This window comes from Felis catus, chromosome C1 (assembly GCF_018350175.1).
Source record: "Felis catus isolate Fca126 chromosome C1, F.catus_Fca126_mat1.0, whole genome shotgun sequence".
NCBI classification, from domain to species: Eukaryota; Metazoa; Chordata; class Mammalia; order Carnivora; family Felidae; genus Felis; species Felis catus.
In genome coordinates, this window is record NC_058375.1 from 13,413,465 (window position 1) to 13,553,789 (window position 140,325).

The following is a 140,325-nucleotide window of genomic DNA, read 5'->3' on the forward strand; positions in this document are numbered from 1 at the left end:
GTCATTGTCTACATTAAAAGGAAACAAATGCCACCTCTCCATCCCCGAGGAGAGCCAATGGAGGGAGTCTTTGCAGACACAATTGCCACAAAAAGTTTTCAAAGCCTTCCCTAACCTAATATATGTAAAGAAATCTTTGGAGAGTTATTCCCCATTAATCAGCTGTCAGCAGCATTTGGAGGGAGGGGAGGGGAAAGGGGAACGGAGGAGACGAACTCATTTTCCAGAGCCTGTCTCCAGGATTTCAAAAACGAGTTTAGCAGAGCCAGTCACTTTGGGGGCATCTGAGAAAATGAGAAAACCCTCAAACGCTCTGCCCCTGCACGATGATCCCTCTGATTTGGTGGCTCACACTTTCGCACGGATCGGAATCTTCTGGAAGGCTGGGTAAAAGCACGGATGGCTGCCCCCCCCCACCCACCCACTCAGACGCAGCAGGTCTGGGGTGAGGTCTCAGAAGTCGCATTTCCAACCAGCCTCCCGGGGATGCCCAGGCTGCTGGTCCAGGGACCACCCTGAGAGTCAGCGCCCTGGGCCATCGGAGCTATTTGAATGGCGAAGACAGAAGGGTGAAAAAGCAACTCTATTCATCCGGGGGGGGGGGGGGCAGAATAACGTGACGGTCAGGCCGAGACTGGAAGTCAGGCAGAGGCACTGGCACCCCCCAGCTCTGCCGCACCAGCCCCGGGGGCAGGGCCTTGTTTGCTGTGGCCCATCGGTGCCCGGCCCCGGGGCTGGGACATCACGACGCCGGACAAACGTGTGCTTCTCTTGCTGAGGGGAGGCAGTTCTCACTGGTGCCCGCCCACTGCCCAAGCAGAAAGGAAGGGAGAGGTGACCCAGGGTCCAGGGGAACGTCAATAGCGGGACGCCTCGGTGGCTCAGCAGCTTACGCGTCCGACTTCGGCTCAGGTCACGATCTTGGCGTTCACAAGTTCGAGCCCCGCGTTGGGGGAGCTGTTGTCAGCACAGAGCCTGCTGGGAATTCTCTGTTCCCCTCTCTCTCTGCCCCTCCCCTGCATCTGCTGTCTCTCTCTGTCTCTCAAAAATAAACATTAAAAGAAATAGCGGGGCACCTGGGTGGCTCAGTCGGTTCAGCGTCTGCCTTCGGCTCAGGTTGTGATCTCGTAGTTCGTGGGTATAAGCCCCGCATCGGGCCCTGTGCTGACAGGGCAGAGCCCGCTTCGGATCATCTGTCTCCCTCTCTCTGTGCCTCTCCCCTGCTCTCTCTTTCTCTAAAATAAACATTTAAAACCAAGTTTATTAAAAAAACTAACTAAATACATGAACATATCAAAAAAGAAAAAAAAAAAAAGAGTGACCCATTAGTCGCATTTCTTTGCCTTGATAGCGGGTTGGGGGTGAGTGGGTGCCGAGGCCTGAACCTGGCCCCAGAGTCCATTTCTTTTCGTCATAATAACTTCCATGTGGATGCCTCCATTTAAAAAAAAATGGTTAGCATTTATTTATTATTGAGAGCCAGAGAGAGACAGAACATGAGTGTGTTAGGGGCAGAGAGAGGAAGACACAGAATTCGAAGCAGGCTCCAGGCTCCGAGCTGTCAGCACAGAGCCCGACGCGGGGCTCAAACTCACAAGCTGTGAGATCATGACCTGAGCCAAAGTCGGACGCCCAATCGACTGAGCCACCCAGGCGCCCCCGGATGCCTTCATTCTTTAAAGGTACAACCCGGGGCGCCTGGGTGGCGCAGTCGGTTAAGCGTCCGACTTCAGCCAGGTCACGATCTCGCGGTCCGGGAGTTCGAGCCCCGCGTCAGGCTCTGGGCTGATGGCTCAGAGCCTGGAGCCTGTTTCCGATTCTGTGTCTCCCTCTCTCTCTCTGCCCCTCCCCGTTCATGCTCTGTCTCTCTCTGTCCCAAAAAATAAATAAACGTTGAAAAAAAATTTTTTAAAAATAAATAAATAAAATAAAAATAAAGGTACAACCCCCATTATGAAAAATTTAGAAAATGCCTGGAAGCAAAAAGAAGAAAATCAGTGTCGCCCGTGATGTCGCCCTGTAGTAACGCTCATCTTTTGGGTTTACATTCTTCTGGGTTCTTTTTCTACACATAGGCATCATTTTTTGCTTAAAGTAGGATCATGCTGTTTTGGAAGCGGGGTTTTTTTTCCACTCCATTTTCCTGAACACTTGGCATTAAAAATTCTGAGAGGTGGTACAGTTCACCCCAATTCCTACCCAGCACGACATTCTGCAGAGACAAAAACAGGGCCATGTGAGATCCAGCTACCTCTTCCCAGAATCATCTATTCACTCTATTTATTTACTTACTTACTTTCTTACTTATTTACTTATTTATAGAGGTCAGGAGCACGCAGGGGAGGAACAGAAGGAGGGAGAGAGAATCCCAGGCAGGCAACGTGCTCAGTGCATAGCCCGATCAACCCCCGGATCATGACCTGAGCTCAAATCAAGAGTCAGATGCTCAAATGACTGAACCACCCAGGTGCCCCATCTCTTCGCTCAGGGACCAAGGTCACACCACTTGACCTCTCGGTGGCTCACTTTCTCAGACAGTACCATAGGGGTGATGTGAGTACAGGCCTCCAAACAGTTGTTGTAAGGATTAAATGAGCTAATGGTGTCCAAGAAACATTATACCAGTGTTACCTCTTACTATGTGTCCTTGTGATAGTTCCAGAGTATTCCATCATATGGATGTTTCATAAACTACTTGCCAGTATTATGTTGTTTGAAATTGCCTCCCCAGTTTTCCCTATTATAAAAAGAAAATAGTGTGATGAACATACTATGTCTTTGCACATGTGCGTGACAGGTTCCCAGAAGCTCCAAGCGGCAGCCCAAGGATAGTTCTAAACACTTCTGGAACTTTTAAAGCATGCTTTCCAAGTCGCCCTTCGGAGAGCTGGTGCCAGTTTCTTCCACCACAAACAGTGTAGTTGAGTGTCAGCTCCCAGAACCCTCAGCAACCTTGGATAGTATCACTTTTCCCCCTCACAACTGCCCCTTTCATGAGTAAGCGTAGCATCCCGTCTTAATATGCTTTGCTTGGGAATCTGGTGAGATGGACAGTTTTTCATACGCTCCCAGTCCTCATGTATTAACGACATAGGTCTTTAATAAATTGCCTGCCCGTGTCTTTTCGCCTAAAGATGGTGCATCATCCTTATTGACTTCGGAGAGCTCTTTATATAGCAAAGACATTTACCCTTTGCCGCAGAGATATCGAAAGTACTTTCTCCGGTTTGTCATTCGCTTCTCAGTTTTATTCTAGGTGGGTTTCTTTCCTTGTGTATTACTTCGGTTCCCCCCCTCCGCCAAGAGCCACTTTTTAACCAGCCAGAGGTACCATTGCTCTCCCCCCATCAGTATCTTCCTTGCCCGGTTCCATCAGCCTGGGGCCCTTTTAAGTTTGTAGCCTGGGGCAGTCCCTTTGATTTACTGCCCCCTACCTAATGAAAAACCCAATCGGAAAGTGGTCTATCAGGTCTTTCCAGAAGTCCTAGACGACCCCAAATCGGCTGGGCTCCTACCCCCGCTGGCAGCCCAGGTCACAGGTCATCACGCCCCAATGACCCCCGAAAAGGGATAAATCAAGCCCCCAGGGGGTGATAACAGTTGGTGCCAGCCAACTGGTTCGGCCGCTTGCTTCCCTGAATTTCCCTGAAAATTTTTGGGAGAATGTAAGTTATAGCCCAGAACTGCAAGAGGAAAAATACGCAACTGAGGATGAGCCACAAAACCGGCCCCTTCCTGAGCCCTGCGAAGTGCCAGCCGCTGTGCACACACGCGACCTCTCCGGGATCCTCCACCAGCTGGGCATCACTGTGCCCGTTTGCTACATGAGGAAATGGAAGTTCAGAGAGGTTAAGTCACTTGCCCCCAGAAAACCCAGCTCATGAGGATGGAGACCAAGATCAAAAGGGATCTCACCAGGTTTCAAAGGTTGCGCCCTATCTCGGAGCCCCACTCACTGGACCCACCTGGGTTTTAACCCCAGCTGTGCCCCCCCGGCTGGCTTTGACACCAGGAAGACCCCGGTCCCATTTTCCTTCACCTGGGGATGCTCACGACCCGCCCCTGTGCCACACAATATGGAGTCGAGAATCAAATTTTTAACGTGGACAACCTTGTGAACCGTAAAAGCGTTCTGCAAAGCTTACCCTTTGTGCCAACTTGTATCCACTTGTAGCAATCACGCAAAGCCAGATACGCTTACAGGAGATCACCAGCCCCTTTCCCACTCTGACCACCACACTCTTCCATTCGTTCAACAACACGGAATCCTGAGTTCACCGGAACCCCAGGCCCCACGCCTCCCTCCTGCTCCAATGAGCCCCGACACATGGAATGCTGTGTACGCGGAGTCCCCATACCTGGGGATGCAGAGAAGGCTAGAGGCCCTGCCCATTTAGGACACGGCAGCCAGAGGCACCCCAGCCTCTCTACCGGGCAGAACATTCTACGAGGCTAAAGGAGGCCAGGCGAGATCCAGCTGTAGCTTCCCCACAAATTAATTCTTTTTTTTCCCCCCCGCCTCTAACCCAACACTACTGATATCAACACGGATAAATCTCAGAAACATCGTGTGACGTTTCAGAACGGTGCTCACGGCATATCAATACATAAACTGTTAAGGCAATAGGTTTTAAGGTAAAGATGGAATCAACTCCTAAAAGCACGTGTGTTCATTTCCTGGGGCGGCCGTAACAAACGACCTCAAACTTGGTGACTTAAAACAGCAGACACGGGCGCCTGGGTGGCTCAGTCGGTTGAGCGTCCGACTTCAGCCAGGTCACGATCTCGCGGTCCGGGAGTTCGAGCCCCGCGTCGGGCTCTGGGCTGATGGCTCAGAGCCTGGAGCCTGCTTCCGATTCTGTGTCTCCCTCTCTCTCTGCCCCTCCCCTGTTCATGCTCTGTCTCTCTCTGTCTCAAAAAATAAATAAATAAATAAAAAATAAATAAATAAAACAGCAGACACGTAATCTCTCCCGGTTCTGGAGTCCCAAATCACTGTAACCCTTGGCCAGAATCAAGGTGTCACAGGGCCCGCCCTTGCAGGAGGCTCTGTGGACGATCCGTTCCTTCTTCCAGCCTCTGGTGGATACCAGCGTTCCGTCGTTCACGGCCACATCCCTCCCATCTCTGCCTCCTCGGCCGCAGCACCTTCTCCTCTGTGTCCAATCTCCCTTTTCTTCTCTCTTATAAGGACACATGTCGTGGCATTTCGGGCCACCCAGAATAATCCAAGATAATCTCTCCATCTCAGAGTCCTTAACTGGGTCCCCTTTACATCGTAAGGTAGCATTTACAGGCTCCAGGGATTAGGACTCTGGAAGAACCCATTCTATTATAATATAATTGGAAATATTTGATAAGTTTTTTTTTTTTTTTTTAATTTAAGCCCTGCCAGCTCCTTGCTGTGTGGCCCTGGGCAATTTATTTCACATCTATGGACTTTTGTCTCCTCGTCTATATTATGAAGTTACTGGTATCCGTCTCAGGATGTGTACGAGAATTCAGTAATATACCGTATGCAAAGTGCCTAGCGAGCGTCTGGCTCATCCTAAGTACAGACTTGCCATTATTATGACCATTGCTATGGTCGCCGTCTTCCCGAAACCCAGGAGCATTTTCTACAGCACCCCCATGCATGTGCACACACGCATGTATGTGCACGCACACACACACACACATACGCACCCTCCTGAGCGAGAGAAATAAGTTTTTCTGCTTCCAGCCCTGGTTTCTGAAACTCAGCTTTGGTAGGGGGCGGGGAGAAGAGGGGAGCTAAAAACGACAACGGTAGACGCAGGGGCGGGGGGGTGGGGCCCCTTTGCAAAGGCACTTTTTGATCTGCTCTAACTGCCACTATAGAGAATTAGATGGAATTCATTTTTATGATGAAGGAATTAATGGTTATGGAGAGAATCGGGTTCAGGTGGAGGACTTGAATCCAAAGAAGGGAATAAAGCCTTGAAATTCAAATGAAAAATTATTATACAAGCATAAAGGAAACCTATTTTACACCTGTAAGACTAAATGTATAAATATGAACCAACTTCTCCCTCTGGGAGATGGGGATTGTGCTTTTAATTCACCTAGACAAATGTGCAGTGACTTCCCTTCTACCTGCACATTTCAATGAGGACCTGGGGCACCCCCAGACTGGCCACCTCCTCCCTCGAGCTATAGGCACTTTCTAGCCAGGGGTAAAAGCCCCTCTGGCCTCCCCAGAGCTTGCAGGAGGGAGGTGGTCTCCTGAAGCAGAAAAGTCCTTGGGCAAGGTCATCTCAAAGTCTTCCTCGTAGAGCTACAATTTTCTGGTCCTCCAGTCTCCCATCCCCACCTCCACGGACTCCCGAGGCAGGGCCCTAGGGTCACCAGAATGTGTCAGCTTCATTCATTCATTCCACAGCACCTCTGAGCACCTGCCGTGCTCCAGTCTTTGCGCTCAGTGCTGGGGATCATCTGGTTTGCAAAAGGGGAAACTGAGGCAGCAAGAGACTAAAATGGGAGCAAGAGAGAGACCGGACTTAGGAGTCAAGGAAGCCTGAGTTAAAAATCCCTTCCTTGCCACCCGAAACTCTTTGACCTTGGACATCCCCAAGTCTCAGTTTCCACCCCCCCCACCCCCACCCCCACCTCTGTAAAACAGAGAGGCTGATATCCGCCACCTACGGGGGCCTGGAGATTAAACAGGCTCGCTGTTCAATCAATACCCGGCACAGGCGAGGCATTCAAAAACCCTGGTTATTAATATCGGTGCCCAAGAGCAAAAAGTAATATGATCGTTCAACTTAGCTCTTTATCAAGCACCCTCTGTGCTCCTTTCCACACTGAGCTCACTCTAGAACTGCAGAAATGGATATAAAAAGGTCCTAGCGACTGAGTACAGAGGAAGCGGGAAGGGAGGAAGCCAGTGTGTACTGAGTGCCGACTGCAGCCTGAGAGGCTCACCCAGTTCTCATCACCGCTCCCTAAGACGGAGCAGACTGACCGTGCCCGAGTTCCATCCAAGCATCTCTTACCATGTGCTTATGGCTGGTCACCCTCCCGATGCCCCGAGGGATCCAGGAAATCCCGGCACGCAGAAGGCACACGAAGGTCCAATAAATACCACCGTGGATCGCCATCCCCACAAGATTCAAGCCCAGGTCTCCCCACCTTTCCCCAAGTGCACATATCCTGCTTGTACTAGAATCATTCATTCATTCATTCATTCATTCATTCATTCACCCAACGAGTCCTCTGAGCATCTCCTAAGGAACGTAGGCTACCACAGTGAAGGCACAGAATAAATGATCCTGCACCCAGGAAAGGACAGACCCCTCCCTGAGTGGGCCATGATGGAGGAGGGGCCTTCCCAAGGACACAAGGCAGGAGGAGCCCTGGGGACCAAAGGAGCAGCATCCCATCGCAAAGAGCCATCTGAGGTGGGAACCAGGCAGCGTTTGATCTTTTCTTCCTCAGTCTCATCCCACCCCGCCCCCACAAGCCCGGGGGCCTGCAGGGAAAGTTAGTCTGGGCTTGTGGGCTTCCCCTGGAACTCGTGGCCAGCCGGGAGCTCCAGGCAAGCTGGAGCCGGGCGCCAGCACCCCTCCCCCCTTTGATTTGTTCAATGAAAATGCTTTGCCGGTTCCATAGATGCTCGGTTGTGATAAGGTAATTGTGCAAGGGCGCAGTCTACAACCCATTAACGCTGGACTCCTGCAAATTGAACTTGGAGTAGTGATCTAAAAGGGCCAGCGCGGGCAGCCCAGAGCCATCGGGCACTTGGTCTTTTGTTCGGGCAGCTGGGAGCTTGGGAGGAGACCTCCGTCCTCGGGCTGCCCAGCGGTTGCAGGGAACAGAAATGCCGGCTGCTCACACACCTCCAGCCCCGCCTGTCTGCAGGTGCGCGGTGCACTCCCGCGTGCACACCTGTGGACACGCACACTCACCTGCTCTCCTCGCCTCTTGCACAGGTACACAGGGGCTCTCGGCCTCACCTACGGCCGCACGCGCACTCACACGCACGGTCCCCTCCGTCTCACGCTGTCCCCGGGAGGCCACCCCAAAAAGAAACCTCTCCGTCCCACGGAGGCCCCTTTGCCCCACACCAGGAGTGAAAAGGAGAGAGGGGTTGCTGGGCAGAGGGGAGGCTTCTGCGGATGTCGGGGAACACGCTGCAAAGATGGCCTTGGTTGCCTTTCTGGAAGCCAGTGGAAAGCAGTTAGCAAGAGGCAGAGGCCCAGAGGAGGAAAGAGAAGGAAGTGGAAAAGGAGGCAAAGAGAGGAGGTGGGGAGGGGAGGGGAGAGGGTGGAGGAAGGCCAGGAAAAAGGATCACTGAGATCCTATGTAGCGGTCTGCCTGGGAGAAGTCTGACTGTTACCATTACTGCTGTTATTTACCTCGGGAAGTGGAATCCAACCACACTATTTTCTTTTGCTCGGAAAAGAGAAAACGCCAAGCAGGAAAACATCCTAGTTTCCCTCTCCTTCCTATCCCGGTTGGAGCAGATATCTCAAGGTCGCTCTTCTAAGAGCGCTACTACTTACGAGAGAAAGATAGTAGCAGAAGGTTGGGGGAGTGGGGGGGAAAGGTGTTCTTTTTCAAGGGTGCCCCTTCACAAGCTGCACGGAGGAACTCTGGCATCCGGAACCGGAGCGAGCCTCCAGAAGGTCCTTTGTTCATGGATATTCTATTTCTCTCCCCACCCCCACGCCCACCCCCTTCCTCTCTCATTATCAAACATTTGAAGACGGAATAATTCCATTTGTTGACGTCTTTGGCCAGAGCCTCTGAAAATGCAAAAGGCCCCGCCGAAATCAGGCCCCCTGGTTTTCAAGGTGGATTTATCACCCTTTAAAGGAAGATTCCTTTGGGTAATCGCTTTCAGAAAGTGCTCATCACACAGGGATCTGAAATAAAAAGAGGGTCCTCTCCCTTGGGCTGGGGGGGAGGGATCCCTGGCCACTGCCGGCAGCGAAAAGGAAGCCTCAGTTGTGGCCCTGAGTCTCTCATGCGTCGGACCCATCAATTCACAGTCTGGGGCTGAAGCAGCCAGAGAAAGGCCAGCTTCCCCAGGCCGATGACACATTGAGGTCTTGCTCCAGATCCTTAGGCCTCTTTCCCACTTGGAGGGTTCATCTGGGGAAATTGGGAGGAGGAATTCCGTGTGCCTTGTCGTCGCTCTTAGAAAGGAGGTGCTGGGGGCAAAGCGGGGAGGTGGGGGCAGATAGGAACTCAGACCAGACAGGGAGAAGATCGGAGGTAGGGGACAGTTACTTACCCAAGCCATAGAGCACCAGGACCCAAGGAATTTCTAGAGGGAGGGGGTGCCAGAATCATGTTGGGCTGAGCCTGGAGATGCCCCTTTTGAGACAGCCTGAGTAGATGCAGAGCAGAGGAGGGACCCTTCTGGAAGGTCTTTGCCCAACCCCACGTGGACCAAAGGGGTCCCCCAGGGATTGAGGTCTGAGTTATAGCCTGGTGCGCAGTGGAGGCCCCTACATACTTGAGCACACCATGGAGATGGGGGAGGCAGGGACGGGAGGAACAGATTGAGAGAGGAAACCCACTGGGGAGAAGTCAGAAAGGCAAGGAGGAAAGGGGGTGGTGACAAAAGAGAGATGGAGGGGACGCATGAGACAGAAAAGTCTGTGTGTGTGTGTGTGTGTGTGTGTGTGTGTGTGTGTGTGTGTGTGTGTAAGAGACAGGGAGAGACAGAGAGAGACAGGCAGATCAAGACCAAGAGAGAAGAAGAGGGAGGGAGAAAGGAGCAGGGAGAGAGACAGATTAGGGTGAGGGCTTGAACGGGAACTTTCCAGGCCAAGAGTCCAGCCTGACACACACAATGGAGACCTGAGCCCCCCAGTGCTGGAAGCAGCAGAATGCCTGGCGGTCTTTGCAGTTGATTAATGTCTGTGTGGGGAGTGAATTTGGGCAAGGGGGTGAGCCAGGGGAACTGAGAGGAGAGGGAAAGATCCCCTCCCCCCCCCCCCCCCGCCACCTCCAGCTGCAGCCGCCAGCCCCAGTTAAATTGCCATTTCACCCCGCCACACTTCTTAATTGTTGCAAAAATCATTTGTGAAATTGGTCTCCAACAGGCGAGAACGGCCACGCTCATTCTGACAGACACCCCCCTTCCTCCCCCTCCGCCTGCCCCGCGGGAGCCCACGGAATCCCCAAGCTGCGAATACTCAGGGTTCGTGCCACTAGCACGGGGTTTCGGGGAGCCTGCTCGGGGCCTCCCTCGCGACTGGGCCCACAGCTCAGCCCTCTGCATGGCACGGCGGGGACCGTGCCAAAGGTTAGGTGGCCCCCCCATGGAGCACCCCCGAGTTCGATGTCCCCAGCCGCAGCTGGTGGGCTCTGACCCCAGGAGATGCACGCGCGCGCGCACGGCCCGGCGGTGAAGTCAGCAAGGAGGGACCGACTCTTCCAGCCTCCACGCCAGCGCGCCCCAGAGGCCTCTCCTCGCCCAGGGAACTGACCCAAACACACATTCACACCTTCTTGACAGCTGACACAGCATGGAAGCGACTCTAAAACCTAAACACAGACAGAGACCTTCACTTAGAAGCACTCGCGTACTCAGACTGGCCCGCAAGCCTACAAGGAGCCTTACACACAAGCCGACCTCCACCTAGAGACACACAGGGGCTTAAATTCACACACAAACACACCCCTCGGTCCACCCACAGACGTAGAGAACCGGTGCCTTAAACGCTTCCTCGCCAGGATGGAAGTTACTGATGAATGAATGAATGAATGAATGAATGAATGAACGTACACTATATTATAAGTATCTCTACGAATGAGTGTATATTGTGTGCATATCTGTATGTGTATATCCACACACACATGCGTACGTGCATACATAAAATATACAGCCACTTCTGCAGGTCCCAGGCCAGACCCTCCAGCAAGACAAGATGTAAAGGGACCCCAAGTGTAAATGGACTTCCCCAGACACGTACACGGTGGCCTCAAACTTCATCTCTCAGTCCCTCTCCTCAGGGGCAATGGATATAGCAGGGTAGCACCTCTAACGAAGAAAAGAGCCCAGAAAACCTTGTCGGGCCCCTAAAACTCAGGCCAGCCTGGTACCCGGGCCTGGGCAAGTGCAACCTGGATTCCCCCTTTCCAATTCTAAAACCTGGCCTCCCCCTCCTCAATTCTGGAGCCGCTGGAAGGTGTGGGTTTAACAGGTTTTCTGTAGGCCCCCCTTCCCAGAGTGCCTCCCCACCAAGAGCCTGATGAGCCCTCCCCACCCCCCCCCCAAGTGCTGGGACAGACGGGAGAGGAGGGAGTCTGTCACATGCTGAGAGGGGCAAAGGTCACAGGTGAGGAAAAGGGGAGGGGAAGGGGGCACACTAGGGCCAGCCCGCGGAGAGCCCCCCAGGCCAAGACGAGGCTGACCCTAGGACCCGGAGAGGGCGGGCAGGGGGCGGGCCGCGGGGCGGGGGCCGAGTTGGAGGGCTGGGTTTATTTTATTGTATTTTGCCTCCAGCGCTGGGCCGGAGACACTCTTTCCCGAGGGAGACAAAAGGCCTGCAGTCCTGGCGTCCTGCCCCGCTGGGAGGGCGGTTCGCCCCCAGGACTCGTGTCCCGGGGCAGGGGCGTCTGGCCACTCCGGCCGGGGATGGGGGGGGGGGATCACCACCCCCACTACTGACCCTTTAATTGGGGCACTTCCCCCTGTAAATTCTGAGGGGGGGGGGAGCTCAGAATTGACGGGCTCCCCGTGGCACCAAGACTCTCCCCCCCAGATCCGGGGCACCACGCTCGCGGTCAGCCTCCGGGCACCAGACTGCCCTCGGAAGAGAGGTTCTGGGTCGTGGCCAGGGTGCCTGAAGAGAAAGGCAAGTTTAAACCCGGCTGCAGCTGGGTGAAGGGAAGGGGGAGACGAGGGGAGAAGACGCAGTCCCTAATATTTGGCACACCCAGTTTTCTAAGCACTCTGGGCGGCTGGGAGCCGCGCAAGGCTGGGCGAGGACCCGCCACTGGGGCGCGGACGTTATTTCACAGAGAAAGTCATCAACCCTTCTCCTGAAGTCACCCTAGGCCGCTCGCCCGAGTGGCCCCACTGGCGGAGATTTCAGAACGTGTGAGAGGCATGGAGGAGATCCGCAATCAGCCCACTCTGGCCCTGGGAGGCCAGAGAAAAGGCGAGAATTCAGCGGAGCCGCCAACCCTGCAGCAGACATTCCCAAGCAGCCGGGACGCCGAGAGGGGCCGTGGGCGACCAGGGGGCTGGGCGCTCGGCCGCTGTGGCCCATTCGTCAAAAGAAGACACTTGCACAAAGTTGGCCCCCTCCCCTTCCCTTCTGCCCCCTTCCCCCAGCCCCGGGGCCTCGCTCCCTCTGTGTTAACGGGCGGTTCAAATTCTCCCCCAAAAACCAGGTCGAGCCGGGGATTAGAAAAGAGAGAGAGAAAAAAAATATTCGTTGGCGATTTCTTTTCGTTATTGGTCCTCGCCTCCCTTCCGCCCTGGCCCCCTTTTCCATCTCATGAATAAAAGAAAAGTCCGAACCTATCAGATCTCGTTCGCTGCCTCCCCCCCCCCCCCGCCGCCGCCACCCCCGTCCCCCCCACTCCTCCTCGTACTCCAGCTGAGCACTTTTGCACAACTTACCCGGCGGATCGCTCGCCCCCTCGCTTCCCCTCTTGCCTTCCCAACCCCGTCGCCCCCAGTCGCCTCCCCTCCAGCCCCGAAACTCCGACAGAGCCACCTCATCCCCTCCCCGAGCCTTGTGGGGGGCGGGGGGCGAAAGCCGGTGCGCGAGGGGGACGTGAGTGTGGTCTGCAGCGAGGCGTGGAGGGGAGCGCGGGGAGGGAGCGGGCGAGCGCGGGAGTAAATATATAAATAAATACGGGCGAGATCCCACTCGGCAGCCTCTCGGCTCAGAAACTTTGGCCCGGAGCGCGCGAGCGCGCACGGCCGCCCGTCCGAGGCCGGGCCCTGCCTCCGGCCCCGGCTCCCCCCTCCCTACCCCAGCCCCGCTCCGCCGCCGGCCTCGCCTCCCGGTTCCGCCCGGCGCATCCGCCCGCACAACTTCTGGCCGAGCGGAGCGGGCACAGGCGGACTTGGGGTTGGCGTGTTTGTTTGTTTGAACTTCCCTGTCGCCACCTTCCCCCCCGCTCCCGACCGCCCCCCTCCACCAACCTCCGCCCCCCACCTCGCCCCCCTCCCCAGCTTCTGGACGCGAACGGCTGCAGCCGGGGGTGGGGGTGGGGGCAGGGAGCGCGTGCGGAGAGGGGAGGAGGGGGAAGAGGTTAAAAAAAGCGAAGTGGCAGAAGAAGGAAAGAAAGAGAGCGCAGCGGGGGTGAAGGGAGCGGACGGGCAGCGATTTTTGCCGACTCTGGACTCGTCCCCGGCGTGCGCAAGAATGGCGGCCCTTCCCGGCACCGTCCCCAGGATGATGCGGCCGGCGCCCGGGCAGAACTACCCGCGCACCGGCTTTCCTCTGGAAGGTAAGAGCGCCTCCGCGCCTCCGCCGGGAGCCCGGGGTCCGCGGAGACGCAGCCATCTCCAGGGGTGGCGGCGGCGCCAGCGGCAGCGGGGCGGGAGGAGGGGGGGCGCGCTCCCCGTCTCATCTGGGACGGAGTCCGGGCGCTGGACCCCGGAAGTTTCCGGGGCCGACACTTGTCCGTTTCTGCGTGGCTTTCGGTGGCCGGCGGCCCGGCCTCACAGGTCGCGCGGGCCCTGGCCTTCCTCCGCCGGGCGGAACCCGGGGCAGATTTCGGCCCCTAGGAAACGCCAGCTCTTCGTGAATTTCAGCTCGCTCCACTATTTTCAGATACTTCCCTCCCCCCCCCCCCCCACCCCCTATAGTTTCTCGCAGCTCTCCTGCGTTCGCCCCTGCCAGCGCGTCCTACTCCTCGTTCCGAATTGTTCTTTTTTGTTTGTTTGTTTTCCCCACTGCTGGGATGGTCTTCCAAAACCCCTTTTATTTCGAAATGCCGACAGCATGTGGATAGTGTGTGTGTCCAAACCAGGAAGGTTCTCCGCTTCTTCCAAAGCAACAGTCAGAAACTCCTGCTCTTGGGGTCTGGAAACAAACTAATGCGAAATAATCGATAGCAACGATTTCCCCCGGCCCCACCCCCACAACTTTTCACTTGGGCTTCGGAACTCTGGAACTCTCCTGGGAGGGGACCCCGGGACGGGGAAAGTGCGCGATTCTGTAATGCGTCCTCCCTAAAGAAATCTCCAGCGCCGGGGCGAGCAGGGAAGGACGCACCGTGGACGGTTCCCGGCTCCAGAAAAGGGTGCGAGCGGGCTGCCGAGACCCTTTCCTGCGGGTTTTTTTTTTTTTTTTTTTTTGGCTTGGTTTTGTGTTGTGTTGCTTTCTTTCTAAACGGATGGAAGGCCTTCAACCTGTCAACCGAGGGATCGCTGGGCTTCTGGGGGCAGGTAGCCACGGTGTCACACGGGACACCACTTTCATTTTTTAATTACTCTTCTGGTAATTGTATGAGCCCCCTTGTGCGCGAGGAAGGGGAAAGGAGGCGGGGAGGGGATGGACGGGCAGGCAGCCTGCGATCTGGGGAGGGAGGGGTCCCTCCGGCAGCGGGCCGGGCGCGGGTCCCTGCATTAGACAGAGGCGAAGAGAGTGGCTCCGTGATCAAGTGCGCGCGAGCAGCCACGCAGGCGGGAGAGCGCACAAGCCCGGGGATTTGCCGTAACACTCTCCTGTAGCGAATGCAAGTGAAACAGGCGGCCGAGGACGCGCAGCGGATTAGAACAATATTTGCCCAACATGACGGAGAATACTGAGGAGAGCCGAGCGCCGGTCGCTAAAGAGGCTCTTGAATATAAAGTTGGGCGCTCGAGAGCTCTCCAGTGCTAATGGCATATCCCGCCACGGAGACCGAGTGACTCTGACTTGGCGACGCACGATTTCTGATTAAATCCGAGGGTGGCTTCAGACTCCTACTTTTGCAAAGAGAGGTGGGGGGGGGGGGGACCGGGAGCGCGAGGAAGGAGGCGGTAGGAACAGCCGAGCCTCTTCTCGCCTCCTCCCTTCCAATTATACCGGCAGCTCCCTCCACTCGGGCGGCTGTGAAATCGTTCTAATCTGCCAGATCTCCGCAGCCGCCGAGTCCCCAAATTGGGGGGATCGAGGCCGGATTAGTGCACCGGGTGTCCCCCAACCTTCTGGGAGGAAATTGTGTACACTTTGCATTAAGGCTTCTGAGGAGCTCTCCCCTCCCCAGCATACAGCAGGGGCTGACCGCAGGGGATGTCTGTCTCCCAGGTTCCCAAAGTCACCCACACCCCAGGGGGGGGGGGACTCTGGCCCATCTGTGTACCAGCTTCTCAGAGCCCGCAGGGACAGTTCATGGATTTCTGAAGCCAACTAGTATTTGATTTGGAAGCTTGGAGCATCTCCCCAGATCTCCCCAAAACGAAATTAGAGCTTTGAGAGGGGTTGGAAGCAAGGAGAGTCCCTCAAGGGACAGCCAGGTGACCCCAGAGGCAGGGACCAACGGCGTCATGTCACCAGTCCCTCGACTGTTCAGTTAGAAGTTGGACGGCTCTGCCAGCCCAGGCCAGAGCAATAAACACTGGTAATTAACCAGCGCCTTCTGGCTCCCTCCAAAATGGATCAGTCTTGACCACCTAGGGCACGGAGCGGACCAGAGGGGCCACATCTCACCCGCTAGTGGCCTAAGAGGCAGGCAGACCTGTGGCCCAAACTGCATCCCGGGGGACATTGGTCCCAGAGACTCCAAGACTCCATCAGCCTCTTGGCTCTGTCCCCTCCCTCCCGTCCTCAGAAGCATCAGATCCGTCGTCCTCATTCCCCATGGTGTGACAGGAGCAGGGGCACGCGGCGTCTGGGGGACTGTAGCAGCCAGCCGTGACTCCCCCCTCCATCCTTGCAGGACCTTCTCTGAGCTTTATGACGGTTTTCGCCTGACCTCTGTACTGCCTGGGCTCCAAATGTGTGTGTGTGTGTGTGGGGGGGGGGTTCAGGGATCCTCTGTCAGGGGTCTTGGGGCTCAAATGAGACGAGCCAGGGAGGTGTGCTCAGTGTCTCCTCCCCATCCTTACCCTGTGCCTCTCTCCTTCCCCATCTGCCCTCCCTTCTCCAGTGTCCACACCACTTGGCCAAGGCCGGGTCAATCAGCTTGGCGGGGTCTTCATCAACGGGCGACCCCTGCCTAACCACATCCGCCACAAGATAGTGGAGATGGCCCACCATGGCATCCGGCCCTGTGTCATCTCCCGCCAGCTGCGTGTCTCCCATGGCTGTGTCTCCAAGATTCTCTGCCGCTACCAGGAGACCGGGTCCATCCGGCCTGGGGCCATCGGAGGCAGCAAGCCCAGAGTGAGTGTCTTTGCTGCGAGCCCCCAGTCGGCCTTCCCACGGTTGGGGGATCCTGGCCGTAGCCCCTCTCAATGCCCTCCATCATCCAGTATCACTGGGGAGTCCCTACGCTTCCTGTGGAAGTACAGGAGGAGAGTGTCCTCACCCCCGGATAGCTCCCTCCTTACTTGAATTTCTAGTGGATGGAGATAACTGAGGTTCCAGGTTGCCCAAGACTTGGAGGCCCATGAGTCCTCCCTGGGCCGTCCCTATGTCTGCCCCATCCCCTGTCATCATCCCAGACCAGGGAAAAATCTCCCCTCTGTCTTGCCTGAAATAGTGAAAGGGAGATCCTAGGAGTCCTAATTAGCTTTTTATTTTATTACCTGTCACTTCCCTGGGCCCTCAGTCAGCTGCCTTCCTGGGAACCAGGCTCAGGTTTTGTGAAGGGATAACGCCAATCTCAGAAGGTGGCGGTGGTGGTGGTGGGGGGGGATGGGAACCAGAGCCACCAGCCTGGCCTGGGGCTCTTGGGAGGTTGATATTAAAAGTATCTCCCTCCCCCCACCCCATCTTTCCACTCCTGCTCTCCCACCTCCACCTCTGAAGCAGGTGGCGACTCCGGATGTGGAGAAAAAGATCGAGGAGTACAAGAGGGAAAACCCAGGCATGTTCAGCTGGGAGATCCGAGACCGGCTGCTAAAGGATGGGCACTGTGACCGCAGCACGGTGCCCTCAGGTGAGAAGGCAGCTGAGCCGGCGGAGTCTGGTTCAGGCTCGGGGTTCGGGGCTGGGGGTGGAAGAAAGAGGACAGGGGGTGCTGAATGACACGGAGCTTGAAGGAAAGTTGGGGGGAGCAAGGGGGACAGGAGCGTGGAGAGGGTTGGGGCACAGGAGGGACTCAAAACCGAAAGGAAGATGAAGCCAGGGAAGAAGGAAGGAGAAGAAAGTTCAGAAAGAGAGAAGAGGAGGAGGAAGGAGAGAAGGAGGGATGGATGGACAGACCGGAAGGAGGGACGGAAGGGGCAAAAAGTTAATCCTATAAGGCTGGGTGACAGCAGGAGCTCCCTGGGTACTTTCTGCGGGAAGTGGCCTAGAGAGATGGGTCCATCCTGGGAGGGTTGATCTCGGGTGGGCTCCCTGGACCCCTTTCCCCAGGTCACAATTTCTGTTTCGTTAGTGCCCCCAGCCAGCAATGGGCCCCAAATGTGGGGGCCTTCCAGCATCCTGCCTTGTGAGACAGAAGGCGGCCTGGGATGTCCGTGTGCAGGGGCGGCCAGGCACGCAGGGCTGGGCCGCACACCTGAGTGTGGAGACCGCTGCACAGGGGCTGGAGGGCCTCCGGGAAGGCGCTGGGGGAGTGGGTGTGGGTGTGAGTGTATCTAGGGGATGCGCGGGTGTAAGGCACAAGTGTGTGCAAGGATGCGTATAGGAAAGCCGCCGTGAGATGCCCCAGGTGGGTCAGCTTCCCTAGCGAGTGACTGTCCTTAGGTAGAGACGCTTAACCGGGGAGGGGGGCAGCGGGTGTGAATCTCATTGCTGCGTGTTGGGGGGGGGGGGTGGGGGCTGCGCGGCTTTCTCCCAGGGGCCCAGGTCGCGCCGGGCTCCGCTGCCCCAACGACTTATACTCGCTCTTTTGCCTTTGAATTTCTGAGGTTTAGTGAGTTCGATTAGCCGCGTGCTCAGAATCAAGTTCGGGAAGAAAGAGGAGGAGGATGAAGCGGACAAGAAGGAGGAGGACGGCGAGAAGAAAGCCAAGCACAGCATCGACGGCATCCTGGGAGACAAAGGTAGGGAGCCTCCCCGGGGACGCCACGGCGGGGCCGCGCGTCCCCACCCGCCAGCGTGCGGGCCGGTGCTGCGCTTCCGCCGCCCAAGGCTGGCGACCGAACTTCAGCGGGAGGACTCGCAGCCTCCGGGGGTGGGGGCGGGGGGGGGCAGCCGGGAGCCCCCTCGAGGGTTGCCGAGAGCGCCCCCTCGGCGCGCCCGGGGCCAGGGCAGGGCGCGGAGCCGGGGCGCAGACGGACCCCGCCTCCCCGGGGAGCCGGCGGCAGGTTGGTGCACTGCGCGCCGCCGAGTGCGCGAGCCCCGCGCGCAGGGCCTCGCCGAGCCCTCCGGCGCGTGTGTCCTCCGGCGCTGGCGTTTTGGCGGCTGGTCCCGGCGTGGATCTATTATTTATAGGAAACTTGGGCAAGGGCGGGGGGGGGGGGCGAGGAAGGAGGAGCCGGCCCGCGCGGCTCCCTAAATGAATTTGTTAACCAGACCCGCACACGCTCTCTAAACGGTCCCTTGAAACCCTGCCTGACAGTTGACTGACCGCTGCAATCAATAAAAATTAGCGAGGGCCGCGTGGGCCGCCGCCGAACCCTCAGCCTCGCGTTGTCAGGGCGCGCGGACCGAGGCAGCGCCGAGTGGGTGCAGACGGGCGCGCGAGGCAGGGGCTTGCCCCCGTGGGGCCAGGAGTGGAAGCCAAGTTCCCAGAGGCCCGGGGTGGGGAGGTCTCGGGCGAGGAGAAAGATTCGGACGCTCCTCGCACTCTCCCCACTTTTCAGCGCGGCTGGGCCGCTGCCGGGAGTCTGAGCCTGGCGCCCGGCTTTTTCCCGGGATCTGCTAGGGAAGGCATTTATCTTTCAAGCGCCTGCAAGCCCCGGGAAAGGGGGGCGTGCTTTTGTTTATTGACGGGGGGGGGGGGAAGTTTCGGGAGAAGGGGAAGTCTTTCTCATTACCCCCTCCCCTCGGAGTTCTCTCTGAGACTGCGTCTTCCGTGGGGGCATGGAGGAGAGACAGAAAGACAAGAGCCAGAGCCGGGGGGGGGGGGGGGGGGGGGGGCTGGGGAGAAGAAGCAAGCCCCCCAGCAGGCATGCGGGCCGGGGCAGGGGTGGGGGGGCTGCAGGCAGGCAGACAGCAAAGACAGTGCTCCTGTGAACCAGCAAAACAGTAGCTTTGTGGAAAGTGGGGAAGCGCCCCGAACCTGGGAACTTGGAAGGAGCACATTTGGCTGGAATTTCTTTGCAGAGGTTTCTCGAGGTATCTCCCTCCTTGCGTCCTGCGAACTCCCAGCCCGGGTCTCTCCCCAGTTTTCAGCAGGCTCTCCCAACCTTGAAGATGAACTTCAGAGACAAAGCCCGCTTCCAAAGACAACACCCAGGGAGGCCCAGCCCCCACTGGCCTGGTGGAGGGGGAAGGTGGGAGGAGGGGCAGGGGCAGCCCCTTTGAGTGCAGCCTAGAGCTGGGGAAGGGGCGGGCTATTGACATTCAGGGCCCCAAGTGGAGCCCAGTCCCGCCAGGGACAAAAGGGCGAGGGAAGAAAGGGAGGGAGCCGCGCCTGGCACCCCGCTGCGCCGGGCCTGTCGCACAGTCTCAGGTCTGCAGTGGGAAGGGGTCCTGTGCCGCCATGGAGCGCCTCTGGCTTGGCCCAGGCGGCCCTGAGCCCTGCGACCCCCTGTGGGGGGACCCACTCCTTACTTCAGTTTGTAGCAGAAAGGGGCTTAGGGGCACTTCCTTTTTTTGTGGGGTGGGACACATTGAACTTGAAGGGCTCTTTTCTGGTGCCTTACCACACGGCGGACGCCGTTTCTGGGAGGTGCCGGGGGAGAGGCGGAAGGAGGTTTGGTTTTATTTGGAGAGACTTTAGGTGTGCGTGTGTGGGGCTGGGGTTTGTCCAGTTGGGTCTGTCCTGAGAAAGAAGGAAGGGAAGGGGACAGAAAGGGTGGGCTTTGGGGAGCCCTCCGCCTCCAGGGAGGTCCTGCGCTTCTGGTGTTGGTCAGGGCTTACGAAACCAGCTAACAGGCAACTTCGCTGCAGAGAGGATTTCCCTGCAGCACAACCAGGAAGCCCCAGTTCTCCAGGGGTTTGCGGGGAGGAGGCAGAGAGCACAGGAGCTGAGTCTGGAGAGGAGTTGCAGAAATGAAATGGCACCCGTGGGTCTGGTATCCAGAAAGCCCAGCAGTTTTCTGAGTGACAGTGGCCATGTCGGGCGCCGGGAGTGTGGGCTGGGTGGCTGTGTCAGCGCATGTGACTCTCCGTGTGGCTCTTTGCCCGTGGCCCTCTGGATCGTGGTGCTGTGGGGCTGTATTCTGTGCAACCGCGGTTCCGTGGGGCTGTGCAGGGTGGTCGTACGTGGGTGTGAATGGGCAGAGCGACCGTGGGGATGAGTGAGGGTTGCCTGTCCATCTGGTGACAAGTCACATCAGCCCCCTGAGTACCTGGGCAGGCATCCCAGGCGACCAACCCCCCCCCCCCCCCAGTGGGAACCTCTCCTCTCCCTCCTAGGCCCCGGCCATCAGCTTCACGGCCAAGTTAGAGGTGAAAAGACCCCTTAACCTCCACCCAAGCCGGCCAGGTGGGGAGAGGCAGAGACCCCTCAAAGCGCAGAGCAAAGGGAGGGGTGCGCGCCCACGAACTTTGTTTTGGTTTCTTGCTCTTGACGAACGCTTTCTCCGGGGGTTGCCCCTCTCGTGGCGGGGAGCCTTGGAAGAAGGGGTTTAAGAGCTCTCCTCTTTAAGCGCTAAAGAGAGATCCCTCCCTGAGTCCGTTTTTCCCTATCGTCCGCTTGGCATTTAATAATGTTAAGACTTATTAGAGCTGGTAATGAAAACTGGGACTCCTGAATAGGAAACTGTGTTGGAGAGGGGTGTAATAGCTTCCAGGCATGGTAAGAAACTATTTATCCGCAATCAGTCCTCACTCTCAGAGTTTGAAGCACAAACGTTAAGTTGAAGGGTTTTAAAGCAGATTAAATTGAGCTTTTATTTCTGTGCACTTTCATCTCTGAACAGCTCACTCCTGCTCCCCTTGGGCTGATATTCATGAGGCTGTTCGTATTTTTTTTTTTTTTTTTTTTTGCTCTTATCCTTGTTAAGACCGAGTTATTAGGATTGTTGGTGCTGAGAATTTCAGACCGCTGCGGAGAGGGGAGAGGGACATGGACAGTTCTTGCCCTCATCCACTTGGACCCTCTTCCCCCTCAGCCCTGCTCCGAGGACCAGGGGAGAGACAGGCCGGAGACCCAAGTGGGGAAGGACTGGAGGAGGGACGGAGAAGAAAAAGATTTGCCTCGCCTGAGCCCAGAGAGACTCTGCTGGGAAATTTGATAGGGGTTTGCAAAAAGTCGAGCCATCTCTCTGGGGGAACTAAGGGGGCCAGTGTAAAGAAATGGGGGGGGAGCAATATCAGTAGTAATCAGCACCCCCAAACCTCATGCCTCTGACGTTGCACAAACGTAGGCTGAAACTGACCAGATCAGACGTGGGGCTCCATCTGGGCCTCTGGGGTTAGGCGCCCAGAGAGGTCACGATTAATACGAAATAAGGAGGGAGAGGGGGGACTCACAAACTGAAAAGAAGAGGGTGCATTTTCCTCTGTGGGGGAGAGTGCCATGGTCACAGCCGGGCGGAGACTTTGCTGACTTCCCCGGGTCGGGAAGACCGTCCGAGGTGGGGGCCGAGGGGGCTGCTGTGTAAGGCAGATCTGTGTTTCTTTCCCTCTTTCCTTAATGCATTTTTAAAGCCGCGAACGTACAGGTGTGGAGTGGCAAATGACGGAGGAGGATCGGAAGGGAGAGGAGAGCCCCGAAGTGTCGGTTTTAGACACTTGTACAAGGAGGTGGGAAACAATTTAATTTGGCAGCGCGGATAGCTGCTAATGCGGTTTTCGGTCGTTCGCTACACTGGAGGAAGCTGTTTTGATTGTGTGTACAAGGACCTGCTAAATTTAATTAGGCTCCGGGGGAGCGCATGAATAGGGGAAGGGGGGGCTCGGCTCCCCTCAGCCCACACCGTTTTTTTTTTTTTCTTCCTTTTTTCCCTTCCCCCGGCTTCACACCTGGAAGGGGCATTGTTTACCGGATAGGCGCGAGCGGCCGAGGCAAAGGGAGGCGGCGCGGAGGGAGCGGGGCCTTGGGAGCGGGAGCCGGGGAGGGGACGGAGATAGTCCATTTATCAAGAAACAATCTGCATTGATTTAAACCAACAAGTTCCCTCCTCTGTAAATGTGTGTTTAGAGAAAGGTAATTGACACTCTACCAAATCAAAGGATTACCCCGGGTTGGCAATCTAATCAAACAGAGTCCAGGCGGGATTTGAGGCTGTTCAGAGTGGGGATCAGCTTCGCATAATGGGGGCTCGGAGGAAGATGGGAGGGTGTCAGGCAATTCCCCGGCTTTAGGCTGAGCTCAGTGGTGAGACCAGAGGGAGAGAGGGAGGGGGGCGAGGCCTCCGCCGCGCCCGGGCGGTGGGGGGATGGGGTGAGCGGAGAGGGGGCGTGCGGGGCGGGGGTGGGGGAATATCCCGCAGGAGGGGGGCTCCCGGCGAGGGGCGAGCCCACACTGGGCTGACAAGACTCCCCCTTTCTTCCCTGCATCCCCCCCAACCGAAGCCGCGAGAGGGGAAGGAGGGAGCGGAGACTCACGGAGAACAACAATGAGATCTAACTATTACAAAGGCAAACACTGGCGCTCGCGCGCGCGCTCGCAGCCCCGGAACCCGCGGTAAATAAACAAAGTCGGCAAACTGTTTGCCAGATAAACTCGTGCCTAAATCGAGTGTGACGGGCAAGGAGAGTCGAGACAGAAGGAGATAAGGTTGGAGGGGGAATGAACGAGCATAATCTAATAGAAGACATTTAGCAAACAAACTTGAGACAAGAACAGGGGAGCGGAGGGTAATTATCCGCCCCAGAGAGCGAGGGAAGCCTTCGGAGGGCTGGGGGGGGGCGGGGGGGGGGGGGCCCGGAGCCGCGGGGGGGTGGGGCGTGTTGGGGAGACGGGGAGGCGAGAGGCCTTTGGGACTCCACGGGGAACCGGGCCAGGGTCCCCAGGGCGCGCAGGGGAAGGCCTTTGGGACTCCACGGGGAACCGGGCCAGGGTCCCCAGGGCGCGCAGGGGAAGGGCTCGGCTCCCAGATTGAGGTTCCCGCGCGGGGGCTCCAGCCTCCCGGACGCGTTTCTACACGGGGTGGGGGTCCCCCGCCGCGGAGGCGTGCGGGTTTTATGTTCACCTCCGGGCACGCACCGCCACACACACCGGCTGTTTCGAGGCGTTTGTACCTAAAAGACTCGTGTGCGCGGCGCAGCCGTGAAAGGAATTAGATATTTACCAGTTTGAAATAAGCCTGGCTAAGAAGAAGAGAGAAGAGAGAGAGAGAGACATTGAAAAGACGAGGCTGGCTGGGGGAAGACTTCAAACGAATTCATCATTTGGAATGGTGGAGGGGAGATTTACCAGACAGTATTGGGAAGTTATTTAGATATTAATAACACATTTTCCTGAGGCGCGACCACGGCAGCCATCTGCGCGGCTCTTGGAGCTATTTGGCTGGGTGAAATATGGGCGTCTCAAATGTTGGGAAGAGATAACGCAATCAGGCTATAACCCTGGTCCTAAGACGGCATCGCAGCGTTAAACCCGGATTAACCTCCCCCCACCCCCCGCCGCCCCCTCCCCTTTCACAGCTTTCCAAATTTTTCACTGGAATTTACATGGAAGGATTTAAAAGCACATATAACAGTAGCCTTAAAGCAGTAAGGTGATTATTTGGGCTTTTTTTTTTTTTTTTTTTAAGACTGCCTTTCTGAAAATGATAGTTGTCACACATTACATCTTATGTAAATAATACGATATAAAAACATATATATATTTTATACATAGAGAGAGAGTTGAGCAAAGGAGACCTCCTTCCAGGTTGCCTCTTGGGACTTTCTGTTTGTCATCATCAGCAACGTTGATGAAGCCTCGTTCCTAATGGGCACCTAAAGAAACGTGAAATGTACAATCACCTAAAGCCAGACTTCCAACTGTTAAGAGCACAGAAGAGAAACCCCAAAGGGGAGATTCTCCAGGGGCTTTGGGGCCTTGAAGGCCATGACTAAGGGGGGGGGGGCACATTCCAGGAATTCCAGGAAAAATAGCTCGTCTCCTTCTCCCATCCCAGACTAATGAGGTAATTAGGAAACCCGGCTGGGGATGGGGATAAGAGGAGATTGGAAGGTGGGGATGCCCCCCTCAGTTTTTACTGTCCTAGGCCTTCCCTCTTCCCCCCCCTCCCCCCAACTCTGGCTGAAAGAGGAAAAGGTGGAAATGGGGTCAGCGCTTTCTGACCCGCTCTGGAGCGATTGGCCCCGGCTGGGGTCGGGCAGGGGGAGGGAGGGAACTTGCCTTCCCAAATCGAATCAAGGCAGAACGGTGACCTAAGGGGGAAACGTCGCCATTAGTAGATAGATCTCTCTCCAAAACTTCAAACAAAGTGGGGTGGGGGTGGGGGGAAGGGAACGGTGAAGCCGGGTAGGCAGAGGCCAGGCGGGGAAGGGGTCCGCAGGCAGCTCAGGGGGGACCGGGAGCCTGCGAAGGGGAGGGGCCCGGAGGAGGAAGAGAAAGGGTCGAGGGCAGAGGGGAGGTGGGAGCCAAAGGAAGGGGTGTAGGAAAGGGGATATGATATGCCAGAGGGGGGTCGGCTGCACTTGGAACTTCAGCCCCCCGGGAGAGGCAAGGCTTCGCGGCGCTGCAGCCTGGGGAGGGATGGGGGTGGGGGGGGTTGTGTGCGCCCCAAGCCGTGCTTCCATGAGGCCCCTAGGGCATCCCAAGGCGCCTGGGCGCTCCAGCCTGGCCCTCAGTTGGGCACCTCCAGGAGCCGCAGAGCCCCGCAAGCTTGCTGCGGAAGGGTCCGCACGGTTTCTCCGGGACTGCGGGTCAGCTAAATGGTCCAAGATTCGGTCGCCCGGGCCCTGGCTGTGCGCTGGGCCTGCGCCCAGGTCGAGCCCAAGGGAGGGTGAGCAGAGACCGGGGAGACACAGAGGCACAGAGGGGGTACGAGAGAGAGGCAGACGGAGGAGAACAGCAACAGGGGGAGGGGAAGAGAGAGAGAACGCTGCGCGCGCGGCGGGTAGAGACCCTGCCCGGGGCGTCGGAGGGCGCCGAGAAATGCGGAGGGGCCGCGGGAGGCGCGGAGCGGCAGGAAGGAAGACAAAGGGACGCCGAGTCCCCGCAAGGCTGGCCGGGGACGGGCGGGTCGGGAGAAGCCGTAGGCCCCCGAGGCAGCCCGCGGGAGAGCGCGGGCGGAGAGGGCGAGCGCGCGGAGCCGGGCGGCGGCGGGAGGCGGGCGAGCCGCTGTCGTCCTTTTGATCCTCCGCGGCTTCCCCTTATCAGAAGCGCTTTCGGTGACACCCGCACAAAGGCAGTTCATCATATTACAGCGCGGCCCGGCGGCTCGCTGCGATCCCGCCGCTTAATTAGAGGCGAGCGAGTCGGGGCCGGCGGAGCGGGAGGGAGGCCGAGCCCGAGGCGGGGGCCTGGGCGCCGCACTCCGACCCGGGGCGCTGAGCGGGGGCCGGCCCGAGAGCCTGGTCCAGCCGGGACCGGGAGCAAGGGCGGGGGGTGGGGCTCCTTAAACGGGCCTGTCGGGGTTTCACTGCGAGGAGAGCGAGGCTCCCTGCCTTCGGGATGTTCGCAGCCGCCCCTTCTAAGTTCTCGGCTTTGGGGAAGAAATGGCGCAGGCCGGCATCCCCACTCCCTGGCTTCCCACGCCGCAGACTGGAGGGTGAGAGGGTGAGTAAGGGTGACGTTACAAGGCTGGAGAGCTGAAGGCTTCATGCTGCTCTGGGCCCAGTTCACACCCACAGGGTACCAGCGGCCGGAGGGTCAGATTCAGATTCCCCCCTCCTGCGGCTTGCCCTGTCCCCAAACGATCCCAGCTGCGCCAGGCAGGAGGAATCAGGAGGGGCAGAGGGCATCGTGGTGGGCCTGGGAAGGAAGGGTGCCAGTGTCGGTCCTGTCCCCAACTCACTAGAGTGTAATCTTGGACAACTTGCTCAGTCTCTCTGGCTCTCGGTCTCCTCCTATGAAAGCCAGAGCCCTGGACTAAGTCAAAGATTCTTGTCCTCCTTGGGGGGACCTGAGACCCCTTTGGGAATTGGATAACACCCAACAAACTGGCCAACCACACAAGTTCGTACAGACAAGAATTTCGGGGAGCGTATAAAGGGGTCTCTGGGCCTCTGGAGGCCATGCCCCATTGGGAACTTCACACGGGCAAGTTTCCTGGTGACTCCAATATTCTCGAGGGAGTGTCTCTCCAGACACTCCTGGATGAGAGAGCCCGGATGAGGATCTGGAATTGGATGAGGGGTGTTGAGGCTGGAAGCCTGCCCTCCATCTGGCCCTTGCTGCTTCAACCCCTTTCCAAAGCATGCAGCAGTATCCACCCAGTCACCCCCAATTGGTTGTTGGAAGGGTCCTTTCTGAGGTTGAAATAAGCACAAATGTGGTGTTCCCCTTTTTTGTCAAAGAAAGAGAGAGGGAGGGAGGGAGAGAGAGAGAGAAAGGAAGGAAGGGGGGAAGGGAAGGGAAAGAGGGAAGGAAAAGAAAAGAAAGAGGAGAAGAGAGAAAGGGAGGAAGGAAGAAAAGAAATGAAGAAGGAAAAGAAAAAGAAAGAATTGTTTCAGAGGGTGAATTTCTTCAATCTGTAGAATTTTGTTGAGCACCTACTATGCATTGTGCCAGGCATTGTGATAAGTGCCCAGGAGCACCTGAGACACCAAGAAGGTCTCTGCCTTCAGAGACTTTTGAGCCAGGTGGTTGAGACAGAAAATAAACACGCCTACGATGAAGAGATGTGCCCCAGCGCATGTGTTTGTGTGCATGTTTACCTGGATCTCTGAGTGCGCCTCGCCCCCTTGCCAGGCTGCCTGTGTGTTTTGGTGTTTGTGAGGGTTGTCTGTATGTCTGTGTGCGCGTGACTGCACGCAACAACAGGATGTGTTTGGGGCCTGGGCTGGATTTGGCAGGCAGCCCCCAACCTGACTTGGGGGGTCACAGGCCTGGAAGACAGGGCACGGGAAGCGCCCAGGGTTCCAGCTAAGAGGAGGAGGGAGGGGCGGCCTGGGGCCTGAGCTCCCAAGCGCCTTCCCTTTGCTCTTTGCCACTGAAAAAAAAAAAAAAAAAGATCAAACAGCCCCTAGGACAGGACAGAAAAAGGCGTGGGGCGTCCTCCGGAGAAGCAGCTTGGAAAACTCCAGCCTGAACTTTTCTGGGGTCTTTTCACGGGACCCAGACCCAGCGGGGCCCCAGTGGAATGGGCAGCTGCCTTTCTGCAGGATCCTCCCCCGGTCCCCAGCCTCTGTGGGGTAACAGGTGGAGAGGGTCCACTCTTGGACGTGGGTTCAAATTACAGTTGTGGGTCTGTAGGTGCCTGGGGAAAGTGGAGAGAAGGTAACATTTGGGGAAGTTTCGTGGGATGTCCTGTGTCGTATATACTTTTGCGCAGAGATTGTGCGTCTGGAATCAAGCGCGCTCCAGTTCTCTGGAAACTTGTCTTACGGTCTGCATCAGATTGATCTGGGCTGCACAAAAATCAGGTTCAGAGTTCATCTCCAGAGCATCAACTTTGGGGCTGGTAGGGGTCAGGGGGAGTTCTAAGGAACCTTCTGGAACTCTGTGATTCCCAGCGGAAGCCTGCAGAAGACCTCCTGTCTCCTGCACTCTCTTGTAACCACAGAACCAACCCCAACTGCTGGTCCAGTGGCAGAAGGAGGAATCCAGGACTTTCGGGACTGATTTTGTACTAATCCCCTCCCCACCCCCACCCCCGTTCCTCCTCTTTGCAAGTTTTTCTCCACACCTGGTCTTCTGGGTCTTAGATTCACTCTCGGGAGAATGAGAAGTCCGATAGAAAGAAAGAAATTCCAGTGTGTGTGTGTGTGTGTGTGTGTGTGTGCGCCCGCGAGAAAAAGCTAGGAGATGCCCGTCTGCTTTCTTCTACTGCTTTTTGCCCCCTCCGTTCTCTTCTTCTATTATGGTCCCTCCAGCCGCCTGCAAATGCCGCCCCTCCCATCTTGGGTGATGGGGAAGGTTCTGAATTATTGCGCTGGCATTTTTAGGGTTTACTGGAGGAGCTGGGAGTGAACCCTAAGCAAAGAGGCTCTGGAACCTCCTTTCCTCCCTTGAGGGTCGGATGGTTTCTGGATTGGGACTTTCCCTTCCATAGCTGGTGCAGCTGACACCACGGAGGTGTAGCTGGTGCCCTCAGGGCTGAGCGCCGCAGGGGCGATTAGCCCCCTAATTGCACCCTTGCGTCTCCCTGCCCAACACACACACACACACACACACACACACACACACACACCCTTCTCCCCTCCTGGCTGGTGGTAGGTTTGAATGCTGGTAGCTCTTCTGTTGCGGAGCCCTGCCTCAGTGACTTGCAGTGGCCAGCCTCAGTTTCCCCATCCGATTAGTGGGCTTGTCAGCCCCTCTCCACCTCCTGGGGCAGGAGGAAATAAGGGCCCGGAGAGCGCCTCAGAAATTGGTCAGCGGGTCCGAGGAGGGGGAGGGGCAGGCTCCAGGGGTTTCTCCTTCCCCGGGCTGACCGCCCGCCCCCCCCCCCACTCGGCGCAGTCCCCGCTCGCGCCTCAATGGCCACTTTAGAAATACAAACAACTTTAGAAATAAAGTAACCAAACCCCCGAAAGGGGCTTTGAAGGGGCGAATGCCTGGTGGCGCTTTACTATGGTGTGGGCCGAGGCCCCGGCCTAATCCCGCTTTCATTTTCACCGACGGCCGCGGGGGAAGCGCTCCGGGCCTCCCGGCCCCTCAGGAGGCTGATTAGGCCACAAAGAGCCCCCATTATCCCGAGAAGAAAACCGGGGGCGGCGCGGGGCGGGGGGAGCTGGGGGAGCGGGCTGCCCGCGCCCGGGCTATTGACTTAGTGGATGAAGTCAAGAGCGGGCACGCTGGGAGCCCTGGGGGGGAGGGGGAGGGGGAGGGGGGAGGGGAGCGAGGGGATCGGCCCCGCGCGGGGGAAGGGGCGGGGAGACGGAACAAAACAGGACGCACAAAACCCCACAACAAAAACTAAGCTTCGGGCGAGGGAAGCTGGCGGTGGAGGGCTTGGTCCCTGGGCTTCTGCTGGGTCAGCTGCCCCAGGCGGGCGACCCACGGAGCGGGGTGCGGGGCAAAGGAGTTAAGGCCCGTCTGCGAGGCGGTCGGTGGCTTTCTTGGGAGGGGATGCTGGCGGAGAGGAGAAAGTTCCCCCGGCGAGGCTGGTGTGTCTGTCGCTAAGGGCTGCGGTGGCTTGGGCTCCAGGCTCTGGCTCGCAGCCCTTCCCTTCCTCCATGAACATGGGGAGCTGGGTCCAGAGGTCTCCAAAAGTCGTCCCCTGCTGTGGCCACCTGTGGTTCTGTGATCAGGGACATCTGGTAGGCAGAGGCCACTCCTGAGATGCTCTAGGAAAGGTGCCTGAGCTGGGGCTTCAGCGAGGAGGGGGATGAAGGACAAAGAAAAGCCCCGTCCCCTGACCGAAAGATCTGGGTAACTTTGACTGAGGTGCCCCTGGAGCCTCAGAGTCCCCATCTGCAAAACTGTCCCATGGATGTCAACTGCAGAAGAGTCGGTGATATAATTATAGAAACTGCAGGGCAGATTGGGAGACCAGATAAACAGAGCTCTCCAGTCCCTTCCACCTCCTCCTGTCCTCCAAGGCCACTCCCCTATGACTTGAGAGAGAATAGGGACTGTAAATCTGTAAGTGATCACCGGGCTGGGGTCGGGGCAGGTGCTGAGCCATGTGCAAATGAGTGGCATCCTCCCTGATCTAGAAGAAATAAGTGGGGCTTGGAGGCAGCTCATTCAACAGAAGGCGGGGGGTGGGGGGGTGAAGAAGGCAGAAACAAACAAACGGGGACCTCCCAGCTTTGGTGGGCAGGGTTGGGAGAGTCAAGGTGAGCCCTATTTGGTGACTGAAGGAGATAGTAGAAACATCCTCCCAGGTGAGGGTATATGACACAGTCCCCCAATCACACCTTCTCCCCGAGAATAGCTGCCCCCCCCCCAGTTCTCTGGAAATAGGGGAGGTCTGTACACTGACTCGAGTGACTTGGAAGTGACCTGAAGGCATCTAGACTCTTCATCCATTCATCACGATGGTCTGTTAAGCCTTACTTCCTGTGGGCTGGGCTGGGGGGGTGGGGGTTATACCCGCCCTCCCCCCCCCAGCCCAGCCCAGCCCAGGTGGTGGGGCTTCTCCAGGCTGAGCTAAGAAGCTGGGACTTGTTCCAAGAGCCGTGGGGAGCCAAGGAAGGGACTTCAGCAGGGAGTGCTGAGCCTGTGGCTGGCTCCCAGGACAATGACAGGGACCGGGCTGGGATCCCAAAGGGTGAGCCGGAGTTGAACAGGCCTTAGAGCTCATCTGGTCACTTTCTAGATGGAAAAACTGAGGTCCAGAGAGCGTGGCACGCAGAACAGCCAAAGAAGCGCGTTGAAGTCTTGCGTCCAGGAAGGCCAGGGGTGAGGGCCTGGGGAATCTGGCCCTTTTCCATCCCTGCAGTTCATCACCCTTTGTGTTTATTTTTTATTTACTTTTATTATTTTTTTTTATTTTTGAGACAGGGAGAGACAGAGCACGAACGGGGGAGGGTCAGAGAAAGAGGGAGACACAGAATCGGAAACAGGCTCCAGGCGCTGAGCTGTCAGCACAGAGCCCGATGCGGGGCTCGAACTCACGAACCGCGAGATCATGACCTGAGCCGAAGTCGGACGCTTAACCGACTGCGCCATCCAGGCGCCCCTACCCTTTGTGTTTAATGTGTGATACTGGTTTTTTCTTTTAAGCTCCATTTCACAGAGGGGGACACTGAGGCTCCGAGAGATTAGCTCAAGGAAGGAGGGAAAGGAAGACCGTTCTCCTAGTACGGTCTATAGGACCTTGAGACCGTTACCCCCAGACGCTGAAGGGCACAAGTCTGGCTACTCTTGTCCCATTGGGATAATTGCAAGCCCCCAGCCCCTCCCTTCCATTCTTCAGGAGCCTGGCCCAGGGGAGGCTGGCCCAGGGGAGACTATGGCTCCAGCCAGTACCCCCCACTACCACCCACAGTCCCAGCACCCATGAGCACCTACTGGGATCTTGAGACTTGACAGATGTCACAGACTTGGCCATCTTCCTTGGGAAGAGTCCCTTGAGTGGCAAGGACAAATAAATGACTTGGAGAAAGACAGAAAGTAACTGCAATATGGCGGCTAGGGTTGGAACTCAGATCCCATGTGAATGGCCCCCACGGACAGGCCCGGGCTTTGGCACTAACTGCCACGTAACCCTGAAGGAGCCACTTAATTTCTCTGGTCCTTCCCCCTTTGTCTGAACAATGGCAAGGCAGGATCAGCCTAGTGGTTTTCAAAGTGAGTTCCGTGGAGACTTGGGGTTCCTAGCAAGAGCTTCAGGGGTGATACGGCCGGCGGGGACCCTTTGAGCTCTGATACTCTGAGCACATAGGTACTGGAGGGGAGGAAGTAAAAAACCAATGTGTTCCTCATTGAAGGAGGAAACTCTGATGAGGCAGGGCTTTGTCCCAGGGCGGGGAGCGGGGGACCTACCTCCAATGGAGGCTACTCTGGAGGAGGGGGAGGGCGAGAGAAGCTGTGTTTACGCCTGGAATCAGAGCCCGGGGCTGTGGTTATTGGTCTTCAGAGATAAGCTGATATTGCTTATCTGGTGACAAGTGATTTCACTCCTCTTCTATTCCCCTGATTAGGGAACTTTCTCTCCTGGCCGGGAGGTCTCTTTGGGAGAACAGGCATGGCCGGTCTCCAGACACTGGGGTCTACCTTTTGAGTGCTTGCCCAGCTTGCTGTGTGACCAGGGGGGGCAGTTACCCTCTCTGTGCTCTGTGCTTCACTGGGGAGGGGTACCCGTGGCGGGGCCAGACTGCAGTGCCGCCCTGGCGTGGCCCTGGAGGGAGGATTCAGTGCAGAGTGTGGGAGACGGAAAGATCCGATGAGGCAGGAAGGCGGAGGGCTGGGTAGCAGAGCCCCCCGGGGGCTTTTGCAAAGTGTGCACACAGGGGCACTTCCTTGGTTTGGGACATCCGAGGGGCGTGGCTTTTTGGGTAAGGGGCTCTGGTCGGTGTGCTGGCCACCCCAGTTGAGAGTCACTGGTCTGCTGCCGCACTGTGTTTTATAGATGGAGAAACTGAGGCCCAGGGAGGGGAAGACACTTGTTCCTTGTTGCACCGCAAATCAGGAAAGAGTCAGAACAGGGACCCCGATCTCCAGACTTTCAAACCAGGCACCATGAATGGAACATTCATCCAAAGCCGCCGGGTCTCTCACTTTTTATTACTGTCACCTGCCCCTGCTGAGGGTCTTGATCAGTAAGGGCACCAGGCTAGGAAGAAGGGGACTGTCAGGATGAGCCCCCTGCCTGTCCTGCTGTGCCGCCCTTCTGTCCACACCTCGAGCATGAGCGTGGCCTCCCAGACCCCCCCCCCCCGCCTTCATCTCAGCCCCCCGTACCCCGCGGGTCCTCTGGATGAGCTGCTCACATCTCTGAGCCTTGGTCTTCTCACCCGTCCGGTGGGGCTAGAAACCACAACAGGGGCGCAGGTCGAAACACAGAAAACGTGGCCGGCACATAGGGAGTGTGTGTTCACAATGCGGTGGAAAACCTGAAAGCGATTCGTGCAGGACAGATGACCCGTGGAGGTTTCTCAGATAAGAATTTCCCAAGTCAAATGCAGGTGGTTTTATGGGGAGGGGAAGGCTCTAAAATACATGTGCGCGTTTTTTCATAAAGATTTATTACAAAAGTAGCATGTACTTGCCCAAGTTCAAATGATAGAAAAAGCAGATACAATTAAGACGGAGAATCCTTTTCCTCCTCCGGAGATGGTCTCGTTGAGTTTGGGGGTATAGCTGTCGGGATTTATGTCTCTACATCTGTATCTGTGTCTATGCCTCCGTCCATCCATCTAGACCTAGATATATATAGTTAAAATGGCATCGTAGCAACTTAAGCTGGGGACTGTTAGAGGCTTTGGAGGTGAGCGTGAGACCCTAGAATTGAATCCCGGTTGTGGGTACGTGTACGTTTTCCCAGTGAGGGATCCTTCATTTTCCTGGGTCTCTAGGGCTCGGGGTCCCCAAAAGGTTAAGCGTCTTGAGGTAGGAGATTTGCAGGTGTCTGTCCTCTTTAAGGAGGGGCAGCAGAAGTCCCCCCCCCAACACCGCTCCCCTTGGCCCCCTCAGTGCCTCTTGCCTCCTCCTTCCTCTTGTGCACCTGCCCTGGCTTCCGGCCTCCTCTGCTTCAAAGCAGAGCTCCAGGCAGGCTAGGCTTTACCTGCCTCATCTCTGAAAGGGGAAGTGGCATTTCAGGCACTTAATTAGACCCAGGACAAGAATAGAGGCTGGCTGTCTGGTCAGGCCAGAGGGGATTGTTGGGGGGGATTAACACCCAGGTAAACCCATCAAGGCTCACCGGGCCCCTTGGCAGGAGGCAGCAAGGGAATCCCGCCTGCAGTGGAAAGGCTGGGCCAGCAGCTGGGAATCACATTCCCAAGGGAGGCGACAGACAGAGCGTGTGTGTGTGTGTGTGTGTGTGTGCGCGCGCGCGCACAGGGAGGGCAGGGAGTGGGAGGAGACGGGAGGCCCCCTCCACCATCTTCCCCCCCCCCCCACCCCTAGTGCCCCGGGAAGGTGGAGATACAACACCGTTTATTCCCACAGCAGCAATGTGCCCACTACGTGCCAGGCACCAGGCGCTGTTCTAGGGGCTGGAAGTACAGCCTCGAGATGCACGAGGTCCTGGAGCTTTCGCCCTGGGGGCAGGGAGGCAATGAACAGGTCCACGAATCGGGGAAGACTTTGGGAAGGTGGACAAGGACTCGGAGAATATAAAGCAGACCAATAGGAAGTGGCTGCCTGGGGAGGTGATGGGTGATCACGGAGCCCCGCCCCAGGGAGGTGATATTTGATAGGAGACCTGGCAACAGCCTTTTATTGAACATCTACTACTTAGGAGAATAGCCGGTCGGCCGGCCGCTGACTGTGTGCCACGCCCTGGGTTAAGCACCTTTGTGCATTCGTGATATCCTGCCAAGAGTACCTTAAGGAAGGGCTTATTTATTAAGATGCCCATTTATAGACAGAAGGAGGTGCCTAGGCTCCGTGAGCCCAGATGGGCAGGTGCATCTCACTGGTAGCCTGTGCTCTCAACCTGCTCACCTCCTGCTACTATAGGTCAGGAGCCCGGCCAGGCGCTCTGTTCCCCTCCTGTCACTGCCCGTCTCAACCCCAGCCCTGCCCCACAGGGACCTAGTATCCCAATTTTGCCGATGAAAGTAAGAATTCAGAGAGGTTTGCCCGGTTCCCTAGGGTCTGCAAGTGGCAGAACCAGGCCCTGAATTCGGGGGCCACAAACGCTTCCTGCTGTCACACCCCAGCTTCTTGGCAGGCATCTGACCTTGGGCTGCCCTCCACTAATTCACAGCATGCTGTGTCCCTGGGAAGTGGCTTCCCTATCTCTGGAGCAGAGGGCTTGTCATTAACAGAAGATTCAGCAGGAGGGCTTGCTGACGTGTTTTCGCTCGCGAGGGCCCTGCCCACATACATGACTTGTGTTTGGGATTCCGAACTGAGAAATCCCAGTTGGCCTTGGGGGTGAGTGTGTCGGAAGGTAAACGCTGGGACTCTGTTGAGGGAGTGTTCTTGCCTGTGTGTGTATTTTGTTGTTTACTGTGTATGCATGGCTGCTGGTGGGCACTATTTTAGGAGTCGGGAAGGAAGAGAGTGGGTCTTGGATAGATGGGGTCGGGGGGGGGCTTTGTCTTCATTTGATGGCGCGTGTGGGTAGGTCCTTGTGACTTGAAGTGTGACGGCTGGGGGTGAACGTGTTCAGGGGTGTGTGGTTTGCATCGATACGGGTGTGCCTCTGTCGGTGCTGTGCGGTGGAATGTCCCTGGGGCTGTCACTGGAGACTAAGGGGCTGTGTCGGTTCCACCAGGAACAGGTGCAGGTCAGTGTGTTTTCAATGCATCTGTCCCCATCTTGCAGATGGGAAACTGAGGCTTGGGGAAGGCAGAAGTCGCCAGCCAGTAAGTGTCTGAGCCAGGAAGGGACACCAGGACTGCCTTCTCAGTCCAGCCTTTTTCCGCTGCTCCCCAGGAAAGGTTTAAGTGGCAGACAAAAAAGGTTTAAATGCCAGGGTGAGCCGGGCGGACGCATGGGTAGTCACACGCACGTCCCCCTCCTCCTTCTGGTGTCTCTCGGCCTCTGCCTGTTCCCCGGGCCCCCAGCCCAGCCCTGTCGCACGCGGGCCTTTCTTTCCTGGGATTGCAAATACGTCAAAGATTAACACTGCAGCTGGCTGCAGCCTTGAACAATGGCAAGAGCTAGGAAGTGAAGAAATAGCCGGAGAGGCACGACAGCCCTGTCCAGAGGGGCGGCTCACAGGGTCTGCCCACTTGACTTGGAGTGACCCCTCGCCCCACCCCAGCCCCATGTGCCCAGCTGCAAAGGGAAAACAGAGTCTGTAAAGAAATTCTTCCTGGAAAGATCACTTCTTACAGGTCCACCACCTTGGACCAGAGGTTAGGGGAAACTTAAAGAAGGAGAGGGGTGCCCGATCCCAGGGGGAAATGGCCAATAAACAATCACACGTGTGTGTGCGTGAGAGAGAGCGAGAGAGCTGGAGGGGTGCAGCTGGAATCCTACTCGGACGCCATGACCCAGCCTGAGATGCGTCGCCTCCGAGTCTGTTCTCCTGAACGGATGACACGACACAACCAAATACGTAAAACCAACGCACGGGGACGCGGTGTCTTTTTCCTTCCCGAGTCTCCACTCACCCGCTTCCTCCTGGTGAGTGGCAAGGCGCCTGAGAACGTCACTGGCTTCTCCGGGCTAGCGGAGGGGGGAAAACACCAGCCAACATGGGGGGGGGCTCATTTGCAAGGCTGTGATCATTAGAAATGAAGAGATCGTGCTCACTTTCAGCTGGGAGGCAGCTCTGGAAAGCCACCTCGGGATTGTGGAGGACTTGCCGTGGGAGGAGCACGTCCCCTGTAAGCCCCACAGTCACAGATCTTGCTAATCCCATTTTACAGATGAGGGAACTGAGGCTCAGGGTTCCCAAGGTCGGGACTGGAGAAAGAGGCAGAAGGAGTTTGAACCGGGCCCCTCCTGCTTTGGGTCCAGGACTCATGTCAGCCCCCGGGTGGCTCAGGAGGGGCCAGTCAAGGTGAGAACTAATCTAGCTTTGCAGGTGCCTACCGTGCCAAAGCAACATCAGCTCCTAGGCCAGAAGCGCATAGGTATCCCTTTAGCTTTGGCATAACTTCTGTGATTTAATTTTCACTCCGCTATTTCGTCGGGAGCTGGTCGGGTGTGTGCAGACTCCCCCGTAGTTCATCTCTCTGCAAAAACCAAATACTGTGTTAAACAAAGACGACGTACTCCCTTCCTGCGGCCAGAAGCTGGTCTCCCTGGATTCCGGTTTCCACGGTTAGAGGCAAGGGCTGCGGCCGGTCCCAGCCCAAGCCTGGGAAGCTTAGAAATGCAGGTGGCGCATCCCCTCCGCAGATGAAGCCACTTAATTACCACGCAATCAATATGCAAACAAGTGCCAAACTGGGTTTGAATCAAATTTCTCATTGGGGACCCAGTGGGGGAGGAGAGTCCAGCAGAAGGGGGGGGGCCCATCAGGGGTGGGCTGGCAGGGGAGGGGGCTGCAGGATGAGGAGCTGGGCTTCGGCTGGGACCTGGGCACCCGAGGGCCGCTCAGAGGCCCCCGGAGCCCCCAGTATCTGGCGTGGGGCCCGGCTCCCAGCGAGGGGAGCCAGGGTCCGTGGCCCAAGGCTGCTATCGGCGGGAGGGTTTCCAGACCTGTCAGCTGAAGTCTGGCGGTCTCCACTAATTCATTTGACTCGGAAATCTCAAATTGACCAGGTTCCCCCTCCCCTCTTTAAAACAAACTCATTAAACTTGTCAACACTCATTAAGCCTGTAAAACATTGAACTAGAGCCGCTGGGGAGACTTGCAGAGGGTGTGTGTGTGTGTGTGTGTGTGCGCGCGCGCGTGCCCGTGCGCCTGAGAGCACGCACTGCAAAGCCGAACTGGGCCCTGGGAGACCCACCTCTGAGGCTTGGCAGGGGCAGAAGTCATTCATTTGTTCATCCACTTCCTTCCTCCCGCGGGTTCCTTTCATCCAGGGCGGAACGGTGTGGGGGTCAAGGCACGGTTCCAGACTCAGCCTGGAGTCAGTTGGGATCTGCCTTGGCCCCTCCTGCCTGTCTGACGTGGGCCAGTCCCTTATCCTCTGTGCCTCAGTCCCCCCCTTCTGGAAAATGGGCGTTTTAATTAGGCCCCCACCTCACGGGGCTCATAGCAATGTCTGGCACCTGCTAGGAGCACTCCCGCTGGTGGCTGTTATTATTGGTAGTAGTCGCAGGAGTCTTTTTAGCTATTATTATTAAGAATCCCTTCAAATGTAAGGGATCGCTGAGGAAAAGGTGTGTTAGAACATGCGCTTATGGTGAGAAGTGACATCCAGAGTCAGAGCTAGCGCGGTGCCCGGCATTGTAGGGATGTGAGGGACGCCCTTCCTTCCCTGGGGTAGAGACTCCCCGTTCACCCCACATGCCCCGCTCCCTACCATGCAGCGAAGAATGTGGGGGGCATTCCAGAGCTCCCTCCTTTGGTGAGGACCATGGGAGCACTTTCCTATCACCCAAAGCAAAGCCAGGGTTTGTGTGGGGCGGGGGGGGGGGAGCGGGAGGAGATACAGGCTTCCAGGAGAGGCTAGGGATGTAAGCCCACCCCACCTGAGGGTAGAGGTCCCGTGGCCTTAGAAGCAGAAGCAAAAACCACACCCACCTTGCCCTCAATAAAGAAAAACACGACCGGTTAAAACAAACAAACAAACAAACAAAAAACGCCTGATGGGAAGGCAACCAGGTGACCCCAGATCTAAAACAGAAGCTGGAGGGCAGGCTCCTGCCTGCTGCTGGTTCTAATACACACTTTCCTTCTAAGAAATTCCTTCTCTCTCCCGCTCCCTACAGCTGGGACTGAGTCTTCCCCACCTCTGCCGAGGGGACGGGGCTCCAGAGGGCCCAGAGATTGTTGCTCGGCGGCCGGAGGCCTGCTCCAGGGCCCCGATGAATAGCGGTTTTGTCTGGGCCCCCATTTAGGATTTGTGGCTGTACTTGTGATGTGTTCTTTTTGCCTTTAAAGTGGGGTGTCCACAGGCTTTCTCCCTTTCTCTCTCCCATTCACCTTCTTATTGAGAATGCCTCCTTAAAAAAAGAGAAAAGAAAAAGAAAAAGAAAAAAAGAAAAAAAAAAAACCCACGCCGGCCTTCTGCTATTTTCCTTCTCTCTCTGAAAATGAGAACATCAGCTATTGAAGCGGATTGATGAACTCTTCCCAAAAGTTTATTAAGGGAAGGTTAGACAAAAGCCCCAAGGCCTGCCGGCAACTGAACAGTCAGTATATATACTGGGCCCTTTTGTCCCCCCAGGGCCGACGCATGAATACCTCTCAATGGCCCTCTTTAGAGTGACAAGATCAAGCCAGACAAGGGCTTGTTAAAAGGAACTTCGAGCTGTTTCTCTTTCCCCAGCCCGGAGCTCCGTCCCCCACTCCTCCTGCATTAATGTACATCTGCAGCAGCGGGAGGAATAATCGGCTGGAATTCTGTCGGTTTTGTGTGGGTTTTTCTTTTTTCCTAAATACACCCTTCCTCCTCCTCTTCCCTGCCCCCACCTGCCCCTCCCTCCCCCCCTTCCCGCCCCGCCCCCTCACCCAGTGGCCCTGCAGCCATATGTTGTGAGCGCAGCCTGCTGTGTCTTTGAGGGACCCCGGGGTGGGTGTTTCTGGAGAAGAGCAGAGAATGGGGTTCTCGAGCCTCTGGCCCTTCCCGTCTGTCCTCTTAGCAAGAAGCACGCTTACTGAGCACTCACTGTGTCCCGGGGCTGGAGGAGGACCATATGTGTGTCATCGCCCATGTGGGCTTTTCCAGCAAGGTGGGTGTTATTTCCCAGCAAGTTATGATGGGACAGCAAGGTGGGGCGAGCGTGCCTGAGTTGGGGAGTGACGATAGGCTCAACTCACTCTTGAGGCCTCCCCCTGTGTGTCAGCGGCTTCGTTCAGAACAGGTTGAGGCAGGACATATATGTCAGCCCTGGTTGTATGGAGGCTTCCGGACCGGCTGGCTGTGGCTCGGTGGGCTCAGGGAGGATCCACGCGTTCCGTTCCGAGAGGGAGGTTGTCTGGGAGGGGCCTGGCCCCCAGCATGCTGAGCGCGCGAGGTCAAGAGAGATCTGAAGTGTCCCTGGGATGGTCCTTTCTTGTCGATCACAGCTGAAGGAGAAGGCATGTGCTGTGGCTCCAGTAAGCCCCCGTGCCTACCTTCTAACTGAGATGGAGAGTGTGTGTGCCCGTATATGAGTGTGTGCATGCAAATGTGTGCAAGCGTGTGTAAATGTGTGTGTAGTGGAGGTGCATAGTATGTGTGTGCATGTATGTGTGCCTGCATGCGAGCGCGTACATATGTGTGCAAGCATTTGTGAATGCACGTATAGAGTAGGTTGTGATGTGTGTGCATGTATGTGTGCGTGCACGTGCATGCACGTGTGTGCAAGCATTTGTGAATGCGTGTATAGAGTAGGTGTGTAGTGTGTGCATGTGCACGTGTGTGCAAGCACGTGTGAGTGTGTGTATAGGTGTCTAGTGTGCGTGCGTGTATGTGTGCACGCCCGTGAGTGTGTGCACCTGTGTTTGCAAGCACGTGTGAAAGTGTGTGTAGAGTAGATGAGCAATGTATGTGTGTGCCTGTGAGTGTGTGCCCGTGAGTGTGTGCACCTGCGTGCATGCATGTGTGAACGTGTGCGTAGAGTAGGTGCGCGTGTGTGCGTGTGCGTAGAGTAGGTGTGCGTGTGTGTGCGTGTGCGTGCACGGCAGATGCACTGTCCCAGCGAGGTTAGCTCTGTGCTTGCGTCTCCAAGTGGCAGACTGGAATGTTCTTTGGGGGCGTTCTGCCCGGCACGATACCGTAAGCAGAGTAGGTGCTCCATGAGCACTCCATAAATCCAGAACTTTCCTGAGACGCATGAGCAGCGGAGGGGAGAGGGACAACCAGGCCTCTGTGAGGCGTGAGGCCTAGCCCCTCCCTCATCTCCCCTTCCCCTTCTCCCCCTCCCTCGCCCCCACCCCCACCCCCACACCTGTCTGAATTTGCGTTTGGAGGAGGCCTGCAAAGGGAGTGTCCCTAATGACCTTGGTTGGAGAACTGGATGCCCCACTTGCCTTCATTTACCTTCACCTTCTGAACAGCTTGCCTCACAGCAATGCCCAGAGGGTGTTTGCAGCCATCCTCCCTGGTGGCTTCTCCCTGGAGAAAGGGATGGAGAGAAAGGGGAGGGGGCTCAGGCAAGTGGCAGCTAGAAGGAGAATCGCTTTTGCCCCAGAGGTGGGAGCCTGGCCTTGGCCGCTCCAGCGGGGTGGCCCAGTGTCCCCGCCTACCTGGGACTGTCCCGGTTTTAGCACTGAGAGTGCCGTGTCCTGGGATCCCCTCGGTTCTGGGCAAACTGGGTGGTTGGTCATTCTCTTCTCTGGTGTGCGAAGACAGGCCCTTTGACCTCGAGGCTCAGGTCTGTCACCTCCGAGTTGGGGACATCCCAGCCTCGTCCCAGCTTTGTTAAAAGGCTGGGTGGGCAGGGAGAAGGGCCGGCAGAGGGACTTTGAGAAGCAGGGGTGGGTACCGGGTGCTTGGAGGGTTTCTCTCGAGGAGGGAAGCCTTGTACTGGGCAGCCGGGGCGGCTGCGGGGTGGGGGTGGGGGGTCCTGTGTGGCTGGAAGCGGAGCCTGGGCTGGAGCCCAGGGGAGCCTGGCAGAGGAAGGGCAGGGGGAGCTTGGCTAACCGAGCTCCAGGTTTGCATCTGCCACTTGCTGGCCAGGCAGTTTAGGCACAGTTGTTCCCTGGCCTGGGACAGGAAAGTGATGCCATCCAGATCTGGCTCTGCTCGGGACCAAGTGGGCCTCTAGCAGATACTACACCCCTCCCTTCGCTCCTACTCTGCTCATCCCCCAGACCCCTTATTTTTTTCTGGCTTGTGGACAGAATTAGAGGGAAGGAAACGGGAAATCCAGATGCGGAATCTATCCAGAGAGACCAAAGCGGGGCGGGGGGGGGGGGGGGTTGGTGAGTGAGGCATTGGGGTGGGGAGGCTGCTTAAGAATCACCATAATTTAAGAAATCTGCCTCTCCTCCCTCCCCCCAGATAAGAGTTGCTGTTTCATGGATGATTCAAGTCGAACTTCCCCCAAGGAAGGGCTATGACCCCTGACCCCTGTAACCTGTATTTAGCACGTTCAAAAGCCCCTACTAGCCCCAGAGAGCTGACCTGAGCTGGGACCAAGGCAACCAGGCAGGCAGGGCTATAAACAAGTGGGGCTCCTTGGGCTCAGGAATCCTGAGCGAAAAACCAGAGATGGGGCCTGGCCTGGCCTGTGAGCACATGGCCGAGGAGGGGGTGGGCGCGGGCGGGAGGACGATCAGGGAGGTGGAAGGGGTTGGGGGAGAAGGGGCAGCCTACCCCCCAGATAGGGGTGGATTTCCTCTCTCTGACCCTGTTTTCTCACCTGTAAAATGAAGCCAGAGAGACTGTCCCCATAGGGTTTTTGCAAGGATTTGGTGAATTGATGTGGGTGACCGCCACTCCCCTAAAGCCCGGAGCGTGCCAGGGGCTCAGCAGTGCCAGGGGGGGAAAGATGACAGGAAAAATGTGATCAGCGGGGGCCACACCCTAGGAGGGCACTTGAGGATTTCGGTAGGTTGAGATCAGTCCGTCTTTTTTGAGCACTAACTATATGCCAGGCGCCGGCCGAGGTGGGCAGCGGCCCGGGAACGTCCTCGCCCTTGGGGGCCCCCCGTTTAGTGGGGGAAGCAGACAGGAATATATATAGCCCCCCCCATATTCATTGTGAGGGGAGCTCAGGGTGGGGCCCAGAGGCCGTGGGAGATTCGGGCTTTGGGGGTCATGAGATGAAAATGCATCTGTCTTTATTTCTTCAAGCTCACGTTTCCTGTGCATCTTTCCAGAAACTTTCTGACCTCTGCTCCCACCTACTGCTCTTGCCCACCCCAAACCTGGCGTGATGTGCGCACATCTCCTGGCGAGCCTGTCGTTCTCCCCTAATCTTCCTGACGGGAAGGCAGGGGCTGGGGAAGGGTCATGGTCGGTCCCGGCTCTCTCACGTGGGCCTGGGTTCCGTGTCCACTCAGCTCCTGCCCTTGCTCTGTAATTCAGGCAAGAGACGACCCCTCTGAGCCTCGCTCTTCTCGTCCGGAAAACAGGGCGAATGACACTCAGCTCAGTGCTGGAAAAAACCAAGCGCCTGATGCTGGGTCCGCACATAGTAGGTCATCAGAGCATGGATGGGTGCGGGTGCCAGAGGTGGGCCTGGAGCCCAGGCTGGCTTCTGGCTGCAACAGGGGAACCAGGGCTCCAGCTCCTGCTGCCGGGCCTGGCCTTTGAAGCTTAGTACGGCTCCTTATTACCGCAATTAATTACCCCGGGACAATGGTGCTCAGCCCTGCCCTCTGTCCTCGCCTTCGAGTGGCAGGGGGTGGGCCGGGGTGGGCGGAGGGCACCGGGAGGAGGGAGGTTAAGCGGCTGCCTGTTTGTTTATGGGCCCAGGAAGCTTTATTGGTTTTACACTCCAGCCTGTTTTGAAATCAAAGAACGTTTCCAAGGAGGGGGTGGAAGCCAGCCTCCTGGAGCCCAGAGAGCAGCGGTGTTATTTATTTTTTGGTCCCTGGTTGAGCACAGACTGGTCCTCACAGGTCTGCTCCGGGGCTGGACAACAGGGGTTGGCGCTTTGCCAGGGACAGGGCCGGCGTTCAGGGGCCGGTGGTGGGGTGGGGGGGAGGACTGTGAATTGGGGCGGGGGGAGGGGACTCTGGCTTCCCAAGGCACGAAGTCTGTGACCGGGCCCCGGCCAAGTCACGGCTCGCCTCCTCTCTCTGAGCGTCGGTGATCTTGTCTTCCAGAGGGGCCCGAGGATGATGACCTCTGCCCCACAACCTCGAGGGATGTGCTAAGTGACGTCCAGTGGTGTGGTAACACCGGGTAGCCTCTGGGAAGCCGTGGCATTTGCTCCTTTGTTCCTTCTTTAGTTCGTTCGTTCATTCATTCATTCATTCACGCGATCGCTTAGGCTCTTGCCCTGTGAGAGAGACAGCAGCTTCGGGTCAGGCTTCTGCTCGGAATTCGAAAAAAAGGAAGCTAGTTTCTAACATTCGTTCTTTATTATGCAAGAAGGACGTGCTTATCGTGGGGAAAAAAAGTCAAATGCTGGAAGGGTAATAGAGAGCAAAAAGTTTGTCAAGCCCCCTACCACCCCCCACCCGGCCCCCAGTGTTAAATATTGTGAATCATTTAGGAATCTGATCTTCTAGGCATTTCTCCGCGGGGAAATGCGTGCGCGCACACACGCATTGTCTATTTTGGCAAAACGGGCTTTGTAACACACACTCTTCTGGACCCACATAGTTGACGACACGTCAGGGACGTTGTTTTCCGGAGGCCGGGGCAAGAGGCGGCCTCTTCCTGATGCCTCACCGGCCATGGGTTTTATGAGTTGTTTTAGTCGCTGTCAGTCTGACACGTGAGGACAGGTGTGCCTGACTTGTGCCTGTCAGGTTCACCTGTTCATTCAAGGAGCCATTGCTGTCCTGTTTTTTTTTTTTTAATGCTATTTTTAAAAAATGTTTATTTATTTATTTTGAGACAGATAGAGACAGTGCGAGCAGGGGAGGGGCAGAGAGAAAGGGAGGAAGAGAGACAATTCAAAGCTGGCCCCGAGCTGTCAGCACAGAGCCCGACGCGGGACTCAATCTCACGAACCATGAGAACATGACCTGAGCCGACACCAAGAGTCGGGTGCTTAACCCCTAAGTCACCCAGGCGCCCCGTTGTCCCTGTTTTATAGAGGATAAGACTGAGGCTCAGGGGATTGGAATGGTCACCTCAGGCCTCCTGCTAGAACACAGCTGAGCTGGAAGTTGAATCTGAGTTTTCTGATTCTAACTCTGGAATATTCTGGGGGAGTGTGGAGGAGTTGGCTCTATCCTAAGATACAACCACGGAGGACGGACTTCAGGTAAGATCGGCAGCCTGGCCTTGAGGTGAGAAACTAGCAGCACTGACATTCTCCCGACAGGCCAGGAGCCATTAAGCAGGTGGCTTTCACGTGAACTTGAAGCACAGGCCAGCGGTTACCAGCCCATCCGGGACGGGTCCCTCCCCCCACCCCGACTCCCGAGAGAGAACAGAGAGACAGGGAGACTTGGAAAGCCTGCGCCTCACCCACGGGCAGCAAGAACATGGGGTATAATTCTCTCTCCTGATCTGGGGGTCTTGAAACGCACAGCTCCCCCCAGTCGCTGTACGAGGGCTGGGATTTGGAGCAGAAAAAAAGCTCCTCCTCCATCAGAGCCTCCTCCAGTGTCAGCTCTGGAAGCATCTAGTCTGACCCTCTCGCTTTCACAGAGGGAGGGGCAGGGGCCCCAGAAAGGTTAAGTGACTTGCCCAAGGTCACACAGCTAATTAGTGGCAGGGCCTAGACAGATTCCATCCTGCTGGAAAGATGATCTTACTCCTCTGAGGCAGTGGTGACCTCTGTTCTGGCCCCCACGCTGCCTATAGCCACATCTGGGTTTTTCCTTCCCAACTGTTGAGAATCTTCTGAACCCGGAGGAGGCCAGGAGGCATAACAAATGGGGAGCTGGTGACCTGGCAGAAGGAAGACAAAGCCTGGGATGGGGTGAGGGGGGTGGCTGTGGGCAGGGGAGAGGGGCTGCCCCGGGGGTGAGGTTGAGGCAGCCGGGCTGGAAGTCCGTTTACAAAGTTATCACAGCCGTCCCGCTTGGCCAGCACCCTACAGCTTACGAAGCCCTCCCAAGACTGTGATCCCCACAGTGTCTCTGCAAAGTAGCCTTGTCACCCCCGTTTGAGTCATGGGGAAACTGAGGCCCAAAGGGTGACACCAGTAGCCCAGAGGCACACAGAGTGTCAGACCTGGAGGAGGGGAGAGCTCTGGACTGTCTACTTCGATGCCCCCGTTGTATAGATGAGGAAGGCGAGGCCCCGAGGAGGGGGGAGCCAAGGGCTCCCTATTCTGGGATCTGTTCCCCCGACACATGCTGTCCCCGTAGACACATGTCCGGTGAACCCCTGCTCCTGTGGAGAAGCAGGATAATGCAGTCCCTTTCCCAGGGAGCACTTGATGAGGCCTGGCCAGAGACGCCACCCTCTGGTTCTAGTGTCTAAACACAGCAGGGCAGGAAGGCAGCTAAGCTCCCAGGTGCCCCAGTCAGCTAGACCCGGACCCCCATCCTGACTCTGCTGTGTGTCCCCGGGAAAACCACCTCCCCTCTCTGGGCCTCAGCTTCCTCGGGTGCAAATGGGGCTCCATACAGAGTGGCTGGGAGACGATAGAACGACAGCCTCGTTACCATGGGTGCTCGATAAACGTGGCGGCTTATCGTGTTTGCGGTCAGGGCAGACTGAGAGGGGTTGAGACTGACCCGGCTCTCGACCCCAGTGGCCTTGACAACATCCTGTACCGTGCGTCCTTCATTGTCTCCGGCCAAGGAACGAGACGATGCCAAGTCAACTCATCCTATTTCAAAGTAATTCGGTGTGTGTTTTGGGGGAGGGAAGCACCCAGCTCTGCACCCCAAACCTCAAGCCTCTCCCCACCCCCCTTCTGTGCACAGTGGCCCAGTTGGGATCTAGCGGAGACCCTGAGTGCTCTGGCCTGTGGGGACCTCATGGGCTCTCCAGGGAAGAAGCTGTTGGGGGGGCAGAAGAAGGGGCGGGGGGGGAGGGGGGCTTGCTCTGTGCCCCAAGCCCCAGAAGTGGCCCAGGTGAACGTACCTGCCCGTACCGCATTCTCTCTAATAGCCGCCCAGTAAGAGCCCCCAGCGCCAGCCGGTGACTGTGGGACAGGGGGAAGGGGCCGGTGGGAGCAGAGGTGACTGAAGGCGCCTGGCCACTCCTGGAGCCCAGACACCTCCCCATTCACTCCCCGGCCAGGTCCTCGGGGGTTCAGCCCTTCGCCCAGGTGCTGTGTGGCTGCGTTCCACCTGAAGACAGGCTTTGAAAGTCAATTATTTGAAACCAGGGAAGCCAAGGCCTCACGGGCCTCTCAGAGCAAACAAGCTTTTGGCACGTTTGAAGAAAAGGAAACAGGATTGAATTTCCCCTCCCACTCACCTGGGGAAAAATTCAGACTGCTTGGTGGTGGGGGCATCTGGGAGCTTGACTCTAGCAGCCCGCTTAAGGGGGCAGGGGTCCTCTGGGGTCATCGGGAGAGGCCCCTGAGACATCCTGTGGCTTCTCCCAAGCAGCTGGCTCTAGGGCTCAGACACCTGAGGGCGAGCAGTCCTTCCTTTAATCTGACTTCCTTCCCTCCTGCTGCCGATTGGGAAGATGGTGTGACCTCAGCGGCTTGCCCCTGGCCAGGTTCGAGAAGGCGCCGGGTTCGAGGCCTGACCCTCCCACGGCTAGGTGTGCGTGCCGTCGGGCCAGCCGCTTTACCGCCGTATGCCTGTTCCCCATCTGTAAAATGGGGAGATTAATAACATTCTGAGGTTCTTGGTCAAGTGTGAAATCCTACAGAGAGGGAAAGCGTCGGGGGGCAGTTTGTCCTGTGGCTGGGCTTCGCCTACATCCTTCAGAGAGCCGCAGGGGGAGCAGGGATGCTTCAGTCCGCACACAGCCCCGTAAAGGGAGACCTTGTCCCAAGAAGCCACATCCTCCCACGACGAGGCCGCACAAGGCAGACGAACCCCAGCAGATGTATTTTGGAGGATGTGCAGTCGGAGGCGTCTGAGGATAGATTTAAGGAAATACGTACCTATAGTCTCCGCGAGTCATGAGTCAGGGAGTGAGGGGGGAGTTTGGCAGTGGCGGGGGGCAGGGGTGGAATTTGCTCTAAGAATATGGTAGAAGCCGGGGTGCCTGGGTGGCTCAGTCGGTTGAACGTCTGTCTCTTGATTTCGGCTCAGGTCGTGATCTCTCGGTTCGTGGGATCGAGCACCGCGTCGGGCTCTGTGCCGACAGCTCGGAGCCTGCTTTGGATTCTCTGTCTCCCTCTCTCTCTGCCCCTCCTCTGCTTGTGCTCTCTCAAAAATGAATAAACATTAAAAAAAAGTTTTTTTAAAATATTCCAGTGCCCAAGCTGTACCCCAGACCATTATTCCGTGATTCCAATGAACAGCCCTGGTTGAGAACCCCTCGCCCAGAGTCAGAGCTGTGGGTGTTGCAGCCACGGGGATCCCTGAGCCACACCCTCCCAGCTTCGATGTCCTCACCTACAAACACCAAGAACCACAGAACCCTCTCAGAGAGCAGTGAGGCGGATAGAAGGGCCACCGTGTGTGAGAAAGCACCTGGTACCTAGTAGGTGCTCATTAAATGCTTGTTAGAGTAAATAATGGTTGCCATCCGGGTATTTTGCATTCATTTACATCAGCTTTCCTCCCTGTTGATTCCTGCTTGGCAAGTCTTTCCCCAGAAGGAGGGTTGCTTCTGCCCTGGTTTTGGGCAGGCTGGTGTGTCTGGACGCCCTGGAGGAGGACCCTGGCTGGTTCTTGTGTGGACACATCTTGGGTAACCTTCGGCAAACAGTGACTCAGCCTTAGCCAAGTCCCTTCCCAGGCCAGGCCCGTCTTCAGGTTTCTTCCTGCAACAGGTCAGGGCCCACGAGGATATAGCAAGTAACCGTGCCAGTTTTCTTTGGGGCCCTTGGAGGGATCAGGGGCCACAGGATAGGGGCCTCTCTTTTGCCTTCCCTTCTTCAGATACTTGCTTTACCCGAGCACCCTCCCGCCTCCTAGATGCTTAGGGCTCAGAGAGGCTAAGTGTCCAGCTTGAGGTCACCCAGGATTCAGACTCCCCCCACCCAGTGCTTGGCCTCCAGAGCGCCACTGTGCTGCTGGCAGCCGAGAGTTCCCCTTCGGGAGCAAAGGAATGATGTTTCTGGATCCCCAGCCTGGCTGGACGTGACTCAGTTCCTAGCACTTGGCCTCACTCTGCCTTCTCCTTGGTTCTCCTCTCAGGTCTGGAGCCACCCCAGACTGGGGCTGGCAGTTCATGGCATTGCTTCCGGCCTGGCAGGGGAGGCCAGGAGGAATCCAGAACCTATATAGAGCTCCAGAGCCTGTTCTGAGTCAGTGGCCCCAGGACTTAGCAAAACGGAGTTATCGGTACCCCTAGATGGGGCAGCCTGCTGCTGGCCACCCCTCCACCCTTTGCTGACATACCCTGAGAGTGTCTGTGGGTCTCTGGGACGAGAGGGGTGGCCTGACACCTGACAGCAGTATGAGCTCTTTCACTGACCTGCTGTGTGACCTCTGGCAAGTCGCATGCCCTCTCTGGGCTCAGTTTTCTCATCTGTAGGACAATGAGTTGGGGCTGAAGTACCTTTCAGGTTGCTTCTAGTTTGAACCTCTGGACTCTGCTGCCATAGAAAGGAGGTCTCGAACACTAGAGACCAAGTCCGACCGGAGAAACCATCCTGAACAGGGAGGCGGGTGCCTCCGCACCCGACCTGAGATCAACCTCGCCCTCTCTCTCTCTGAGCCTCGGATTCCTGATCTGTAAATGGAACAAGAGCCCATAGGACGTGCTTCCTGTGAGCTATGGTGAGCCCTGGTGATGAGGTCTGCACTCCAGAGCCCTTGTGGGGGCGCTGTTGCCAGGATTCAATGAGCTCCTAAGTGCCCCGGGGCCTCGGTGCCTGGCAGATGATCCCCTTTACTGTTGCCCTGTTGTTTGCACGGGTGTGGCTGGATCTTTCTCCTACTTCCAGCTGTCATCCTGGGACCAGAGGCAGCAGAAGCCGGGAAGCGGGCAGAAGTGGCGGCAGGGTGGGTGGCTTTGGGTGGGACACGTCTGGCGTCCCTCCCAGGCTCCAGCCCGTGGCTGTGGCCGCTCTGGCCCCGGCTTCGTTCTCCAGCAAGCACCCTCGTCACCCTCTTGCTTCCCCTCGGGGGCTCTCAAACCCGTTTCGTGAACCGTAACTGACTTACGGCCCAGATCCACAGTCCCCGCCCCGGCATGTCCGTCCCTCTGTCCATCTGTCTGTCCGTCTCACATCACTCGCTGGTCTGGCCCCAGGGCCCGGGGAGTGGGCGCCAGGCGGCCGGCAGGGGCTGCGGGGTGTGGGGACAAGCCCCGCTTGCGTGCCACCCTCCACCTGGCTCCTTGCCCCATCAGGCACCACTTAAGGGGATGTACCCTTAAATGTGGAGGGCGAAGGCAGGGCTGGAGATGCCCTCAGAAATGGAAATGGGACCCATTTGTTTATAATTTTCTCCCTGACACTTAACGGGAACCCGATGGGACCAATGAAGGCCCCTCATCACCCAGCTCCTCCCTCAAAAGTCCTGGAGTCAGTTCAGTTCTCTGAAGGCAAATGCAGCCCGCAGTGGAGTGGACCCCTCTGCACCGCCCCGCCCCCCTCAGGCCTCCCTCCCCCCCACCCCCGGCCCCTCTCTCAACTTTTGAAAGTCTTTGCTGTTCCCAAGATCAGTTGGGCCTGCCAGCCTTTCCAGGCTGTGGGGCAGGAAGGCAGGGGGCCTTGCTTTCGAGGTAGAGAGGGGCCAAGGACTGGAACAGTCTGGGCGCAAGACAGGCGGGGCGGGGCGGGAGGGGGGGGGCACGGGTGGGGGGGGGCGGCGGTGATGCCGGAGAAATCCAGTTTTCAATTTTCCTTAAGAGAAAAATGAGTGCATGAGAGACAGAATAATTTTCCAGTGTGCAGGCTGTAAGTAAAACCTCCTTGAGACATTGCGAGTTATTAAGAGAAGGAAAGAAAAGAAATTGTGAAATCAGTTTGCCTTTAGCGGAACTGTACAATGCGCTCTTATTTCCAGGGGAATCTAATTAGCGGGCAGGCAGCCGAGCCTGAGAGCGCTAGAAGCTGGAGGTTGGGCCGGGGGGCCCCCGTGGCTGCGCGGGAGGGGGCTGGGAGGGCAAACCCTGGGCTTTGGGGAGGCATTTCCCCTCCCCGCCTCACGGGAGGTTCCGCTGGCTTGGGTTCGAATCCTGCGTCTCGGCTCTGCTGTGTGCCTTCGAGTTGGTGGCCTAATGGGAGGCTCTGCTTCTGAATTTTAGAATGGGAAGAATGTGACTCCTTCACGCTGCCGTCGTCGGGGGGGGGGGGGGGACGAGGGAGTGTATAAATAGGTCCCGACACACACTGGGCGCTCGGCGTTTGCTTGTTCCTGTCCTGCGGCCGCCGCAATGGTTACCACCCTCCACGCTTCCAACATGAACCCCTCCCTCATCCCCAGGCCCCCTTCAGCATTCCCCTGGCTCAGAATCTCCCCCTCTTTCAGCCCCGACCCTCCGAATCTAGTCACCGGGTCCCCTAGCCTCGTATCGCACATCTGGTGCAGCCTGTGAGGCCATCCAGCCACCCCCACCCCCACCCCCACCGCACCCCACCCCACCCGGCCTCTTGCGGGATCCAGAGGATTCTTCCAATGAGCGATCCCATTTTGTCGTCGTCGCCGTTGTTCCGAAATCTGTAACAAGCACGTGTGCACACGCGCGTGAACACAACAGGACCACGGCCGACCGTAGACGTGTGTCCTTCCGCGTGCATTCGCGAAAGCGCCGGACCCCGCACCCTCCCGTGATGACCACGTCCGTATCTCAAATGCTGCGTCGTCTCCCAGCACGTGCAGCCCCCGGGCCGGAGGGTGCCGGTCTTTCCAGCTGCCCCGATCGGGGCGGGATGGCACTGGGCGAGAAGGGAGGGACGCAAGGGACGGTCGGCGAGAAGCGTTGGAGTGGGGATGTTCTCCGGTTCCCAAGGCCTCTTCACTGCCCTCACTCAGAGAAATGAAAGGCAGGGGGTCTGCGCATGACGTCAGCCTCCCGATGGACCTGAATTCCAGTCCTGACGTGGCCGCATACAGCCGTGTGGCCTTGGGTAAATCATTGCCCTTCTCTGAGGCTTCTCCGTGGAACTGCTCTGATAATCAGTGCCCGGGGCTGAGTGTTGTGGGGTGATGCCACTTATGTGTGCCAAGCACAGTACCTGGCACCGGGTGAGAGCATCATGGACGCCCTTTATCCCTGTTTTAGCCCTGTGGGGTGGACCTCTCATTCTTCAGAACTGGGGAGCCCCATCCCTCACCCCTCTTGCCCCCGCTGAGAACCAGATCGTTGCAGGTTAACGTAACTAACCTATGGCCGGCCCCATTTTGGAAAAAAAATAACATCATTTATTCCATCAAGATTCAGCAAACGGGGCCCGAGGCGATAATTTGCCCCAGGGTGCGAGTAACAGATTTTATTTTTATTGATCAAAAGAAAAAAAAATTTTTTTTTTATCAAAAACACATCAAACTAGAAAAGGCGTAAGCAGTGGGAGCAAATTGGATTTTAACTCCTCTAAAAACTGGCTCGCCTGCTTCCAGGGCTGTCTGACTCTGCAGCGAGATGCTTGCAGTCCAGAGTGGCTGGGGGATCATTCCCATGGCAGTGGGGGCTGTTTTGCAGCCTTCGTTAAGGTGCCACGTTTGCATCTGGGCCACCTCTGAGTGGACCAAACATCCGGATGTAGACGGGGCGGGGGGGGGGGGATCCAGCGGGGTACCCGTGTGTTGGTTTACAGAGCGTCAATCCCCCAGACCTCTTGGAACGGTTCAGCTGGCTAGCTGGGGCTCTCAGCGTGGGGCCAGGTGTCTGCTGTTGCATAAATACATCTCTAATGAGACGGTTGTGCAGGGTGACCCTAACATACTCACCGGTAATCACGTTAGCTTGAAGAGCAAACAGTCACAGGCGTCTGTGGGAACATTGCAAGTTATTGCATGGATCTGGGCATGTAGGAGGAGGCCATGCATTCATTCCCCCTCTCACTCATTCGTTCATCCATTCGACAAACGTGTGTTGAGCCCTTTCCGTGGGCCGAGGCCTCTCCTGGGCGCTGGGAATAAAGCAATGAACAAAACAGATTAAAAGAGAAAAAGCATGATCCTTCCGGAGCAGAAATATTGCCCCTGCCAACCGTTCAAACTAGAAGGCTGGAAGGTGGGTCACAGAGGAAGCAGGGGTCAGGTGTAGTCCCTGAGGTGAGCCTTGTAAAGCTCGGTCCCCTGATGCTGTGACAACTCTTTCCCCTTGTTAATACAAGTGACGGAATCTGATTGGTGGACGCAGTGGGGGAGAGGAAAAGAGGACCTAAGTATGGAACCAGGGCGGAGAGAAGGGGTGGAAACAGGTGCATCCGGAGGCTGAGGTGGGCTGGGACAGGCTCGGCCCTGGTTAGGGCTTCAGGCACCCCGGGCTGTGGCCCAGACGCCATGGCAAGTGGCAGAAGCAGGGACCACAGAGAAGAAAGTCCACCTGCCAAGTGTGCCCCCTGGGCTGGGCTCACCTTGGGCGGAGTGTCTCCTCCCCACCAACACCATGCGTGAAGAACATGCGGGCTTTGGGGGCCGGGGGAGGGGGGTGCCGAGAGGCAGGCTGTTTCGGTGCCTCCATTTCCATTCCGATAATAGATAGGTAAGAAGTCGCATGGTTCTCCGTTTGCCCACAGCAGCATGGTTTGGGTTTGTTTGCTATTTTTCTCTGAATTTCTGGAGAACAGTGCTTCTCAGAGCATGGCCCCCACCAGCAGCATCAGGGCCACAGAAAAAGTCGGTGGAAATCTATCTTCCGGCTTCACCTGCTGAATCAGAAACTCCCACCGAGGGCCCAGCAGAGTCTGGGTTCCAGCGAGCCCTCCAGGGGGTCCTGATGCCCCGAGCTTGGGAATGGTTGGTTTGGAAGATGCTAGGGAGGCGGCTTGATTTCCTTGAAAATGTATTTGGTGACTCTGGGCACCCACCTGGGTCGAAAGGAGGCTTTAGCACTTCGCATCTGAGAAAGTCTCCACCCCTTCCGGAAGCGTTTACCCAGGAGCACTGGCCCCTGAGATGGCCGAGAGGATCCTGGCACACAGGACCCCCTCGGTAAACCGTAACCCCCTTGATCCTTGTGTGCGTTACTCGACAGGGGTGAACCAGTAAGAGAACAGCGTTCCGTGGGGCAGGTGCTGGTCACCTTTGAAAATTCAGCCTCAGCAACTCTGAGATCAAGAGAATCACAGCATCTTGGCATCACGACCCAAAAGGGGGTGATTTGGTTCCGCCCCTTCGTTTACAGGTGAAGAAACAGAGGGCATGTGTCACAGCCGCCCTCCTCCCCTCACCAGCCCCCTTCTGACCACCCACCCGGCCTGTCTCCTTCCACCTTCTGTCCCGTCCCGAGTTATCTCTGCGCTGTGCGCAGAGACTCACAGCGAGGAGTCCCAGATGAGCCCCTGGCTGCTTTTTGCAACTGTCTTTGGAAGCCAGGCTCTGTGCCATTATCGGCCGCAACCTGCACGTGCCCAACACCTAGGTTGAAGCGGACCGATTAACATCTGGAGGCGGGAACCTGGGCAGGGAGAGAGGGCAGCAGGCCCAGGGGGCCCCCTGCTCTCGGTGGGTGCCTCCCATCAGCCTGCCATCAGTCCAGCACTGGGACCTGACTCTGAGCTGGTGTCCGCTCCGGGACCAAGTTTTCCAGGGTTGGGGTATCTGCCTGACATAATACGTAACAGTAATTAAGAAATAAGCCGCCTTGCCCAGCCTCACAGCGATCATTTGGCTAAGTAACTACCATGGTCCAGTGCCTCAAAAATCACCATTAGAGTACGCTCCTTATGGCCATAAAATTTCTCGTTTTCTGCCTTTCATCAGCCTCCCCCTGCAATCTTCGCCTTGCTTTATTTATACATTCGTCCTCAAACAATGGCAATAAACTCTTTCCCAGAGTGTTGCAAATCAGAAATTTGTCCACATTTTTCCACCACCTTCCACTGTGGACCTGCTCCGCCTGGGAACAGCCCAGCCAGGCCAGCTGGAGAGGCTGGGCTGCCGCAGATTGATGGGAGCATGACAGGGTGGGGTTGCTGGGGAGAGAGGGTGGGGAGGGGCAGCCGAGAATGCGAGAATGCGCCATGAAAGGCCTCTGGCTGCCCAGCGACCAGCCCAGCCTGAGACACAAGGGGCCCAGGACTGGCCTGGGGAGGGGAGGGGAGGGGAGGGGAGGGGAGGGATAAACCTTCCCTAACCCCTTCCCCTAAGAGAAGAAGAAGGGCCTGAGGACTATTGAGAAACAGAATATAAGGGTCATGAAATCTGTCCTTCCCTGCCCCCACAAGAATCAGAGGATCTCAGGGTGTCCTGTACCCCACACGGCACCCCCAGCTTAGAATCCCAGTCCCTCTGGACCTCGCCCCTACCGCCATCGATTGATCAGTATTTATCCAGATAGGCATTTATTGAAAGCCCTACTGTGCACCAGCAACTGTATTAAGCTCTGGGAGTAGAAAGTGGTGAATAAATCAGATAGACCCCACGTCCCCTTCTCAAGGCTGTTCTTAAAGATCCAGGAGGACCTCTGGTTTTTAGGGATAGGGCAAATGGTGCTCGGAGAGGGGTTTAGACTTGCCAGAGGCCACACAGGAAGTTGAAGGCAAAGCCAGGAACAAACTTCAGGGCTGCAATCCAGAGCCCCCAGTCTCTCCAGCCAGCCCATGGCCTCCCTGGGGAGCCGTCTCTGGGCCAGGTGATCGTTGCCTCCTCTGGCCGGGGCACTGGGTGCCTGTGGCCGGGGTGGAGGGCACTTCTGCGTGAACATTTTGCATCCGAACCTGGCATTTCTGGTGGAGAAGTAACTCAGGCTGATGGCTTTCCTGTCGGGCCACAGAGGGGAAGTCTGTTCTATTAGGTGAGCCTCCCAGGTGAAGCTTTTCCTTTCTAAGGAGCGAGGCTGGCCTCCCTTAGAGTGACTCGCCCCAGTGACCCCGCAGTCCTGGCTTGCATTTCCAGTGACCCCGTTCTTCCTTCGTATTTGTGTTCTAGGCTCAGCCCACGCCACTGCCCACCTTTAAGAGAGTGGTTCTCTCTCTAAAAGCAGGATTCCGACGTGTCTGCTAGTTTCCGTTGTGGTGAACATTCACTGCTGTCGCTTTTATCAGCGTGGGTCTGTGGGGCACCCAGGAGGGGACTGATAAATACCTGTTGGGCCCACGCTCCTCTGTGCTCCTTGACGTGCAACAGAACATTGGGTTTTATAGAATTTTCTGGGAGGCCTATTTAAAGAAAGGTGGAGGTGGGAAGAGTCGGGAGTTGGGTGGAGAGAAATGACTCAGCACAGGGTCCTGAGAGAGAATCTGTGACTCTGGGGAAGCTTGAATCACAGCTTCCGACTGTGCCTGGGATGACAAGGCGCATGGTTTCTTTGTTAAACGGGTGGCTGCAGTTCCTACCAAAGACTGTCATTAAGAACATTCTAGAAAATTAAAAAAGAACACTCTAGAATGATGGGGCGCCTGGGTGGCTCAGTCGGTTAAGCATCCGACTCTTGATTTCAGCTCAGGTCATGATCTCACGGGTTCATGGGATTGAGGCCCACGTCAGGGTCTCTGCTATCAGCTTGGGATTCTCTGTCTCCCTCTGTCTCCCTGCCCCTCCCCCCTCTCAAAATAGATAAATACACTTAAAAAAAAAAAAAGAACATTCTAGAATGATAGGAACCACAAGGCAGGGTAACACCCAGTTATAACAGAGAAACAGAGTTTCTACCCTCAAGATACTCCTAGCGAAGGCACAGTCTCTCTGAGGGTGTCCCCAGTTTGATGGGGGGAGGCCCAGCTGTCACACTCAAGAAGTTCAGATAACCCTCTTACAAGCCCTTTGATACGGTGTATTTGGTAAACAGAACATGTGCATTACAAGTTAATGGTTGGTCTCTGGCAGGAGTTGATGCCAGGTGCCGGGAGGGTGGCGTGGGCAGCAGATAGCACGGGCATTCAGCGAGAGCTGACTGGGTGTAGCGGTCACGGAGAGCTTCGTGGTCTAGGGGGACGTCGGGGGCGGCTTTGCAGGATGGGGGGACTAGGAAGTGCTTTAGAGCATTTCCAGTGACCCCGGGCGGCAGCGAGGTACGAAGGTCTGGAAGGAGCCCACAGGGCAAGGCGTGCCCAGGTCAGGGCAAGGACCTCGGATGCCAGGCTCCGATGGGCCTCCGGGGCCAGCTGCCTGGGTTTCACTGTCGCTGTGCCATGGGCTGGTCTACCCTGTTTGAGCCTCATTTTCCTCGCCTATAAAACGGGGCTGATAACAGCCCTTACTCTGTGATTCACGGCGCTAAAGGCACATAGTGTGCCCGAAACACATCAGCCACGTGTAGGTTAATTCTCCTGCATCCTTCGTCCCCAGTCCTGTGGCAGGAGACTTTGTGTGACCGCAGAGCCCTGTCTTAGGGTCCAGCGAGCCCCAGGTTGAAGCCCTTCCTCACGGCTGAATCTGGAGGCGGGCGGGGGGGTGGTTCGATGGATGAAGGGGGGGCAGGGGCCGGGGGTCCTGAGCCATTTACCATCTCTGCCTCCTTTGATGACTTTGCAACTGTCTGCAACCCCTCTGTGCCTCCCAGAGTTCCAGCAGTGAGGAGGGGTGAGGGGGTGGCGGGGAGAGAAGGCTGGTGGGGCAGGCTTGACTTCTCAGGCATATGGCCCTTTCACAGCGGCTTTGTGGGGCGCCGACGGGTGGCCTGCCTGCCTTTTCCTCGCCGCGGCCCCAGCTGCTGTTTCCTCTTCGCTGACCTTGAGCCCTCGAGCCGGGCCTCCCCGGGCCCAGCTTCCTGAGGGCCTGTCTCCTTCGCTGGCCCTTCGTGCCCACCAGCCCTTGTATCCGAGCCCGCTGCACCCCTCTCCTCTGCGGGCACCACCGGCATCTGGGACGGCCTCCCCTGGGGAAAGAGGGTGCGGGCGGTCTGTGGGCGTGCTGGGGTTTGTGCGGAGCGCTCGCCATAGGAGAACAAGGGAGGGACCGCCGTTCACGCAGTCGTTGGTTCATACACGCATTCCTTCCTTGCCTTTGTGTTTCGTGCCACGCAAACGTGCTTGCCTCTGGAGGGTACGGAGGAAGATGAAGTTCTCGTCGTTTGCAGACACCCGTGATGACAGCCGCGATAGCGACAATAACAGCTCGCGTTCCTTGAGCGCTTACTGTATACCTGGCACCGTTTTAAACCCTTGTCTTGGGGCAAGTCATGTAACCTTCACGCCCGACGCCTCTGTTCCTACTTTCCTCGCTTTACAGATGAGGAAACTGGCCCAGAGGAGGGGGCGTGGCCTTCCTGAGTTGATCGTTGGGACAAAGGCACCGCGTGGTATGTTTTGAGGCTCCCACGCGGGCAGCCGCACCAGCACCCTGAGGAGCAGAGGCGCACAGAGTTCTTATTCCCGGGGCTGGACGGGGAGATGGAGATTCCAAGGGGACACGTGACATGCTCAGGGTCACACCGCAGGTCAAGGCGTGAGTCTGGAGGGCCAGGCCCGCCCCCGGGCCCCAGGCTCTCCGAATGAGAGGAGAGACCGGGCCTGGAGGTACAGCTGCTCAGACGGGTGCCCCTGCCTCCCACCACTGTCGCATTTTAGCAATGACGAAAGTGAGGCTCCGATGTTCAACAACGCGCCCAGCACCTGTAGCTTGTTGGAGGCAGATCCCGAACGCAAGCTCAGGCCCCTCCGACCTCCCAGCTTCTGTCCCGGCTGCCCGCCAGTGTCTGCCTGTGGCTGCCTGGCCACACTCTGTAAGATGGGACCCAGTTGGGGCACCTGGGTGGCTCAGTCGGTTGAGCGTCTGACTTTGGCTCAGGTCATGATCTCGCGGTTTGTGAGTTTGAGCCCCGCATTGGGCTCTGTGCTGACAGCTCAGAGCCTGGAGCCTGCTTCCGATTCTGTGTCTCCCTCTCTCTATCCCTCTCCCACTCATGCTCTCTCTCTGTGTCTCTCTCTCTCAAAAATGAATAAACATTAAAAAAAAAGATGGGACCCAGTTGTTAGGCTTCCTTTAAGGTTCCGATCTAGTGAGCTCTGTTCTCTGCTCAGCACCAAGCATTGCTTTTCCTGGCCTTACAGGAGGCTGGTGAGTAAACGACAGAAATAGCCCGACAAAGAGATACAGGAAAACTGTGATTATTTTCAAGATTGTCTTCAAATCCCAGGAAGAGAGTTAAAGGGGATGGTGAGCTGAGACCCTCCTAAGTGCCTTAAAATGTCCTGCCTTCTCCCCTCCCCTACTCCACAGCTGCTGTCCCCTTCCAGAACTCCCCATTTGCTGCATATGACGCCAACAGGTTAAAGAGACCGAGTTGGAAGGACCCTTGTGACGTCGTTAGTTTCAACCTCCTGCCTTAACAGGGACACCTTACTTTTGAATTCTCTGCACCCAGAGAGTTGCAGCCCCCCAGAAACCCTCCCTTCTCTCTCACATGTGACTTGTGCTTGGTTCACGGTTCCATGCAGAAAGAGTTGTGGTTGCATCATGAGAAAATGTGGCTCTGAATTCTGGCAGTTTAACTACACAGTACCGTTTCAAACAGTACTATTTCCTTTTTCCTTGATAGGCCCCCTCTTAGCAGGGATGTATAAAGAGTGCCCTCTAGTGCCTGAGAACAGTACCAGGCCGTTAGCAGAGAAGTGGTGATCAGAGAACACCCCACTGGGGCCCCACATTTTGTAATGCAAATTACGTACCTGCAGTTTCAAGTTTAAAAAAAAAAAGCAGCCTGATGGGGTCGGATAGGGACACTCCTCCTGGAGAAAGAAACGTTTTGTCAGGTTTAGGTTGTGAACCTAAACTCTCACTAATACAGGGAGAGTTGGGAGAGTGAAGTTGGGCCCGTTGACTCGTTGGTGAGAAATAGCAGAGGACGTGGAGTCAGACGGAAACCCCCCCACCTCTCCAGTGCCTCCCAGCCCCCCCCCCCGAGGGGGCCTCCCAGAAAGCAGGGCTGAAGCGTGGACGGTTTTGCTGAGCCCCAGCAATGAGCGCACAGAGATGGCCGTGTCAGAGCCAGGTGGCGGAGAGCGAGCTCAGAAGGCTTTCCAAGCTGATCAGAAAGGCCGAGGAGCAGTGACGGCTAGCATTGGCTGAGCACCGCTGTCCCTGACACGGTTTCCTGTGCCTTCGTGTGCTCATTTATTTACTCGTTCGTTCGTTCATGCAACAGATACTTGGGTGGCCACTTTGTGCCAAGCACTGGGTATTTATCAGTGAACAAGAAAGATGAAACCACCCAGCCTCAAGGAGCTCTAATTACAGCCAGGACAATGTGGGGAGGGCCATAAAATAGAAGAGTTAGCCTATCTAATTGTGATAGGTGTGGTGGAAAAATACAAAGCAAGGAAGGGGGGAGGGCGTCCCTGACATCATCCGTGTTTTACATGTGCGGAATCCACAGAATCCGGGCAGACTGCATCAGGAACCTGTGCTCTTAAATAGCCCGCTCTACATTGGTCTGGACACCTGCTCACTGCGGGGGGGGGGGGGGGGCATGGGGAGGGTGCTGCAAGCAGAGGGCACAGCCTATGCAAAGGCCTGTGGTTGCTGGAGCAGGAGATGGTTGCTGGAGTCCAGGGAATGAGGAAGAGGGCATACAGGGGCGGGGCAGGGTGGGTTCGGAGCCAACAGGGATTCTGATGGCCCTGGCCCTGGTGCTGGGCTGGTTGCATGGGAGGCGTTGCCGAGAGAGGAAGAGGGTGTGGAGGAAGAGGGCCAGGCCTTCGATCCGGACACCTGGGTGGCAGTGCTGGATGGGCACCTGAGGCAAGTTGGGGCACTCGTGGTGGACAGGAGGGGCTCACTTCCGGGGAGCTTTCACGTGGGGTCCGAGCGAGCCCTGCCCCTCGGCCCAGCCGGGTTGCCCGGCCCTTGTGTGCGGCCAGGCTCCCGCAGACGTTCCCAGCCTCACGCACCGCAAGGCACACCGGTTACAGCTGAGCAGTTCTGCGGAGGGGCCGGGAGGGCTCCCACCATGGCCCTGGCTCGCCGGGCCCCCAGCTGAGCTGTAAATGACTTTTCCATTTTCCGAGACCTGCGCCCAGGCCTGTTTGGTATTCAGGGACGCCGGGCCCACACTTGCCAGCTCTCGGCTCTGCCCGAATTACTTGATTAAAACGCATATCAACTATTATGTGATTCGTTTCTCTGCCGCAGCTCGAGCCGGGCCTATGTTAAAACTGTAATAAAGGCTGAGTTTGGAGGCAGCGGGGGGGGGGGGGGGCGTCTCTGGGTCGGGGGAGGGGGTCGGGGGGGAGCTGAGAGAAGGACCCCCGACCTCAAGGCCACTGCTGGCTTCCTCGAATCTAGATGACAGGGACCTGCAGACGGTCAGCTCCCCTCCTGCCTCCTGAGAAAGTCGGTAGGTGTAGCAATCGTGACCATCTCATTTCCCGTCTTTTCCTCTGGCAGAAGGGACAGCAGGGAATGTTTGGGGGTGAGGGTAGAGAGCAAGCCGCGTTGGCTTTCGCGCTCAGAAATGGAATTCTCCATCGCCTGGGAGTTCTCTGTTGCAAAGCTGGCTCTCGCTAGGCTGTGAGTCCCGAGTCCTGGGTTTTCTTCGCAGCCTCCCTGCCCCTGGGCTCCACTGACCATCTGAAAATGGGGCTGATACTGCCTGCTGGGCTCTCCACGGTTATTGGGAGAGTCTGGAGTGGGGACAGTGACAGAGCTTGGAAACCGTAGGGTGTGGCACACATGCGTAGGGTGGTGACCGCTGCCGTGTGTCGGGGGCCAAAGGAGCTCTGTAATTGTACTGCCAGGCCCTGTTCGTCTAAGACGCCCTTATTGAGCACCTGCTGTGTCCCAGGCGTAGGCTCTGCTCCATGCAGGGATCTCCCGGTCCAGTCGGACCGAGAGACCCATAGACAGGCAGGTTGGGTGTCCCCCGATGAGCTTTGAGAGCCCGAGAGTGGGCGTGCACACCGGCCTGGACATGCTCAGGGAGCGGGGGGAGGCTACCCATGAATTGCGTTGTGCTGGGTCAGCAGGAGCGAGCCCAGTGGAAGCGGGTGTGGTGTTCCAGGTAGAGGAAGCTCACGGTCAAAGTCAAAGGCATGGATGTCTGAGACGGCCCCGGCTTGGCCATTTAAGGGTGCCAAGAGCTAGCCAGGGAACCTCGTGGAGTGACAGGGTGGGCCTGAGCACGTGGGCAGGGCTGACAGTGGGGGGCTTGGGGGGGGGCGCCTCACTGGCCTTGCTGAGGCTTCCGGAGTCATCCGCCGTGGGAGATGGCAAGCTTGGAAGGAGAGGCAGAGGCTGAAGAAGCAGCCGTCGAAGATGCTCCCCGGTGACTCTCTACCCACGTCCATCCACCTCGCCTAGGCTGGCCTCTGTCCTGAGCCGACCTCAGTCCTGCGCACCCTTAAGCTTTGACAAACCAGATGGCTCCTGTCACCCTTCCTGTCCCTCATTCATTCTGTTCTCAGGGGGCTCTGAGGCTCTTTCAAGTCCTGTCGCTGTCTTGTGTTCTGTGCCTCTCCTGGCCCCAGTTCCTACAGAAGCAGGGTTTCCTTCAGTAGACTGGGAAATTCCCAGAATAGGTACCTCCTCCATCAGATTGGGAGCTTCCTAAGACAGAGGCTGTTTTTCCCCCAGAAGATTGGGAGGTGGGGCTGTTTCTTCCCTGCTCGGGATTGGACTCCCCACGTCCCTGAGCAGAAACCAGGAACCCAGAGAGAAGGCCCGTCGCCATATCCCTCTGTCTTGGGGCTATCTCCACACCTGTACTGGCTCTGTCCCACCCCCTTCGGGACCTTTCCATCTCACAGCTGTGTGGGGGGAGAGGGCGGGAGCTGCTGCTGGCCAGGAGGCTGCCCCCCCCACCCCACCCCAAATCCAGCCTGTGTCTAATGAACGTGCTTCACATCCACTCTGCCCACGTGGCCCCCTTCCCCGTGCCCCTCTGGGTTATGCAGTGCATTTTGGGATTGAATCCCTGGGACTGGGTGTATTTGGCTCTGAGCCCCAGCTGTGCTGAGGAAGGTGCCCCAGGATGCCTACTGTGCCCCCACAGCCTCCTTTCAGTGATGGGAAGCTGGGCAGCCAGGAAAGGAGACAGGAGGGGGTTAGATCTGACCCCAGGTCTCTGCCTTTAGGGATGAGTAATGACGGGAGGGCTTCCCTGCCACTGGTTCCCTTGTCCTGTGGCGTTACGATCAAAGGCAACCTGGCAGTGACCAATCAAAATCACAGACGACTGCCCAATGGCCAAGAGAACAGGATGGAGGGGAGGGGACCTGGGGCAGAGGAGCGTTGCTCAAGACCGGATGACGTCCCAGCTGTGGATGGAGCCCCATGACAACGTTGCCCATCGTGCACTTTGCCGTGCCAGGCTTTTGTACGTGCTCTTCCCGTGGCCTGGGATGCCTGTCCCCTCACCTAACATCTCAGAGGCCATATGCGGTGTTTGGGGGAAGAAGGAGGGTGTCCCTTGTGGGCGAGGCCTACCCCTATTCGGATAACAGACATTTAAAGCAGTTGAGCAAGGACGGCGTGGGGGCGGGCAACAGGAGAGCAGGGGGCCGGTGTGCCCCTTTCCTGAGAGACTCTGGGCAGGTCACGCTGCTTCTCGGTGACTCAGTTTCCCCCGTCTGCAGTGGGCTCACATGATCTCTGAGGCCCTTCCTGCTTGGCTCCGGCTGAACGCCGTGAGCACAGTGTCCCCAGCCCGGGCGCAGCACTATCGCTCCGGTGACCGAGTGGATGACGAAACATGAAGTGCTTCCAGAAATTCCCAAAATGGGATGCCAGGCGAGGGGGAGGGAGAACTGAAGGCAAAAGAAGAAAGAGAGAGAAAGCAGGAGTGGGAGGAAGGTCACCACTGACCGCCTACTTCCTCTTTCCCTCTCCCTTCCTTGGTCTCCTCTTCTCCTGGCCCTCCTCTGTGCTCCCCATAGTCCCCCAGGGTCCATGGAGGGTGCAGCTCCAGAGCCCCGGCCAGGCCACTCCTTGCTGGCATTCCCTCTGCTGGACCAAGATGGGTAAGAGGCACAGGACTGATGGAGTCGGGAAGCCAGTTCAGTCCCCGGGGTGTCTTCAGCTCTGAGGCCAAGGAGCTTGACCAACCCCTTCCTGCAACCTCTCTAGCCTGGACCTGGGGTAGGCAGATTGCTGTCCTGATAGCCCCGTCCAGGGATGAGAAGTAAGCTGGCTGCAGACTCCTGGGCTCTCTCTGCACAGGAAGCAAAGGCTTTTCTCCATCCCCAGGCTCCTGGGTGGAAATCAGTGGGGACTCTCAGGTAGGGGCCACGGTCACGACCAAGGTCATCAGGTAAGGTCTCTTCCAGCCTGGAGGGTTACTCAGAGATCCTGAAGCAACCCAGGAAGGGCCTGGGTACAGAAGTCACCTAGTCCAAACGCTTCATGTTATAAATGGGGGAAACTGAGGCCCAAGGAGGGAAGGTAGCCTTCTTAGGGTCACGGTTCTGGGCGTTTAGGGGCAGAACCAGGTATGGAATCTAAGTTGCCTGACTGCCAGCCCTACGCACGTGCATTTGCTCTGTCTCCCTCCCTCCCTTTCTCCTGGCCCTCCTCCTTTCGTTTTTGCAGTATTTTCCTTGAAAACAATAGCATTGCTGCTTAAATGGTCATTATTTTATTTTATTTTATTTTGTTTGTTTGTTTATTTATTTATTTATTTATATTTTATTTATTTTTGAGAGAGACAGAGACAGCATGCGAATGGGTTAGGGGCAGAGAGAGGGAGCCACAGAATCCGAAGCAGGCTCCAGGCTCCGAGCCGTCAGCCCAGAGCCCGACGAGGGGCTCGAACTCACGAGCTGTGAGATCATGACCTGAGCCGAAGTCGGACGCTCCACCGACGGAGCCACCCGGGCGCCCCTAAATGGTCATCATTTTAAAAATACTAACTATAAACAAGTGTAAAGAAAACAAACAAACAAACAAAAGCTCTGTCACCCTGAAGGTTAACGTTTGTTCATCTTTTGAGCACGGTGTTCCGGGATGTGTCATGCGGGCTTTTTCCGGAAGCGGGATCCGTCTTTGCGTGCCGGTTGGTGCCTCGCCTTTTTCTTAGAGTCAGGTGTATGGAGGTATCACTAACGCGCAGCCACCTTCTCCCATTTTGGAGAGTATCGTTCTAGGAATTTCAGCAAAGGTATTTCGTCACGAAACTACCCTGAGTCTTTGGTCATAGACATCCTTCTCTGTCAGTGGAACTAACCTAAATACCCAACGATAGGGGATTAAAAAAAAAAAAAAAAATTTCGTTGTGCCAGGAAGTATTTAACCAATCCCCTCGGGTTGGGCACGGAGGTTGCTTCCCCCCCTTCACCGTGATGAGCAGAGCTGCGGGGAACATACTTGCTCTTGTACTCAGGAGGGGTCTGGCTGTCCGCGCGCCAGGGGTCGGAGGGCGGGCACGTGGCGCTACTCCGTCTCACTAGGCCCTCACCCTCTCCCTCCCTCTCGCCTGCCTGCAGGGAACCGGCTGGACGAGGGCTCGGACGTGGAGTCGGAACCCGACCTCCCTCTGAAGCGCAAGCAGCGTCGAAGTCGGACCACATTCACGGCCGAGCAGCTGGAAGAGCTGGAGAAGGCCTTCGAGAGGACTCACTACCCGGACATCTACACCCGCGAGGAGCTGGCGCAGAGGACCAAGCTGACGGAGGCGCGTGTCCAGGTGAGGCGGCGCCTCGGGTGTTGGCGGGCAAATCGAAGAGGCGGGAACGGAGAGGGTTGGAGGTGTGGCCGGGGTCCCAGGGTTTAGGGGGCCCCCAGGGGGTTCTGCAGCAGGTGGTCCGGGGGCCTTGTAGACGAGGAATGCCCCTGGCACTTGATGCAGACTAAGCGGGCCGCAAGCGTCGGTTGACCGGCTGGGCCAGCGGTGGGCAGCCCTGGGCAGCCAGGAGCTGCAGTGAGGTCCTGCTGGAGAGCAGTCATCCCTCCCGAGATGAGCCAGAGGACAGGGCTCAGGAAGCACAAAAGCCTCCAAATCTCCGATGAGGGGAGGAGGTGATTAGGAGGAAATTTTCTGAAGGGCCCGGCTTCTTAGGACAGGTAATGAGTTTCCCGTCACAGGAAGCATGTGAGCACACCGGGCAGGCTTGCTCCTGGTGGGTTGGAAGCATCAGAGGAAGGATGGGCAGACCTCGGGCACCCCCATCCACACCCTCAAGGGGGTGGGTCCTCATCGGCGGCGCTGGGGGAAGGGAGGGCGGCGAAAGCAGCACCTGCCTGGGCTCGCAGGCCCTCACCTGCCACCTGGCCCCAGCGGGGGAGGGAATGGCCTCCTCTCCCCAGGTCGGGGAGGAAGTGAGAGAGGGTCATGATGGCTAGCTCCTGGGGGAATGCGTTCCCGGCCTGTCTTCCTCATAAACGGGGGAGGCGGGTCTGCGGGAAGGGCCACCCCAGACTGCTCACTGGACTCTTCCAGCGGGGAACCCGGCTTTGCTAGGCGCCCACCTTGCCCCAGCCCTCCTCACGCATGACCTGGCGGAACGTCAGGCCACCTTGTCAGGCAGGTCACCTCCAGGCAGGCCGCAGGTGCAGAAGCAGCAGGCCTAGAGAAGCGACAGAGCTCGGCTGGGGCTGAGCTGGGCCGGAACTCGGGCCTGGCAGGTACCAAAGCCAAGGTCTGTCCATGCGGAAGGAAGAAGCTGCCTCAGAGCCGGGGACCTGAAAGCCATGGGGCAAGATCTAGAAGCAACTGGCACTTAAACGCTCCGGGAACCGGTGTACCTCCCTCCGCCCTCCACACCCCCACTGCTGGAGCGGGGGGTCCTTGGCTGCCTTTGAGGGAGACCCCGAGGGGAAGGGGGCAGGCGGCAGCAGCCAGCTTGTCTCATTCTCTCCCCTCCTCTCCAGGGTGATATCTGAGCCTGGCCTGGGCTCTGGGCCTCCCTCCCCCCCGCTCTGATCGTCCTGCAGCTGTTCTCCTGGGCACATTCCTGGGTGCTTTCTCATTCCCACGTCTGGCGGCCGCGGCTGCTTCCCATCACCTTGAAGCCTGACCGCTCCTTGTAAAATTTCCTGGCTGTCAGGGCAGTGCTTTTATTGGCCCAGGGGACCCAGAAACAGGTGTCACTCAAGGTCCAAGGAGGGAGGGGGGCTGGGAACAGGGGGAGCAGCCAGAGGCCGGGCAGACCCACAGTGTGGGGGCCCAGGCAGCCTCCTGCACATGCTGACTCCCGTAACATCCTGTGGGCTTCTCCAGGGCAGTGAGTGTGCCCAACCTTGGCCTGAGAACTTAGCGTGATCCCAGCAGAGGAGGGATCGATTATACGTTGGGTTTTTAACAAATGACCAAAGCTGACCAAAGACATCAAGATCAGGATGATAGAACATTTGGCCCGGAGAAGCGATGTGGAGGACGGGGCTGCTCTAAGAGGCCCCGGAGGGTGGGACCAGGGCCAGTCGGGGAACGTCCCCAGGCCTACATAAAGGTCTGCAGGGACTGGGAACCGCAGGCCTAGGTTTCCCTTGGTCTCTGTATTACCTTCAATAGATCTGTTTCCTTTCTTGAGACTCAGTTTCTCATCTATAAATAAAGAAACGGAACGAAATGGTCACTGCGGCTCCTTAAAGTTCTAGGATCCTCACTTATTTTTTTTTTTTCATTTTCTTTTGATGTTTTGTTAATTTTTGAGAGAGAGCGAGAGAGACAGGGTGCAAACGGGAGGAGCAGACACAGAGGGAGACACAGATTCCGAAGCAGGCTCCAGGCTCCGAGCTGTCAGCACACGGGGCTTGAACTCACGAACCGTGAGGTCGTGACTTGAGCCGAAGTCGGACCCTTGTCCGACTGAGCCACCCAGGCGCCCCTAGGAATTTTGCTTATTGACAACCAGAGCTGCCGTGTGAGGTGATGAGATCCCCGTTCCTGGAAGTGTGTAAGGCAAAATACAGTGTGCCATCAACCAGAAACCCTAGTTTCTGCTAGGGTTCCTGCTGTGGACGGTAGGGCAGAGACCTCCAAGCCTCCCGAGCACTATGGATCTGAGGTCTCGGGTGTCGGATTCTAAAAGTCTGTGATTCTGGGATTCCGCAGTCCTGAGACGTCTCGTGTCAGTGGCCCGGGGAGATGGTGAAGGGGTCCCGAGTGGGCTCAGAGCCAGACGCTGAGGTGTGAATCCCAGCCCCAGCACTTACACCTGCAGCCTCAGTTTCCTTATCTGCAAAGTGGAGGTGACAGGAAGAGTCTACCTTGTTCTAAGGAGAAATGCTTACCTGTAAAAAACCACACGCTCCGCATTTGGAGGTGCCTGGCACACAGGAGCTCCAGAAGTAAGGTGCATTCTTAGTAAAACTCCAATCCTGGAGTTTCCAATCCTGGCCACCCTGGAAACCCCCAGTTCGTTCAGCTGGCACTCATTTATTGAGCACCTACTCTGTGCCGACGCTGTTGCGGGCCCCGGGGAGTCAGCAGACAGAAACCGCTGTCACGGAGCTGACGCGTGCATGAACAAGGACACAGGTAAACGTGTCAGGCGGGGTTCCAGTAACTCAAATGCGTTGCCTCCCTCTGGCTCTGCTCCAGCCCTGCTTCTGAAGCCTGCAGGGTGATACTTGGCTTCCCTAGTGTCCGGGGGAGACACCGTGTCTCAGCTGGCGGAAGGCCACCAGGAAGGGTGGGAAAGGGGGCATCAGGCAGGAGGACGCGTAACCTTTCTCCGGAGGAGCCTTCACTCCTGAATAGCGAGGGGCCAAGCCCGACCTTGTATCCGTCTTCCTCGGAGGTGGACAGATCCGCTGTGTCCCAAGTACCAAGATCTCTGAGCCTGTGTGTGTTTCCCCCAGAAGCAGAAGCCTCCCTGAGAGGAATCCCATTTCAGAAGCACTGGAGGGACTCATCACTAATTAACAACCTGGACTGAACCTTTCCCTAACAGTAGATAACGCTTATTGGACACTTCTCATTTGCGGGGCACGATGCTCAGTGTTCCACGTACATGGTCACTGTCATCCTCCCCGTGACCTTAGGAGGCAGGTATGATCAGTCTCTCCATTTCCAGCTGGGAAAACCTGAGGGAAGAAATTTCCTAAAGACAGTTAATCAGCAGTGCCGGGACTTGAACCCAAGTCTGCCCGTCATGTTCTTTTCCTCTGTGCTCCGTGGAGAGAAGGACCAGATGGAATGTTCAGCCCCGTAAACAGCTGCTTCCTATGGCATCGTGTTCCCGGTGCTGGGTGTTGTGGGAAGGATCAAAAGTGGATAATAAAACTCAGCGTCTGCTTTCAAAGAACTCAGCCCTGATCAGGGGTTCTGGTGCAGGGGTGTGTCTGTGTGTGTGTGGGGGGGGGAGGGCGGAGGGGGTGATGGGGCTTACCCCTGTCCCTCCTGGAGCCTCCAGTTCCCCCTCTGTGAATGGGCAGCTTACACTGGATGCCAGCTAAGAGCTCGGCCATCAGAGAGTCCCCACCAGAATGATAGTTGTAGATGTTGTTCTAAGCGCTTGGCCTGTGTTAAGTCAGTCACTTGACGTCCCGGGAGGCAGTGGTTCTCTGCCTTGTCTGTTGTGTGCCCGGGGCACAGGGCAGCTTGAGGGCTAGGACGGTCCCATCCATCTCTCTATCCTTCACATCTCGCTTGGCATAGAGCACAGTCCCAGTAAAGGTTCGTGATGAGAAGGAGGGAAGGAAGGAAGGAAGGAAAGAGAAGGAAAGGATAGGGAAGGACAGAAGGGGAAGAACTTTTCCAACTCTCTTTGGTATTCTTTATCCGAGGGAAGGATGACCCACAGGCAGCTGCGGTGTGCCAATCGCCTGCGTCATTCTCCATCTGACTTCAAGGTTTTTTGCTACATATATGTATCATCCAAATCGCTATTTGTTTTTATTTTATTTATTTTATTTTTTTTATCTTTATTTTTGAGAGAGAGACAGAATGTGAGCAGGAGAGGAGCTGAGGGGAGGGAGACACAGAATCAGAAGCAGGCTCCAGGCCCTGAGCTGTCAGCCCAGAGCCCGACGCGGGGCTCGAACCCACAAACCACGAGATCATGACCTGAGCGGAAGTCGGACGCTTAACTGACTGAGCCACCCAGGCACCCCACTATTTACTTTTAAAATAAAATCAATGGATGTTATTTTTTCAAATGATTATTTTTGAGAGAGAGGGACAGACAGTGTGAGCGGAAGAGAGACAGAGAGAGACACAGAATCCAAAGCAGGCTCCAGGCTCTGAGCCGTCAGCACAGAGCCCGACGCGGGGCTCGAACCCACGAACTGCGAGATCATGACCTGAGCGGAAGTCGGACGCTTAACTGAGCCACCCCGGCGCCCCCAAATCAATATATTTGAAAATAAAAGTGTCTCTCACTGTCACATAAGGCAGGCAGCTGGAAGCACACATCAGGGAAGACGAAACAACATTGATGGGGGACTTGCTGGAAAACATCAAGAGGAAGCTCAGCACGGGTGTCAGTGAGGAACCGAGGATAAGTTAGCACCAAGCCCGGACCTTGTCTTCCACACGCCCAGAAGGCCCGGAGGAGGAGTGGAGGGGCTCACGGTTACTGAATGTCTGTGTCACTGCCATCTGGGATGTCCCTCCCTTGTAGAAGGAGGAAACGTTGAATGGGAACAAAAATGTGCCCCACACCCTCTCCCAGAAGCGGGGAGCGAGGAAACACTGCCCATTCCGTGCCAGTTCAGAAGCCCCTCGGTCAGGACGCCCCTGGGGAAGCCCTCCGTGCCCTGGGGAGTGGGGAGAAGCGGGGGCCGCAATTTCATTCCAGAGCCAGTTGTCGCTCCTGACCGGACTGCCTCGACTCCTTGCTCTGTGCACCCTAAACGAGTCAGAGCCGGCTGCGCTGTTCCTCCAGCTCAGAAAGCTAAACGCGGCTTCTCTCCTCCAGAAGGATCTGGAAGACAAAAGACACCAGGGGCACAGAAGCACCCCTCCACTCAGCGGAGGCTGGACGGGTGGGGGGAGGGTCTTAAGTGATCCTGTGCTGCTGAAGGTTGGAGGGGACCCCACCAGGAGGGGCTCCCATCTGAGCTTTGTCGCATCGGCCCTGGCAAAGATACACCAGAGCAAGCTCTGTATTTCCTTGTTCTCTCGTTCATCCGTTCATTCCTTCCTTCATTCATTCAACAAGTATTCCGTGTAGATGCAGGAGTTGGCTGCGGGAAGAGTGTCTGGCTTAGAGGGAACGGCATATGCAAAGCCCATATGCTTTCCCAGAAGCCTTTTCCTCCTTTTCTGGACCAGAGCTCGTTGCAAAATCCAGACAAGTGACTTCTAGAAAGTCAGACTGATTGAAGTTTGAACCTCAGATTCGTTTCAGCTATAGCTGTGTGGCCTCGGGCAAGTTCTTTGACCTCTGAAGCCTCAGTTTCCCCTTCTGTGAAATGGGAATAGGAGTACACGTCTCCTGGGTCTACTGGGCTGACGTGAAGCACCAGCACGGGGTGGGGGTGGGTGGGGGGGCCTGGCGCAGAGGGTGGGAGGGAGCGTGTGTTAAGACAAGGATGGTCGCCCCCCGAGCGGCTGCGGTGGAGAGAACGTTGCACGGAGTCGCCCAGACGTGGCTGTGTCCCCGACCCGCCCCGTTACGTGGACAGGTCACGCACTACCTCTGCCCCTCAGTTTGCTCATCCGTAAAATGGGGAGAACAATAATAATCCCATAATAATCCCTTCGCTGGGTGGTGGTGAGGCCACGATGGGCTCACACCCACGCAAGTGCGCTGCACCCCGTCCCCGGCCGCGGGAAGGCGGGGACTGGACGCGGGCTGGACACAGGGTGACGGCTCGGGGACCAGTGGTAGCCGTGCCTCAGCTCTCCGCCAGGAGCCAGGCTGAGGGATCCCCGCTCTCTGCTCTCCACCCGCCCAGGTCTGGTTCAGTAATCGCCGCGCCCGTTGGCGGAAGCAGGCAGGAGCCAACCAGCTGGCAGCGTTCAACCACCTTCTGCCAGGGGGCTTCCCGCCCACTGGCATGCCCACGCTGCCCCCCTACCAGCTGCCGGACTCCACCTACCCCACCACCACCATCTCCCAAGGTGAGCACACGAGACCGTCCTGGCACCTCAGCCGCGCCCTGCCCCCCATTCCTCCCTTCCTTAACTTAGAAGGAACGATAAGGGCTACTTATTTCTTTAACGTTTATTTATCGTCGAGAACAAGCACAAGCAGGGGAGGGACGGGGGGGGGAGGGGGACGCAGGATCTGAAGCGGGCTCCCCGAGCTGTCCGCACAGAGCCCGACGCGGGGCTTGAACTCACGGACCGTGAGATCGTGACCTGAGCCGAAGTCGGATGCTCAGCCGACCGAGCCACCCAGCCGCCCCCAAGGGCCATTTTCTTTTTAATGGCCATTTGTCTGTTTGCACGTGCACAGACGATTACCACGGGAACAGTGAGTTCCTGCCTTTGAACTTCTTGGTTTTGCCAACAGGCCACAGAGCATCCAGGTGAGGGTTAACAGGTAGCCTTCCCGCACACGTTTAGAACGGAGCTTCTCCAACTGTGAAGTCACATGCATCCGCTGCGGTCTTATTAAAACGCAGAAGTGACAGACAAGGCTACTATCCCTCCCTGGACCCCTCCCTCCATCCTGTCCGCCCCCTCCTCTCCCCCCCCCCCGCCCGCCCCGGGGCGCATGTTGGGAGCCCTACTACCTGACATCTGACTCATGACGCCCCTGGGGCTCCCTCTTAAAGGGCTGACAGGCTGGAGTTCTGGAAACTGAGGAGAGAGGCAGGGGATCCTCCCTATGATTCTTTTTCTCCCCTCCCTGTAATTCTTGATGAGAAATTGACGATGATGGTCTCATCCCCCGGAAGGCCGCGTGGAGGGGCCCTGACAGAGCAGAACAGCAGCCCAGCAGCCAGGAAGAGAAATGGCAGCTCAGACCCTCGCCCCATCACTCAGTGGCCTTTTCGCCTTGCACGAGTGCCCGGCCCCTCCGAGCCTCAGTTTCCTCATCTGTAAAATGGGAATCCTGTGCCCGCTTCACACCCTTAGACAGTATTTGCAGAAGCACCTGGCCGCTGGTCGGTGCCCCCAAAGTGCTGTCGGGACAGGCCTGGGTAGATTAAGAGAGTCCCCAGTGAGGTCTGACTTTCAGTCCAGAAGACTTTGATTGAGCACCGACTGTGTGCCAAACGCTGTGCAGTGTGGCCGGTGCAGATGCCTGGAGGTTGTCTGGAACGTCGGTTAGCTGTCAGTCGAGCATTGGCTAGTCCCCGGCGTCCCGTCCAGAAGCCAGCTGGTCCCATCCTGAGTAGCGAGGGGAGGTCCCCTCCGTCCGCTGGCTGGCGACGAGGAGGAAGAGGCTCGTGGCTCGCCTTCCACGCGGACGGTTCTTTCCCTGCCCTGGGACGCCCGCCATCTGGGCCGGGGCCACTGGCTCAGGCCCTCTCCTGGGTCTCTCCGCAGACGGGGGCAGCACCGTGCACCGGCCCCAGCCCCTCCCGCCGTCCACCATGCACCAGGGGGGGCTGGCCGCCGCGGCCGCCGACACCGGTTCTGCCTACGGAGCCCGCCACAGCTTCTCCAGCTACTCAGACAGCTTCATGAACCCGGCGGCGTCCTCCAACCACATGAACCCCGTCAGCAACGGCCTGTCTCCCCAGGTAGGTGGCCTCACCAGTCTGGTCCCTGGGAAGCCGCGGGCTCCGGGGCACCTCGAGAGGGAGAGAGAGAGAGAGAGAGAGTGTTAAAGTGGGAAGCAGGGACGCCCCCGCCACCCTTGCTGGTCAGGACCCCGGATCCTTTGCCTGGGCTTTATCTCCGAGCCGCAGGCCCGGGTGACTCTGCGGGCAGGTACGGAGAATGGGTTTCCCCGCTCCTGGCCACCAGAAACAAAAAGCTGTTGCCTTCGAGACGTGCTCGTGGCCCGACAGCCCCCCCCCAGAGCTTGTGAGTCCGGCCCCCCGCCCACCTCATGGCTGTTCGGTTCACGAAAGTCAGGCATTTTCAGGCAGCGTGTTGGCAGAAGCCTTGTACCGTTTCCTGTGGGATGCTGACTGTGGTTTTGGGGCTTGGTTCTCGAACCAGGAGTCCTTCCCGGATTCCATCCTGTGCTCCACCCATCTCTTGCCTTTCCCCAGGCGTGACCACCGAATGAGAGGCAGGACCGCCTCCTGTTGGTAGAGAGAAACGCGGCTGGGGTTCTAGACTGGGGGCTCTGCTCCCATTGGGTCTTGGAGCTCGTTCCCTCGTGTGTGATTGGTTGCTGGCTGCGTCACTCGTTGCCGGGGCTGTTGGAAGTCGTTGGGGCCACCCTGCGATCCAGTGCAGAAGGCATCGCTGAGGCTGTTGGTGGTGGCTGGTGGTTTGGGGAGCAGGACGCGGGGATGCTGGCCGTCCTGGTGGCTTTGAGGAGCTGATGGGTTCCCTTCTGTAGCCGCAGCGGGTTCTCAAATATCCACGGAGGAAAGGCGGAAATCCAAGGCTGGTTTTGCCCTGCCTCCCACCTTCTGAGTGTGGTGCAAGCTTTCCTGAACGGCTCTGGTTCGGTAGGAAGGGTGAAGGCCGAAAGAGGGTTAAACCCCAGCTCCGCGGCTCAGGGCGTCGGGGAAGATAGCATCTCTGAGCCTCACTTTAGCCCGCGTTGACCTGAAAAGTGATTAAACCGGGTGTTGCTAACCTCCTAAGAAGGGTGTTGTTTGTGCTCAGCTTGCTAACTGGCCGAAACCTTAGCGCAGAGCCTGGCACAACATAGGGGCCGAATAAACATTCGTCCTTGTGCCAACCCCCCGCCCCCCACAATTGCCGGGAGGATATAATCAGTATGAGAACCCTGTTACTTGAAGAAAAAGGGGGGCCAAAGGGAAAGTCCACTACAGCCCCCAGGCCACATCCATCTAGCTTCCTGCTGTTGTCAATAAAGCTTTATTGGAACATAGCCACGCCCGCTTCTTTACAGATTTCTGGCTGCTTTGGGACTGTAACGCCAGAGCTGAGAAGTTTCAAAACAGATCACGTGGCCCACAAAGTGAAAAATATTTGCTACGTGGCCCTTATAGGGGAAAAAAAAAATTGCCAACCCCTGGTCTAAAACCTTCCCGAGGTTTTAATTTTCTGCATGGTTTTGGGTCCGTCGCTGTGTGCCTCCGTTAGTGAGTGTGGTGGAGAGCTAACTGCATTTTAGTCTCCTCATTTACTTATGGGTAAGATCCCTTCCCCTCTCTGTGCCTCGATCGTCCGCATCTGTGAAATGGGGATGGTGCTAAGCCTCTGTCTGGTAGGGTTGTTGAGGATGGGATGAGCTGACGTGTGCCAAGTCTTCCCCAGTCCGGGGCAGAGTTGAGCGAGCCGCTGAACCCAGAGCCCCTAACAGTGATGCCCGAGGTCCTCTTGGGGCCCACATTAGGGGCCGGGGTGATGCAGCCTGCAGACCAGAATGCTTTCCCGGTGGAACCTCGTTGGCCTCTTTGGCGCTCAGGGCCATGACTTCCATGCCATTAGTGCGGAGGACGAAGCGGCTGAGCTGACCTTCCAGAGTCAAGAGGCAGACAGGATCCCAGAGCTGGCTGGGCGGCCGTGGCTGCAGAGACCCGAGGTGTCCACGTCTGAGGATGTGGTCCAGGCCTGGCCTCGCGGTATGAAACAGGCTGGAGGAGCCTCACCTGGAAATCTGAAGACGGATGTTGAGATCGTGCAGGCCAGTCTTCTCGATTCATCTCAACAGGGCCCGGGAGGCGTTGGCCGGGCCAGGGCCCAGAGTCCGGGGCTGACCACTGCTCCTTGCGGCCCACGGGGCTGAAGTTTCTCCCCAAAGTAGCAGTTTTGTCACAGGGCAGAGGAGAGACGAGCAAATAGGGGGCGCTTGGCTTCTGGAGCACGATTCGGCGATGAGAGGGATACAGAGCAAGGATGTTTCATGCACTGTTTGGGCCCAGAGACCAGCCTCGGGGAGGGAGCGAAGACGACAAAAAAAAAAACCCAGCCATTACTGTAAGCAGCCAGTAGCCCACCCTTCTCCCTGCCCGAGCTGGACGCTCCCCTCTCCTCCCAGAGACCCTCGGGAGGCTTTCCTCCACTCCTCAGGCGGAGAGGCTGTCAGGACGTGATGGATTGGGCTGACTCCGGAGACTTGCCCAGAGGTTCCCACCAAAGGTGTGAAGACAGATGGAGGGTCTGACAGGGGCAGAGGGGACCAGGAGGTGAACAGCTGCTGGCAGGGGAGAGGGGGCCGTGCGCAGGGTGGGCGGGAGGGCAGTCCGGGTGCGCTTCTGTCCGTGTGAACTGCCGGGGTTAAGCTTCGAACACGTCCTGCGGAAGGGGGACAGCGAGGGGGGGTGTCTGGGTCTGTACCAAAGCTTCTGGTGTTTGTGACTCCCCGTACGCTCCCTCCACCCTCTGGGCAGGCCAGCCACACACCTCCGTGGTCTTGGGAGGGGTGGGGGGGGTACACTCCCTACCAGGACAGACCCGCTTCCCACGCCCTGCCTCCTCACCGGCAGGGAGGTTCTCCGGAGCTCCCCTGGGTGAGAGGGATGGGATGGGGTCTGTCTGGGCTGGGGACATCACCCCTCACCCGAGACTGCAGGTCCTTACCATGCCCCCCCCCCAGTAGCCTTGGCCTTTGTTCTCACAAAAGCCCAAGGCGATTATTATGTTGTGGGGGTGGGGGTGAAGTTGGGGCTCTGCGGAGCACCTGCTCATTGTACTGGTCAGTTTGCTGCCGGCTGGAGAAGTGCCCCCTCCCGGGGCCTGACCCGGGTCCTGGTCTCCGAGCCATCCCGGGAAGGGGGGCTTGTCAAGGCTCAGAGACTCCACGGAGGGACTGCCTGGGCGAAATCCCCTGGGAAATCCATCTATGCAGCCCCGTGCTGAACCCTGGCTCTCAGGCTAACAGATACTTACAGAGGGCCTACTACGTGCCAGGCACCGTTCTAGGCACTGCGGATGAATCAGTGAGCGTCAAGGAGGAAGACCCCTGCCCTTGCGGAGGTGACAGTGTAACAGGACAGGCAGACAATACATAATAGAACGGCAGGCCATGCGGTGTAGCTGATACGCTGTTGACAAGGACAGCTTAACTTGCCAGCCCCTGTGACTCAGACTCTGTCCTGAGAGTTTCTTACGTGGTAAATACTGGGTAGCAAAGCCAGGCTTCAGCCCTGATCTCTAGAGCCTGAGAACATAACTAACACTGCCCTCTGCCTCAGAGATGCCCTCTCTCTCTCTCTCTCTCTCTCTCTCTCTCTTTTTTTTTTTTTGGAGATTGGCTGGCAGTAAAAAAAAAAAATCCTGTCCCCTTTAGCTCCGCAGAGGGAAAAGCTCATTCAGCCCATGTCATGGATGAGAAAACTGAGGCCAGGACCTCAGGTTAGGGGCCAGTGGGCAGAGTTGAGTCACACGGGCAGAGGCCTCCTGAGAGGTTTAGACAATAATGAGCCCAGCCCCTCAGCCGTGTGCAAAGCTCAGCTTTACAAGATCAGGGGCTCAGCACTCGGTAAGATACCCCCGGCTTTGTGCACGGGGTCCCCCTGAAGAGGTACCGGGAAAACAAATACGGTTTGACCCTTCGACCACGTGAGGATTAGGGGTGCCGAGCCCCCCCACCCCACGACTGAAAACTCACATATAACTTTTGACTCCCCCTAAAATGTTACTAACAGCCTACTTCCTGTTGATCCAAAACCTTACTGAGAACAGACGCAGTCCATTAACTGCTTATTCTATACGTTCTGTCCATTAACTGCTTATTCTATACGTTCTGTTTCTTTGACGCTGCGTCCTTACAATAAAGCAAGCTAGAGGAAAGGAAACGTTATGAAGAAAAGCCTACGGAAGAGCAAAAACATTTGCAGTGCTGTGCTATATTTATTGAAAACCTCCATGTATAACTGGACCCACGCCGTTCAAACCTGTGCTCTTCAAGGGTCAGTGTACTGCCCGTGTGATCTCGTCCCCGATGGCTTGTTGGGGACTTGTTGCAGACCCTCCCGCCCAGCCAGCTCTCGCCCCTTTAGCCCAGGCTGAGGTCCTTGGACACAGCTCTTAGAAAACAACTCAGGACAGCTTAGGACAAGAGGAACCTTTCGTGGTTATGAATTACAGTGAGTAATCTGATGCCCGCCGTGGCTAGGAATCGCACACAGGGCACGCTGGGAGGCAGGGGTAGTGGGCAGGGAGATAGAGGGGACACCTATATGTAGGTCCCTTAGGATGCCTGCCCTTAAGAATTCCCCGGTCTGATGGGGAGACGCAGCCACTGCCTTGAGAGGCTCCTGGTCTGGCCGAGGAAGAACTTCGCCCGTCCTGAGGAGCCCACAGTCAGACAGAAGAGGAAAACCCCCGTCCTTAGATGCCCTGGTGTGATGGCAGAAGCCAGCGCTGTCCCGGGGGCCTCCCGGTGTGAGGGGAGACAGGCTCAGAAAGTCACTCATGGCCGCTGAGCAGTCTGAAGTCCTGAGCGAAGAATCAGGAACACAGTCCCGTCTGGCCAAAGGCTCCGGGCAGGGCGTCTGGTGCTGGCAGCTTCTTTAGGGCCCTTGTGGGCGTGTCCCTGGGGTGGGGGGTGGGGCGCCCTGGGCCTGAGCTTCCTTCTCCTCCAAACTTTTTCAGTGCAGATTCTAGCAGAGCTGGAAGTGGAAACCTCTGGAAAGCCCAGACAGGGGAGAAAATTGCCCCAAACCGTAGTTAGCTTAGCAGCAGGGCCGGCCCCCAGAGCCCCAGACCCCCAGCGGAGGGCTCCTGCCACTGCTTCACAGGAAGGGGGTGTTTCTTTTTTGCCACCGTGGCTCATTTTGCTCCTTCATAATGTCCCACATTCATTGTGTCCTTTGCTCCTCGCTGGAGCTTCACAGGAAGGAACCTGTAAAAGGGATTTACATATTTACGATTTCCCCCAACTGAACTAATGAAAAATATTCTCTGAGTGTGCGGTTCATCACACGGCCGCAGTCACAGTAAAACAGGCCTTTTTGTCCTTTCGGGCTCCTTGATGTTCTCTTCTCCTTTCCCTCTTTGGCCCGTTAAGAATTACCTGTGATGGCCAAGGTGGGGTGGATGCTTCCAGAGGGCCGGCACGGACGGGGCCAAATGCTTTGGCTGCTTTCACTCACCGAACCCTGGCCATTATCTTGTGACTTTCATTTCACAGATGAGGAAACTGACTTGTCCAGGGTCAACTACCTCTCCATCCATCCGTGTGCCTGCCACGTGCCAGGCTCTGCGATAGGTTCTGGAAAGTGACAGAGCTGGGATTGGAACGGTCTGCCTCCCGAGCCCTCTGTGCTCTTCTGTGGTCTCTGGCTGCCCCCCGCCCCCACCCCAGCCCCACCCCCCAAGGTCTGAAGTTTGCAGCCACGGGGCATAGTCAGGCTCAGGGTCCAAATCATCCACTGCGAAGCGTCCCCTTCCTCCTAAAACCGGCAGGAATAAATCTCAAGGCTTTTATTTAATTTCTTGATGAAAAGGGGTCTCCTGAGTGATTGGCCACAGCAGACTTCGCTCCTGGCATCACTTGAGGGCCTCAGGGGACCCAACCCAGCAAGGCAAGGCACTCCATCCGCTGAGTACCTGCCGAGGGCCAGATCCCACGGAAGCGCGTGGGCTCTGTGAAGTCATTCAAGTGCCGCAGAAACGCTCTACTTGGGGAAACAGGCTCAGAGAGGTTAAGTGACTTGCTGAAGGCCACAGAGCAGCTGAGCGGCCGAGATGGGACACTGACACCGATCTGCCTGACCCACGAGCCATGCCTCGCGGTGCCCCTCAGCAGGATCAGTCCGCTGTGCCCCTCGTGCGATGAGCCCTGGAAACTCCGTGTGCTGCTTTCTCCTCTCACTTCCTCCTTGTGTTTTTTTTTTTTTCTCTTTATTGGCGACACTGCGTTTATAATAAGCATTTAAAATGAGTCTTGCTGGACCAGGGACGAGGAAGGAGGAGGGAGTGGGAGATTTGTAGGCAGGAAGACGGGGAGGGGGATGGTGGGGTGTTAAATAGCCCAGAATTTTTTAAAAACTGATGCAAATCACTGGTAGGAGAGAAAATTATGTGCAATTACGTCCTGATATTGGAAGGTTTTGCCTAGCCCAGGCAACAAGATCTCATTAACAAGCAGAAAATAAGATTGAAATGGTGTGTAAAAGACCTGAAAAATGAATTTGAATGCTGCGTTTGTCCACAATTACCCCCTCCTTCACACGTATTTTATTGCAATTTTTTTATTATTCTTAATCTCTCCATTCCTCAAAGCAGATTGGGGACATCCTGGCATTACCGGGGCATCGGGAGGAGTGCGGAGGATTTCTTGCTCCCCTGAAAGGAGACCCTTCTCTCGCACATTTTCCAAGGTTGGGTTTTGGAGGGATCAGAATTCATTTCTCCGGCTTAGTGGGTTGTAGGAACACGGGGGCTTTAACCCCAGCCCCCAGCCGAGTGAGCGCGCTCCTCTGTGCCCCGCCCAGCCCTTCCTTCTTCTCCTTTCTGGGCGCCTCTTCTGCCTCCGGCTTCCTTCCCTTTGCCTTCTCAGGATCTCCTCCAGGCTTTCGCTCTCCCAGGGGTCTCTGCCACAAGCCCCCGCACCCCACCCCACCGCCGAGTAGGAGGAAGCTCAGGGGCTAGAGAAACAGCTCTGGGCTGGAGCTCTGGTTCTGCCATTTACTGAGCTGCTGTGTGGCCCTGGGGCAGATTGCTTAACCTCTCTGGGCTTCGTTTTTTCTCATCTGAAAACGGGAAGTGATAATCTCTGCCTCTCCGGGGGCGCTGTGAGGATAAAGCGAGAATTCGAGGAAAGTGCCTGGCACATAATAGGTGCTTAATAAATTCTAATCCATTCTTTACTTCTCCCCCTCCCTCTGCCCTGCATCCGCGCCCTGGCCTCCTGCTCTGCCTTACCCCCTCCCCTCCCTCCCCTCTCGTCTACCCTCCCTTCCATTGGTTGGAAAATGCCCGAGTTGGGCTCCAGTCCAGGACCACATGGTGTGTGTGTTCCCCTGAGCCCAGTCCTGGGGGGGAAAGAATGCTGGGTGCGGGAAGCACCCTTTTCTGCTGAACACACAGGATGCTCTCCTCGCTCCGCTCGGGCCTTGGGAAAGGATGAGCAAGGACAGAACAAGTGACTGGCTCAGGTTGGAAGGACACGCTCTGATCCTGAGTGGTTTTCCCCAGGGTCAGGGAAGAGCTGAGTCACCCCACCCACCCACGTACCCATTTCTCACCGTGACCAACGATGATGGTGGGGGGGGGGGGTGTCAGGGGTCAGCTGGTGGGAAGGGCCACAGTCTGTGGCCAGATTTTCTCAGCCCCAAAGCCAAAGGCCATGTGGCAGCATCTGGCCTCCCCGGCTGGCTTCCTCCACACCCAGCACAGCCCAGCTCCCAGAGACCCTCTGCCACAAGCCACGTCTGCCCGCCTCCGTCTGGCGTACCAGGCGGGGGGCCGCGGGTACTGTCTTCTCAGTCCATCAGGCAACCCCACGCCCCAAGTGCCCTCTCCCCCTGACTCCTGGCCAGCCCAGCCCTGGGGCAGGGACGAGCTACCAGGCTCAGAGAATCGGCCACGGGGCCCCGGGCATCTGCGAGCCCCGCCATCCCCCGGACGGACGCACGCTGCCAAGATCCGGCCTCACATCCAGCTTTGCCTTTGTCCACAGTGAACCTACCTCAGTGCGAAAAGCTGAGCTATTTCCCCCCCTGGAAGCTCCAAACAAAACCACCTGCTCCCGTCAGTCAAGGGCTCAGCTCCAGCCCACAGGGAGAGGCCTGGACAGAGCCCCGCCTCCTGTGAACACAGACCCTTGTTTATTTCTCTGCCTTTCTCACCCCCTTTTCCTGGGTGGAGGGGCCCGGGCTGGGCCGGGCGTGTGGGAAGGCAAGACTGGGATCAGGAACTTTCCAGACTGCTGTTGAGAGAGGCAGGTCATGCCTGTGTACAGGAACTGGGGCGGGGGGGGGGGGGGTGCGGTTTATTGTTTCTGGGTGACTTTAGGCTCTTTTTTTAATCTTCAAGAGAGAGAAATAGGAGGGTGACCCTGACCCGTTCTCCTTTCTTAGAGGACTAGGTAGGATTCTGGGAAGATAGCATCTTAAGTCCACATCCCTGAGTCTGGACAAGAGGTGGGCCGCTCTGGGACTTTTTTTTGCCCACCACCAAATCATGTGCAGGGATCTGGACGGCACACCTTGGAGAGGTGTGGGCGGGAGCTTCCCACAGGGCAGAGTAAGGTGGGGAGGGGGGCCCGGATGCTCCATGCACCCCCGCGCTCCTCAGTGGGACCACAGGCAGTACCCAGTGCCTGATGACTCATGTGGGTACCACACGGAACCCGGCGTCTGGCACGCAGTAGGCCATCAGCCACGGGTGGTGAGCCCCCTGCGTCTGCAGCTATGCTCTGTTCCCAACAGGTTTGGAGGCAGATCGTTCAGTCTGTATTTGAATGTCATTACCTACAATGCCCTCCATTTACCTAACTCCCGTTATTCACACGGCGTCTAGGGAGACTCGAAAAAGACACGTACCTGGCTGTCCCTCTCTAACCTCGCATATTTCAGGGGCCGCCTCCCCACCAAAACTGTCGTGGACAATTTAGTGGGATTTCCGGTCGGCGAGGATAGGGAGTGCAGAGGGGTCTGGGGAAGGAAGGGGATGGTCACGGAAGGCTCCCTGGAGGAGTCTCAGCGGGGAGGTGGGGTTTGCTCAGGGGACAATCAGGGAAGGGCTAGGAGGTTGGTGCAGACAGGACAGCACCAAATCATCAAGCGAATACTAAAACGGTGTCTAATGCAGATACATCAGGGACAAGTGGAATGATCATACGGACGGGAGTTCGGATACCGGGTTCTCTGCTTACTTGCTGTGTGGTCACAGGCCAGTCACATGAGCTCTCTGAGCCTCAGTTTCCTCAGCTGGAAGACGGGGCCGATACTACTCGTCGTGCAGAATTATGACGAATAATGAGACTTTGTTCATGTGAAACACGCAGTACCAGGCTGGGCATATAGCAAGCGCCTAATAAGTGACAGTCTTCCGGTCTCTGCTTCTCCTTGCCCTGATTAGAAATTGAAGGAGTGATGTCCTTTCTCTGGCCATTTCCTTTTTGGGACTGGAGGTCTGGCTTAGCCCAGGCCATGCCTGGTCACCGACTGGAAAGGCAGGACATCTGAGCTCCCTCTCCGCTCCGCGTCTCACCCTCTGTGTGACCTTGGTACCTGCCTCCCCCTGGGCCTCAGTTTCCCTATCTGTGCAATGAAAGAGATGAATCAGTCTGTTCGTAAGGCACCTTCCTGCTCAGAGTCTGAGATTTCTGTGGGTTCTTTGTACAAGCACATGAGTCACAGCCTCTAGATCTGTGGGCAGGGACTGGCCCTCCTCTCCAGCCTGCCCCCCCCCCCCCTCAGGCTCGTGGGCCCCAGCCTGGGCCTTCTGGGCTTCCCAGCAGGCCAGGGGTTTAGCCTTCCAGAGCTGCCTGGTTTGGTGGGAAAGAATGCAAATAGCGGATTTGTCCTTCTTTCTGATTAGTACGGGGGCTTGGAATGAGACAGTCCCGGCAGATAGAGGGGAAGAAAATGAGGGAGATTAGCAATTAATACGGCGGGCAGACTCGGAGCGGCACAGGCTGGTCCCTGGGGTCCCCAGCGGGAGGGAGGCCGCCGGGATGGCCAGCCACAGGACCTGGGAGGCCGGCGGCACCCCGGGTAGGAGAGGGAGGGTGACTTTGAGGGACCCCAAAGAGTCACGCTCTTCCCTGCCTCCAAGGTGTTGTGCCTGCTGGTCTCTCGGCTGGGACTCCTTGTCCGCCACCCTGTCCCCATCTCAAAACCACTCCTGCTTACTCCTTAGGACTTGGCTGCCTTCCGGGAAGCCTTCGCTCACCCCCTTGTGCTGGGTTAGTTGTGCTTTCCCTGTGCATTTATCACATCGTATCAGTGTGTTAAAAGTACTTGTATTACTAGGCAGATATTACCTAAGAATAACGTTCTCTTTTTTTTGAGCACTTATCACAGGCCAGATGCTGTGCTAAGCCCATCACATGGATGATCTCATTTAATCTTCACACGATCCCCTTTGGAAGGGGAGGACCTCAATTATGTCTGTCTCGCAAATGGGGGGACAGAGGAACCCAGCAGTGTGCATAATTGGCCTGAGATAAATCGCTAACAAGTGGCCGGCCCTGGACTTGAACAGCCTGCCTGCTCCCAGAGCCCATGCTCTCACCCAGCATCTGTCGCGAGAATGGTCTGTGGCCCACTTGCTGGTAGGATGTGGGGGGCCCCACACGTGACTCTGATCTCGGCTACTCCCAGTGCCCTCAGGGGCAACAGAGCAAGGGGTACCAAGACGTGGGCTCTGGGGTCCCTGCGCCTGGTTCCAATCACCAGTACTGTCACGTCCTGCCTGTGCGATTCCAGAGAGGTTCTTCTCTGCCTCAGTTTACCCCTCCGTAAAGTGGGGCTAGCAATAGGTTCCGTCTCCTAGAGTAAGCTGAGGAACAAGCATGTTGAGATACGCGAGGCATGTTGGCCTCCGGCACACTTCAGGGGAGCTGTTTGCAGACAGGGGCTCCAAGGCCACACGTGAGTTGGGGGCAGGGCCAGGCCCCAGACCTCCTGTTGCAGAATTAATTTTCCCCAGGGTCCCCGAGGTCCCCTGCTCCTTCCCGCCTCCTGGTCTAGGTGTCTGCCCTGCCCCAGCCTCAGCCCCAGGGCTGTCCTCTCTCCAGCCCCTCCTCTCTCCTGGCCCTTTCCCCAGCTGTGAACGTTTCTCCAACACCTTTGGGAGTGGGGACAGGTGTTCTGAGCCACCCCAGGGAGTGCCATTGCAGGATAACAGCTGATGTGGAGGAAACAGGCAGAGGACCTTCCTCCCCCTGGGGCTTCAGGGAGCATCTGAGATCTCAGCCAGTGTCTCCAGGGCCGTTGTTCTGGAAGGTCAGGCCTGAGGGCCTCCCCCACTCCCCTGTGGCCTTGGGCAGTCACTTCCACCCGGCACCTGTTTCCTCCAGAGTGATGAAGGCCAGCACTTTCTTCAGAGGGAGGACAGACTCTCTGGCACCCCCCCAGCCCAGCCAGGCATGCCCCCCACCTTACTTCTCCTCCAGCCTGTCTTGCCTCCATGTCCTGTCCCTCAGCCCAGAACTTTCTCTGGGTCCCAGCTGCGATTTCTTCCCCGCACCCTCCTCTGCTTCCCGCTTCTCTCCTTAACCCACGCCCTCCCCTCCAAGTGCCCCAGTTCTCCCCGCCCCTTGTCCCTCACCCCATTTGCACCCAGCCTGCTCTCAGACCCCTTTCCGCCCTCCCTCCTTCTCTCCGCAAACCCAGCCCTCCTCCCCACTCTCTTTCCCCTAATCTCTCATTCTTCTCCACTCCTTCTCTCATTTCCCGATTTCTCCAGCCCCCCGCCCCTCTCCGTCCCCCCCCCCCCAATCTGCCCACTCTCAGGGCGGGGGCTGGGCGCGGTTCTGGGTGGGGGGTGGGAGAGCTGGGTCGGGGCGGGGGCGGGGGTGGCGTGGGGGGGAGGGGACCGGGGGAGGGGACCGGATCCCCACTCCCGCCCCTCCCTGCGCTCCTCCGCGCGCCTTTGATCCATGGCCCGAGGCCGCCTGACAGTGGAAAATGCGGGGAGACAAAACCACTCAGTCAAAGTGATTCCCAACAACTGTCTCCCCGAGATAAGGACGCGCTCGGGCTCGGCGGCCTGCTTAATTCCTGCTGCCCGGGCCCGGGATCGGGGAGCAGCGCGAGCCCGGCGGCCCCCGGAACACGCTGCCCGCCCTGCCCGCCCTGCCGGCCCAGCCGGCCCGCCGATGCACGCAAGGTGGTGTGCAAGGTGGTGGCCTGGTGGCGGGGGCCGATGGGACCAGGACGAGCCATCCGGCCAGGCTGGGAAGCCGGCAGGAACTCACTTCCGGGGCAGTGTCAGGGCTCCACCCCCACTCCCCTTCATTCCCTCCCCCTCCACCAATGCACATGCCCATCCCTGAGCCTGAAACATTGGCGTCCTCCCTCTCTTCACTTAGCCAAGCCCCATTCATCTCTTTGGTGTCAGCTCAGAGGTCGCTTCCTCCGAGAAGCCTTCCCAGACCAACCGTCCAGTCTGGGTGGGCACACTGCCTCCCAGGGTAGCAGTTGGGGCTCTGAATTCTAACTTTCTGGATACCGCTGTCTCCCCCTAAAGCAAGGGCTAGGTTACCCTAGTGGCCCATGACTCCGCCGCAAAGCCTAGCACACAGTAGGGAGCCAGTAAACTGCCGTGGGCATAGCTGGACACGGTGAACATTCATTCTCTGCCCAGCCCTGTGCACCTGCCTTCGAGGACCTTCCTTCCAGTTAGTTCTGTTAGAGACAAGCAAGCAAACCAGGAGCCAAAAGCCTCCAGAGAAGAGGCGATATCCCAGACGAGGGGAGGGATGGGGGCAGGGGGGTACCCGTGACCCCCAGAATCCTCCTATGAGGAAGGAAACACCTTCCTCGGGGCTGGCCAGGCTGGGCTGGACGGACCACTGGGAAGTCCCGCTGTACGTGGTAACCATCTCCCTTGGCAAGCAATACTGCGATTTGGGGGTTCGGGAGGTCAGATATTATAAAGTAAGGTCAAAAGGAGACCTTCGCAATCCCCCCCAGAAACCTCAGAGCTGTCTGTCGGGGGCACAGAGACCGCCAAGGTGGTCCCATTGGAGGCAGGGTGTGGCAGTCACGGGGAGGCGGCAGAATTCAGCTCAGGACGTGAAGGGGAAGGGCTGTCCACGTCCAGGCCGGCTGTACAGGGAAGGGGTGGCCTTGTAAAGCACGGAGCATCCTGTTTCTGGGGGGGGGGGGGCGTGCAAGCAGAATCTGGTTTTGTCAGGACTGTTGGAGAGTGGGTTCTTTGCAGTGTGGAGGCTTCAGGAGAGACTGTGGCTCCCAAACCTGTGCATCAGAAGGATCTGGAATGCCTGTTAAAGATCTAAATCCCAGGCTCCACCCAGACTGGCCGGTGCCCTAGGTCTGCACCGGGACCAGGAGAATCCATATTTTAAGGAAGACGCCCGTGTGAGGCGACCTGGGATTATCAAAGCGCTGGATTAGCAAACTTTCACTTTGTCAGCCTCGCATGAGCACCTTGACCTCCGCTTTCTTTAGGAAGTGACCTCAGGGGAGGCCTCAGAGGAGGGTCTGTTTGAATTGAACTGAGATCCCTTTTGCAGCAACGTCCAAGCCAGAAATAGTTCATCCTAGGAATAGTTCATTTAACCCATTGCCTCCTTTTGCTAAGAAAGACACCCACAATGGCCCTGCATGCTTTCCACCGCCGAGAAGGACTCCGGGATTAGCAGGGCTTTGCCGAGGGCACGAGTGGGTATGGCAGCGGCCTTTACCTTCATCTCCGCCTCTGCCCGCAGTGGTGTGGGCAGTCCCCGCTTTGCCAGCAAAGCCCCGGGGAATCTTGTCAAGCATCCAGCAGAAGAGGGGGCCCCGGATGGAATGTATGAGGAAGCCCCACCCCTACCCCTGTCCCTGGCACCCTGCTGGTCTCTTGCCTCCCCTCTCCTCCCCCTGCAGAGAGCATGAGGGCTCAGCGAGCGACCGACCGGACCCTCAACCTTCGCTCCAGACAGTGGGTCTGACCTTCGGGAGTCGCAGGATTAAGGTCCTGTGAGGGCCCTGTCAGGTGTCTTACACAAAGGGCACACCCAGCCTGAAACTGGGAGGTGATGCCCAGGGTAGAAGTTCCTGAGCCTCTCACGGGGCCTGCCTTCCTTTCCCCACCACAGAGAATGCGCCCCCCCCCACCCCCCAGCTCCCCATGTTCTTCCCCGAGCCCCCTGGGTGCTGACCTCAACCCCAGCTGATTCCATGTTGCCCCCCTGAGGAGGAAGCCGCTGTCCCAGCTGGGGTCCCGCCCTGCTTCAGCCCCCGAAGGAACAGGAGCAGAATTGTTCCTTGAGCACCGATACTGTCCATAATAATGGCAGTGACCTCCGTGGTTTGTTTAGAACGTGGGGGTCCATGAGGCACTCTTGCCCTGTTCGTGATCGGATCGTCGCCACGTCCCGAGGGCCTAGAATCGTCATGCCCGTTTTGCAGACTCAGAGAGGCAAAGCTCAAGGTCAGCGGCAAGGGACAGCGTCGGAATCCAAAACCCAGGTCTGCCCGCTGGCAGAGATTCAGCTCTCCTCCGTGCTGGGCTGTCAGATCAGACAGAGACTGGCCTGGACCCTGGCGGCTCCGGGTCTGGTCTGCACTTGAAGTTCCCAGGGGATTCACGTGTTCGGGAGAGTCTGAGAAGCACTGGGTGAGGGGCCCTTTCTGACCGCCCAGTTTTCAGATGCCCCAGAAGCTCCCTGCAGTGACTCGGTGGACCACCCTTGAAGGCAGAGGGCGGAGAACGGAAGGGGCCTTGGAGGGAAGGCCCAGAGGGGGAGCAGGGGAGGTAGGCTGAGGGTTACCCCGGTCCTGCGGTCCCATGCTATGGTGACCCCCAGCTGGACCAGGGCGTGAGCCTGGCACCCGGCCTGGCGGGCTCAGCTCTGGTGCGAGAAGGTCCAGAGTGATTCCAGAGGCGCCTCCTGCTGGAGGTATGCAGGAGTGATGGGCAGAAAGGCGGGGAAGTGCCCGGACAGACGGACAGACCATAGAGAGAAACGGCGTTAAGATGCTGGCGGAGAGAAGGTCAGGGAGAGGAAGCAGCAGAGGCAGGGAGAGAGAGGGAGAGAGACAGGGGGAGATAAGGAGAGTCTGAGGGGGGGGGGCGAAGGACTCGGAGGGATAGAAACAGGAAGAGAGAGAAGGAAAGAACCAGAGACAGAGAGGGGTGCACAGGCGGGGACGGGGACAGGAAGGGGAAGACAAAGGGCAAACACAGGAGGCCAGCAGGGATCAAGGCGTGCTGGGGACTCAGGGACACGAACTTCTAGAAATGAGGCGGGACAGGGGGCTGAGACAGGAGGGCGGCCCCAAAGCTGGAGAGGGCAGGGGCTCTGCGGCCGGCCGTGAATCCCAGTCCCACCCCTGCCCCGGCTCCTGCCCTTGGTTCCTTTCCTCTGCTACTCCCTGCTCCTTCCTCCCACCTACGGTCCAGGTGTCTGTGGAGGGCCTTTGCCCCAGCCAAGGGGGCTGCCCGGGCCTGAACCCCAGATGCCCTGCTCCCAGCCATGGCCTCCTGGAGGGGCAGTGGTTAGTCTCAGAGCCCCGGGAGCCCCGGGGTGAGAAGTGCTGCCCTTCTGACAAGTGTTTCCCTTTAGTTCCAGAGGCCACCCTGACAGGTGCTCCCCGTGATTAATGTCCCCACCCCCGAGGCCTGAGACCAGCCCCTCCTTCCCAAGCCAAGCTGGTGGCCGTGTGGGCAGCACAGGGACCGAGCCTTCCAGAATCCCCTCCTGGTCCCTCCCTCTTCCTCAGAACCACCCTCCGGATGAGCCGGTTGACTTCTGGCTGAGTTTTTATTCCAGTCTGTGTTTTCCCGTCCGTGTGATGGCATTAATAGCCCTGCCGCCACGATCAGGACAAGGTGTCAGCCAGGTGCCCGGAGCCCTCTGGGGTAAAATAGGGAGACCTCTGGGCTCTGCGAGGAGGACGCCCCCCAGCCCTGATACCACAGCCCCTAATGGTGGAGGTGGGGCACAGGAGAATAACTTTGGCTCTGACAGGAGCACCGGAAGGTGTGAACTTGACAGTCGTGAGATTGTGGAGGGGGCGGACAGGCTTCGGCAACCTGAAGGCTCTGTGCGGTGGCAGAGGAGGGGCCGCGAGTAGTGGGGGGTAGAGCAGGGGGCTGGGGGACTGCTGTCAGGGTTGGGGACCGTGGTTGCAGACGCAGGTGGAGTTTGAATCGGCCAGGGTTGAACGGGAGAGTTGTCGATAATAACCCTCCAGTTGGGGGCAGTGACTACCAGCTGTGTGGTCTTCAGCAAGTGACTCGACCTCTCTGTTCCTATAACCCGTGGATGACAGTGGTGGCTAGTTCACAGGGTTGTCACGAGCAGCAAGCGAGTTTGCTTGGAACGCTGCCTGGCACGGAGCCAGCGCTGAAGGATGATGAATGTCGCGCATGAACGTGTGGAGGTGTCGCAGGCACAGGGTCGTGGAGCTGGGTCGTGACGGGAGCCAGGGACCCGGGCTGGCGTTGGGGTGCGTGCCGTGTGGGATGAGGCAGGGACTCCATTCCGGCTCCTTTCCCCACCTTGCCCAACCCCCTTCCCCGAATAACCCCCGGCATCGCCTTCCCAGCCCTCAGCGCCAGTGAGAGAGCTGCTGTATCTCTTCCCGAATCTCTCGGGGGCCCCGGGGACTAGAGAGAGACAACATCTCTCCGCAGCCGTCCCCAGCCTCTTGTTTGTTTGGTACGCGGGAGCCGTGGGCACATTTTTGCTAATTTTGCGACTGCCTTTATCAAATGGGGATTCACAGGCGCTTTATCCTCGATAAGTGGATTAGTCGGTGAACTAAATAAGACGGTGTGGGACGCGGGGGCTGCTCTGGAGAAGATATTTGTTTCGCGAAGAATGGAGTCTGCGTTCCCTGCCCTGCGCAGGCAAGGCAGGCCGGGCAGCGAAGTAGCCGGAGGGCCCTCCACACTCCTCCTGGGGCAGCGGAGCCCCGAGTCGTGGGAACTGTGCACCGTGCAGACAGGAAGTGGGAGGGAGGCTGGGTCCCCGGAAGACAGGGCCCCTGGGTCCCTCTGGGGAGAGGGGAATGACCGGAGCCTTGGATTCAATCCAGCCACTTCAGGACACCTGGGCCCATCTGAAGACTAGCGCCTGCCTGGACAGCAGCTGCCTTCTCCCTGCCTCCTCCTTCCCTACACCTTCCCCTTCCTTCCTCCTCTCTCCTTCTAGCCTTCCGCTGCCTTTTCCTCTCTTCCTCCCTCAAACACCCCCAGAGGCCTTTTGCCTAAGCCCTGTGAATCCAGACGTGGGCAGGACGTGGTCCTCGCTCTCGCAGACAAAAAACAAAAGCAAACCCATGGGCCCCCGAACCTGTAGCAAGAGGGGACTCTGGTGGCACACTGGGCCTCTCAAACTTTTCCCCACAAACACGCACGCACATTTTGTATTCTTGGGCACGGTGCAGCCGTGTTTGTCGCTCACGGTAACACAGTCGAGGAGCATCGTGTCAGGTCGGCTCCCCGGGAAGTTGCGCCACGTTCGGCCGGCGACTCTGCACCAGCACGTGATGTTGCACGGCACTGTGGGTGTTGGGACCCATCGGTGGGGGGCGGGGGGGGGTGAAGATGACCGGGCTGCCCGGGGCCTGGGCGACTGAGAGGATGCTGGCCCGGCCACCTGGATCAGGGGGTGGCCGTGCGGACGGAGGTCAAGGCCAGGAGGCAGCCGGGAGGGTGCCCAGGATGGAGGGCAGGGCCGAGATGTGGGTTTCTGTAAGACCCGCAGGTGGAATATTACGCTCAGGGAAGGAGGAGACAGAGGCGGGCGGATGCTCGTTCCAGCTGTTGCCCCACAGCTGGATGAGAGCGGGGTGGGGGGGGGTACCCAAATGTTTTCGTCTTCCCTCCCATGTTTACTATGAGCGGCCGGAAGCTCGAGGTCCCTGTCCTGTGCATCCAGAAGAATCTGGTTGAGGGCGAGGGGGGAGCAGAGACTCTCAGAAGGAAAGAAAAGGATGGAGCGAAGCATTTGGGTCCCCAGCTGGTCCTTAGCAGCGTCCGTCCTCCCCAAGTTGCCTCCAGCTGAGTGTGATTTTGCTATTTATTTACATGTAATTATTGCTATGAGGTGCAGATATTAACGCTGTCAAGACCAATTTGCTCTGACATTTTTCACTCGCTCGGTGCCCCCGCCGCTCTCGATGGAGCCCAGGGCTCTCCCTGCTCGGGCCGCTGAGCGCTCGGTGGCCCGGCCGGGAACCACCCAGCCGGCAAGGAGTAGCGTCAGCGAGCTCACCCGGCTCCTGTGCAAACTCATTAAGCTTTGAAATTGAATTTGGTCCAGGAGAGGGCTGGCTGGGCCCTGCTCCACCGGGCCTAGGCTGGCTCCGGGCCTCCCTGCCCCGCCTCCCTCGGAGAAAACCGGGCAGGGGCCGGGGCAGGGGCCGGCAGAGGGCAGCTGGTGAAGACGGTGGACGGGCACTGTCGGAGAGGCGGGTGTGCACACGCCCCAAGGCGGCCAGGGCGCAAAGGTTGGGCATCGCCGTTGCCCACCCTCTCGCTTCTGCTACCTGATTATCCTACGGGAAAACCAGGCCGCTCTGACTTCGCAGGACATCGCTGTCCTTTGCAGGACAGCTGTCCCCACCTAACAAAGAGGCTTTCCTCTCTGGAGTCAGTAAAGCGTCTTACCCGGGATGGCAGGGCATGGCATCCTGGGGGCAGGAAAGGTGTTGAGCTGGCCCTGCAGTGGGTCCCTTAGGTAAATGCTGGAGGGAGAATCGTCTCTGGGATTAGACCTTCTGAGTTCAGATCCCAGCCCCCCACTTACTGTGTAGACTGGGGCGAATCACTTAGCTTCCCCGAGCCTCAGTTTCCCGACCTGTAACGTGGAACAGCCAATACCCCTATTTCCTCGAATCTAAGACGGTTTGATGCTGGCCCACCCTTGACCTTACCGGGAGAGGTCAACAAAAGCACCACACACGGCTGTGTCACCATTGCTGCCCGCCTTTGATGCTATCTGGCCGCAGCCGCAGCCGCAGCCAGGCGTCATGGATGACGGTAAAATGCGTTCCGATCTCGGGAAGACTAAAGCACCCGCCCTTCGGACCGCCGTTCTAAGGCGTGAAGGGCAGTGCTGCCTGCCCATAGTAGGTCCTTGGCATGCACAGTAGGTGCTTAATAATGACACCTTTGATCAGTTTTCCTTTTGAGACTCTCCATAACCGAGGGCCATTTTCTAGGAAAGGAAACCGAGGCCCATTCATTCATTCACGCATTCTGTCTGCTTGAGGGACTCTGCTTCTTAGAGAGGGGAAGCGGGCCTGAGCTATCATGGCTGCGAGCCCTTAACGCATTGTGATATGAGCCAGCTTGTCTGCCCAGGTACTAACGAGGCCTCCCTGCCCCCACTCACTCCCTGTCACTGCCATTCTGCGTCCTCGTCTCCGGCAATTACCGAGGGGGAGCACCCCCCACGCCAGGGAGGCTGCGAGCCTAGGCCTCCCCACCCTCCTGTTCTCCCAACCTGGGCCCAAAGTCCAGGAGGCCCCCCTCCGCCCCCCTCTCAGCCCTCCCACCCCTTCCCTCCCCTCAGCTCAGCCAATTAGGCCCCTGACACCTGGAGCCACTGACAAACTGTTTCTGTCACTTGCTCTCTGTCTTTCATTAGGGCCGCGGAGGAGGGGGAGCGGGAGGGGAGGGGGAGGAGATGGGATCTTTCATGCCAGATACATTAATTACAAAACGGCCATTTGCCGCGTGAAAGTGTGCTAATTAAATTTATGCAATCATTATCTTTAAATAGTCATATCTTTCCCGGCGATCGGCCCCTTCCTTCTCCAACCCGGCCGCCGCTCAGAGCGCTCGCTCTAATCCCCCTCCGCCATTATCGCGCCATCAGAGATGGTCCCTGAATCCCACCGCACCCCGCTAGCCCCAGCCCCTGCTGGGGGCCGGGAGTCCTGGGCCTTGTCCTGGCATGGACACCATCGAACCCGGGAACCACCCAGGGAGGGGACGTCAAGGCCAGCCCCCCTCCGGTGCTTCCAGATATTTCTAGATGTTTCCGGATTTTGGAGCCTGGCATCTCACGGAGCAAACATTGGAAATGGGTGTGTGCGTTTGTGAGAGAGAGAGAATATCTTTGACTTCTTAGACAACCAGTGGGGAGTCATTCTGTCCAGCTCTCCCACTCCCCCGGGCCGTCTTTAGCTAGGCCTCCAAGGACCCCTGGGGTGGGGAGGGGGCTCTGTTGAGTTGAGGGGCTGGTGTGAGTATGCCACAAGACCCCTCTGTTTATTCTTTTCATTCACCCTCCCCTATGCCAGGCCCTGTGCTGGGGATAACAGATAAATTCATTCATTCATTCATTCATTCATTCATTCACTCAACTAATATTTGTTGGACACCTACTATGTGCCAGGCACTGGGAATAGGACAGCAAGTCGGCCCCCAGCAGCTCCTGGCCGAATCCAGGGTCAGGGTCAGGCTGTGCCCAGGGCAGAAGGCAGGGCCACATTAAGGCTGAAAGCGTCCTCTGGGTGAGGCCCGAGCCCAAGGCCTCATCCCGGCTTAGCCTTCCCGAGTCTTCTTCCCCATCTAGGCTGAAGCCGTTCTCTGCAGAAATTATCCTGCCTGCCTTCCTCCCCAGCCAGACAGAGCCTGCCCCCCTGAGTCTTTTGAGGTCTGCTGTGTTGGACGTGGAAGGGAGAGAAAATCCGAAGGAGTCTGGGGATGGCAAATCCCCCTCTGGTCAGAGAGAGCAGTCAGTGACCAGATGGCCCCCCGGCCCCAGGGTGTGCCCTTGGGGAGGTCAGCTAGAGGGGCAGACGGGACACGTACCCACACATAAGCCACACTGGCATGTGCATGCAGACTCACGAACGTGCACACACATGCAGTATTCCCACGTGTGGTCCTCCCACCTGCACCCACACATTACGCACGCACACACACATCAACCTGAGAATGACCCAGGGCCGTATATGGTACAGGAAGACCACAGTCAGGGGCAGGACCAGCGCACCGGACTAGGAGTCGGGGGTAGAGGATTGCCACTCATTCGCCAGGTGACTCTGGGTGAGCCCCTAAGCCTGTGCCTCATCTGGAAAGTGGGGTGACTGCTCCGTAGAAGAGGTGTGAGGCTTGAAGGGAAATGCTGTGGAAACTGTCAGGGGCTGTGCTGGGCAAGAGAATGGCAGTAGCCGGGCTTGGAAAAGGATCTGAGAGGGGCTGGGGTGGGGGGGGGGGGTGGAGGAGGGAGGGGACCTTGCCGGCCAGGCTGAGCACCGGCTCCCCTGGTTGAGATGTGGATGGCGGAGGGAGGGTGAGGCCCGTGAGCGGAGAGATGGATGGCGAAGGAGGGGGTGGGGGTGGGGGGCAGGGACAGGGAGACGTGCAGGAAATCTTGTTTGGAACCTCAAAGTCAGCACCCGAAGCCCATTACCGCTGTCCACAGGGGGCAGGGAGAGAGGAGGGGGCCCCGATCCTCTTAGCAAGACGCGAGCAGGAGAGAGGGGGAGCGGGGGGTGCTCGGCTGCCTGGGTGGGTGATTTCTCGCTTGCAGTAATCCCAGTGTGCAGCTGGGGGACAGGGAGTGGGACGGGTGGGGGGTGGGAGGGGGGGTGTTGGCGTGAAGTGTGTCTGCGTATCCGTCGGGAGCCGGCGACCGTGGGGTTGTGAGACTGCGGTGTCCGTGACCGTGTAAGCGTGTCTGCCTGCGTGTGCATCCGCGAAGCGTGTGACGCCGCGCGGCCTGGCCGCGTGCGTATGTGCACTTGCCCGTGCGTATCATTCTGTGCGTGTTCGCGTTGGCCTGTCTGCATCACGCCGCGTGTCAGCACGCGCGTCAGCGTGTTTTGCGTGCGTGCCCACGTGTCCATCCGCGTGGGTGCGGATTGGCGCCCGTTATTACGCGTGGGTCGCAACAACGGCAGTGATTTGGGCGCCGCGGTTTGCCGACTTGGCTGCACGTTAGAATCACCGGGGGAGCGGGCTTTAAACCCTCCTGATGCCCAGAGCCTCAGACCGACTCCTGGGAGCCTGTGGGGGTGTGAGATCCTGGGACCAGCATTTCACGAGACTCCCCCGCTGATTCCAGTGGGCGACCAAGGCGGAGACACAGAGCTGAGCAGACAGACCCCAGTGCAGCAGCCTTGACCCTCAGCCGGGCATGCCCCCAGGAGCTCCATCTGGACCCAGTGAGGGACTCCAGGCCCCAGACCCTTAGGGACCAGGGCAAGTCATGAGCGGGGCTGCCCCCGGTAGTCCCTCAGTCCCCAGAGACAGATGTCACAAAGTTCAAGCATTGTGTTCCATACCCTTGCCTTTTCTCCTGACAGTGGCCAATCGGCAGCCCTCCCCCCAGACGTGCCCCCCTCACCTCTTCTGGAAGTCAGGAGAATGAATTAGTGAGACGGGGGACCAGGGCTGACGTCGGAGATAAAAGCGTTCAGTGGGCCCCACCAGCTGGTCCTTTTGGAGCCAAACCCGAGGCTGAGGGCAGGCAGGAGCGGCCGTAAGCCCAGGGATGGGCTATACTCCCATCAGTTTGTGGTGCCACTCTCCTGGAGTGGAAGTCACTGCCCCCTTTGGGCCTCAGTTTCCCCACCTGTGAACACGTGGCAGTCTCCCGGGTTTGTATGTATTTACCTGCGCTTCCGTGTAAGCGGGCGTGGGGGCAAGTGTCCCGGAAGCTATTGGGTGATCCAGACAGAGGCTTTGGGGGCCGCCTCGCCTCCCTGGACTCAGGTGGGGTGTCCTCGTGAAGGTGTGCCTTGGCCCGCTGACTCACACCCGGCTCCCTTGTCAGGGTGCAGGCCCCAGCTTCTGTGGGGCGGGGGCGGGGGGAGCAGAGATTCCCCACTCAGAAAGCGCCCACTGCGTGCCAGGCCCCATGGGGAAGAGGGGGTGAAAAAGACACAGGGAGGAGCTCCCTGAGTCCGCCCTCAAGGGTGGCTTTCAAGCTCAGTCCCTTCTGATCCAGGTGGAAGGGGAGGAGACGTGTGCCTGGCACTGTCTTAAGCATTCAGCGTGCACGGACCCGTTTAATTCTTAAAGGGACCCTATCGGTAGCTACAGTTATTGCCGGTCCCATTATACAGATGAGAAAACTGACACATAGAAGGCTAAAGAAACTGCCCAGGGTTCACAGCTCACCCCGGGCTGAGCATGAATGTTAGTGCAGATATTCTGGTCCCCGGTGCTGCAGGGAAGCTCCTGGGAGCCCTGGAGGGCGGAGCGGGGTGTGTGTGTGTGTGTGTGTGTGTGTGTGTGTGAAACGGCTGTCCCTCCGGAGGCTCGGGGTCCCCTCTGTCCGTGCCAGGGTGGGGCTCCCTGACCCGCCCACAGGTCCAGGTGGTCCTTGGCCTCCTTCCAGCCCCGGTCCCATCTCCGGGTCCCACTGCCTTGACCTCTCCAGGCTTGATCCCCGCCCCGCCACCCCCCCCCCCCCGTGTGTCCCTCTGCGGCCCCCTCCGCCCACCCCGCACCCTGCCACGGAGCCCGAGTGATGGCGATCCCCTTTCTAATTGCAGCCTCGCTCCCGAAGCGCGCTCGGTTATCACAGAGGGTGCAGATCCCACCGCTCTGCCTCCTCGGTCCCAGGCCCTGGGGCCAGCTCAGGAGCGGAGGGAATTAATTACATTTTTCCCATCCCCTTCTTTTAAAGGACCGGAGCGCGCCACCGCATCCCGGGGGGTGGGGGGTGGCGAGCGGAGGATGTGGAAGGAGGGCTGGCGCGGGGCTCCCGCAGCCCCCACCCCCAAACCGGCGAGCCAGCCTCTCCCCAGCGGGCGGAAGGGGGCTGAGGCTGCCCCTTATTGATTTAGTCTGGTGGAGGCTGGGACTGATTTAGAGCTGAGGGAGAGGAAGGGGCTGGGGGCGGGCGGGGGCCACGGCGGGTGGGGGCAGAGGAAGGGATGGCTGTCACTCAGCCTGACGGACAGCCCGGAGCTTTGCCTTCAGATAAAACCTTACAGATGTGGAGGTCGGTATTGATTTTGAGTTAGTAACGGTAACGTACCAAGAAGTAATACATTAGCGAAAGCAAGGTCACCGGGAAAAAAGTAAAACCCACCGGGGGAGAGGCCTTAGCATTCTTGAGGGGGGTGGATTACCGCATCAGACTGGGACTTCCTCAAGTTCAAAAGTTTGCAGGCCCCAGACCTCTCAGCTGGGCCCCTAACCCTGGGCAAACGCTTCCTGCTTCTGCGGGCCCTGCTTCTGCTCCCAGGGGTCCCCAGGCCAACTGGGGGGCATGGAGGGCCACTTGGGTCCACAGGACCCGCTCGTCAGGGTCGCCAAGGGCCTCTCCTCCCCCACGGTCTCCAGCACAGCCTGTTGGGAAGGAACACAGCTAGAGGGCAGGGAGACCCGGGTTCAAATCACAGCGCTGCCACTTACTGGCTGTGTGATCTCTGTGATTTCGCCTCTCTGTGCCTCAGTTTCCCCATCCGCAAAATAGGGGAGATAATAGCTTGGAAACTGCCATGCCTAGAGTCAGGGGGTTAGATGAAATGGAGAGAGGCCGCCAGGGACTCTGGGAGAGAGTAAGCACCTCCCTATTCACACCTATCCCAGATGTGGATTTGATTTGATGTTCCAGGGCAAATCCCATTGAACAAATCCCATTACGGGAAAATCTCCCTGGGCCTGAGCTGATTCTGAGCTGTCTGTTAATGGGCCCAGGGTCCAAGGCCTCCCAAGCCACTGGGCACCACGCAAGCCCTTTCTGACAGAGGCCCCAGGAGGCCTTGCAACTCTCGGGATTTCACTCAGCATTGACCTCCTTGCCCTTTCTTAAACCTGCTGGGTGTGTTCCCACCTCAGGGCCTTTGCACTTGCTGACTGGTTTGCCCGGAAGGCTCTTCTGCTATACCCTCCCATGGCTGGCCCTTTTAGGTCTTGCTGGATATCACCTCTTTGGGGAGGTCTTGCCTGCCTATTCCACATCCCCCCTTTATTTTTCCTCTATAGCACTTCTGGGTATCAGGAATTCATATAATTTGTTTGTTGTCTGTCTCCTTCGTTAGACTGGTGGTCCCAGGAGGGCATTGAGTCGCTGATGCTCGGGGCCCGGCTCAGTGTCTGGCTCACTAAGGTGAGCACTTAGGTGCTCACTAAGTATTCGTTAAGTGATACCCATGAATTCAACAGGGTTTTTCTAGTATGCAGCAGGCACAATGTAGGTGCTGGGGCTGCAAAGGTAGATGAGCCATGGTTCTATCCTGTCCTCAAAGAGCTCACAGCCCAGCCCTCTTTGCGGCCTGGCACATGGTAGCACTCTATGATGTTTGCTGAGTGAATAAATGAATGAATGGCGGATGTCTTTGGGAGACACCGGATTATTTGGTGTATCGGGGATATGACGTGTCAGGCAGGAAGAGGGGGAGAAGCTGGGACAGGCAGGCAGCGGTCTGATCACAAGAAGACTTTGTCCTGTTTATCTGGGAGGTAATGGGGAGCCACTGATAATTCTTGAGTGCTGTGGTCAGACTTGTGGTAGTTCTCTGCCGGTCTCTGTCTTGCAGGATGAGTACTGTCTGTGTGCGTGGCTCCCAGCCCATCCCAAAACACGCCCGTCCTCTTCCTAACCCCTCCCCCTTTCCCTCCCCTCCCCCATTCCTCCCCTCGCCCAGCCCTCCCCTCTCCCTGTCCATTGTCTCTTGTGAGCTTGGCATCTTGGTGGTGTGCGGGAGGGGAGGATTAAACCGGGGTCTCACCAGAGCTGACAAACCCTCCCGAGAGTCTCCCCGCCCCCTACAATTATCCTCCTGAAGGACGGGAAACGAGGCCTGTGTGTTTTCCCTGAGCCCCTGAGTCTATTCTCGGAGTCCAGGCCTCCTTGGAAGGGATAGCGAGGCTGATGTTTATATGGGGGCGATGGGATGGGTGGCGAGTTTCCTAATTTTCTTAGATGGAAAGTAAGGTCTCGAGTGGGAACCTGATAGGCAGCCTGGAAGAGAATCTGGTCTCCTAATTCCCTGGCGAGTGCCAGATGCCCTGCGATCCACAAACTCCTCAACCCGGGAGAACCTGTCTCCACAGTCAGAAAGCAACAAACACAGTCCAATGGTGTCGGCCGTCCTCACACAACCCCCCCCTTCACGGGGTCCCTCTTGCCATCACCCCTGTACCCTATGTGGACCCTCCCCTGAAAGAGGGTGAGTTTGGGAGATTCCACGGGCACCCGCCTAGACTCCCCTCTTCTCCCGTTCCCGTCCCCGTGCGTTCGCCAGGTCGATGGGGCTGATGAACCATTAAGTCCCATCTGAGCCCTGCCGGCTGCGGAGAAGGCCAAGACCAGCCCCCGAGGCCCAGTGCCCTTGACTCGGGCTCAGGGGGTGGGCAGCGAAAAGACTGAGGAGAGTGAGCCCAGGGTGAGGGGATTGTGTTGGGAGCATGGAGGGAAGGGTCACGGAGAGGCTGTGCTCATGCCCCAGCCCCTGGGACCCCGGCCCCACTCGCCCCCGCCAGAGGCTGCCAGCCCCTGGGGTGAGGACCTACCTCTGAAGAGGTCAGACGCCCACACTCATCCTTGACGGTCAGTCCTGACCCTGTCGGGCGGGTGGGTTCTGGCCTCTGGACTCCGAGCTGCTCTCCAAAGACTTGCCGTGAGGTCTGAAGAAGCCACAGGCTTTTGAAGACCTCGGTTACTTCGTCTGGGGAGGGGGCCTCATAGCTCGCCTCACACATCTCTGCAGGGCTCTGGATTGGGAGGGTCACCTGAGTTCATGCCAGGAGGAAGGAAAAGAAGGAGAAAGGGAAGACGAGGCTTAGGGGAGCCGGGGTCCTGATTCTGGAGTGCTGGGCAGGTGCAAAGCCCTCTGCACACAGACCCCACCTTATCTTCCCTGCCACCCTCCACCAGCAAGGCTCCCCTCCTGGCCCGGCGGCCTCATTGCTATAAGGGGTGTCGCCACCAGGGGCCTGGGCCCTGCAGGTCAGCTCACAAGGACCTGTCTTGCCATCGTCTCCCTGGACTGAGCGGGACACCCGTGCCCCCGTGCCCCCACCCAGCTGTCTGCACTGCCTTTCCCCACTCTCTCTCCTGGAGAGCCGGACAGCCACTGTCACCTCCCCCAGAAGCTTTCCTGGACTACCACACTGGCTGAGTCCCCTCCCCTGGGCTCCCAGAGCCCCCTGAGAGCTGCCTCTGTCATGCCCCTCACCACGTCATAGCAGAGATGCTGTGCTTTCAGCTGCCTCCCCCCCACCAGCCCCAGACACCCTCCTGCCGAGGACAGGGACCGTGGCTCTTCCTCCTCTGAAATCCTGGGGCCGCAGTCACCATCCATGCATGTTTGTTGAATGAGTAAGTGGACACACCAGGGAGCCAGCACCAAGTTCTTTAAGCTGAGTTTACAGAGATGAGCCTCACCCCTGCCTGTCTGGGTTGCCAGCACCGATGGTGACTTCCCGTTTGCTGTATGGGCCAAGCAGGGAAGGGGTGATGGTCACAGACAGCTGAGAGCTACCAGAGTCAAAGAAGGTTGCCTGCGACGCTATCTGGAAGCATTGGCCATGGGTGTTGGTGTTGTAGGATCTCCAAGGGTCTCCAAGTCAAGAGCATAGCAGGCCTGCCATGGGGAAGCCGGACAGACCCAGAGTCCTTCTCTAACCTTTGTGTCAGAAGATAGGGGCATCCCCATCTGATGGGAGGCGCAGTTTCCCGTCCGAGGGACGCCCCTGTCGGATGGGAGAGACATAGCTAGTTAGTTCATTCATTCATTTGTTCGTTCGTTCATTCATTCATTCATTCATTCATCGGACAGGCACAAGGTGTCCCTTAGAGCCAGGCCATGGGGATAGCCCAGAGGCAAACGAAGCCCTGCCCAGCTGCCTGGAGCTCTCAGCCAGGGGAGATCCCGTAGGTCAGAACCTGACCAGGAGAAACCACTAACCGTCTTACCCACAGGGCAAGCAGACCGAGTAAACTGAAGATCTCGGTGCCTTGCGGGGATCTTAAGGGAGCAAAGGCTTGTCTGGGGCCCGCCTGGCATCGTCCCCACCCCCGCCCCCCCCCCACACACAGACACACGCGTCTGCGGGGTCCGTCCTCCGAGCCCCCCCCCCGCCCCCCGCCACGCCTGCTGCTCGGGCCGCACTGATGGTCTCTCCCCTGCAGGTGATGAGCATTCTGAGCAACCCCAGCGCCGTGCCACCGCAGCCGCAGGCCGACTTCTCCATCTCCCCGCTGCACGGCGGTCTGGACTCGGCCACCTCCATCTCGGCCAGCTGCAGCCAGCGGGCCGACTCTATCAAGCCGGGAGACAGCCTGCCCACCTCCCAGTCCTACTGCCCGCCCACCTACAGCACCACCGGCTACAGCGTGGACCCCGTGGCTGGCTACCAGTACGGCCAGTACAGCCAGAGTGAGTGCCCGGCGCCCTAGACCTCCTCTTCCCCCTCCCTGCCCCGCTCCGAGGACGTTCTGTTTATTTGCAGAGAGCTGCAAGGTGGAGTTGGGGTGGGGGCGCCCATTCCACAGGCGAGGAAATTGAGGTCCGGACGGGATGGACCGTTGTCCTCAGGTGATGCCGAGCCAGGCCCCTGCACTCACGCGACTTTCGTGGCCTTCGAGCAGTGTCGCCCCGTAGAAACGTTGATATGAGCCACACGTGGCGTTTCGAATTTCCCAGTAGCCGCAGATTAAAACGTCAGAAGAAACAAGCGCAGGTCTTCTTCCCGGCATATTTTGTTTGACCCAGCACATCTGAAGTGATGATCATTTTGCCACATAAGCCGTACAGAGTTATGAATGGGATGTTTCACGTTCTTTTTCTTCACGCTGCGTCTTTGAAATCCGGCCCATGTGAATTCAGACACCAAGTTTTCATTGGAAAACTGTTTGGTCTGTCTTTAAATTTCATAAAATCACAACGGAGAAGCAGAGTGTTCCAAGTACGCTATAAAGTTTCCCAACCACGAAGCTAAATCACATTGCAGATCAAATTAAATTACGATGTAAAATTCGGTCCCTCAGTTGCCTGTGGCCACATTTCAGGGGCCCGATGGCCACATGAGGCTGGTGTGATGCTAGAGACCCTGCCCCTTTCTGCCCCCTGGGTAGGGGGGACAGCTGTATTTTGATCTCTCTCCTGTACCCCCCACCCCGTCCTCAGCCCTGACTGCCCCCCACTCGGAGCTGGTCTCACATGCCCGCCCCAGCCACCGTCCCCCCCCCGCCGGCATCTTGCCCGGAGGCGGTGGGCACCAGACCCTCGGACCGAAGGCTGCAGAAGGCAGGCCCGGTCGCCGCCCCCAGCTGCCAGATGGGGCACTGGCAGGGCAAGTGGAGAGGCACAGAGAGCCGAGGTCACCGGGCTCCCCTCCTGCACCCCTCCTGGCCAAGGCCTCACCTGCTGGTGTCAAACTAATCAGAAGGGCGTGTGGTGAGAGGCTGAGGTCCCAGCCCGAGGGCACCCCCGCCCGGCCTCACTGACCTCTGCTTCCTCCCCACACGGCCTTGGCCTCCACAGCTAAATGAGGGCCAGCTGTGCCCGTCTCCACCTCCTGGCTGTGTTCATGGCCCCTGCCCCATGTACGTGTGTGTTCGATATGTGTATGTGCATGTATGTATGCGTGTGAGCGTGAAAACACGCCTCATAGATATGTGTGATGTATGTGCGTGTATCGTGTATTTCAGCGTACGTGTGTTCGTGCACGCCTCTTTTTGTGTGTAGATGTGCGTTTGTGTGTGTGAATGTGTGAGTGTATGTATACATGCCTATTCGCATATCTGAATTTATTTTTAATTTTTTTTAACGTTTATTTATTTTTGAGACAGAGAGAGACAGAGCATGAATGGGGGAGGGTCAGAGAGAGGGAGACACAGAATCTGAAACAGGCTCCAGGCTCTGAGCTGTCAGCACAGAGCCCGACGCGGGGCTTGAACCCACGAACTGTGAGATCATGACCTAAGTTGAAGTGGGACGCTCAACCCACTGAGCCACTCAGGCGCCCCGATGGTTCAACTTTTAATGTTTATTTTTTGAGATAGAGAGAGAGAGAAAGAGAGCAAGTTGGGGCAGGGCAGATAGAGAAGGAGACACAGAATGTGAAGCAGGCTCCAGGCTCTGAGCTGTCAGCACAGAGCCCCATGCAGGGCTCAAACTCACGAACCATGAGATCATGACCTGAGCAGAAGCAGGCGCTTAACTGACTGAGCACCCAGGCGCCCCCTTGCTTTTTAAATACAAATTTTTTAACGTTTATTTTTCTTTAAAAAAAAATTTTTTTTAACATTTATTTATTTTTGAGACAGAGAGTGTGAGCAGGGGAGGGTCAGAGAGAGGGAGACACAGAATCTGAAACAGGCTCTAGGCTCTGAGCTGTCAGTACAGAGCCCGATGCGGAGCTTGAACTCTCGGACCACGAGACCATGACCTGAGCCGAAGCCGGCCACTTAACCGACTGAGCCATCCAGGCGCCCCAAATTAATGGATTTTTTAAAATGTTTATTTATTTATTTTGAGAGAGAGAGAGAGTGCGAGCAGAGGAGGGACAGAGAGAGAGACCCAGAATCCGAAGCAGGCTCCAGGCTCTGAGCTGTCAGCTCTGAGCTGTCAGCCCGACGTGGGGCTCAAACCCACGGACTGTGAGATCATGACCTGAGCTGAAGTCGGATGCTTAACCAACTGAGCCACCCAGGCGCCCCAATGTTTATTTATTTTTGAGAGAGAGGCAGAGACAGAGCGCAAGCAGGGGAGGGGGAGAGAGAGAGGGAGACACAGAATCCGAAGCAGGCTCCAGGCTCTGAGCTGTCGGCATAGGGCCTGACGCGGGGCTCGAACTCATGGACCACGAGATCGTGACCTGAGCCGAAGTCGGACGCTTAACCGACTGAGCCACCAGGCGCCCCTCACATATCTGACTTTCAATGAGCATATTGCGTCCACACGGTGTGCATGTGAGTTTGTGTGTGAGTGCACAGGTGCACACATTTGGTCATGTGGGTATGTGTGTCCGTAAGACGCACACATGGGTTTCAGTGCACATTCAGGTGCGTCCGTGTGACCGAGCCTCCATGTGTCTGTCTGTGTATTTGCACGTGTGATGCTGTGTCACTTCATGGCATGTGTACCAAACAGGTACGCACGTGAATAGACGTGTGCGAGAGTGTGCAGGGGTGTGTGGTTATCCGTGCGGGCAACGCGTGTGCACCCAGACGTGCACGGAGGCTTGAGTGTGTCCGTGGGTGTGTATATATTTGGAGCACGGACACGTACACTGTGTGTGCAGTGTGTAAACACGGGTGTGTGCACGCTAAGGTGTGCACGCAGGTGTGGTTGTGTGTCCCTGTGCATCCGGGCAGGTACGCGTGTGGCCTGCGTGTGCAGCTGCGCCCGTGTGGGTTTGCGTGCACGAGGAGGAAGTGCGAGAGGGGGTGGAACCCGTGTGCAGGGACGGCGGAGAGCAGGGCGCGCACACATGCGTGCGAGAGTTTCCAGAGGGGCCCGAGGCGAGCCCCGGCCCCGGCCCCGCGTTCCCAGGCAGAGCGAACACACATGCTCTTGATAAAGAGTTTAGAGCCGCTCCGCGGAGGCAGCAGCCCTGGCCTGGGGCAGGCGTTAGTCACCCCCGGAGCCCCGTGCCCTGCTGCAGGGGGCCTGCCCAAGTCGGAAATAAAATTAACCCCAGAGTCAGCATGGGGGCCACCGGGGAGGGGGGATCAAAAGGGAAAGGGCCCAGGAGGCGAGAAGGGAAGAGGCCGGCCAGGCCAGGGCGATTTCCCCTCCCCTCCACCCTCCCCACTCGCCCCATCTAGCTCCAGCCCCTGCCCCCCTCCCCTCCCAACCCCGGATCCTCCTGAGTCGTATTTTCCAGCCCTACCCAGAGGGAATCCCAGGGCAGACCCCACCCCACCCCACCAAGATTCCAGGTCTGGGTTGGGAGGGGCCTGGGGGAGTGTTGGCCCCAACATCACTAAGTCTGCCACCAAGTCACCCTGCCTCAGTTTTGCCATCCGGGAAATGGGAGTCCAGGGATTAGACCCCCAACGTTTTTCCATTGTGCCGTCTTCCTCACCTTTGACATTCTGGGGCAGTCAGGGACAGGGACCCGTCGTGTTCCCACTGACCGCCTGCCCCGTGTTTACAGGTGACTGAATACGCCTATGGCGGGGCTCCCAGTCCACGTGCAAGAGTGTGCACGTCCCAAACAGCCCCTGTGTATGCCCAGGTCCACCTGTCACCTGCTCACATCTGTCCCACGCAGGAGTTTAGCCCACCAGGCACTGGGCAGATCGCGTATTCATTTCCTGCCGTGTTCAAAACCCTACCCAGAGTAGGTGTTATGTGTCCTCAGGCTATAGACGCGAGAGCCAAGGACTTTCCCAAGGTCACACAGTAGGTGAATGGCGAACTCCAGGTCCCCTGAACTTCCAACCCGGTTCTCTTTTGGCCAAACCGCCAACTTGTGTTATCAGTAGTGACACAGCCCTCGACCCACCTTTGTGTCGGTTCACGTTCATGACTTTATATGTACCTGGCTTCGAGGTATAATTACGCAAAATAGACGCGTGTAAAGGAAGGATAGATAACCCTTTAGTGAGCATCTACTATGGGGCCTGGCACTCACGGCTGCTTTGTATGGCGTGCAGACAGGCGAGGAAATGGATCCCAGAGAGGGTATTTATTTGCCTGAGATCCGGCATCGATGCGAACACCGCCACACCTACGGCCCTGACCTCAGAGAGCGTCCCTTGCAGGTGTAGGTGTGCGTGGAGGGTGCACGTGGCTAAACTCTTCAGCCAGAGAGTCCACTCCTCTCTCTGGGCCTCTTGTCTTCCCAGGGACACCTCCACACTTTTTCTCGTTCCTAGCCATTATCTGTCCATCTGTCTGTCTCTCCTGTCCCTGGAGGGGGTGGGGGCAGGGGGCAGGGACAGGGCACACGGCAGATTAATATGGCCCTGGTGTTCCCAGAGGCCAGGGCCGTACTAATGATGGGGCTGATAGAACGCAGAAGTGTGAAAAGAATTTTAATAGATCTGACAAGTCTAATAAGAATTTGTGTCTAGAAGGGTCCTCCTCTGGGGCCGCGGGCTGACGAGGCGCTGACGGCTGAGATTTGTTTACTGGTTGGCATCTCCTGCCAACTCCCGATTAATCTAATTTGAGACGTTCAGAGCCCAGGCGCGGGCACAAGGCAGAGGAGAGGGGACGCGGAGAGACAGAGGGACAGGGAGGGCCGCTGACAGAGGCTGTAATGAGAAATGTCACAGCCCTGCCCTCGCCGGCCCCAGGCTCGACCCCAGGGAGAGGCGGGCTCTGTGCACCGAGGGTGCCCTTGAAGTTGGCTTGGTCATTAGTAAAGTTGGGCTTCTTGGGGTCAAATCGCCCACCTTGGCAGGGCCTGGGGAAAGTCCTGTGGGCTGAACCCTGGCTGGCAGCCAGGAGAGGCGAAAAAGGAGGACACAGAGTGACCAGAGGCACAAGCAGGACAAATTCGGGTTCCTCCGTCTCACATGCAGCGCCTGACCGTGAGTCAGCAATCTTTCTGTGCCTCAGTCTCCACCTTCGTAAAATGGGAACAGCTGTGCCTAAACCATGGGGTTGGTGAGAAATTAAAGGACACCGTGTCCGCCTCGCCCCGTGGTAAGCGTTCCGTATGTGAGGGATCGAGCGTTGTTGTTCTGACTGTTCTCCACAGCCGGGCCTTCCCACCCCACCCCCCAGGGACAGCCGCACCGGCTGGCACAGAGTGTGACGTCAGGTGGAATAAGGCGGAACAGGCAGAGGCGTTCGGTGAGTCAGGAGAGGTCGCCTGACTCGGCCGCGTGCCCTGGGAAGCCACCCACACTTCCTGGAGTCGAAACGGGGGCCCACGCAGGATTTGGGGTGTCGAGTGCTCCGTACCCTCTAAAGCGCACACACCCAGGACGCTGCGGGCGAAGCGCGTGGGGGTGGTTCGGAGCTGGCAACAGACCGCCTGGGTCCACAGCCTGAGGGCCACGTGACCTTCCCAGTTACACAGTCTCTTAGGGCAGGGCCTTGGCTCCACCACCTGTAAAATGGGACAGCGGAACTAGCAGCCTGGCAGCGGTGAGCATTAAGCGAGATCGCGCATGCGTGAGGGGCATAGAGCACGGTGGGCGGAGAATGAGCTCGGTCTTTGGGTAGCTCCTCCCTCTCTTCCTGTAGCTCCCCCTCCTCTTCCTGCTGTGGCTCTACAGACTAGCTTCCTCAAGGTCAGGCCCTGGGGCCCAGATAAGACTTGCTCCAAGGAGCAGAGACGAGATGCCTGAGTTGCAGGCTGCCCCTGAGGCCAGAGATCCAGAGATTGAAGTTTCTTCCACCTGCCCCTCGCCCCCACCGTGGAGTGAGGGGTAAGACAGGCCACCACCCCTTCTGTGTTACCAGCTGGGAGCCTGGAGGCTGAGTGATGTCAGGGACAGCACCCAGGGCCTCAGTTCAAGCCCTAGAGCCTGGAAGCTAAGGAACACAGAGCCCAGACACTGCAGAAACCCCAGGACATTTGCATATCCTTTAGGAATCGGTACAGTCCCTGAGCCTTCTGTGCCCAGCATCTCAAAGCACGTCATCTCATTTGATCTTCATAACAGCCCTTGAGGAGGCTGGGATCTGCTCTCCCCATTTTACAGACCGGGAGACAGGCCTGGAGAGGCAACACGATTTGCCCAAAGCCACATGCACCGGAGATAGTTGGGACTCCAGATTGCCCCGTTCACTGTTCCTTTCCTTCTTGCCTCTGTCAAAGGTCACACCTGCACACCTGCTCCCTAAATCCCAGTCCTGTGAGAGCCCAAGGCCTCTGAGCTCACCATGTACCAGGCACAGTGCTAACCTCTTTATATGCATTTTCTCACTTTCTCCCCACAATTCTTCCACCTAGGCACTGTCGTTATCCCCATGTTTACAGACAAGGAAACTGAGGCTTGTATAGGTGAGATGGTTGGTATGCCCCAGATCACACACTAAAAGTTGGCAGGTGCAGGATTTGAACCCCTAAAGAATATGGTCTCAATTATTGATACTTCCCAACTCGCCTCCCTGGGCCTTGTCTCTGGCTGTGCCCACACCTGGCTCTACCCACCTGCCGTAGGCAGGGACCCTCGACTTTGGGGAGGCATGTGGAGTGCTATAGGGCCCCTCAGCGGGCAGGTGACAAGGAGAGTATCGGGTCAGGCCTCGTGAGTCCAGGGCAGTAGTCGTTATATTTCCTCTCGCCTTGGCCTCGGCCATGGATTCCAGGTTGGGAGGTAGCATCTCTGTGCCTCAAGAGGCCTCGGTCCCATGCCAGTCACATCATTTGGTCAGAGCTGATCTCTGCTGTAGCCTCAGGCGGACACAGCAGAGTCGAGACAGAACACGTGCACACACAGACCTAGCAGTCACGCCTGCGCACACACATACACTGACATGCGTACCTGGCTTAGGTGCAACTCACCTGGACACGGTTACCTGGGCATGCGTGGGCATTCCCCCTGCTCTACTCACACAGGTACATACAGCTCATCCACATCTGTCCACATGTACATGCGTGAGCATTGTTCATGGGTGAACATTCATGTTAGTGCCTGTTACTATGCAGAGATTGTTGTTTCCGCTGTTCACACACACAAGCACACCCCCTCTGACTCTCATCCCTCTGGATGGCTAGAACTTCAAGGCTAAAGGTCTCAGCTCCCAGCATATCAAGGTCCTGGCTCCTTGTTCTGCATGGATCTCTTGGCTCAACTTTGAGTAAGGGATGTAAGGGATGTTGCTGTGTCTCACCCATGAGCTGGGCTCAGGCTCCAGAGAAAAAAGAAGGATCTTTTCCTCATTACTACCCAGGCTCCGTGGGATTCACCGGACATCCCCCATAGCAGGCATATGTACAGGTGTATTGGAAAGGGAACTAATTCTTCTCTCAACGATGTGGAATCTTTTGTACTTTCCTACAGAACCTATGAGAGAGCTGGGCAAATAAAAGTGTTAAGTAAATATTTGCTTAATGGTTAGAGAGGAAGTAAGAGAATGAGCTTCATGAAGAGATGGATGGATGGATGGATGGATGGATGGATGGATGGATAGAAGGATGGATGGATGGATGGATGGATAGATGGACATAAGGATGGATGGATGGATGGATGGATGGATGGATGGATGGATAGATGGACATAAGGATGGATGGATGGATGGTTGGATGAACAGGTGTATAGATGGACAGAAGGGTGGATAGATGGATGGATGGTTGGATGGATGATGGATGGATGGAAGAACAGGTGGATAGATGGACAGAAAGGTGGACAGATGGATGGATGGATGGATGGGTGGATGGATGGATGGATGGATGGATGGATGAACAGGTGGATAGATGGACAGAAGGATGGATGGATGGATGGATGGATGGATGGATGGATGGATGAACAGGTGGATAGATGGACAGAAGGATGGATGGATGGATGGATGGATGGATGGATGAACAGGTGTATAGATGGACAGAAGGGTGGACAGATGGATGGATGGTTGGATGGATGATGGATGGATGGAAGAACAGGTGGATAGATGGACAGAAAGGTGGACAGATGGATGGGTGGATGGATGGATGGATGGATGGATGGAAGGATGGATGGATGGAAGAACAGGTGGATAGATGGACAGACGGGTGGATGGATGGATGGATGGATGGTTGGATGGATGAATGGATGGAAGAACAGGTGGATAGATGGACAGAAGTGTGGATGGATGGATGGATGGATGATGGATACGGGGCAGATGGAAGAATAGGCAAAAGGACCTTAATTTCTAGGAGCTTCTCTTTTTTTTTCCAGCTGCTGTTGATTACCTGGCCAAAAACGTGAGCCTCTCCACACAGCGTCGCATGAAGCTTGGGGAACATTCTGCTGTGCTGGGACTCCTGCCTGTGGAAACTGGCCAGGCCTACTAGGGACCCTGGGGCGACTTGCCCCAGACCAAGTCCCAGCCCAATCCTTACTGATCCCTGAGCCTCCCAGCCTCAGCCCTTTCATTACCCTGGGGTCTCAGGAGGCCAGGAAAGGAGCCCATTCCCTTCTCATAGCCAGCCCTCTGGAGATGTGCAGCCAGTCTACCGTTCACCTATGTTTAGGAACCCAGAGCAACCCCCTTGGAGTCTGCCCCTCCACTCTCTCTCCAGGAGGGTTTCTGTCAGCCTGCAGCCATTCCCCCAGTCAAATCCTGTCGTGGCCTCTGTGCTATCTCAGGCACAGAGGTGGAAGCTCACCCCGAATAGAGCAACCTGGGCACCCAAAGGAGGATGGTATCTGGGATGAGGTACTGGAGCCCTTTGGACCCGACTCCAGTGAGTACCCCGGCCAGAGGTGGGGGTGGAGCTCACAGGGTCCCTCCCAGCTGGAAGTGCTGGGAGCCAGCCCTCTCCTCCCAGGTGGATCTCTGGCCCAGGGCCTGAACCACAGCCCATTCCTCCTCTGGATGCTGGGACGCCAGCAGAGAGGGGACCCTAGTCCTGGGGTCTTCCCAGGGGAATCACCCAGGAATTCTGAGGACTCCAGGACCTTCCCCACACACCTCTGCTGGGTGTAGGGGGTGGGAATCTAGCCAAGGTGGGGGCTCCAGAAGGACCAGGCAGAGGCTTACCCGGGGAGAGGGGCTCATCAGCAGTGGGCGGCCAGCAGCCAAAGACCCAACCCAGGCACCCCGAGGCAGCAGGCTCCTAGACTGAAGTCTAGGTTCCAGCCTTGCTCACCCCATGCGGGGCCTAGGGAGCCCACGGGCTCTTCAGTTTCCCATTCTCTGAATCAGGCGGGAGGGGGAAGGGAGCAAGTCGTGTATCGAGAGGCAGAGGGCAGAGGGCAGGCTCAGAAGGGCGTTGCTTAGCTGGGGTTCCTGTGCTTGTGGACAGCAGCCCTTTGTTGCCAGAGGCTTTAGTGCTGTGCCTTCAAGCCCACGACCCCTGGAGCTGCAATTTCTCACAAAGCCTCCCTTGGAGACCTGAACCTGCCCCCTCCATGCCTGGCCCTCTGGTAAGGGCACCTTCATCTGCCCCTTAAGCTGCTGGGGAGCAGAGGGCTTCCCTTGGAGCTCTGGAGGAGGGTTATGGGACCAGCAGGGACTGCTTGTCCACAGGCAAAACCACAGACTCCCCTTGACATTTGGTGGCGGGGGGCGGGGGGGGGGCAGTGGAGGGGGCACGTCATTGTCCCACTGACAGTGGCACCTTTCAGTGTTGATCCACTCTAGGTCGAGAGGGCCCTGTCTACTCATCCAGCACAGCTAAGTGGGGGCAGATGTGGCCAGTGTTCAGGCCACCGCTCCTAGACAGGTGGGGGATGCCCAAGGTTCCAGAGACTAGGGGAAAGGCGCCTTCCTTGGCCACGCCGGTGGCTTCTTCATATCCCTTCTCTTTAAAAGTTGAAATCTTTGGGGAATGGTTCGAGCCCCTCACTTTGCCTCCCTTGGGACTTTTGACTACCTTCACCTATTTATCAAAATTATATTCGTCTCCACCGTCACCATTGTTATCATCTATACTTGGATCACCTTTATCAAGTGCTGCTAGGTTAGAGGCACTTGTGACAGCTGGGCACATGAGGCCACCTCTTTGCTCAACCCATGCCGCTTGCTCTCAGCCAACAAGACATTCCCGGAGGGAAGGGCTGCTGCTTTGGGATTCAGTCAACCCGAGTACCTCCCTCCTGGGGAACTGGGCTAGCAAGATGCTAGGACACTTTCCTGCGTGGATGCCGCTTCTGTGACAAATGCTCACCTGTTTTCTCGTCTTCAGACTTGGTAACATCAAGCCTGTCCTGGACCACGGCCAGGGTGGCTCGTATCTCTGGTTTAGAGGAACCTATGGATACACGGAGACAAACAGACTCTTTGGTAGCAGCAGATACCTGGACATGTGTGGCCCGTGGAGGTCAGCCCAGTTTTCAACTGGGGCATCTACTGCGGGAGACTTTTGGTTCTTCAAGCTCTGGACAGAAAAGAAGACTGTGTTGTCCCTTGGTGACCCAGTCCCCGTGTTTGTAACCATCACAGCCAGGAAGCAGCTCTTAAGATCAACCACAGTCTTCATCCACATTCCTTGAATGGTCAGGCCTCCCCCCTGGAGGCCTGGCTCAGAAATCATCTTGAATCCCCTTACATACCCAGGAGCAGAGCTCTCAGGCAGGTGACATCAAAACCACCCAGCCTCACTCCCAGGAGGTGACATTCCCATGCTAGGACCAATCTCAAATCTCCACCCCCCCCCCCCCAGCCCCCGTGATGAAATGGGAATAAACCAAGTGATTTCTCTTTATGTCCAATTTCTCTGGAGTTCTCCCAAGCCACCATCTTGGTAGAAAATGGGACTTATTCTCCCTGGAGCCCCACCCCCACCTGGCAAAATTTCCCTAAAATCCTGTGTATTAATGTGTCTAGCCAACTCAGTCCATAAAACTCCATCTTGGGCTGGCAGCTCACAACCTCACCGGACAGATGATGTGGGACAAGAGGTACAAGGCTTCAAACTCTTGAGGGTTGACCACAGCCTAAGAAAGAAGGCCTGAATCCCCGTGGCCAGGTCAGCCCAGAAGCAATCCCCATCCATTCCTGTAAATAGAATCCATAGCAAAATAAGAGATGTTTCCTCCAACTTACCACAAGTAGCTGTTGGTCCTACCTATGGGGGGGGAGGTCCCTCATGAGCTCATTGTACATTAGTTGGAAATGTGGTGATGTGCTGTTCGTTTATAGGAAGTCGACTTTTATATAAATATATATATATATATATACTAAAAAAGGAAAGAAAACCCCCACAGTGTGTGTCGTGCTAGTGGCCAGAGACCATCTGTAGGGATATATCTGCATATTGTGTGTTTCAAATTATACATTCCAGGCTCTGTTGGGTTCTTTCATTTTTATTGCTTTGTTTTTTTCATTTGCTGTTTCTCTCTTGCTATGAAAAAAGAAAGAAGTGATGTGTAAGAACCAAGCTATGCTTCACACTCTTATTTTTTACTTGATTTACCTTTGCCATTCTTTTTCTAGAAGAACATGAAGAAGAGAGATAGAGGAATGGGACAGAAGGAAGGAAGGATGAAGAGGGGGGGTTGCCCAGAAGACAAATGAGAAGGTCAGATTTCCAGTCTGACTATGGCTTGAGAGCAGAGCAGGTCCGAGACTTGGCCCAGACTCCCCGGAGATCCAACGTTGTTTCAGATGGAGCTTTTGAAGCGTGCTGAGATTTGGATCCTGGAACTTGGTGAAATTCCATGATTGCCCGAAAAAGACATTCTCTGGGGCCTCTCTCAGGTTGATGTTCTCGCCCAGCTCCCGATGTTCCCGTCACTACTAGATGCTTTTTGGGGTTGTCCGCTCTCTCCTGCAAAGGCACCGAACCGAGACCAAAATGGGGGTACTCCGGCCGCCATCTTGAAATGCTCAGAGGCAGCTGTGTACTGGGGACTCTTTCTGTCAGCTCTAACACGGCCAATCCCCCACCTGGGACGTGTCCACATAGCACTCTAGATCATTCCTTCTTCCTGGTAATTGCAACTCGGTTGCTTTCGTGTTTGACTCAGCCATATTCCTCCATGTGGAAGTGAGTGTGTGTGCTTGAGAGTGTGAGTGGGGCGTGTGAGTGGGCTTGTGGGTGCAAGGGTGTGTGTTTAAATATAATCGCACCATAATTTATTCAGCTATATGGAGTAGTAGATTAGAAAGAGAAACTGGCATTTGCTTTAACTACCTGCTTGTGAGCGCTTCCTCTGTAACTCAGGCGTAACTGTTATACATTAAAAGAAATTAAAGCATTTCCAAGGTTCTGTGTCCTTAATTGACTGTCATTAGGCAGCTGCCCTAAAAGGGACCGAGGGGTGGCTGAGAAGCTCTTTGACCTAATTTAGAGGGTCAGAATAGGACCGCCGGGCCCCTCAGTGCCAAGCAGCTGTTAGACAGGTAGTGGATGCTCAATCAGTATTTGACCAATGGAATGCTGTTGTTTAAGCATCTCTCTGATGAAGTTTCAGTTCTGTTCACCAGGACAGACTTCCTGCTGCTAAGCTTAGAGCCCTCAGTGTCCTTTTCCTAGGACATAGAATTTGGAAGGTAGGAGAGAGCTCAGAAGCTTCCATGTTTTCTTAAAGAGCAGAACTTGATATGGGGATTCATGGGCAGGTGGATTTATGGAGGGGGAGCCCTCAAGAGAAATGCATAAATGAGTGAAGGAAGCAACACAGGACAGGGAGGGAGCTAAGCAGGAGGAGCTTTTAACTGGAGTCTAGTTTCAACCTGATAGTGCCGGGGACTCTCGAGCATGAATAGCACAGAGCTAGTCTCACCTTGAGACTAGAGGACTGGCCTCTTGTGCTAAACTGTCAGTCATTCATGGCTGCTGGCTGTTCCTCGGGAATGTGGGTATGTGGATATGTGGGTAAAGGCTAATGTACCCAAGCAACTCTGGCCCAAGTGCATCCTGTGGGCTGGGGGCAGTTCTCCAGAGAAAGATGTAAGGATGCACCCATAGCAGTGACAACACGTCTGTTAGGGTACAGGTGCACTGGCTCAGTGAAAGGGATCTGGGCAAGGAACAGCAGCTTCTACTCCACATATGTTCCCCTGGCCCTAAATTGGGTTACCTGTGTCATTCCAGTGTATGGGTTTACTGGGATGATCTGAACAGGAGGGGGGAGAGGTGAAAGGGTTGCTGGGAGATAATGTATATGGAGGATTGGTAAGGTGTTTTATGGACCTGAGCCCATCTAACCCAGCCAAGTGTTCCAGGTTAGGACTACAGGAGATTGGATCTTCCCTCTCCCGCTTAGTGTTCAGTAAGTCAGGAAGATATGGGGGAGAATCAAGAACTGGTCAAGTTCTGCTCTTGGCTTTGCATGTGACTCTATGTGGATCCTGAGATAATTTTCTTCCCTTCTCAGACCCTATTTCTATATATTCTTTAAAAAGCAGCCTAGATAATCCCTAAGAATCTTCTAGGTTACCCTAACAATAAACTGAGCCAATAGCTGTTCTGGAAGGTGGCCCAGAGAGTACCCTGATGGCTCAGAGCTGTCCGCTACCAGTGCTGGGAAAGCAACACTCAGTGCTGGGTGCTGAGTGATGCCAAGCTGCTCCCAGACACAGATCTGCCCTTGGGGGCCCTCAGAGAGCTCTCTGACCCCCTCTAAGGGAGCTTTTCTAAGAGTCCCATCCAACAATCTTTGTTTACAGACCAAGGAAAGTTGAGAAATTTAATCTTCTGCCCAGGCACACTACTGCCCAGAATAAAACCAGGTTTCTGTCTAAAGGAAAAAGGAAGAATGGCTATTGGATGGAAGAGTGTATCAGTCAGCTTTTGCCACCGTAATGCTTTGTAACATAGTAGCCTCTTTTTCTGGTTTCATTGCTCATGCACATCTCATATGAATAAGTTTCACAATCTTTCCTGGAGTAAAATTTACTAGTGAAGGAAAGAGAGAAGACACAAGAGCCCTGCGATGGGGAGGGACACACAGGACAGAGAGATGAGGCTTCTGTATAATTTCATCCATTGTGGAGTTGAGTCTATGAATACCTGGTCCTCCTGAGAGCACAGTTTCTAGAACCCCACTCCTTCCCTTCCCCAGATTGCCACTGACTTGCTCTGAGCAGAGAATTCATTCTCCTGGCTCTAATGATGTAAATACCTGTTGCAAGGATCAGGGACTCACTTCTCAGAGGCACCAGGGAGGGTATGTTCAGGGCTCCAGGCACCTCTGCTCTCTCCCCTGGAAAGAATCAAAATGCTCCCTCATGTCAAGCCTTGTATTTGGTCCCAGGTACCCTCTGTGTGACTGTAGAAAAGCCACTTCCCCCAATCCTTCAAATGAGAATAAAGTCTGTCCCATTATATCAGGCTGGAAAACAATAACCAACAACTTCAAATCTCTTGGCTTAAAACATGAAAGGTTTACTTTTTTTCTTGCTCATATTTGTGACTGTGGCCCATCACGGTCATCTTGATAGAGGATGGGCATCATCTCGAGCACTGCTGGCCACTGGTACCAGAAGGAAAGAGAAATGTAAATTGTACACTGGTTCTTAAAGCATCCACCTGAAGTGGCTGGTGTGGGACATTTCTGCTCAGGTTCCATTGGCCAAAGCAATTCTTATGGCCACACTGACCTTCAAAGGAAACATAATCCATCTTGTGCCTGGGAGATGGGAGGCTGGGCTATCGGGAACAGCACTTGGGGCTGCCACACCCACCTATGCAAGGGAATTTCATGAGGACCAAGTGAGAAAAACTGATGTGAAAGCAAGCATCTCTTTAAGGACCTGCTCTATGCTCCCTGCCGTGGTGGGCCCTGGAGGTGAGGCTGGGCAGGGAGTGACACTAAAAGAACCACAAAGATGGCCTCTTCTCTGAGGGAAAGGCAACACTAACTATGAGGCTCCTGCAATGTGCCCATACGTGCACTATTTGTCTTATGCACATAACAACATTGTGAGGTGGGAATTTCACCATTAATATATAAGAAAGGAAGCTAAGAGTCAGAAAGTTAGAGTCACTTGCCCGCTCTCACACGGCTAGTTACTGATAGGGACTGAGCTCTTCAAAAGAAGACTTCCTTGGGGCGCCTGGGTGGCTCAGTCAGTTAAGCGTCCGACTTCAGCTCAGGTCACTATCTCGTGGTCTGTGAGTTCAAGCCCCGCGTCGGGCTCTGGGCTGATGGCTCAGAGCCTGGAGCCTGCTTCCGATTCTGTGTCTCCCTCTCTCTCTGCCCCTCCCCCATTCATGCTCTGTCTCTCTCTGTCTCAAAAATAAATAAACGTTAAAAAAATTTTTTTTAAAAAGAAGACTTCCGTGTCACGTTCCAATATTGGAGTGCTGGAGACGTGGAGGAGGGGCCTTGTCTGAGGGTGGATGCCGATGGCTGTCTTCCACAGTCTGGATCAGGGGCAGAGAGCCCTGTAGGTCACTGCCATCATCTGATGAGGAGATACCATCAGATAATCCACAGATATCAGCACTGCAATGACCCCTCCCAGAATTCGTACCACATTCATTCTTAGAAGACAAGGGCTTGTTGGATAGAAATATGAGCTTTAGAGAGAATAGACCCTAACATGTATGCTTCCTACTGTGTACCGGGTGATTCTCATCCATTGTTTTAGTTAACACTCCCAACATCTGCATATGGCAAGCATTGCGGGCCCTAGTATACACATGAGGAAATGGACCCAGAGAAGTGAGGCAGCTGGCTCCAGGCCCCCAACCACAAGGTGGAGGAGTAGAGATTCAAACCCATGACTCGTCCCAGTGTCCTGTCCATCATAGCAGGCTGCTCCCTAAGTGCAGATAGGACATTGCGTGAACTAGGAGGACAATGCGTTTTGAAGTGTATCAGTCAGTTGTTGCCAGAGTAATGCTGCATGATAAGCCACATCAAAGCTCTGGCTTACAACAAATATGAATTCTCACTTAACCAGGTTTGTAGGTCACCCATGGTTTCTCTGGTTTGGCTAATCTAGGCTTGGGTTACAGTATGGTAGGGAGACCACCTGTAGGATGGCCACCAAGATGTATACCTGGTATACCAGGCCACCTGGTATACATGTTCTTGAGTGTGGGAGGGGTCTGTGAATATGGTGGGATGGTCACAACCTCAACATGGTTACACTGTCTGACAAAGGTGGGAATACAGTCAGTCTTGTGATTACATTACATTACACAAGGGTGCATCACAGCAGACTGGAGTGAGGTTCTCCTGTGGTTTTTAAGAAGTCAGCTGCGGGGCGCCTGGGTGGCACAGTCGGTTGAGCGTCCAACTTCAGCCAGGTCACGATCTCGCGGTCCATGAGTTCGAGCCCCGAGTCAGGCTCTGGGCTGATGGCTCAGAGGCTGGAGCCTGTTTCCAATTCTGTGTCTCCCTCTCTCTCTGCCCTTCCCCCGTTCATGCTCTGTCTCTCTCTGTCCCAAAAATAAATAAACGTTGAAAAAAAAACAATTTAAAAAAAAGAAGTCAGCTGCTATGTCAGGAGAAGGCTATTGCTAGGAGATTAGGGCACCCTTCAGGAGCTGAGAATGATCTATGCAACAGCCAGCAAAAAAGTGGAGACTTCAGTCCTACCCAAGGAACTGAATTCTACCAACACTCTAAATGGGTTTGGGAATAGATTCTTCCACAGTTGAGCCTTCTGATGAGATCACAGCCCTTGCTGACACCTTGATTTCAGCCTCATGAAATCCTGAGCAGAAGGCTCAGTTATGCTGTGTCTAGACTCTTGACCTACAGAAACTGTGAGATAATAAAGGGAGGGGGGTTGTGTTAAGCCACCAAGTTTGTAGTAAATGGTTATGCAGCAATAGAAAACGAATACAGATGGGCAGGAAGACTTCAGTCTCTAGGTCTGATGATATTTATTCCGGGGGGGGGGGGTGGTCTATGAAGAAGGCAGCTACAGGACCATGAGTATAGATCACCAGATCACCAGTGTTCAAAGGGCATTTTCCATTTCAAGCCCCATTTCAAGTTTCTTCTCTTGTCAGATCCACTAACATCCGATTGGCCAAGGCAAGTCTCATGGTCGAGCCCAAGATCAAGGTATAAGGAAGTCCATTCCACCCGCCTTGAAGCATGGAAAAATTTTGGATGTCTGTTACAGGGGAGTTTAAGAATTAGGATACATTACTCAGGAAATTTAGCAAAAAACAAACAAACAAACCTCCATCTGGTTCTACCTCCCTCCATGCCCATCAGTCCACAGCTGACCAATAAGCATTTACCTCCACGGTATATTTGAAGTCCATGAAACCCCCTTCCCTAGCCCTGTCAAATTGATCCATAGAGAGTAGTCTTCTAAGAGAGGAAAGTGGGAACCAGGAGAAGTCAGGGTGAAGAGCAGGTACCACTGTGGGGTTTGTGGGTTACAGGAGGAGCTTTCAGTAAAATTGACATGAACAGGACCACTCCCAGGCAGATGGGCTTAGGTAAGCATTGTGGTATGGGTAGCTGGATTCCTTGATTCTTTGAGCTGGATCACACCCACCTGACCCTACAGAACTCCATCTTCTTGTGAAGCTAGCCATTAAGGCCAGCCCATTAGCTTCCCATGTCATATGGATGCACATGTCCTTGGTGCCAGGTAATTTATACACATGACTTGTCTATGGTTTTAAGAGAGCATATTGAAGTCAAACAGCCTATGTTCCAATCCTAACACCACTACTAGCTAACCTTGGGCAATTAGTCTCTGAGGACCCAGTTTTCTCATCATCTATAAAACTGGCATAATGATAGTACCAACCTCCAAGGCAATTGTGAAGATTGCATGAGATCACATAATAAAGAAACCAATGTCACTTTCTTTAGCCCTGTTTCACAAACTTATGTGACTATTGGATTTTTTTAAGCAGGGAATAATTTGGGGGAGTGGGAGCTATTTTTTTAATTTTTTTTAAGTTTATTTGTTTTGAGAGAAAGAGAGGGAGGTGAAGAGAGAGAGGGAGAGAGAGAATCTCAAGCAGGCTCCATGCTATCAGCACAAAGCCCTATGCAGGGCTCAATCCCATGAATCATGAGATCATGACCAAAGCCTAAATCAAGAGTTGGACACTTAACTGACATAGCCACCTAGGTGCCCCAGGTCTTTTGTTGTAAGAATCCTTATTAACATTATAGAGAGATGCCTGGAGTTTCCTAGCAGCCAATGGAAAAATAAGAAAACCAATGAGTTACTGAGTACTTATGTCAATGAGAAAATAAGAAACTTGCTAAAGGATGGTTCTCCCTGGTGTCTTCCTGAATAGGACCATATGATGTAATATATACAAACTCAAGAATAAACTCCTGAAATATATAAAGGTGTGCTGCAAGGGATAATTCTTATAAAGTTCTTCAATACAGGTTGTTGGTAATTCAGTAAAAATAACCCTGGTGGGAGGTGGGGAGAGATAAGAACAGGATATGATCTAGATACTGGGTTCCCTGATGACTGCACTTGATCCAAGGATCATTTTTGGAATATCTAAAGAGGAAGAGTAAGCCTATCAAAAAAAATCACACTTCACATGACTTTTTTCCCAACGGAACTTTTGATAAATATTAAATGGAAAATAACTGGGCAATAAACATCCTGGAGAATTTTCAGAGTATGATTATATAGATGCCGAATCATGTTTCTTATAGATGGCATTGTGAGAGTCTGACAATCTCTGTCCTTAAGATCTATGTTTAGACCTTTTACATTTAATATAATGATTGATGTAATTGGATTTAGGTCTACTGTATCATTATTTCTTTGTAACCTCCTTTTTAAATTTCTCTTTTCTTTCTTGTTGCCTTCTTTTGGATTGTTTTAATCTATTTCATTTTAGTTTATCTGTTGGCCTTTTGGCATATATTTTTATATTATTTTTCTGTGATTGGTCTAGAGATTATTATATACCTACCATTCTACTTAAGTTAATATTTTACAGTTTCAAATAAAATATAGAAGGCTTAAAACCCTTGATATTATAGCTGACATATGTATACATGTACATACATTGAACACTCCCAAATAATATTATATTTTTTCCTTTGAACAATCATATATTTTAAAGAACTTAAGGGGAGAAAAATTGACTATTATATTTTCCCAGATATCTCTCACTTCTGTTGCCTCTTCTCTATTCCTGATGTTCCAAAGTTGCCTCTGGTATCAGTTCAGAGCTGATACCTTCAGCCAGAACTTCTTTTGCCCTTTCTTTTAGAGAGGTCTGCTGGTTAAGAATTCTCTTAGCCTTCCAAAGGATTTTTTTTTTTTTTTTTGCTAGGTATGGAATTCTGAGTCTATGGTTTATTTTCTTCCACAAGAGATGTTCCAGTGTCTTCTGGCCCCAAAGGTTGCTGATGAAACGTCCACAATTACTTGAACTGTTGCTGTCTTTTGTGTACATGTAGTTTCTATCTGACTGCTTTAAAGCCTTTATCTTTTATTTGCAGAAGTTTGATTAGATTACGTTTAGGCATAGTTTTCTTTGAGCTTATCCTCTTTGGGACTCACTGACCTCTTGAATCTGTTCATTTATGGTTTTTTTTCACTTACATTTGGGACATCTTCAGCCATAATTTTTTATTTAATATTTTTTTTCCTGCATCTATCTCTTACTCCCCTTATTCAGGGATTTCAATGATAGAAATGTTAGATCTTTTATTATTGTCCCACAGTCTCTGAAGCTCTGTTCATGTTTTTTCAATCTTTTTTTTTTCTCTGTTCTTCAAATTGAATAATTTTTACTGCTCTGTTCTCAAATTCAGTGACTATTTTCTCTGTTATCCCCATCTTGCTATTAAACACACCCATGATTTTATAATTTTTCTGAAATTGTATGCTTCACTTATAAAATGTTTATTTAGTTCTTTTTTGTAGTTTCTATTTCACTGTCGTGAATGTCTATAATTCCATTTATTTCAAGACTGTTCAACCTACCTCATGGAGTGTAGTTCTAAAAGCCACATTAAAATCTTTAGTAATTCCAATACAGGGGTCATTTCAGGGTTAGCATCTATTGATTGCTTTTTCCCTTGAGAATTGGTTGAGTTTGCTGGTTCTTGATCCACCAAGTAATTTGGGGCTTTTAAAACATCATGTTGTTAGACTCTGGATCCTGTTAAAAATCCTTTGGAGAATGGGGGTTTTGTTTATTTTGCTGTTGTTTAAATTTAGCAGACAATCAACCCATTTGAGTTCAGATCTCGAGGTCTGTCTTGCCTTCGGGAACAAGAATTTCAACTTCAGTCCAGTTTTCAAAGACTTTGCTCTGGTGTTTGGGTCTGTGGCACTCATCTGCCACTTAAGTGTGGGTCTGGGACTCGGGCAGTGGTTTAAAGTATCTTTCAGCCCTCAAAACCTTTGCTACGTCTTATTCTGTGTTTTAATGTGTGTTCTGTGCCTCGCAGGCTGAAGATAAGTACTTGTGTCCATTCAAAGCAAGAATTAGGGATTCCTCTTCTCCCTCTCTTTCCTCTTGGAGATTTCCCCTATATCCCCTGGCTCCCAGGGGCCCCTGCCTCAGGTCCTTCTGGCCAGAAAGACAAGGTTCTATTAGTGTTTAGGTTCCCAGACTGTCACAGCTGCATGTGACTGGACCTGCCTTCAGGGAGAAGACATAGGAAATAAATATTTAAAAAAAAACAACAACTGTGGAACTTCTTCCACACTCTTCAAAGCCTGGGGCCCCTTCTTCTATCCAGATGGACAGGTTTTTTTTCTCTGGTTCCTAGATGCCCGGTGACCACCAGTGCCATCATCTCAGTGTAGCTCCACCACAGTGGTTGGTCTCGGGGGGCAGGGCAGAGGTTAAAAAAGCAATTTTTAAAATCCCAGAGATTTCCGACACTCTCTGGCTCACAGGAACATTTTCCCCTGATCCTGTGGCCAGAAAGACAAGGTTTTGGATCTGTTCCACCGGCAGGTAAATGGGCTCCATATGACCACTGGCTCTTGGAGTTACCCATAAACTCTCTGCCTACTGGCCCCAAGCTTCTGTGACTTCTTGGGCCCCTGGTTCTGCAGGTGGCCTTAATGCTTAGAGGCGTCTAACATCACCCAAAGCAAATGCTAAGAATAGTTTTCTATTAATGATACATCTTATGGGTGCTAGGCAGTGCACTAAGCATTCTGCATATACAATCTCTCTCCACTCTCAAGTCAGCCCATTTTATGACGAGCAGTTGGTATCCTGCTCTGGATCTCACACCAGGGGAGTAGTAGATCAGCACCAAGCCCAGGCCCAAATGACCCCAGAGCCTGTCCTTACTTGCTGGGCTTCCTGCCTCAAACCCATGGGCTCCAGATAAAGCAGTTGAGCCCACTGGGAAGGGGTGATCCCAGCTGTTTAAAACTTCAAAAATAACAAAAAGAAGACCATGTTTTCCTCTGTAAGTGAGAGTTCCAGGATCCAGGTAGGAATTAGGGGCTGAACTGGGGAGCAGCTGAAAAACATCCTATGATTGCAGCACCAGGCTGAACGGAGTAAGACGTGTGTGACTCATCTGTTTGAACAGTTTGAAACCACTTCATCTCAAAGAAACATTCTCCTGAGGCCAGTCTGTGCCAAGTCCTGTTCGAGGTATTTTAGAAAGAGCTGAGTTGGGGAGAGTCAGGCGGATGATGTCAGTGGCACGTGAGCAGGCTCGGACAGAGGGAAGCTTGCACGAGGGACATCCGCCCCAGTGGTTCCCATCCATGGGCGCAATCCGGGGCCACTTAAAGGGCCAGCTCCAGACCCCACCCCGGCCGACTGAACCAGCATCATGGCGCAGGGGGTGGGGGTAATCTTTTAAGCATCCCAAGTGATTCTAAGCTGCTGAGAATCCTGGGCCCAGGGGCTGAGACTCCTGGGCTCTCTGGAAGGAGGCGTCAAGATCTATCTGCCCATCCGCCTGGGCTTGTGGGGTACTGAAGGCAGGTGGGAGACATGAGGCACGAGAAACAAAAGGAAGTTCATCAAAATCAATGCCGGCAGGTAAAGCGGCTCCAAGTGAAGGCCACAAAAGGGGACAGCACGAGGCAAAGGCCTCCCAAAAGAGACAAGACAAGGGGGCCCAGTTCTGTGAGTAATTTTATAATCTCTGATGCCCTCCCGCAGCTCTGTAACCTCTAATAAAATGCAATTGTCATGGTCTTACTTTGTGTATCATCTTTATCTATTAGCATCCTCCATGTTGAATGTACATCCTCAGATTCCTGAAAAATACCTTTGTGCGTGTGATGAATTTCCATAAAAATCTTGGTGCTGTAGATTTGCTTCTGCTCCTTCTTGTGTTCAGGTGGCGCTGAACTTCCTCCATGTGACTATATTTGAGCATCACCTCTGTGCGCTGTGTACCATTCCATCAGATGTCGCCTCTGTCTCCACTCCCACAACGGGCGGGACATCGGTGAGGGCATCAGGCCCTGTTGGATGACACCATGCTCCCGAGGGGTGACCTCCATCACCACTTTCCTCACCTGTGATTGTGTCCCCAGAAGACAGACTGGCCCGTGAATCACATCTCCGGGGTACACAGGTCCATTCACCTGGTGCCACATTCGGGTATAGTTCTTTGACGACAGAAGAAGGCAAAGGCAGTGTGACGTCGGAGGGGGGAGGGGCGGTCCCCAAGACCACCCTCACTTCTGACACTCCTTTCTTTCAGGGTTCGGCGGTCCCCCAAACCACCCTCAGGTTTGCTACTTTGCTAGAAGGACTCACAGAGCTCACTGAAAGCTGTCATACGCAGGGCAATGGTTTAGGGCAGCACAAGGATGCAGAAGGAAATCCACCCCGGGAAGACATGTATGGCGGAATCTGGGAGGCTCCAAACACAGAGCCCCTGGCCCCGTGGAGTCAAAGCCAGAGATAACTCCTCTTGGCAACGAGGTGTGCCAATGCACACAGAATATCGCTAGCCAGAAAAGCTCATCTGAACCTCGGTGTGCACAGATTTTATTGGGGAGACATGTCCGGTTGTCCACATGGCTCACTTTTAGTCTCCAGACCCTCTGGAGGTGGGGCTGACCCTTTTAAGTTTTTTTAATGTTTATTTATTTTTGAGAGAGAGAGAGAGAGAGAGAGAGAGAGAGAGAGGCTGCAAGCAGGGGGAAGGGCAGAGAGAGAGAGGAAGACACAGAATCGGAATCAGGCTCCAGCTTCTGAGCTGTCAGCACAGGGTCCGACACAGGGCTTGAAACCACGAACTGTGAGATCATGACCTGAGCTGAAGTTGGACGCTCAACAGACTGACCCACCCAGGTGCTCCTGACGCTGACCCTTTTAAAGGCTCTGTTGTGTTAGGTGAGGTTTGGCTCCGCTGCAGAGACAAACCCCGAATCTCGGTGGGCTGGCACAGTAAAGGTTTGGTTTCTCCTTTGTGCTCCTACACAATTTGGAATGCATGGCTGGGGAAGAGAAGGGTGGCTGGGGCATACTGGTCTTAGCTGCCTGGGCTCAGAAGTCACACGGTCATTTCCGGGGCACCTGGGTGACTCCATTGATTAAGCATCCCACTCTTGATTTCGGCTCAGGTCATAATCTTGGATTTCACGAGATCGAGCCCCGCATCAGGCTCTGCGCCGACAGTGAGGAGCCTGCTTGGGATTCTCTCTCTCCTCTCTCTTATCCCCTCCCTTGCTCTCTCTCTCTCTCTCTCTCACACAAATAAATAAATAAGCTTTTTTAAATAAATAAAAAGTTTTTTTTAATTAAAAAATAGGGGCGCCTGAGTGGTTCAGTCGGTTAAGCGTTTGACTCTTGATTTCGGCTCGGGTCACGATCTCACAGTTGGTGGGTTCGAGCCCCACATCGACTCCACGCTGACAGCAAGAGGCTGCTCTGGATTCTCTCGCTCCTCTCTCTCTGCCTCTCCCCACATCTCTCAAAATAAATAAATAAACACTTAAAAAAAGTCATTTAAAAAAACAGAGGTTGCACTGTCATTTTCCCCCACGGAATTGGCCACAGGGCTCCAACTTACTAGTGCAAGGCCTTCTGGGAAACGTAAGGCAATTCATGGAATACTTGCTGGGTGAGGGCCTCGTTTCCCAAGCAGCAGCACCACAAGCATGGGCCGGCCGCAGGGGAGGCAGACGGGCCCCGAGGGGAGCAATTCACGTGGTGTGCCTGCCCGTGCCCCAGCCCCAGCCAGAATTCCTGGAGGAATCCCGGTGCTCCACGCCAACTCCAGAGAGTCTGGGAACACAGGGATAATCCAGGCAGCCCAGAGAGCTGTCAAGGGAAGGAGGCCAGCCCCCAGGGAGGACAGAGGAAGCAAGGGCAGAGGCCTGGATGGATGCGAGGGTGACACCTGGGCCACCAAGAATTCCAGATGAGGCTTCCTCGTGCTGGGACCAAAGGAGACTGACTTACACAGAGTCAGGGTTCTTCAAGGGGATTAGGAGCTTTGTCTTTGCCTCACTCTCTGGGTAACTCTGGGGGTACGGTCCTTCCAGGGCCATCACAGAGCTTGGGGCTTCCCTGGTGACCCAGGCTGGCGGAGGGACAAGGACACCACTAGGATGAGCTCTGTGATGGGACTGGCTCTCCACTGTCCCCTTGAAGACAGTGAGTGGGGGGCTCCCAGGGATCCCTGCTATTGACCAGGTCCCTGCTCAGGGCAGAAGCTGGCAGGCAGGCTCTGTGTTACCTCGTGGGTTTGGGTTTTTTTTTTAATGTTTATTTATTTAGAGCGTGATCTGGGGAGGGGAAGAGAGAGAGGGGGAGAGAGAACCCTAAGCAGGTTCCATGCTGTCAGCATGGAGCCCAACTCAGGGCTCGATCCCATGAACCGTGAGATCATGACCTGAGCCGAAATCAAGAGTCAGATGCTTAACCAACAAAGCTACCCGGGCACCCCTGTGTTACCTCATTTAAAATCCTCACCAAGACCCTGCAAGCCCCAAATTATTGTCCCCTCACTTCACAGGTGAGGAAACCGAGGTCTAGAGAGGCAAAAAGAATTACCCAAGATTATCCCATAGGCAGTGAGACTGGGATTTGAACCCAAAGAGGGAATCAGCGTCCACACTGCTAAAGGCATTATATGATGGAAAATTCCATGAGAGCAGATCACAAGACACGGCCACCCCCCACTGCAGTAATCATCAGCTCCCCACCCTCGGCAACCTCCCCAGCACATCCTGGGCTACTTGGGAGAAAATTCCAGATCCACGTCATTTCGTCCTTAGCAATTTCAGCACGTGTCTCTAAAGGATAAGGAAGAACCCACATTCTTAGGCCTGGTGTGGAGTCAATGTCAATACATGTTGAAGGGCATCTGGCTGGCTCAGTCCAGTGAGTGTCCGACTCTTGATTTCAGCTCAGGTCACGATCTCACGGTTCATGGGTTCAAGCCCCGCGTTGGGCTCTGTGCGGACGGCAGAGAGCCTTCTTGGGATTCTCTCTCTTCCACTCTCTCTCTGCCCCTCCCTCCGTCATGCTCGCACTCTCTTTCTCCCTCTCTCGAAATAAATAAATAAGCTTTTTTAAAAAAGGAAAAAATAAGTATCTGTTGAATAAATGAACAATCTCCAAGCACCTGTCAAGCTGGAAGCATGTTTAGGAGTCTAGAAGGCAGCCAGGAGCCGTGGGAAGACAGTGGGCTTTACCATAAGGTTGGGGGCCAAGCTCCGACTCAGCCAAATGCCATGACTGTGGGGCGCCAGGTGAGCTCGTGGGGCGCAGCCACACGACCTGAGGTTTTCTCCTCTGGAATTTGAGCGACAGAAACACCGTGAGTCGCCAGGGCGCCAGGATCGAGCGAGAACGTGGATGTGGGCCCCTGCCGTCTGCAGGATCAGAGCTCGGTCGGTGACTCGGCCAGTGTCTCTGTGCCTACGGCTCTTCATCTGTAAAATGGCTGCTGTGAGGAGTGAGTTCGTCTGTGTTGGTGTTTCACGCCTGGCACTGAGCAGGGGCTCGATAGGAGTCACTCAGCGTGAGACGCCTGCCGTGTGGCAAAGTACCAGCCAGGATAACGGGTACTATCCTGTAAGCCGGCACAGAGAGGGGCCAGGCTACGTCTAAGATTAGAGTGCTGTTTCCCTTCCAGGGGTGGTTTGGTGCTCCAGGAGGTGTGGCAGGCTGGCGATCGCTGTGGTTGTCACAAATGGATGAGTGGCTGGCTCCGGGCACCTAGTGAGTAGGGGCCAGGGATGCTGCTAAACTCCTACAGTGCACAGGGCCGCCCCCGACGAAGAAGTATCTGACCCGAAATGTCAACAGTGCCGAGGTCGAGAGACTCTGGGTTGGAAAATAATCAGGAGGGCTCAGCTCCGTTGCACAGAGGCCTCGGCCAGCCTCCGCTGCGTCCAGACTCGCCAAGTTAGCAGAACTTTCTTCACCTTCACCAGAGTCGCAGTTGAGCTGGTCTTTCCGGAAGACAGCTGGATGTGGTTTATGAAGTGTCCTCTCCACGCCTGTGCAGCAGGCCTGGGAGTGGCCAGGTCCTGGGGGATGCACGGCTGTGCCGAGTGAGGGGCTCCCCTGCCCAGGCAGAATGCAGGGCCAGCAGCAGCAGGACGTGGCTCTGGCCCCAACCTGGAGACAAGGAGAGGAGTCTGTGGAAGGGGATGGACGCAATCAGAGCAGAAGCACAGCGGGAGGCGGGTGGGCTTTGGAACCACAGGGACCCATGTTCCAATCCTACCCCTGTCAGTTACCAGCAGGTGACCGTGGCGTGGGACTGAACCCCTCCAAGACCCCTCTTTTCCATCTATGAAATGGGTGTAACAGACCCCACTTCGCAGGAGAATTTATTGCAACAAATATTGAGAGTGAGGCCCAGAGAGGACAGGGGGAACTGTCCAAAGTTCCAGAAGGAACCCGTGGCTTGTGTTCATGCCTCTCAGTGCTCGGCCCAAGTTCTTCTCAGGATATTCATTCATCCGTTTGCTCATTCAGGCAGCCAATCAGTCATTCATTTGGGGTAGGAGATGGGGAGGCGGGGGGGGGGGGAGCCAGTCAAGGGCAGGGCAGGGGTTCCGCAGGTGTGTTCAGCCATGTGGGAGCTGAGAACTGCCTCGGGGCCCCGTGTGGAGACTGCACCGCCTGGAGACCGAGGAGCGTGGAGGAGAAGACCACTTAGGGAGCGAGTGAGGTAGAGACAGAAGAAAAAAAGCAAGCCAGGACTGGGCCACGCGGGCACTCCAGGCTTCAGGGTTTAAAGGGAACCCAGTGAAGGAACATGCAAAGGAGTGGAGGGGACGAGAGGAAAGCAGGGAACATGGCACCGGAAGTCAGGAGGGAACAAGCACCGGCCTTCAGCTCAACTGGGTTGCTTCTTCTCCAGTGTCGCCTTGGGCAAGCACGGGAGGGGTGGGGGCTGGTGGGACAGTGAGGGGACGGAGGCAAGCGTCTAGAACATAGTAGGCCCGCAGGAAGTGGTGCCTGGAAGGTTGCCAGGAAAGCTCCCCACCTGCAGACTGTTCTGGAACAGTGCAAATGCTCCTAGGGAAGACCTGTAAACTCGGGGCCCCGGGGGTTCCAGCTCCCCAGCCCCAGGATCCATTCTGGCTGAATGAGCCCCATGTTCTCAGACTCTCTCCGGAGCTGACGTAGGACGTTGGGAGCCCTGCAGGAATTCTGGCTGGGGTTGAGGCAGGGGTGGACACACCATGTGAACCCTTCCTGTCCGCTACCCTTGGGCTCACAGGTAGGGCTGGGATGGTCTCAGGCTCATGGGACTAAACACACTGAGGTCCAGGCCCCTCCCAGACCCGTAGAGGAGAACCTCTGAGAAGGGCATCAGGTATGTTTATTGTCTATTATTTTAGCTCCCTGCTTGATTCTGTCGCACAACTGGTATTGACAACCAGTGGGGAAACTGAGGCCCCAGAGCCTCATTCCTGACTCTCTCCTACCCAAGATTCCTCCGGGCTACCACGAGGCTGGCATTCTCTTCCCTTTGTAAAATACATCCAGGGAGGGAGTAGACTCGGTGGCTAAGAACCTGGGCATCTTAGTCGGCTTGGGCTCTGTAACAGATTTTACCTTAAAGCATAAATGATTCTGTCTCCCAGTCCTGGAGGCTGGAAGGCTGAGATCGGGGTGCCAGCATGCTGCGGCTCTGGTGCAAACACCTTGGCCTGGCTTGCAGATGATGGGCATTTCCTGCTCTGTGCTCATGTGGCCTTTCCCTGGAGTGTGTGCATGGAGAGAGCCAGAGGACTCGGCTGTCTTTTCACTTCTTATAAGGGCACTAATCCCATCACGAGGGACCCACCCTTAACAACCTCATCTAACCCCGATTACCTCCCAAAGTCTCCATCTCCAAATACCATCACAGTGGGGTTAGGGCTTCAACATAAGAACTGGGGTTGCGGGGTGGGCTGGGCGGGACATAAACGACCTGTAACACCAAGCACTGGCCTTCAACTCAACTGGGTTCCTTCTTCTCCAATGTGGCCTTGGGCAAGTCGTCCCCAACCTGATTCCTGGGGAAGGTAAATCCTTAAATCACAACTGCATGGCTCTCTACAGCTTCCGAGGCATTTTGACTGACACCCTCTCTGAACACTCCCCCATAACCCTGTGACGGAGAGGGCAACTACTTTCTGACTGGGGAAATGAGGCTCAGAGATGAAGTCACTCACCAAATGACACCCAGCTTGTGTTTAAATGCGGATTTCCTTCTTCCTTTGCCCTAGGGAGCCTGGAATTGAGAGCGAGAGAGATGGATGGATGGGTGGATGGACGGACTAAAAGATGTGTAGTCAGGGCTCCTGAACAGGGTCCTGCAGGGACTATGGAACCTACCCCAGTGAAAGGAGAGGAAGAAACGAATCATCCAGGCAGCTGCCACAAGCCAAGAACATGCTAGACCTTTACATCTGGCGTGAGTCACTTGGAGCTGGCCCTTTCGCTGGAAGGGACCCATTTTACAGGGAAGAAACTAAGCCCGAGAGTAGGTGGATGGATAGAGTATCTAACTGTTGGTCCAGAACCCCTTCTGACACCCCAGGGTTTAAGAAAAGCCATAGAGGGGCGCCTGGGTGGCTCAGTCGGTTAAGTGACTCAGCTCAGGTCATGATCTCGCAGTCTGTGAGTTCGAGCCCCGCGTGGGCTCTGTGCTGACAGCTCAGAGCCTGGAGCCTGCTTCGGATTCTGTGTCTCCTCTTCTCTCTGCCTCTCCCCTGCTCACGCTCTGTCTCTCTCTCTCAAAAATAAATAAACATTTAAAAAATAAAAATTTTAAAAAGTCATCGAAGTGTTGAGAAAACTCTGGATGAAATTCCTCTGTGAAAGCAAGGTCACCATTTCTAGTTTTTGCCGCAAGGAGAAACTCTGTATCTGTGACCAGCACATAACAGGTATAAGCTGTTGCCGCAGAAGCCCTCCTTGGATGCTTTCCTTCTGGATGCTCCAACGTCCTGAAGTCCCCCCGCCTGCAGTGACTGCTAAAGAGGATGAAGGTCTATGGCATGCCAGACGCTGGGCTAAGCGCTTATGTTATTTCGAGAATGGGCAAGCTTTGTCTATAAAGACACATTTTTTGCTTTGCGGGCCATAGGGTCTCTGTCACAACTACTCAGCTCTGATGTGGTGTGAGAGCAGACACGTATACAGACACGAGCTTGTCTGTTCCACTAAAACTTTATTTATCAACACTGAAATTTGAATTTCATGTGATTTCATATAATTTCTTTTTTCTTTAACGTTTATTCATTTTTTGAGAGACAGAGAGAGACAGAGCATGAACGGGGGAGGGTCAGAGAGAGGGAGACACAGAATCCGAAACAGGATCCAGGCTCCAAGCTGTCAGCACAGAGCCCGACGCGGGGCTCGAACCCACAAACCGCGAGGTCACGACCTGAGCCGAAGTCAGCCGCTTAACCGACGGAGCCTCCCAGGCACCCCTCATACAATTTATTTTGATTTATATTTCAACCATTAAAAAACGTAAAAGCCACTCTCAGTCGGCAGACTGTTTAGACAGTGGCAGGTGGATTTGGCCCGCCGGCCGTGGCTTGCTGACGATAACCGGAAGTGGATTGTGTCGTTACCCCATTTTAAAGATGAAGAAATCAAGTCCCAGAGCAGTTTAGGGACCTGTGTAAGGTCCCACAGCTAGGCAGGGGCAGACCCAGGATTCAGAGTCGAGCAGTAGGGATGGAGACGGCGAGCTGTCCGCGGAAGGACACCCAGCAAGGGGGAGGGATGTCCTGCCCGGACCCCGCACCCCGGACCCGGCACCCCGGACCCCGGACCCCGGACCCCGGACCCAGGACCCACGACCCCGGACCCCGGACCCCGGACCCCGGACCCAGGACCCAGGACCTAGGACCCAGGACCCAGGACCTAGGACCCAGGACCCCGGACCCCGGACCCAGGACCCAGGACCCAGGACCCCGGACCCCGGACCCCGGACCCAGGACCCCGGACCCAGGACCCAGGACCAGGGCCCAGGACCTAGGACCCAGAACCCCGGACCCCGGACCCAGCACCCAGGACCCAGGACCCCGGACCCCGGACCCCGGACCCCGGACCCAGGACCCAGGACCTAGGACCCAGGACCCCGGACCCCGGACCCAGGACCCAGGACCCAGGACCCAGGACCCCGGACCCCGGACCCCGGACCCAGGACCCCGGACCCAGGACCCAGGACCAGGGCCCAGGACCTAGGACCCAGAACCCCGGACCCCGGACCCAGCACCCAGGACCCAGGACCCCGGACCCCGGACCCCGGACCCAGGACCCAGGACCCCGGACCCCGGACCCAGGACCCCGGACCCCGGACCCCGGACCCAGGACCCCGGACCCCGGACCCAGGACCCCGGACCCCGGACCCAGCACCCAGGACCCAGGACCCCGGACCCCGGACCCAGGACCCAGGACCCCGGACCCCGGACCCCGGACCCCGGACCCAGCACCCAGGACCCAGGACCCCGGACCCCGGAGCCCGGACCCAGGACCCCAGACCCCGGACCCAGGACCCAGGACCCAGTCCGGGGCTTTCTCTTCCACACTGTACAGCTTCCTCATTTCTTCCAACTAATTATCATTTGTTAAGTACGTCTGGAACGCTGACATGAGAGTCAGAGGCGGGGGGCGGCAGGCGGGAGTAAGAGGGGTCCCCGCATCCACACGCACGCACACGCACGCACACACAACGGCTTCCATTTCCTGAGATGTCCACCTGCTTTTATGAATATAAGTGGATTTGTAACAAGCATTGCAGCTGCATATAAGGCATTCAGACATGGAGACAATTTTACTAGATAATAGACTATCATGCAGGATACAATTTAAATTAAAAAATGCAATTTTCACCTTGAAATGAACAAATGATTACAATTTCTATACAAATTAAGGCATTCAGCCTCTCTTTCAGCAGTGGCACCAGCCCATGAAATATGACATAATTACCATGAAATACATTTTCAAATATTTTGATTTTTGTCCGCCGCTTTTTAAAAAACATAGGCCGCCTTCTAGGTCTCCGAGTGTGTGTTGGCATTTCCCACCTTCTGGGAAAAACACATTAAAAAGAAAAGCCAAAGTCTCCGAAGATGAAGTTGGCCCCCCTCCCTGCCCTCCCCTCCTCCCATCTCCTCACCCCTAGGAGCTCCCTGCCCTCCCCCACCCCCTCCCTTGGCTCAGAGATAAAATTGAAAAAAGGCAGACGGAGGAGAGGGACGCAGGCGACCAGCTCCAAAGCCCGAGATTTATCTAAATTGCTACGCTTATCTGAAGAATCACATCTGTTGGTTATCTCAACGGCAGCCACTCCAACCCTCCACCCGTCTCTTCTCTGGAAATCGCTTCCCCAGCCCCCAGCTCTCCCCCTACCAACACGCGCCCCCCCCCCCCACCTCCACTCTTATTTTTTAATTATTTTTCCATTCTGTTGTCTCTTTATGGCTGGAGACGGAAAGATGAGCAGGCGTTGCCTGGGGCCCGCTCCAGCCCCTTGGGCTGGATAAGAAACTTTGAGGTTCAGCAGGAGTGGACTGGGGAGGCGGCCAGCGGGTCTCAGCTCCCGGGGCGGGGTTCTCTGCCCACTGCCCAAGCTGGGTGACTTTGATGAAGGTCATTCCTAGACTAATCCATCTCTTCCCTGTGTCTGTAAGCCCGCCATCATGAATGACCCATCCCTTTGCTCTGAGCTTTGGGTGGACCTCTTGAGCCATTAAATCTACATCCAGACCACCTAAAAGCAGCTTTGACCTCCCTCTTGGTTCTTGGTCTTGATTCTGAGCTTCCTGGGCAGGTTTCACCTCTCCCAGGCCCCTACCCCACGCCGTCCCCAACTGCCACCCTTGGGACTTGGTTCCACTCTGTTTGTTGTGTGGTCCCACTTCTCTCCCTCAGCCCGGCCTGGGTTAGCTGAGAGGTCCCTCTTCCGTTCAGCAGGATCACCCTCCCAACTCTCTTTTTGAGATGTTCCCAAGCCTAAGGAGAAAATATATGATAAGAAGCAGAGTGCAGAGCCCCTTGCTTTATACTTTGCCTGCGGGCTTTTGTGTCGAAGCATTTCCACCTGCTTTGGCTCAGTCCCATCTTGCTGCTGCCTTGAGCAGAGGACCTCCCTCACCAGGGAGAAACTCAACATTCTACAGAGGAAGTGACCAGATATTCCAGACCAACACAAGGCATCATCATAGCAATTCCAGACCCAGCGGAAGGTGCTTCACGGGACTTTGTGGACTTGAACCACTCCTACCCTACGCGCTACCCTCCCACCCCCTTCCTGACCCCAGGGCCAGATGAAGACTGGGTCATTCTTCAGCTCAGAAAGCAAAACAGGATGCATTGGTGGAAAGAGAATGGGTTTTAAGATCAACCATTTGGTGTTGCAGAATCTCGTCTCCACCCTTTTTGCTCTCTGACCTTGGCCAATCTGATTGGACTCTGCCTTCATTTCTCATCTGTAAGATGGAAATAAGGATACTTCTGCATGGAAGGCGTGAGAATTAACTTTGAGAGCACAGGGCAGGCCTTCAGCAGCTATGAACTTCCCCCTCTTGTGCTGTGGCTCCAACTTGCTAAGGGATTTTGAGATATTAAAAAAAAAAAATCTTTCTAGTTCATCAAGAAAATCCAAGCTCCAAAATGTCTACCACTTAGGAAATCGTTGCGGGGAGCCTGGGTGGCTCAGTTGGTTAAGCGTCTGACTCATTTTTTTTTTTTTATTTAAAAAAAAATTTTTTTTACATTTATTTTTGAGAGACAGAGAGAGACAGAGCACAAGTTGGCGGAGGGGCAGAGAGAGAAGGAGACACAGAATCCAAAGCAGGCTCCAGGCTCTGAGCCATCAGCACAGACCCCGATGTGGGGTTCGAACACACAAACCGTGAGATCAGGACCTGAGCCAAAGTCGGACACTTAACTGACTGAGCCACCCAGGTGCCCCAGTGCCTGGCTCGTGATTTGGCTCAGGTCCTGATCTCAAAGGTTGTGAGTTTGAGCCCACATCGGGCTCTGTGCTGACAGTATGGAGTCTGCTTGGGTTTCTTCCCCCCCCCCCCCCTTTCTCAAAAATATATGAATAAACGTTTTTAAAAAAAAAGGAAGGAAAAAAGAAAATCGTTGGTACTTGGGGGTGAGTCAAGTTTTGTGCCTGGCATAGACCCCAGGGTATTGAAAGATTCGTGTGTGAGGAACCAGGGAGAGAGTGGAGTGGAGGCAGGAAGGAGAGTTTATTGCTACAGAGTAAGTAGTATTGTAAACATCGTGTTGATGAGCACCTACTCAGTTACAGGCATTGTGCTAAGGGTCTTTATCTCATGTAATCTCCACAACAATATTACGAGGTTGCTATTAACCCCACTTAACAAAAGGAAGAACCCAGTCATAGAGAAGTTATGTCATTGGCCCAAGATCACACAGCTGGGATTTGAACCCAAGCTTCTTGGCCCTTAAAAACTGCGCTAAGTGTCCAAGGCAGACCAGAGGACCACCTTTTCCTAAGCATTTCTTTTCTTTTCTTTTTTAATGTTTATTTATTTTGGGGAGAGAGTGGGCAGGGGAGGAACAGAGAGAGGGGGGCAACAGAGGATCCAAAGGGGGCTCCGTGCTAACAGCAGGGAGCCTGAGTCGGGGCTTGAACTCAGGAACCGTGAGATCATGGCCTGAGCTGAAGTCAGATGCTCAACCGACTGAGCCACTCGGTTGCCCCCAACTATTTATTTTCTCAGCAAAAAGACATAAATAAGCTAGAACCTTGGAACCAAAGGCGTGTCAATGGCTAATGGGTTGAGTATGATGTGCACACAATTAGCTTTACTCCCAAACAGAACTCACTGATGAATTCTAGTGGGAGAAGGGATGGGGAAGGCATAGTCAGGAGGTCTGATCCCACTCATGGTTCCGCAACGCCCCCCCACATGGCTTGGTTAGATCACTTGCTGTCCCCGGCCTGAGCATCTTCACCTATAGAATGCAGGGACTTATCTGAAATCAGCAGTCTGCACATGTTTCCACGAGGCTCCCAAGGAAGGAGAAAGGGGCCTGTGAGGGCCGATGCCCAGGGGCTCTCGGGGTGGGCAAATGACCCCAAATGGCCCACCCCAAACCAACATTCGTTGAAACCGTCAGACTTTTCGTCGTCTTCTCTCCAAAATGCGTCTTAAATTTACATTCTGCTCCCAAGTGCATGCTACCCTATAAAAACCATAATTGCATAATATATACCTATTTACATATCTGTAACATATTTATAGATTTATAATTATAAAACACACAATATAAAAATGGTGCCAGCTCCGCTCTGAATCTTCCCTCTTAGAATTCTATCGAAAACCACCATCGTCAACCCCCAGGAATGTTCTACTACGTTTTTGTTCCTGTGGCCTTGCACGCCTGCCGATTCAGCACAAGACCACATCCTCTTTAATTGCCCTCCCAAAGCCAAAGTTCTTCTGGTATCACATTCTACTATCACATTCTATTCTATTATCACACGTTCCAACACTGAATCGTTTTAACATCGTAACGGTATGACATCGTCACTCTTGATTATGACATTATTCTAACGCTTGGGCACTGCCTCGCTCCAACATTCGAGGACCACGAGTGTTCAGTTCACCTGTTCCTGGTGACTGGTTCTGAGTCATGGGCAGAAAGGTGCTCAGACCCCGGTGGCCTCCTTGCCCCTGGGAGCGCAAGTGGGCCCCGTGAAACTTCCTGCAGGCACGCAGATCAGCCTGTTCCCTACCTTCACAGCCGTTGCAACTTAATGCAATGAATGCATTTGGTCATCCTGGTAGTGGGGGCAAAATGATCCCCTTAGAAGTCGTATATAATGTGGGGCGCCTGGGGGGCTCAGTCGGTTAAGCATCCAACTCGGGCTCAGGTCATGATCTCGTGGTTCGTGGGTTGGAGCCCCGTGTCGGGGGGGGTCTGTGCTGACAGCTCGGAGCCTGGAGCCTGCTTCCGATTCTGTGTCTCCCTCTCTCTCTGCCCCTCCCCTGCTTGCACTGTGACTCTCTCACTCTTAAAAATAAATAAGGATTAAAAACACTCTTAAAAATAAATAAGGATTAAAAACAATTAAAAAAAATAAAGACGTTGTAGGTAATGGAATTATTATTACAGCTAACATTTGCTGAGTGCTTACTAAGTATTCTAAGTGCACCATGTGGTTCAAGCTTCACAAAGCACCTTATGGGCTGCTGTTCGTGTTCCTAAACTACAGAAGAGAAAACAGAGGCTCGGATAGGTGCGCTGACATCCCCAAGTGACGTGCCCAGTTCCCACTGCTCGTGACTGAGAGAGGCAGGGCTCTAGCCCATGACTGTCTGGCCCCAGCTCTTCGCTCTGTTGCACCAGTGAGTATGGATGGAACCACAGAGAGGGAAGAATCGGACCCAGAGCCGGACACTGCGTTAATTAAATGCTTATTGTAAATGAGGGAGTGAATGGATGGTCTACTGTCCCAGGCTTCGGAAACCATCAGCCAACATTCAGATGAGTGCAGGGTTAGCCCTATTTTTAAAGCTCACCGATGCTCAGAGCACCCAAGATATTCTGAAAGGTCACAGAGCTACAAAGCGACAGGGACAGAGTGGTGGATGGGAACGGCTGAGAGCAGGTCTGTGGCACGTGGCAGGGTTCTCCGGGCTCCACGGTGCCGTTTCAACAGCCTCGCAGGGCCACCCTGGATGCCTTGGAAAGTCGCTTGTTCCAGGTCCTGATGGCCTTGGTTTCAGGAACCTCAGGGATGCTTTGGGGGGTGGGGAGGGGGAATGTGAAATTTGTGTCAGGGGCACTTGGGTGGCACAGTTGGTTGAGCAGCCGACTTCGGCTCGGGTCACGATCTCACGGTTTGTGAGTTCGAGCCCCACGTCAGACTCTGTGCTGACGGCTCAGAGCCTGGAGCCTGCTTCGGACTCTGTGTCTCCCTCTCTCTCTCCGCCCCTCCCCTGCTCATGCTCTGTCTCTCTCTGTCTCTCAGGACTGAATAAATGTTAAAAAAATTTTTTTTATTTAATGAAATTGTGTCAGAATGCTGTCAGAAGCGGGAGATTTGCTAAGCCACATATTAAAACAAAGCTGAGTGGAGGTGATGGGGGCATGTGGGGGGGGATAGAGATCCTTAAACATCTTCATAGTTGTTGGCCAAGGCTCTCTAGTCTGGGGAATCCAAGCCTCAGGGGAAAAGCCTCTGATGGGGGCAGAGCTCTCTCCACGAGGATGCCCAGAGAGTGAGATAAAATGAGAACAAGTCAAAGTCCAACGACAGAGGGATGGTTAAGGAGAATATGTTATCTCCACTCTATAAGCTGCTTTGCAGCCGTTTTAATGGACATTTACAACATCTTTCACTACCTAGGGGAAGGCTGATACTCCAGTGATGGCCCAAATAACTTAGGACGGAAAACTGACTTTGTGATATGATCTCAAGCGCGTTAGCATTCCCAGAAGGTAGACGGGAAGGGGCAGGGTGAACGTTCAAGGGCCCACCATTGAGAAGGGCGTTGTCCCGACTTTCCTTTAACGCTCCAAGAGGACCCTCTATTACTCCGATAAGTAGCCATTCATAAAACCAACCAACACAGGCAGTAGAGGCAGACAAGGAATAAGCGTGAGCAGGAAGACGAGACAGAAAATGGCCTGGGCTGGCCATCACCTCTATTAATGGCGGCTGTCCAAGGAAAGCGGAAATGGCCCCAGGCCAGAGAAAGGAAAGGGATGCGAGGAATTTAACAAAATCCCCAAAGCTTCGAGCCTGAGTGCGTCCAGTGACTAAGAGCTAGTGACTCACACAGCAGAGGAAAGCTCCCCCTGCGTCTGTCCCCACGGTGCGCAGGGAGGGTGCATGGGCTCATTCGGCGACCCCCGCCTCCCCTACCCCTCTCCGCACAAACGTGCCAAGCCCACCATTGACGAGCCATCACTACTGCTAATTCTAAACAGAGGGTCCAGTGTCAACAGGACATTTAGCGTCATAGCCTCCCACAACCCTCACCTGGCTGAGCCATAGGGACTGAGCAATAATGCCTATTTTTATCATTTATAATACTCGCCATGGCGGCCACCATTTATCGAGCGCCTCATATGTAAAGAGCTGAGACTCCAACATGCGTCACGTTATTTAACCCTGGCGACAGCTCACGAGGCAGGGGCTGGGACTGTCCCCCTTTGGAGGCGTGCACTCTGAGGTTCTTCCGGTTAAGTGGCTCCCTCGGGGGCCAGTGCGGAACCGGGGATCCAAGCCTGGGTGTCTCTGACCTTCACCACCACCAAGGACAGCTCACTAGGCACTCCACGGAAGAAAGCACAGAAAGAAAGCATTGAAAGATCTCCAAGATATCCAGGGAGGTGACACAAATAGTAATAAAGTGCAGAACTGTGGGCATGGTGGACCACATTTGTGTATTAAAGAGGAAAAGATATACGCCGTGCATTTGCTTGTACAAGCATGAAAAACCTTTGCAGACTGTGTGAGAAGCCGGTTACATTGGTTACGTCCGGAGAGTGGGGCAGAGAGAGCCGCCTTTGTCCTTTGAATTCTGAATCACATGGATTATGATGTTAAATAAACAAAACTTTGCATCTTTTGAAATGTAAGGGAAGACAAAGAACACACTGCTCTTGAAAGCATGCGCAGGCAGGCGGCCATCCCCAGCCACGAGCTCCGAGCCACCTCTCCTGAGTAGCTTTTGGGTTTCACAGGGTCTGACTTGCCTTTCTTGTCTGTCGTTGTCTGAGAAGCTCTTTTGCACCATCAGACAATTCTTTTAAGGGAGTCTGGGTTAGGGAGAGCTACAGGGTTCCAAGGGCAGGGGTGTATTTGATGGCTAAGATCTAAACTACAGGAGAGCCCCGGGGGGCTCGGTCGGTTGAACGTCCGACTTGGGCTCAGGTCATGATCTCACGGTCTGGGAGTTCGAGCCCCGTGTCGGGCTCTGTGCTGATGGCTCGGAGCCTGGAGCCTGCTTCCGATTCTGTGTCTCCCTCTCTCTCTCTGTTTCTCCCCTGCTCGTGCTCTCTCTCTCTCTCAAAAAATAAATAAACATTAAAAAAATTTTTTTTTTAAGATTTAAACTAGAGAAGCTAAAGAGAGAAAGAGAGAGAGAGAAGCTCAGGAACACTGGGCCAAAAAAGAACAAGAAAAAAAGGCTGTTAAATAGGAATTTATTCATTCAACAAATATTACATGAGCACTTACTGATCCCGGAGCTGTGTTGGGCACTGGGGTGCAGCAGGGAACCACATGGCCACAGTTCCTGACTTCAGAGTGCTCTCACTCTGGGAAGGGGAGACGGAGCAAGCAACTGAACAAAGAAAGACTGAAAATAATAAGGCAGTTGGGCTAAGCAGGAGCGAGGCTCTGCCACGGGGTGATGGCGCTGAAGTTAGATGCCTCCGGGAGGCTATCTTGACGTAGAAACCTGAACGGTGTGGAGGAAGCAGCCACCTAGAAGCTGGGGAATTCTGTGCACTCGGACACGGAGAACAGTCAGTGCAAAGGCCCTGTGGTGGACACACACTTTCTATGTGAGTCTGGAGCAGTGAGGAAAGGGTTCCACATCAAACCTTTAACAGGAGGACGAGAACCATTTTATTTGTTTTTAACACACAGCTAACGCTTCGATTCATTCTCTTTGTAAGAATTCAACGAGGTGACAGGGCTGTCCTCAGCTACCACTGAAATTAGTCTCCCCACCCAAGACCATGCCTGCTAGCCCTTTGCCATTTACACGTCCAGACTCCTTTCCATGTGTTCAACATGTACACAGAGATGCAGTTTACGGGAGGTGAGTACCTGGGACCATACCGTGTGTATTTTTCCTGCCATTTCGAAGCTTTACTCACTGTATCTAGATCTTTGTCAGCCCCTGTCTCTTTAATTCCTTTGTTTTTTTATAATCCACTCCTCATTTCAACTCTGTGAACATTTATTAAGCACCCACCAAAAGCCAGACCCAAGATACAGAGATAAGAGTCAGACCCTGCTTTCAGGGAGCTGACACCCTCGGAGAGGAGGCAGACG

General features: G+C 55.8%; 1 protein-coding gene and 1 long non-coding RNA gene across 4 annotated transcripts; both read left to right on the forward strand.

The window, feature by feature from the left end:
* The first annotated feature begins 13,239 nt into the window (after positions 1 to 13,239).
* Positions 13,240 to 110,558, forward strand: PAX7 (paired box 7). 3 transcript variants are annotated; one of them, XM_003989610.6, is made up of 9 exons: positions 13,240 to 13,443; positions 16,072 to 16,307; positions 16,896 to 17,025; positions 17,942 to 18,076; positions 64,447 to 64,646; positions 70,805 to 70,970; positions 72,348 to 72,544; positions 100,579 to 100,825; positions 109,234 to 110,558. In XM_003989610.6, exons 1-9 carry the CDS (start codon positions 13,359 to 13,361, stop codon positions 109,347 to 109,349), a joined length of 1,512 nt encoding a protein of 503 aa, XP_003989659.1. In that variant the 5' UTR covers positions 13,240 to 13,358; the 3' UTR covers positions 109,350 to 110,558. The 3 variants fall into 3 exon arrangements, with proteins under 3 accessions (XP_003989659.1, XP_006934421.1, XP_006934420.1); XM_006934359.5 differs by having other exon boundaries at positions 17,948 to 18,076; XM_006934358.5 differs by having other exon boundaries at positions 16,899 to 17,025.
* An 8-nt stretch (positions 110,559 to 110,566) lies between these two features.
* On the forward strand, positions 110,567 to 113,201 carry LOC123379494. The gene is made up of 2 exons (XR_006583958.1): positions 110,567 to 111,495; positions 112,436 to 113,201. It is a non-coding gene; the product is annotated as an uncharacterized LOC123379494 (long non-coding RNA).
* The last annotated feature ends 27,124 nt before the right edge of the window (positions 113,202 to 140,325 follow it).

Excerpts from the sequence above, each read along its gene's own strand:
- PAX7 (XM_003989610.6), top strand. The coding sequence starts at position 13,359 with ATGGCGGCCCTTCCCGGCACCGTCCCCAGGATGATGCGGCCGGCGCCC. Across the intron at positions 16,308-16,895 it reads TCGGAGGCAGCAAGCCCAGA|CAGGTGGCGACTCCGGATGT; the intron begins GTGAGTGTCTTT and ends CCACCTCTGAAG. Across the intron at positions 100,826-109,233 it reads GTACGGCCAGTACAGCCAGA|CTGCTGTTGATTACCTGGCC; the intron begins GTGAGTGCCCGG and ends TTTTTTTTCCAG.